Consider the following 143,970-nt stretch of genomic DNA (forward strand, 5'->3'; position numbering starts at 1 on the left):
GTGGGACGGGAGATGGATGGTGCGAGAGTGTCCAGAGCAGAGGAGAGAGTGGCATTGTAAGCGGAGACAGCCTCATTGATAGACGCGGAGGACATGATGGAGGGGAGATTAGAAATACTAGAGGATAAGGTGGGAGGGTCAATAGCCTGGAGATTCCTGGAAGTAGTGGTTAATGTTGGGTGGGGCTGAGGGGGGGTGAAGAAGTGTGAAGGTGATCAGGTGATGATCAGAGAGGAAGAGCTGAGGCGTGGAAATTGGAGGGTGAGCCGGAAAAGGAGAGGATGAGGTCAAGACAATGGCCATTCTGGTGAGTAGGGGTGGTGGAGCACAGCTGGAGGTTGAAGGACGATGTTAGAGTGAGGAACTGAGAAGCGTGAGAGTCAGATGGGTCATCAGTGTGTATGTTAAAGTCTCCGAGAATGAGGGATGGAGATGAGGGATCAAGAAAAACAGAAAGCCAGGCATCGAAGTCAGTGAGGAAGGAAGAGAGAGATTTATCAGGGGGGCGGTAAATGACTGCAACTCTGAGTGGCAGCAGGTAGAATAGACGGATGGAGTGAACTTCAAAGGATGAGAAGCAGTGAGATTGTGGTAGAAGGAGGGGTTGAAAACTACAGGCGGGTGAGAGTAGTAACCTGACACCTCCTCCACAACCGACTGTGCGGGGAGTGTGGGAGAAAAGATAACCTCCATGGCATAGGGCCACGACTGAGGCCGAGTCATCGGGGGTGAGCCAGGTTTCAGTTAGGGCGAGCAGATGAAGGGAGCGGGAGATGAAGAGATCGTGGGTGAAGGAAAGTTTGTTGCACACGGAGCGGCCATTCCACAGGGCGCACGAGAAGGGGAGGGAAGAAGGGGGAAGGAGGGGAACAGAAATGAGATTGGAGATATCTCGGAAGTGTTTGCATGGATAAGATGAGGGCACGTGTGGGGGGCCTGGATTGGGATTGATGTCTCTGGCGGATAGTAGAAGAAGGAGCAAGAGAGAGCGGAAGAGGGTGGGGGAGGTAGGGCGACGAAGACGGGATGAGCTTAGTAGGAATGGAGATGGGCTAATGGCAGGAAGGAAGTGTTGAAGGTTGAGAGCTAGGAGGGAGGGGGGATAGGAGAGATGATGAGGTGGTGAGGGACGGGGGTGGGTAGGGTAATGCAGTAGTAAGACAGGAGAGGACATGGATGGGCAATGAACACATGCGGTGGACAGTGGTGGGGGGAGGGAGAAAAGATTAGGAAGGGACAGGGCAATGAAGAGAATGTGTATAGGGGCCATGGTCAGGGAGGCAGGCAGGTGATAGGTGAGCTGGTAGGCAGGTGGATCGGCAGTTAGGTAGTTGTGCAAGCTTGAAGGCAGGCGGGGAGGCAGTTAGGTGGTTGAGCAGGCTAGATGGCAGACAGGTAGTTGATGGGTTGATAAATAGGCAAGTTGATGGTCTGGCAAGCAGGCAGGCAGGCAGGTTGGTTGCTGATCAGCAAGCAAATTGATGGACTGACAGCATGCAGGTTGGTTGCTGGTTGGCAGGCAGGCATGCAGGTAGGCTGGGGTGGATGCGATGGAACTGGAACAGGCTGGATAAAGGACTGGAGACAAGCTGGAACAGATGGACAGAAGGATGGACTGGAACAGTAGGACTGGAACGAGCTGAAACAGACGGATTGGAGCCAACTGGGACACTAATAAGTAGGAAAAGGTGGGATACAAATGTAACAAATAAATAAAATAAATAAATATTGAAAATGCCCCTCCTTGTAGCCTGTGTAACTTTGTAAGCCTAAGTGCTTTGAAAATACGCGTCTTGGTATCTTAAAGAGTAATTATGAAATTTAATCCATATTTTATTATATCATAAAAATGATGAACAAGGCCCACTGCGATGATCTCAGACTATAGTCACAGGACAGATCTGGTTTCATCTAATCACAGACCAGCTTTCTCAGACTTAAAAATATTCCCTTAGGAGAAGAAAGGGTTAGGCAATGTAAAAATCAATGCAGGAAACATGGTTGGGGTGGGGAGAAGGGGTGTCAAACTCATTGTGGAAAACAAGTATTTTTATTTCTGTTTCTAAGAATGTACACAACAGACATATGGCATGAAAATTAAGACTCTTTACTGAGTTATGCTCACATTCATTTGCCATTTGTCCAAATCAATTATCATGTTTCATCCAAAGAAGAACAGAGTGAGATGTCTGTTATACACATGGAATGAGTTACAGCATGAGATGGCGATGGCTTTGGAACATCTTTATTATTTTGAGCCTTTATCATGTGACCTGTTATTACATTTCTGTTATAACACATCAGGCTTATCCTTAACAATGAGACCTTACAAAGCAATGATATGTGCCGTCCCCCGATACTGAATTCCTACATTTTACAGAATGACCTATAATTGAGGTGGAAGGAACATATCTACCCAATGGAGCCAGACAGTTTCTCTTCTTTATTAAATATTTAAGTACAGGCTGACTTTTTCTTGTCAGAAGACGAGCAAGAGACAGAGCTGTTGGGGAGAGGAGAGGTGGACCATCATACAGGCAGATCTTTACAGAAATGGCTCAATGTTAATCTCCAGGGTAGAGCACGGCATGGTCAGCTCAAATTTGGTAATGACATCAGGGTGAAGGACACCAAGCTTTCCAACACTTTGACCCCTGGAAGTGACCTCAGCACATCTCCCTGGGAAGAAACGGGGGTCTGAAAAGAAAAGCAGGAGAAAAAGTAATGTTTGTGAAAATAGTATAAAATAAACAAAACAGAGCCATTTAAAATATGAAGGTACTGATTTCTCACACTAGGAAAGAACTGTAGATTATCACAGTACTATGCACTGAATTTTCAGCAACAGCATTGACCATAATAACTTAAATGCTGGTGTTAATTACATGTGTGTCAGTGCTACAACTGCTTTCTAATTAGTTTAGAAAATTAGCGAATGCTTACTCCCCTTGACTAGGCTTTACTGGCCTTCTGTACAAAAGTGTCAGAGTTGGAAGTAGTAAAAGCAGAATTAATATGGTGGGATTAGAGGAGGTTAGAAGTTTGTAGTTGATGTGTTAAAAATGTACTGCAAAGGCACATGTTCTTAGTCACCTACTGTTAATTTTATCTATATTATTTTCATTGGTAATTATAACATTGTACTGTTAAGTTAATTTATATTTTGCTGTCACATGATATACTGTATATAGTCAAAGAAACAGAGTTTTGGTCGTCTCCACCAAAAAGCCCCAAAATCGGGATCTCTGTTTATATTCAAGTCTCTCTTTCTACTCCCCCCCCCCCCCCAACCAGAATTTCTTCACCTCCCCTGCAGTTACTGGCATTTCTTCCTCCATCCCTCACAGTTACCAGCATTTGAGTTCCAGTTCCTACCTCCTAGAGCTGATGCTGACAAAGTTATGTGCTAAGCTGGTACAGGGCCTTGAGCATCTGCGCATGTTCAAGGCCTGTCAGCTCCTGCCCTCTCCGAGATAAGGGCCAAAATAGCAGCCAAATTCCAGTGTGTATGGGATAAACACAAATGGAGCATTCCGATAAAGGGAAAATAACCACCACAAATTGAACAAGACTGGGCAGACTATATGGCTCTTATCTGCTCTTCTAAGCTTCTATAATACCACTTTATAGCACTATATATTTGTAGGAAGTAAATATACAGTAAGTGAGGAATTATTTTCATTTATGATTTCTAGGCCTGGCACCCTGGGTTGTTCTCGATTGCCTCAGGAATCATGAGGTTACCGCTGACCAACAGAAACAAGTAGTTATTCTGAAGGTGAAGGTAAATGAAAAGTTCTGCCACATATTGGCCACAATCTAGGGAGGAGAATAACATTTACAATACTTGTAAAATAGAATAATAAACTGTTTTGCAAGGACGTCCAAAACGCAAGTTGGACATTTCTTTTGAAAATGCCCCTCCAAATCACGTATGACGATCACCCATGAACAACACATGACCTAGATATAGGGAGCATGCGGCACAGAAGTACATGCAGATAGCCTCTTGGTCTGCCTGTCTAAAGTGTGTGTGTATAAAATGAGCTGAAGCAAGCAGATGCAGTTATTAACTAAAATATCTCTGAATAAGAATTAGTGTTTCAGAATTTTTTGGCTTGTTTTTTTGTGGTTCACTATGTGTTGTGTTAGTCTTTTAAAGATATTTATTCCTGCTAATTAGTATTTGTGAGAACTTGTATAACCAATTTCTTACTAAGTAAAGCAACAGTTGCTTTACTTAGTAAGAAAGATCGAGAAGGAGGAGGATAGAATAGAGCCCTTTGGATTTAGCTAGGAATAGATCATTGGAGACTTTAGGAAGTGTTGTTTCAGCAAACCACCATTATATGACCTCAGTACCTAAAACTAGACAGGAAAACAGTGCCTTTACAAGTTCCAGTTGATCCTTTTGATCAGTGGCATTCAGTAGACATGCATCTCTTATGACTGGGCACTGATCCTTTAGTATTAGGTGTTTAACTTGCCTGCAGGACAGAGCTTATCTTCTAGTAGCAGAGGGTAAAAAAAAAAAAAAAAAAAAAAAAAGCAAGCCAACTTACACCTACTGGGTATGATGGGTAAGTTTCCTAGCAACAACTCTATTCAGCCCGCTCCCCTCAGGCCCAGTCCCAGTGGTGTGCTGGAGCGGGCTCTCACGGGCTCGTGAGAGCCGTTTGTTAAGTTTTTAAGAATTTTGGGAGCCGGTTGTTAAAGTAGGCCTCCCCATGGTTACTTTAACAACTGACTCCCAAAATGTGGGCTTGGGCCCCCTCCTGAATTCTCTTTTACTTTGCTGGCAGTGATGCTGGCCCCACCAGTCAAGTAAATAGACTGCTGCTGCTCCCTGCTCCTTGTTTCTGACTCAGCATCAGGCTGGGACTTTTCATGCAAGCGCAAGAAGGTTCCATCATGCTGCTCAGAGCCAGAAACAAGCAGCAGAGAATGGTGACAGTCCATGTATTGGCTGGTGGGGCTCGGCAAAGGCATGCCTAGCATGCCCGCACAAGGGAGGGGAGAGAGAGGCATGTATTCCCCCCTCCCCCCAAATTTCAGGGCCGGCTATGCCCGGAGAGAGAGCCCATTGTTAAAAATTTGCCAGCACACCCCTGCCCAGTCCCCACACCCACTGAAAAAAATATCACGTGAAAATAGGATGTATACATGAATAGACTATTCTGAATCTATCATTACAAAACCTATTGTGAGAGCTCAACCAGATTCGCAGAAAACCATGCTGTTGCTTTATCACACAATGATGATAAAAAGGAGGTGGGGAGGAGACAGGAGGCCTACAATTACATGACCATGTCTCTCCACAGAAAAGAGGTTGCTAAACCTAGTGATGTCTCAGCTGAAATACAACATGAAAGTACTGGACAAAAGCCACATCTCATAGGCCGAATAAGAATTTAAGTTTTAAAACTCAGTGGGGTGTAAATAATTCCCTTAATTAAAGCTTTTGTAGCATCTCCTGAAAAAAAAATCTATAATTGTCTTTCAGTGAGCAGACAGTAGAGGTCACTCTGATGACCTTGGGGGTAATTCTTTGGCCAGTAATCCAGTGTGCTACCTAGTCTTTAACACATTTTCAGGCTAATTGATCATCAAAGAGCTTCTGAGCTCTCCATCCTCTTGGTTGCCAACACCTTTCACAGTTTCTTTTCTTACTTTTTCTCTTTTAAGGAAGAAAGAAAAGATTAAAGTAATATTACAGGCCTGAGGTCAGGATAAGCTTAAACATAATTACTCACTCCTATAATTTTATGGCACATCCGGAAGTTGATGCTTTAAAAAAAAAAAAAAAAGTGCACCCCCAGCTCTGAAAGCCACAAGCTTGTGTTACCCAGCCTCTGTCCCCAGAGTTCTTTCCTCCTACATCCAGTTTTTGACTGGCTACATTTTTTTCTGCCATTAAACTTCAAAACACCTGTGTGCTAGATGCAATAGATAAAACTGCAGGGTAAAGGGGAGGTAGATAGTTATATGTTTTTCCGAGATGAAACATCATGTGCTCTAAAAATACTGTCAGCATGTATAATATTTTGATTTGTAAGTAACCAAACCATTTCAGCTTAATTTTATCACTGGCAGCCAGTCAGGTCAGTGAAGAAACAAAGTATTAATATTAGTCATTTAGGCCTTAGGTTGCCTGTGTATATCATTACAGCTCAGTAAAAGGGGAGTTGAGGGGGAGCCTAGATAGAGGTGACAAGACAATAACACTTTACAACTGAAAGACCCTATAGCTCAGTACTTCCCAATCTTTTTGTGGCTGTGATTTCATGATTGCGACCACAAACAATTGTGTGACCTCTTGGAGGTACAGAATAAGGATGCATCTATGGAGAGCCCACCTAGGTCCTGACACCCCCCCCCCCCCCAATGCAGGCTTTGTGACCCCATTTGGGGTTCCCATCCCCATAGTTTGAGGAGCTCTGCTATAGCTGCTAACGGGTGAAATAATCAGTGTCTTTATTAAGTCCTGTGTTAGTTTCTTGATCATCCTTAACAGAGAAATTGGCTCTCACACCCTAGACCAGCTATTTAAGTGTTAATCTGCAACATTTCAGTCTGGTCCTCTCTCCCCCACTTTAGTGCATTTAAACCCAGTGTAACTGTACTACTACTTCACTGAGATGATGAAAAGATAACTTTTGAAAGCAAGCCACATATATTAAGTTAATCTAAATATCCAAGTGAACTAACATGGCAACTACAGTATAGGCTCCATTATCTGACCATCCAGGCAGACCCCCCCCCTTAAGTAATTGCTCTGTATTTGTATTCAAATTGCCTGATCTACAATTTTTTTTTCATTGCTGATTAGTGTTAGCGTAACCCTGTAGTGTTAAGGTAACCCTATAGGTTAGAATGTTTTTTAAAGCAATACTTTGTATTGTTAATTGAATATTTTTACTGCTGTAATTGCCTATTGCTCATGTTTGATTTATTCTTACTGTACACCGCCTTGAGTGAATTCCTTCAAAAAGGAGATAAGTAAAAGTAAATAAATAGTAAGTAAACAAACCAATAAATAGTAAGTAAACAAACAAACAACCTGGTCAACAGGATCAGATCCAGGTTAGGAGACAGTACCGGCAGTGATATTGCTGCAGTTGAAAGCAGCCGAGCCCAGGCAGGATCGGGGCTGAAGAGGCTTGCGGTTGAGGGTTGGCTCGGGTGCTGGAGTACCGCAGTGAACAGGCAGCGTTGGGCCACACTGACACGGCAGCTAAGGAGTTCAGGCTGACTGAATGCATGCCTTGGGAGTGTGAGGGGCAGGCTGTGTTGGGCCTGCTTGGGGTTTCTGTTGTGCATGCGCGGTTTTCCTGCACATGCGCTGAGGAGGTCAGGAGTCCGGCCTGAACTGAAATGGGATGATCTGCCGTGGTATTTTGGCTCCCACAGCAACCCTCAACTGCGAGCCTCCTCAGCCCCGATCCTGCCCAGGCTTGGAACACTGGATCTTCCTCCAACTTTCAGCCACAGCAATGTCAACTGCCAGTCCTGCCTTCTGACCCAGACCACAGGTATTTTTATTTTAAAATATATTCTAACCTATACAGGGTTACATTAGTAAACATTTTTTTAAGTAAACATTGTTTTCTATATTATCTGATTTTTCAGTTATCTGACAACAGGCCAGACCCATTTACATCGGATAATCGAGACTCTACTGTACAATACAGCTAGTAGATTAACTGATTAAGATTTTCCCAATTTTACTTGTTGTCCACTTGCAGGAAACATCAGAAAAACATGGCTTCTACATTTTACTTTACCATTCTCCTGGAAAATAGTACAGCAACCCTCAAGATAGGGAGGGATCAATTATACCACCTGTTAATTTAAATGCTGACACTTAAATTAATAATAAGCACAGGTGGTGAATATAAGTACTTGGTCAGTATATTGATACTGTTCATTTAGTTTAGGCCTGCTATCCAGATGTTTTTAAATCTCAGCCTTGCTCTGCTCCAAATCTGGTCCCATATTATATACAGATAGTGTCAAGCCATTCAGTTAGATTTCTGGCATTACCCATATAATTTTCAAAAATACATCAATAGCAAAGTTATAAGCTTACCAGTGGCCAGAGAACATATAACTGCTTGAAATCAGGCCAATGGTAACTTAAGATGTTAGACTGATTTTTGCATTATTCAAAAAAGTATGGGAAAATAAGTCTCCCTTTCCTTCAATCCCCTCCATGTCACCATTCTGATTTTAAGTTGATCTTGACAAAAGTTGAGCCTTGCTCTGGCATGCAACATTGCAAAGACAGGATTTGACTGTGAGATAAGGTAGTAAGACCAAGGTTTAAAGTTTTTCTTTTCTTTTTGAAAACACACAAGTGGAGTATGTACGGGCGATATCCTTCTCAGTACATTTGCTGTGTTAAGAATTGTTTGAACTGTTTTCAATCTATTTCCAAAAGAAAAAAAAACAAACAAACTTATGAGATTGTTATGCCCACACCTACCAACGGCAACAGTCAAGCAGATATTATGAATAAATAGAAGATTTTTTATAGCTATGCAAACTATACACTGTACAAAGGTAAAAGGAATGTTTTGAGTACACCTGTTCTCACAATAAGAAAATTTCCTTTACTATAAGAAATTACACTAAGCCCACAAGAAAAACAGCTCTCTGTCAACTTGCACATGATGTCTGTAGTTGAAAGTATGATTCTTTGTAAAAAAAAAACCAAAAAAAAACAACATAGGGCTGACTTGCCCTAAATCTACACTGCCTTTGGTGACTGTTCATCAGGCAGTGAATAGCTACTCTTAGGGCAACCTCCCCAAAACACAGATAATGGACCTTTTTTTTTGTACTATTGCAACACTCATCAAACCAAACAAACCCTTGAGCACGAGTGTCAGAGCTAGACATGGTTGTGTGAGGCCCTGAACTTCTCTGTAATTAACAATCTGGGCAGCTTCTCCAGTTGGAATGACTGGAAAGAGAAAAGGGAAAGTTTGTGCCTACCCCCAAGGTTTTGTTTTTTGTTTTACAGACCAACCCCCAACTGGTACACACCACACTGCAGGGTACTGAAGGCATAATCCAGATGGGTTGGGAGCAGCTTCAACACTCGAACATTGTTTACTATTATAGCCGTTGAGGGGGCGTCACCTAGCCCTGTGCCTACAGCAGCTCCCTTGCAATTTGGAAGGACATCAATGTTGGAAGGCCAATCTGAGGCAGGACAAGAAACTGTTGGCACATCAGGCTGCGTTCAGGGGCTCCCCCAGTTTTTTTATTCCCTCTTGAGTCTGCAGAGAAGTAAGTTTGAACAGCATGAATTGGCAATTGAGAGCTTTGACCAAGCTGCAGAAATGGGATGTGTTGCTTCTACTATGGTCCTGGAATTGCAATAACCAGCTGTGGTTATCATGGATTCTCTGTGGGATGCCATTAAAAGGTTTGGAACTTTATTTTTATTTAACTTTAAAGAAGTTTATGAAGAACAGAACTGTTTCTTGTTGGATGGATAATTATGAGCAAGTCATTGGGCAGCACATACCTAAGTCTGGGAGTATAGAACAGCTGGAACATTTTAAGAAGCTTAGAATTACTTTGGTAAAGGACAAAGAGATGTTACATCAGAAGATGGAGTACCTAGAGAACCAGTCATGGGAAGTGCAATCTTAGGCCTTTGAATTTTCCAAAATCTCCTCTGGTTCTTCCAGGGGAAATGTTGAGGAAGTACTTAGAAGTTTTGAAGATAACGGCTGAGACGTTACCGCGTATTGCCAGGGTGCAATACTTGTCATCTAAGAAAAAGTTACAGCAGCTGTGATTGGAAGTACTAAAGCAAATTTCATCAGATAGCCTACACCAGACTTGCTTCCTGGAAAGCTCTTGGGAGATTATTATAGAAGGATCAACTCTTTTACTGACTTTTGCTCTAGAACTCGACCAGAACAATATTGAAGGATTGTACTTTCAATACATGAATGAGAGTTTCTTAAGGGGCAATGTTCAGATTGTTCTTATCAAAATAGAGGAGGAAGGAATTACTTAACTTGTGCTCTTGGTTCCAGCTTTATGTTAAAATTCCCTTGTTATTATTTTAGTGTAAATGATAAAACTTCTCTTATTTGTTTTTCCCAAGCAACTATTGGATTTTATTTCTGCTAGACAGCTCATAGTATACTGGTTTCTTAGGAGTAGGGGATCCTGCAACTGGAGAATAGGGGCTCGTAGGTCAATACTGCTACATAGTGTGTATTGCCCTTGTTGGCTTCTTGGATGATTTTTCTGTGTTCGCTTTTTCCCAATTAACTGAGCCCAATTAGTCCAATAAAAAATGGTATCATCTTATTTCTATTTATATCCTTGCTGGAAACGCACCACCAGTCATCTGTCAGCCAAACACAGGAAGACAAACAGAATTCTTACACTCTTTCTGTAGTCACAACATAGAAAAATATGGCTCTCACACATGTACATACCAGTATACGTTGGTAAAATGTTTCTTATTAAATTACCTCCCATGTCAAAATGCACGTGATGACAGTGTGCGTGCTTTTAAGCAAATTGGGTAGGTGTGTTTGGGGATGGATTTTGGGCAGAGCACAGTGGAGCTGTGATTTAAATTCACTGTTTATAAATAGTGTGAAAATTTACACTGGTTCAATTAGCAGTGAATTCTGCAGGATTTGCATTAGTATTTTATCAAATAAGTACCTTTTGCCCATTACAACCTGTTATAAAATTACCCTCCACGTACTAGAATACAACTTCTTTTTGTTTTACACACAGACAATTGTGATTTCATAAATAAATTTATCAAAGCCCTGAAATGCTCTAATTCAAACACATACCACAGAAATTTTGTTTTTCTCAGTTGTAGAGCCATTTAGATATCAAATAGTTTATCAAGTAGAAGATAAAGTCTTTAGGCCAGCAAATCTAATCCCTAGAGTTCAATGGCCATCTCATTGTCTTTTCCCACATCAAAAAGATGACAGCTAATTTATTACATCCTATAAACTCACTGCTTACCTGGCACCTGCAAATTAACCCTTAACAAAACCACAGTAGGAGAGCAGGAAGAAGTAATATTATTAACCTGCTCAGTACCTAAGGGAGGTTCTATGATTGTACTAATACATCTGGGTGCACTACATAAAGGAATAAAAAAAAATTAGAAAAACAGCTTAAGGAAGAAAGTAAAAGCATCCTACAGGTCTTCATATCTCTTCTCCTCCCCCCCCCCCCCCCCCCCCACAAGGCAAAACATGTAATTTCTTATTTGATTTCAGTACATCTATACCATTGTTAGAAATATTGTAAGGATCAGAACAAAATGAAGGCAGTTACTGCTTGGATGCGTCCTTCTCATGGCACAAAGTATTATATACAGGCTTTAGGTGCTAGAAGTGATCATATAAATCACCAAATTGGGGGGGGAGGGGAACAGTACTCCTTACAGTGACTCTAAGGGCCCATAAGTGGTGGACTAAGAATAACAGCATCATAAATCAGAGAGAAATGTGATGAGTTGTGCTTCCTGCATATCAGGTGGGAATATTTAGAATGCAGTGTGTCATTATGTGAACAAATCGTACAATAGATACACAAGTATCATTCAAATGATTCGGAATTTCCCATAGGCCTGGTGTTCAAAAAACAGTTCAAGGCAAAACAAACAGGTTCAGAAGAATTCTTCCTTCTGATCATTCTTTTGCACTGGCCACCTGCTTGTCAGTTTCCACAATAAGCATAGGTCTTTTCCCTAATCAAGAGATCCCTCTTTATCCTAGCTAAACACTTCTACACGGTGCAAATGGGACCTTGTCACCTCTCTAAGGGGCCCTTTTACTAAGCCACGGCAGGCTCTATGCATGTGCAGCGCACGCCCAAATGAGCCTACCGCCAGGCCAGCACACCCTCCTGGCGGTAATTTCAGATTTGGCATGCACTCATAACGCGTGGATGAATTATTTATTTCCTCCTATGTGCGCTGATTCCAACGGTAATCTGCACTTGGTGTGCGTCGACCAGTCACCGCGTGTGTAGCGCATGAGCCTTTACCGCTAGATCAATGGGTGGCGTTAAGGGCTGAAGCCAGTTTTGGGCACATGCTGGTTTCATTTTTAGCACAGGCCCTTTTCCCGCCCCCATTTTTTAAAAAAGCCCTTTTTTGTAGAAGTGGTAAAAACTGGCCCAGCGCGTGCCAAATACACGCGCCTACACTACCGCAGGCCACTTTTTACCTTAGCTTAGTAAAAGGGCCTCTAAGGGAACAGAGCTGGATCCCTGTCATATCTAGGATAAAACAAGGTCATTAGTGGCCTAGTGGTTAGGGTGGTGGACTTTGGTCCTGGGGAACTGAGTTCGATTCGCAGCACAGTCAGCTCCTTGTGACTCTGGGCAAGTCACTTAACCCTCCATTGCCTGCCGCATTGAGCCTGCCATGAGTGGGAAAGCGCGGGGTACAAATGTAACAAAAAAATAAAAAATAAAATAAAATTATGTTATTGCCTATTGTCTTCAATCTACCCACAGAAAATCACCTGTGCGTTCTATCACCCACAAAAATTAGACAGGCGGTGCCGGGCAAAATAGTGGAAACTATTGTAAAGAATAAAATTATAGAACACGTAGACAAACATGGTTTAATGGGACAGAGTCAGCATGGATTTAGCCAAGGGAAGTCTTGCCTCACCAATTTGCTTCATTTCTTTGAGCACGTGAATAAACATGTCGATAAAGATGAGCTGGTTGATGTACTGTATCTAGATTTTCAGAAAGCTTTTAATAAAGTTCCTCATAAGAAACTCCTGAGAAAATTAAAGAGTCATGAGATAGGAGGCAAGGTTCAGGTGTGGAGTAGGAATTAGCTGTTCAACAGAAAACAGAAGGTAGAGTTAAATGGTCATTTCTCTCAATGGAGGAGGGTGAACAGTGAAGTGCCACAGGGATCTGTACTGGGACCAGTGCTATTTAACATATTTATAAATGATATGGAAATTGGAATGACGAGTGAGGAGATTAAATTTGCAGATGACACAAAACTATTCAAGATTGTTAAACAGGTGCAGACTGTGAAATATTGCAGGAAGACCTTATGAAATTGGAAGACTGGGCATCCAAATGGCAGATGAAATTTAATGTGGACAAATGCAAGGTGATGCACATTGGAAAGAATAATCCGAATCATAGTAACCTGATACTAGGGTCCACCTTGGGGGGTCAGCACTCAAGAAAAAGATCTTTGTGTCATTGTAGGTAATACGCTGAAATCTTCTGCTCAGTGTGCAGCAGCGGCCAAAACAGCAAACAGGATGCTAGAAATTATTAGGAAAGGGATAATGAATAAGACCAAAAATACTATAATGCCTCTGTATCGCTCCATGGTGCAACCGCACCTTGAGTATTGCGTTCAGTTCTGGTCGCCGTATCTCAAAAAAGATACAGCGGAATCAGAAAAGGTTCAAAGAAGAGCAACTGAAATGATAAAGGGGATGGAACTCCTCTCGTATGAGGAAAAGCTAAAGAGGTTAGGGCTCTTCAGCTTGGATGAGGGAAGATAAGACTGAGGTCTACAAAATCCTGAGTGGTGTAGAACGAGTAGAAGTAATCAATTTTTTTACTTGTTCCAAAAGTACAAAGACTAGGGGACACTCAAGGAAGTCACATGGAAATACTTTCAAAACAAATAGGATGAAATACTTTTTCACTCAATGAATAGTTAAGCTCTGGAACTCTTTGCCGGAGGCTGTGGAAACAGCGGTTAGTGTAGCTGGGTTTAAAAAAGGAGATATTTTAAAGACAACAAACCTTTCTTTCTGATAAAAAAGTAAATAAAATAAGAGGCAAAAGAAGCAGCCGAAAAAAAGTCAAAAAAACAAGGAAAACGAGATTAACACTCATAAATTACAAGAGATTGCAGAAAGAGAAAGACAGCTGGGGAAGCTAGGAGACAGACTTTCTTTCCCGGTGACAGGAGGAAGTGCAAAAGTAGCAAGGTGAAGGGGAGGAATATATAGAGGCTGATGAGGATAAAACAGAATTACTAAATGATTTCTGTTCTGGGTTCAGAGACCGAAGGCTGGGAATTGGACCTTACAACACAGACACCATGAATGGAAGCAAGGTAGATCTCAAATTTTTAGTAGACTGTTTCAGAGAAGCCAGTTAAACTTAAAGCGATGAGGCTAGATGGGATATATCTGAGGGTATTAAAAGAATTTAGGGATGTTCTGGGGTGACACTCTCTGACATTTTTAATGCTTCTTTAGAGACAGGAGTGAGCCTAGAGGATTAGAAATGGGTGGATTCAGTTCTACTCTAGAAAGGCAGAAGGAAGGAAGAGGTTCGGACCTATAAGCGGTTAGTCTTACTTCAGTGGTGAGTAAATTCTTTTGTGGTGCAATTTTTCATGTACAGTTTCCTTGTATATTTGGTTATTTGAATGCTCTCCTCTTACTTCCTATCCATCTGAAGATTCAGGCTAGTGGCAGGTTCAGTTCATTCTTCCTCCCCCTTATGTGTTAAATATTAGTATTGTTGCTGGTTTCTGATGTCATGCTACCCCTTCCCTTTTGAGTTTTTGTTGTTGCTGTTTTGTTATTATTATAAGTTTATATTTTTTCACTTAACTATCTGGAATTTGTACACCGCCATGTTGATTCTTCAGATTTCAAATGGCTGTATATTAAATAACAAATGAATAGACTAATGAAAATGCTGCTAAAAACAGAGGACAGTGCAGCTCCTGGAATCGGATTACAGCATTCAAGGAAGAATATTTTTACTACCGGTAGGTCTTGACAGATATTCTGATTCTCTGGATGACCAGACAGCTCAATCAGGTTAGAGCACTGGATGTGGTAAACTTAAATTTCAGCAAGGTCTTGAACACGGAACTCAAACTGAGCACCCTTTGGTACGGGCCCTAAAGAGATTCACTGGGTCAAACTGGTTGAGTGAGAGGTGACAAATGACAGTAGTAAATTAAGATCACTCTGCAAGGGCACTACCAGTGAATCAATCCTTGATCCAGTTCTTTTTAATATTTTTATATGTGATATTGTGAAAGAGTTGTCAGGTAATGTTTGTCTCTTTGCAGATAATACGAAACTCTGAATATTGGACTTAACCAGCTATGTTAGTTGGCTTCGCAGACCCGGAAATTGAATGCCAGTATCTGGACCTGGCACTGAAGTTCCAGGTTTAATGCCGGCCAGCTGAATATTGGGCCCCAGGATTTTGGGTTTCAGCCAAAACTGAGTCTGCAGCCAAAATTGGCAGCTCGGTTTTGGCTGAAAACAAAACTAGCCTTGCCCCAGCCTCTGATCACCACCCATCAGCTGCAGCCCCCATCCCAAACCCAACCATCAGCTGCAGCCCCCCTCCTCAGCCTACCTCGTCAGTGGCTAGCGAGGGCAGAAGCGATCCTCACTCACTCTAGCTCTCACTAGTTCCTGCATCAAAATGGCTTCTGGGACCATATATACACAAAAAGAATTCACATACATATCGCATTTCTGTCCTGTTTGGGAAAGGTCTGGAAACCTAAAGGCATATAAGCACCTAAGTTGAAGTTATAAAATATGTGTCTTTTAGGAATTCCCACATAAGTGTCCTGTTATTAAATCAAGCCCTATGGGACAGGAGCATACTATATGAAAAACCTGCTGATGCAGCAAGTCTGTCTGAAATGCATTTTCTAAAATTACTGTACTATCCTCCACTGTACTAGCACTTCAACATGGAGATTACAGAATTTAAGGGGAGAGACCAGAAGGTGTAGTGCCTCAGAGGAGCTGCTAGGAATTTGTAAAGAGGATGAGAGGAATGCAAGATCTATTTATCTGGTGTTACAGATGTCTGTGTGTAACAGTCCCATGAGCACCTGTGCATGACTGGGTCATCATTATCTTTAGTGGCCAACTTTTATAATAAAATGATAAAGGACGCTGTGGTACATGGCACACATCTGAAGGGGCAAGTTCAAAGGGGTGCGCTGCTTTAGAGCTGATTAAAGTGGACAGAAGTCAACGGGTAAGCCCTATGTGAAGGGATACTCCTTGAGTACTGTTTCTCCAGTATGGGGGGGAAGGAAAAAGAAAGAAACCTACTAGAAACAAAGACCCCCCCCCCCCCCCCACAAAGTTCACAGCCTCCTGAAATCAAAGGATAGGCAAAAAACTTCTGTACTATTCTACATCAGCAATACTAGAAGATGACCAGTGACTCATTTTACCTAGTCCTGTCCCCTGCTCACCACCCTACCATCAAGAAGGCATATAACTGTTCTTGAAGAACAAGGAACAAATGGGCAAGGAGAGTTAGAAAAAGAAAAACCTCATAGTAAAATAAAACTCTTCTTTTAAACTTAGGTAAGGGTTCCTGCAGCCCATAAATGCCTTTGGGGATATCTACTGTGGGGAGGAGTGAAGTGTGAAGACTCTTCTTAAAGGGTTTCTCCCCTGCTACAATTACTTCCAAAGCACGGATTCTCAAGATAACCACAATGAATATGCATGAAATAAATCTGCATGTACTGCCTCCACTGGATGCAAATCTGTCTGAAGCATATTTATTGTAGATATCCTGAAAAATCTGAATGGCTGGCTGTGTCCCAAGAACCATGCTCCAAAGGATGGTGCCAGTGTTGTTCAGATGAAGTCCATCAAGCCTATAGTCTTGGGTATTGAGATGGTGGAAAGACGGTCTGGTCTATTCCCCTTACCTTGCCCATAAAGACATCTCAATCTGAAGATTCAGAAACTGATAGCAGGAAAGGAAGTCATTATGGGGCCCTTTTACTGAGCCATGCAGTGCTTTTTTTGTGCCGGTACGCAACGGTACGGCGTACCGGCACCTTTTTCTCCTCCTCCCCTCCCCTCCCATTACTTCCAGCGATTCTCCGCCTCTCTCATGCCCTCCCATCGACATGCAGCGATTTTTCCGTCCCTCCCCTGCCCTCACCTCTCTCATATCCAGCGATTCTTCGTCCCTCAGCGTCCTCCTTCACTGCCTGCCAGCCAGTCGGACTCAGAAGCGAACGGTGCAGGCAGCGATTGGCTGGCAGCGTGGTAGCTTCCCTCTGCAAGTCCCGCCTATGCGTAAACAGGAAGTTGTAGGCGGGACATGCAGAGGGAAGCTACGACGCTGCCAGCCAATCGCTGCCTGCACCGTTCGCTTCTGAGTCCGACTGGCTGGCAGGCTGTGAAGGAGGACGCTGAGGGACGAAGAATCGCTGGATATGGGAGAGGTGAGGGCAGGGGAGGGACGGAAAAATCGCTGCACGTCGATGGGAGGGCAGGAGAGAGGCGGAGAATCGCTGGAAGTAATGGGAGGGGAGGGCAGGGGAGAGAGAATCGCTGAAAATCAATGGGAGGGAAGGGCAGGGGAGAGAGAATTGCTGGAAATCAATGGGATGGGAGGGAAGGGCAGGAGAGAGAGAATTGCTGGAAATCAATGGGATGGGATGGGAGGGAAGGGCAGGGGAGAGAGAATTGCTGGACATGGGAAGGGCAGGGAAGAGAGAATTGCTGGACATGGGATGGGAGGGAAGGGCAGGGGAGAGAGAATTGCTGGACATGGGATGGGAGGGAAGGGCAGAGGAGAGAGAATTGCTGGACAAGGGAAGGGCAAGGGAGAGAGAATTGCTGGACATGGGAAGGGCAAGGGAGAGAGAATTGCTGGACATGGGAAGGGCAGGGGAGAGAGAATTGCTGGAAATCAATGGGATGGGAGGGAAGGGCAGGGGAGAGAGAATTGCTGGACATGGGAAGGGCAGGGGAGAGAGAATTGCTGGACATGGGAGGGAAGGGCAAGAGAGAGAATTGCTGGACATGGGAGGGAAGGGCAGGGGAGAGAGAATTGCTGGACATGGGATGGGAGGGAAGGGCAAGGGAGAGAGAATTGCTGGACATAGGATGGGATGGGAGGGAAGGGCAAGGGAGAGAGAATTGCTGGACATAGGATGGGATGGGAGGGAAGGGCAAGGGAGAGAGAATTGCTGGACATGGGATGGGAGGGAAGGGCAGGGGAGAGAGAATTGCTGGACATTGATGGGAGGGCAGGGATGAGATAATTGCTGGACATGGAGGGGAGGGCAGGGAAGATAGAATTTCTGGACATGGAGGGGAGAGAGGAGAATCGCTGGACGGGGAGGGGAGGACAGGGAAGAGAGAATTGCTGGACATGGAGGGGAGAGAGGAGAATCGCTGGACAGGGAGGGGAGGACAGGGAAGAAAGAATTGCTGGACATGGATGAGAGGGGAGAGAGGAGAAATGCTAGAAATGGATGGAGAGGAGAGCAGGAGATAGAGGAGAATTGCTGGACATGGATGGATGGAGGAGTTGGCTAGGAGAGAGGAGAAATGCTGACTTGGATGGAGGAGAGGGGAGAGATAATTATTGCTTTATATGGATACAGAGGAGGGAAGAGAGATGAGAAATGCTGGACATGGATGGAGGGAAAGAGAGAGGAGAAGTGCTGGACATGAATGGAGGGGAGGAAAGAAAAAAGAAGATGCGCATGGATGGAGATGAGGGAAAGGGAAGAGAGGAGAAAAACTGCACATGGATGGAGAAAATAGGCAAAAGCTGGATCCATGTTATACCTCCTCCAGTCAATTCCATGGAGGAGGACCCAGCTTTTACTTATGGATGCAGGGCAACAAAAGAAGAAGAAAGGAGGAAAGTAAAGAAATAAATGGAAAGGAAGCCCTGGAAACGGAGTTAAGAGAACAGAGAGCAGCAGAATCAGAGACTGGGACCAATATGGATAGAAAAACAAAGTCACCAGACAACAAAGGTAGAAAAAAAATCATTTTATTTTCATTTTAGTATTTGGAATTTGTCTTATTTTGCAATGGGTATACTGGAGCTGTAACAGCTTACAGAAATTATTTATAATGAAAAAAAATCGCATTATTTTTTCTCCTATACTAGTATAATATTTTCAATGATGTCTGTTTATATGCGCTATGGCTGGTATAAGGGGTGTGGCTAATGTGGGTGTGGCTATAATAGGGGCGGTGCCATGTGTGGTGACCCCGCCCACAATGAGTACCGGCACCTTTTTTTCTACAAAAAAAGCACTGGAGCCATGTCAAAAATTGGCCTGTGGCAGTGCGAGCGTGTCTTTTGGGCACGTGCCAGGACAGTTTTTACTGCGTCCTGGAAAAAGGGTCTTTTTTTAAAGGGGTCAGAAAATGGACGTGCAGCAAAATAGAAAGCAGTGCACGTTCATTTTTGTCCCAAGACCTTACCGCCACCCACTGACTTAGTAGTAAGGTTTCATGCGCTACTCGGGCAGTAGGCATGCAGCGCACGCCCACTGCCGTTTACCACTGGTAAGCGCCACGCAGTAGAAAATGAAAACATTTTCTACCGTGTGTTTTCGGCATACGCCAAATTCAGAATTACCACCTGGGACACACAGCAGCTAGGCGGTAATGCCAATTTGGCACGCACTGGATATGCACAGGCCCTCACTTACCCTTGTAAAAGGGCCTCTCTCTCTGTCTGGCTAACTCTCAATTATGTCATTTTTCAGGCAAGTCTGTATTTAAATTTTCAGTCACAGGATGGCGCTGTGGCTAAACGAAAGCAGCTGGCTTACAATCAAAATGTTAGGATTAAAGCTCTGGAATCATCTAGGAAGACATAAAGGGCACTATGTTAAATCCCGATTAATGACCTGGCTTTTTACTCAGGCCTTCACCTTGCCTTAAAATATAGTCCAGAGGTTGACCACTCTTGTCTCTGCACATTCCCATTCCTACCCCTCCTATTTTGTTCATTCTACTCCCTGTCCCGTCCCCTTTCTCCCCTTGTCCCTATCTGGATGTGTTCTCTGGAATGGCCGATTTTTCTTTTCTATCAATTTTTTGTACTTCCTTTTCTTTCAAGTGATTTGGATTATTGTAGACCGCCAAGATCTGCTACTTAGCCATAGTGGTATAGCAAATTTAATAAACTAACTATAAATCTGTGGAAAACAAATATGACAAGCTGGAAAATGCTCTTAAATATAATAATTTATGTTTCCTAAATTTTCTTGTTTGCAAAATAATTTATGCTAAAGAAACGTTAGAGATACTTTATTGATATCTTGCAGGTAAATCCAGGCTTTTTACCAGGCATTTCAAGAGCCTATTAAATCTCTACTTTAGGGGTCCTTTTACTAAGCAGCGGTAAAAAGTGGCCTTAGCGCACACTTATGAGGGTTTTTCCCACATGTTAAGCCAGAAAATAGCCATGTGCTAATGTTGCTATTTTGTAGACAGTAAGGGCTCACATGCTAAAACCACATTTATCAGTTAGTGCACTGTAATGTGGCTGTGCTAACTGATTTGCACTCACATCCACTCTCTGCCCTCCAAACATGCTTCTTCAGAGAAAAATACAGAAAACTTTTATAGCGTGTGATTTGTACGCACACATTGAGCTTTTACCACAGGACGTCTCAGCACGTCCTGAGGTAAAGCCCTTTTAAGTTGTAGTAAGCGCATGCAAGTGCTTACTGCAGCTTAGTAAAAGAAGCCTTTAGTGAATTTAACTGGCCTCTTGGAGAGCTACTTTGGTGGGCTGCTTTTTGCAAGCCTCAGAAGACTGTTTACTGTTGTAATTCCTCTTTAAGTACATGATCTCTCTATTCCACAAGCATCAGGTTAATGTCCTTCCAGTTGTTTCTCCTAAGACACAGGTTGTTAGAAAGGTGTTCTTCAGATCTGTCCCAGGAGATATGATATGATAAAGTTTAATGCTCAAACATATGGGTTTTGTTGAGCCTTCTCAGCTGGGTAGTTTTCTACATAGTAGAGCAGAACCTCCACCAAGTTCTAACTAAAGGAATTATTTCTTTCCCTGTTTTTTGGGTTGTTGTTTTTTTTTTGTTTGACTTACTAGTGATGATATTGTTTAGGGGAACTATAATATTAGGGTCTAATATATGGAAATAATTTAAATTTTCTATTAATTTATTCCTCGATTATCTCATTTGGTCTCTCTCCCTTATAGTGGGGCTTGCAGAGGATGGTACTATTCCCTAGTAATCTTTTCTTGTTATTTATTTATTTTGTATTTCTGGATTTCCAGTTGGAAATTATTTTGAAACAATAAATGCTAAGGGGGTCTTTTACTAAAGATTAGCTTGAGTCATCTGCAGAAGAGCCCATAGGAATAAAGTGGACAGGCTATTCTTTAGTAAAAGACTCCCTAAATTAAAAATAAAGAAACATCAGAGATTCTCTCATAAGATAAGTAAATGCTAATTACACCCAAAGTGTGCTTTCAGAAATTTAAAAAAATTATAAAATGACATGATTGCTGGAAGCAATATTTTGTTTTCTAAGTCCACCCGTCTTTGATTGCTCAATGTGCCCAAATATTGAATAGCTCAGATTACACTAAAAACTAGCGTGAAGGCCAGAGGAACATCACAATTTCACCCATATTTTCCAGCATCTGCATTTCTCACAGGTATCCTGCCTCAAGGAGCACAAAGGTTATGACCCAAGGTCAGGTCAATGATCATTTAGGTGCGAGTATAACAGAAGGTGCTTAAATAACCATGGTTTTCACATATGGCGCAAGAATGAACTTATGTACACAAATAAAGCCTGAATTATTTCCCGAGGTGATTACCTAGAACAGGCCAAAACAATGTAGAGTCCACTCCAAGATAAAAGGTTCAAAGTTGCTCCTATCTTCTTATATTTAGATATGTCCACATACGAAATCTCCCATGGTTATATAAACAAAGACTATAAAGTTACTCATATGCAAAGCTTAACTAGAAAAGGGAAGTCTTTTGGAGTAGATGAGCATCAGGATTAGTTTACAGCTAGCAGACTCAAGGTTCCAACAGGGCTGTGGAGTCTTGAGTCGGAAGCAATTTTGGGTGAAGTTGGAGTCGGTAAAAACATACCGACTCCAGCTTCAAAATTAAAACAAAATAAACCACCACATAATATATAGAAAATGTATCATTTTATACTTACATTTACCAGTACTTTAGATCCAGGACAAAAATAAATATATTTAACATTATCCTAGATCCTGAACAAATATGTAAAGCCTAGTAGGACAATAGAAAAATAGAGGAGTTGGAGTCAAAGATTTAGTGTAACAACTCCACAGACCTGGGTTTCAAATATTGCCCTTGTTTGTGAACATTAGTATTAATTCACCAATATACAAATTTTATACCAGATTCAATATAGTATACAATATTAAAGCAATCAATACATAAATCACCACAATACAGACAAAGTTTGCAAGCATCTGCCGCCACCCCACAATGCAGCACTTGAGGGAAGACCTATATTTGGCTAAGAGCAAAAAAAGATTTCAAAATGTCCTAGAATGGTCTTGCTCTTCAAAACAAATGGGAACATATTCCAAAATGTTGGTACAATTACTAGAAACATGCATCATCTCCAACATTTTAAAGCGGACCTCTACACTTTTGTCTAATAATCTGCCCAGACTAGGTCTTAATAGCCTAGCATGTTCATAACACTGCATTCTCTCCTTGAGAAATACCTGCTTACCAGCAGGAAGCAACTTAATGAATACCACCACTGCCTTGAATTGCATCCATCTGCTAATGGGTAACTAGTGCAGCTCCATAAAACCACTTGGTGAATTCTCTCCCACTAACTCAAAACTGCAATCACTGAAACGACTGCATTCTGGACCATCTGCAAACTCTTCACATACTTATTTGAAAGTCCAATATAGAAAATATTGCAGTAATCCAGTACACTAACCACCTGAGCATGTATAACTGTATATAACGCCAATCTAGTCAAAAAAAGATTTTAGTTGCCTGACCACATGCAACTTTAAAAAAATGCAATACATGTAACTGCTGAGGTCAGTGACAAAAACGATACTTCCCTATCAAGCAAAACTCCAAGATCCTTGATTGAATCTTTTGCGCGGGGGGGGGGGGGGGGGGTCACAGTACTAATTCAATTTAGACTAGTCAGCATTCTCTCCCTATAGGTCAACACATCTTCTGTGCATTTAAAAATCAACTGACTTCCTGTATACCATGCCACAACTTGCTCCAAGCACCAGTTAAACACAACTATATCAATGAGGCAAGACCCTTACAAGTTCTTTTACTAAGGTGTGCTGAAAAATGGTCTGCGGTAGTGTAGGCACGTGTTCTGGCATTGCGCAGAATTATTTTTCAGCGAACCTATAAAAAATGCCTTGGGGAGGGGGGCGAAAATGGACGTGCAGCAAAATGAAAATTGGCGCGCTTCCATTTTGGGTCCGAGACCTTACCGCCAGCCACTGACTTAATGGTAAGGTCTTGGGCATTAACCAGGCGGTAATGGTCAACGCGCTTTCAAATACCAATTACCACCCGCATGCCAGAAAATAAAAATATTTTCCAGAACACATAGTGGACACACGTAAAAAATGAAATTACTGCCCAGGCCACGCAGTAGCTGGGCAATAACTCAGAATTGGCACGTGTTGGGTGCGCGTAGGCGCTTACGTAGCTTAGTAAAAGGGCCCCCAAGAGAACAATGATTTGACTATCATCTGAATAAGCAAAGAATGGAAATTTACAAGAGTGGACCAAATCATCCCTAGGAAGTAGTACTGGACAGAGTATAGATCCTTGTGGGATCTTACACACTGTATGACTCCTATAAGATACCTTTTCTTCTCATTACAGAACCTTCAGGATCAAAACAACAAAAGATAAGCAAAGTCAACATGTTGCCCCTTAACCCCACATCTCTGAATTTGTTTACCCAAACAGACCACCCACCAAATAGACGCACTGTTATAAAAAATACTACCTCCTTTCTATACAAATACTTTTACATTATATCCATTACAGCTGTTAAAAGGTGATTCCATCCTTGGCCTTCATCTATAATCTGTCCGATCTACATTCAAACATGCCTGCCGTCTCCAGAAAATCCTCTCTGTACAGCTATATTTTTCCACAAACTTTTCTGAATCAGTAAACTGCCAAAAGACTTAAAACTAGCCAGATCTGCTGCATCCAAACCATCTTTTTTTCCAAAACTGGTGTCAGCATTGATTCCTTCATGTTTGCCTGACTCAAGGATGCATTTACCATTTCCATTATCCACATCAAAGTTCTTTCTGGGCACTGCTTCAGCAAATATGCTGTCATGAACTCTACAGGGGAATCAACATGATGAAGTAAACCCAGTCACTGCTGTACTATTTTCTGAGCCCTGCTCTAAAAACCTTAACTGATTCACCTACATTCAAAGCCCTCAAAACCACTATCTGATTTTTCACCCTTACCCAACTCCTCTCCACACATCCACTATTTTCTTTAAAAGAAAAAAGGCTTTGCCTCAGGGTTCCAATTGTTGATCCCTCTCAAAGCTACCATTCTCAAGCAGAGCCCTCATAATCTGAAACATTTCCCTGGGCTTATTCAGAGCTTTCTCAATTGTAGGTTTTGTTTTGCTTTTTTTTTTGCATCCTGTACTGAAGCTCAATGTTTCCCCTCAAGTTAAGACTCAGCCAAGCTACATTCTAAGCGCAGGAGCTGGTGGCTCAGTTTCCGTAACAGTGGAATATATGGTGTCCTGTGTTTCTTAGCTGGACAATGAAATGTTTTCAATGTGGCCACTGCTTCTATTGTGTGTTAATGGGTTGATACCTTATAAGAGGTTATTGCGATATTCCTGTGTATAAGTAAATTTGCATAAAGTAAGAGGTGAGTGATGTGGCACCTTTGCAAGAGCAATGTTGCTATTTTGTTTATTTAACTTACTCCCCTGGCTTTACTGAGGGGTGGAATTACTGAAATAAAAAATGGGGGGGGGGGGGGTCCTTATTTTGTTTTTTTCTGATGTACATTTCATTTTCTTGTTTTAAGTTACTCTTTGAATTTATAGTTATGAATTACACCTGCATAAAACAATAATAAAAAAAAAGTTTTAAATACAGATTCAAATGCCATAAAACTGTAAATAACTTAAGGAGCATGTGTGCCAGACAGTACACAACAAAAAACTAGAAGACAAGTCAAAGTCTCTTAAAAGAGAACAAAATCTATCCGGGTCTTTGGGTCTTATTTTGCTCTTTCACCAGGAAAAGAGTGGGGTGGGGGTTTGCTAGGGGGGGGGGGGGGGGAGAAGAGAAAAACTTTTATAAATGGTTAGAAGTGTTCTTGTTTTATTTTACTGTTCTTAAAGCTAATCCCAAACCTTGATTTTGTTTGGCATAACCCACAGGGGGTTCTCGTGTTTTATTATTTGCTTGACTTTGGCAGTTGAACTATGTGAAATTTGTTTTTGGATCATAATAAAGACTTCTAAAATTAAAAAAAAAAAAGAAAAAGAAAAACTACTTGTAGGGGGTTCTTTTACTAAGGAGTGCTAACGAATGAGTGTGCGATAAGTGCCCTGCAGTAGAGAATGACATGGGAATGGGGACAAACTTTGTTCCTGTGTCATTTTCTACTTTGAAGGCTGTTAATGATGATGTTTTCATTTTTTGGAAAAACAAGCAAAAATGCTGGCCACAACTGGCAAAATTTGCATGGGGGATCCTGTACATTCCTGCCACCAGAACATCTTCTGAGAAGACATTTTATATTGCAGGAAGGACTGTGGAAGACAGGAGAACTTCACTGAATCCTGAGATTGTTCATGACTTATTATTCATCCACAGATTAAAAAAATCATAACAGTGCTTCATAGAGCATATTTCTCCCCCACTAGGGCATACAGAATGGGTTGTATTTTATACCCTTGGACATTTTAACAGAGCTGATTAGTGCTCCTTGGGGTAGCAGAAGTCAGCTATTGTTGGGGTTGGAAGGGTAAAGGATGGTGGTGGTGGGGTTATTATATTGGCTTGTTGTTATTATTGTTTTCTATTTGTGATTTATAAACAGTTGCACAGCATACTGTATTGTTCCTTTTTATACTTTAATAAAAAGATTGAAATATAAAATCTAAGTGTTCCAGGCTTCTTCAGATGAGAACAGAGCCTGCAGGGACAAGGCCAGAATCTGCTGGGACGGGACGGGGATGGAGACAGAACCTGCAGGGATGGGGTGGGGACAAACTTTGTCCCCGTGTCATTCTGTACCATGCAGTCCATAGGTATGCAATGGGCTGTGTAGCGCTTAGTGCACTAAGGGGTCCTTTTACAAAGGCGTGCTAGCGTTTTTGGCACGCGCTAAAAATAAGCATGCACTAAATGCTAGAGTACAAAAGCACATAAGTATTGCCATACTGGGAAAGACCAAAGGTCCATCAAGCCCAGCATCCTGTTTCCAACAGTGGCCAAGCCAGATCACAAATACCTGGCAAGATCCCAAAAAAGTACAATATATTTTATGCTGCTTATCCCAGAAATAGTGGATTTTCTCCAAGTCCATTTAATAACGGTCTATGGACTTTTCCTTTCAGAAGCCGTCCAAACCTTTTTTAAACTCCGCTAAGCTAACCGCCTTTACCACATTCTCTGGCAACGAATTCCAGAGTTTAATTACACGTTAGGTGAATAAAAGGTTTCTCTGATTCGTTTTAAATTTACTACATTGAAGCTTCATCGCATGCCCCCTTGTCCTAGTATTTTTGAAAAGCGTGAACAGAGACACCCATAGGAATATGTGGATGTCTAGCATTTAGCTCGCACTAAAAACACTAGTGTACCTTTGCAAAAGACCCCCTAAATCAGTCAGTGCACCTTACTAAGAGGACCCCTAAGACAGTCATTGCAAATAAATAAATCTCTAAAGGGGTCATTTACAGTCAGTCAGTTAGATTTTGCAGTTACTGAACCTTAATGCAGTAAGTGCAAATTTAATATAGCAACTATTGGAGGCATGCAACTATTTAGGTGCAGCTAAGTGGACCACAACTGCACAGTTGTTAGTGCACAGTATTTGCTGCGTGCTAACTGCAATATACTCTCCATACCCATTCTCCACCCACGCCCCACCTATCTCCTGCCCCTAACACAAAATGCCCTTAGTGTGTAAATTAGTGCAAATCCAGTTGCTGCGTTTGTGCAGTAGCAGTTAACATGAGCTAATTTGAACTCCCAATCTGTGCTAATGCCTTTGAAACAGATTAGCAAGTATTATTAGTAAACGAGACCCCTTAAATGTCAGAAAAGTCCCAACAGTGGTTGAGGCAACAGTGAGCCCCTAGATAAGCCATGACATTATTTTTATACACTGCCTATTGTCTTAAAAAGCCTGAATTCTTCTGCTACAGCTAAGGTGTGAAAAGAAGGCTCACCATTCTAGGGACAGCAGGTGGTGTCCGATTTACATTTTTACAAAACTTACTAATCCCAGTCTCTTTCTACATATCTCTACTATAATAAAAGGCACCGTCAACGTTCTGCAGCTGACTCGGTGGCTTCAAGTGAAGGGTTCGTAAGGATCGTTAGGTTCGTCACTTTGTCACCATCTTGCTCGGCCCCGCCCTCGCGCCTCTGATAGGTCTGCCGCCCTCGACGTCATCGCGTTTTGACGTCCTCGACGTCATCACATTTTGACGTCGAAGGCGGCGGACCTATCAGAGGCGCGAGGGCGGGGCCGACAGAGATAGTCAAAGAGCAACGAACCTGACGAAAATTACGAACCCTTCACTTGAAGCCACGGAGTCAGTTTCACAACGTTGCAGGTGGGTGGCTGGAGGGGAGAGGAGAGGAGGGAAAGAAAGGGGGCAACTACCCTGGAACTGGGGAGGGAGGGAGAGAGGGGGGGCAACGATCCTGGAACTGGGTGGGAGGGTGGGCGGCCCCTGCAACTTGGAGGGAGGGGGGGAAAGACCCTGGAACTGAGTGGGTGGCAGGGAGGGAGAGCGGACCCTGAAACTTGGAGGGGGTCCGGACCCTGAAACTGGGAGGGAGGGGGCGCAGGCGGACCCTGAAACTGGGAGGGAGAGGGCCCCTGGCACACACACTCATTCTCACACACACACACACTCTCGCATACAGTCTCACTCTGTCACACACACTCACACATTCACTCTTTCTGTATCACACACTCACTCTCACACACACTCTGTAAAACACACACACTCAGAGGAAAACCTTGCTAGCGCCCGTTTCATTTGTGTCAGAAACGGGCCTTTTTTCCTAGTTGTTAATAAAGTCTTAATTTAGCTACTGGGGTTTTGCTTCAGTCTGAGTAGAACACTTTTATGCTGTGACATTTGTGGAGGCTCTTCTCCCTACCAGGTACTGTTCCAGTGTTTAAACAACTGAGCAGCACGCAATTACACTTTTAATATTCAGTTCCCGTCCATAAGAAACACACAAAACTTATGGGGGTAGTTTTATAAAGCACTTCTGCACACAGAAATCACCTTTAAAATGTCCAAGTTATAAATGCCTAAACATACACAAATACATTCTGTATATTCATAAAGGTTTGTCTGAGGTGTTCTCTAGGGTGGCGTTCTATAAAAACGCAAGCATAAACCTGTGAAATAAATTGGCAAATTTATGTGTTCCTGAGATTAGGTGTAAATATGTGCAGGTACTTTCGGTAGGATAAACTGAAAAAGGGAATAGTGCCCTTTTTTATAACCAGTGCAACTTGTGTGCATTCCTGTTCTAAAATTACACTTCCTGACTACTGGTTTGAAAATGGTGGTTGGTGCACCAGGTTTTTACAGCTGGTCAACTTGTTTTGGCTTCTGCTTGGAAGCAGCAGGACCATTCCTGGACTTCCTAAGGTTCATATAAAGGTGAACTATTTCTACTTGATGTCTAAACTTATTGCGCTTCGGAGACACAGACTGCCACAATTCTGCAAAATTTGGGACTACATTAGGTGGCTTGATTGCACTTCTGTTCCTCAATGCATAATACTGCTACTCGTCCTTACATCAAGTCAAAATGAGGAATGGCCTTTGCACCAGTCTAATGAGTCTTTGCTTGTTTTGGGGAGGGAGGGGAGATGGGGGGGGGCGGTTATTAGGGAGGGATAGTGTAGAAGTTTCAGTTTTTCCTGGTGCAATACTGCCATGTACTGAAAAGTCACAGTATGTCAACTGCTACTGTAATGGGGTTTTTGCTTGTTAATTGAACATTTAAAATAAAATTTAAAAAAATAAATGAAATTACCCTCCCCTGTGGCCAAAATTTATTTGTGTGCCCTAAAAATTGCAGATTTCAAGTGGCATATAATATCTATATCATCTGATTAACTCCCCTAAAATATTTTATCCCCTAGAAAGGCAAAAATTAACCAGTAAAGGTTCTTCTAAAACTCAAGACATCCTTCATTTCTTTTCAAAGCTCTTAAAAATCTACAATTTCTTCCAAACTAGTAACAGTCCATTTATCATCTGTCCAATATCCTCCGCTTGTCTGTGTTGGGTCAGTGTAAGGAAAAGATGTCAACCTTGCAGCCTCTTCCACAGTGATGGGATCTGAATATGGGCATGACTCTCCATGATGGCGCTCTTTGACAATGAAATTAAGGTTAGATTTCAATGTCAGGAGAGATGCTGAGAGTCAATCAATGAACTAGCCAGTAAAATGGACTTCACTTGTTTTTCTAAATTGTACAGTTGGACACTGGTACAAGGGTCAATTTCTTACCGATAATGTCTAAGAGTTCCTGCCCTCCTAAGTCTTCAGAGGCCTCTCTGAACAGCCACTCTTGGTTTAATTACTAAGCGACAGCAGGGCCTAGATTCCACTGAGGAAGCCCCCGCTCTTGTAGCTTACAGATGGGATCACATCAAGATGTAATAGCTCACAGCAACAAAAGGAGTAATAAATGCAGCATATCCAGGGCTGGATGAGGCCAGTGCTTTAACATTTCTAACTTTTGAAATTTAACACTTTAGATTTAAGAAACCTGTTCACAAAAGTACATTTTATGATTTGTTTTCTTTACAGACTTTGGGGCACAGTTATCAACATGGGCTACCATTAAAATAGGTTATTTTACCATTAACTCATGCTATTATTGCACAAGTTCAAAGGGGAACAGGAAAGTAACCTCTACAAAAGTCCAAAGAAACCAGAGGAGTAGAGGATAAGCCACTGACTTCCACGCGGGGAGTGTCGTCAAAAATGTTCTTTATTAAGGTACCAGATGGGGGCGTGGTTTTGTACGTTTCTGGTTGAGGATCGGGTGTAGATAATAGCACTACCCCTCTTCCGAGAATTGGTATATACCAATAATATGGGGGGGTGGGGAGGGCTAACAAGAGTAAAAATTTGACGACAGATGTATTCTGTATGTTTCTTGTCTTTGCACAAATGTTTATTTTGCCTTGTCGTCCATAAAAAGTGTTGAAACCTAAGGTACCAGACACTGTTTTGGCGGAAACATCTGCCTGCCTCAGGGGTCATATACAATAGTACTTAAAGCTGGAAAGTGTTACAAGCAGTGCCTTGATAAAATGGCTGTGTGAGCAGAGTTAAGAATGAACACAGCAGCAGCTGGGTTCAAACAGACACTGTGGCGCCAAAATTGCCATGGCAACTATTCCATTTTAGCACAGGTCCCATTTTATCCAATAAGACCTAGTTTCTAAGAACTGGGGTAAACAATAACATAAAACACCTTAATGGAAGCCTACATTGATGACATCCCTCCTTAGATATTAAAAAGAAATATATATAGAAAAACAAAAACAAGATGTGTGGAATAAATTATCTCTTGGAATTAGACAAATTGATTCATATTTAGCTTTTCGGAAGGCTTTAAAAACTCATCTGTTTGATGTTAAAATATAATCTGTCTGGATTAGGATTATGAAAATGTATTACTAAATGCTTATAATTCTCCCTGATTTAGAGACTCTTAAAAATTGTGATCCGAACTGAATCCATTAGGAAATGTAGCAGAGTACAAGAACCTTAACAGAATAGAATAGTGTTTTATGCACAGTAGTTTATAAAATAAGTACATGCTAATTTTTATGCCTACTCCCAAGCAGGCATAGGTGTCTGTGCCTTCAATCTAGCTACAATTTCTGTTGATTTACCCCTAATATTTTATAGATACAGACAACTATGTATTTTTATAAAATAGGTAAAAACTGGCACCTGCTATAAGATTATTCTTCACATGTATCCTATGTTCACCTGGTGTAATAACAAATTGCCATACATTTTTTAAGTAGGAAATTCTCCTTAAAATACATAAATTATGGTACACTGCAGGGGTGGTGCAGTCATGCCTGACATGGGGGAAGATAACCACCACCATGGCTGCAACTCTTGCTAGCCAAAGAATGTTACTGAAGTGTGTGCATCACAGGAGGCCCCCTTCTGGTCCTTGGCAGGTCATATTTACTTCATATTGCTCAGAAGGAGGAGAGAGGAAAAGTGGAAAAGCTTAAAAAAGGTCATAGTATATAGATGCATTTATAAGAGAGGCCCTGCTCTGTGGAGCTTACACTCTAGTTAAGACTCGCAGCAAAACATAAGAGGCTTCAAGAAATTTGTAGGGCTGCATTTTGATTAAAATTTTAATCACAATTAATCATATGTTATTAAGGGGCCCTTTTACAAAGGCACGTAAGGGCCTACTCGTGTCCAGCACATGCCAAATTGACATTACCGCCCAATAATTCTGAATTTGGCACGTGCTGAAGACATGTTAGAAAATATTTTCTATTTTCTACTGTGTGGCACTAACCCTGCAGTGAACAGCAGTAAGCGCACTCTGCAGGTCTACTGCCCGAGTAGCACATGAGACCTTACCGCTAAGTCAATGGGTGGCAGTAAGGTCTCAGGCCAAAAATGGACGCACACTGGTTTTTATTTTGATGCACATCCATTTCCGGCCCCATTAAAACAGGGCCCTTTTTGCAGGACACAGTAAAAACTGGCCTGGCGCGTGCCCAAAAGGCGTGCTCGCACTGCCGCAGGCCATGTTTTGCCACGGCTTAGTAAAAGGGCCCCTTAGTTATTTATTTTCCCACTGCAGCTCCTTGTGACTCTGGGCAAATCACTTAACCCTCCACTGTCCAGAGGAGCTGCAGTGGGAAAAATAAACAAACATGGGATTTACTGCAATTACAAATTTTAATCGAAATACAGACCTAATAAATTAAAGAATAAAAATTAATGAAAAAATAAGAAATACAAATTGAAAAATTACTAATTAAAGAATTTAAAACAGCATGCAGAATAGCTATAAACAACTTTGTAGTTTTCATAGCCTACTTCAGAAATGCAAGCCTAGAAATTTGTGACAAAAAAAATGTTATAATCATAGACAGCTAGGGTTTAAGGTTTAAAAGCAACCTCAGAAAAGTCTTTCAGTGGGAGTTGAATACACAGAGAGACAGCATGACACACTAATACTGGAAGGCTATTTTGGACATAAAATACAGAATACCCAATGAACAGAAACTAAAAGGAGGAATGTAGGGAAAGAAAGGAATGCTGCAGAGTAAATGTAGATGAATAGCAGAAGCTTGAATCATATGCAGAAGTAGATGGGGAGCCAATGAAGAGGTTTGAGCACAATCCAACAATTTTATTTCTCCCTCTGTACCGATATGATCCACCTTAATTTCTCATACTCCTGTAATCATTTTTCTCTCTTGGTTAATCTTGCATACAAGCACTATTCTAGCTTTATTTTATATGGTGAAATTTAAAGTCCTTTCCTTTAATCCAGCCACAAATCTGTACGAATGGGTTGTGTCTCTTTCCTACCAGCAGATGGAAGCAGAGAGCTCAGTTTTCCAGCAACATCATTGGACATAGGCTGTTGTTCTGGAAATTTCCAGAATGCTACAGCCAAAGCAGCATAAGGTCCTATGAACCTCCCCCACAATACCATCAGCAAATTTGTTTTTTAAATTTCACAACTTTTTTCACAGGGAGAAATAAAAAAAACTAAAACAGAATATTCATCAATGACCCCACTCAACACCCATAAGAAGGGACAAGCATCAAATTAGGCTTTGGCGTAAGGTGAGGTGGAGGATACATCCAAAACTTTCTTTAGAGGTTTCCAACTTTAGTGAAATGGCTTATTTTCCCCACAGAATTCTGCAATATTAGTCTCATACTTACAAACCAAACAGACTGATGACCACCAAAAGTGAACATTCAATAGATAGAAGTTTTTTTGTAACAGCCTGTAAGGCTATTGCTCACAGAATAGAAAGCAACTTGTTGGATTCATCCGACAGCTTCACTCCAGAAAGCAAGGTGGTAAACACAATACCTTCAATAGGTTAGTGGGGACTAAATTTGGAGCACTGCTATGAGACCATACTTGTGACCAGAAAGAGTAAACCATGGGGACAGAAAAACTCTCTCTTTCTGACATGTCCAACAAGTCGTTGAGATAGTACAGTCCACTTTATTCGACTTCACAGGCCATGAAAAACAAGGATTGCCGCAGAAAGGTCAAGGCTGTACCCCACACCTTTGAGGTCCAGAAATGTCTCCAAACCTCATCGGTCAGAATAGAGCAGTGAAGCTCATTGCTACAGCCTTTTAACCCATCCTGTTTTTTGGAAGCAGAAGATTTATGCAGAATAGCATACCAACAAGAAGCCTCATGTCCTACAGTAAATATTTGAGGACAAAAGTTCAAGGCTACACCCAACAGGTAGCTTGTCAGGTACTGCATTCCAAGATACAATATAGGATTCGATCAAAGGGCCACAGTGAGCCTGGCGTCTACTACTGTCTTCAAGGAGAAGGGTGCAAATAGATCTTGCTTTAGACAGTCAGCTAGGCAAAACAGAAGATGATGGAATATGAATCCAATATATTCTTTGCCTCAGAATAAATGCCGTATGGTATGATAGGGAATTAGGGAAGTTAACACCACCTCGATCACTAGGTTTTTGCAATTTAGACAAAACAATTCGGGGTACTTTGCCTTGCCAAAGGAAATGGGTCAGGATGCAATCCATGTTATATAATATAATCGGTGCAAGAGACATTTTTATAGTTTCTACCCTGCCCCACCAAGACAGGAGAAGTGGAAACCAGATAGAGCACATTCGTCTGACTTGTTCCAAAATCCTTTGTAGAAAGGAATATCATTCCAAAACTCCAGTGCAGAAAAGCAAACCACAGACAGAGTTCCAGTTGAGGTGAAAAAAAAAAAAGGTTTCAAAAAGTTGTATCCATTAAATACGCTATAACATAGCAGCACAAATGTAGACACTTATCTGAAAAGGCTTCCAAAGTCCTCAAGCATGCTGCCGCACTACAGACAACAGCAGCCCTGTTTCACTATAGCTTCTTCAGTGGAACGGTGTTCCGCTGAAGAAGCTATAGATTTTCTTCCCTGTCATGCCACCCCATGACTCCACAGGGGTCCAAAGGCCTTGTGTCTTGTAAGATCTCAAGTGAGCTCCCCACCCCTGTTTGGATGCATCGGTACTTATGTAAATTGAGGGCAGTGTTGGTCGAAACGGCATGCCCTGATGTGGGGTGTGGGTCCACCATCGTAGAGAAACCTTTAGATTCAGAGAAAGCTGTATCCTTGCTGAGAGAGGGTGAAGAGCTTGAATCCATCGGTCCCTTAGATGCCACTGTAAGGTTCGCATGTGCAATCTGGCTAGGAATACTACCGGTATTGCAGCCGCCATATGTCCCAGGAGCACTAATAATGCCCGAGCTGTGGTGTGTGACCGTGGGGTCAGTTGAGAGATGAGCAACCAAATTTGCAAGGCTCTGCTGAGAGGCAAGTACGTCAGCATTCGAAGCATATGTAATACTGCTCCGATGAACTGGATGTGTTGGACTGGACGAAATTGAGACTTTGTGGAATTGATGAGGAATCCCAGAAGTTTTAGCAGAGTAGTCCTCTATAGTGCCTGGAGAGCTTCTTGTGCCGTGGGGGAGGAGATAAGCCAATCGTCCAGATAAGGAAAGATCGCTATTCTCTGCTGATGGAGATATGATATGATTGTGATGACACATTTTGTGAATGCCGTTGTATCGCTCCATGGTGCGACCGCACCTGGAGTATTGTGTTCAGTACTGGTCTCCGTATCTCAAAAAAGATATAGTAGAATTGGAAAAGGTACAGCGAAGGGCGACGAAAATGATAGTGGGGATGGGACGACTTTCCTATGAAGAGAGGCTGAGAAGGCTAGGGCTTTTCAGCTTGGAGAAGAGACGGCTGAGGGGAGATATGATAGAAGTGTATAAAATAATGAGTGGAATGGATCGGGTGGATGTGAAGCGACTGTTCACGCTATCCAAAAATACTAGGACTAGAGGGCATGAGTTGAAGCTACAGTGTGGTAAATTTAAAACGAATCGGAGAAAATTTTTCTTCACCCAACGTGTAATTAGACTCTGGAATTCGTTGCCGGAGAACGTGGTACGGGCGGTTAGCTTGACGGAGTTTAAAAAGGGGTTAGATAGATTCCTAAAGGACAAGTCCATAGACCGCTATTAAATGGACTTGGAAAAATTCCGCATTTTTAGGTATAACTTGTCTGGAATGTTTTTACGTTTGGGGAGCGTGCCAGGTGCCCTTGACCTGGATTGGCCACTGTCGGTGACAGGATGCTGGGCTAGATGGACCTTTGGTCTTTCCCAGTATGGCACTACTTATGTACTTATGTACTAAGACTCTCGGTGCTGAGGAGAGGCCAAAACTGGTAATGGTGGGAATCAACTTGGAAACGGAGATACCTTCTGAAGGAACTGTGAATAGGAATGTGCAAGTATGCGTCCTGAAGATCTAGAGATACCATCCAGGCATGTTGATCTAGCAATGGAAGAATCATCTGGAGAGTTGCCATTCTGAACTTTTCTTTTTTGAGATATTTGTTTAGGGGTCTTAAATCCAGAATAGAGCGTAGACCTCCATTCTTCTTTGGAATAAGAAAAAACCTGGAGTAAAACCCCGTGTTTAATTGAGCCTCCTGCACCGGTTCGATTGCCCTGATCTATAAGAGATGGAAAATTTCCTCCTGAACAACCAGGCGGTGAGAGGGAGGAATGGGAGAGGTGCGTGCGTGCGGCGGATGAGTTGCAAAATGTAGCCATGCTGAACAATGGAGAGGACCCATTTGTCGGACGTGACAAGGGACCACTGTGGGGCAAAATAATGAAGCCGGCCCCCCACTGGAAAATCTTCTGGGGTCTGGTCAAAAGGAAGGTAGGGGTTTCGGTGCCATAGTGGTTGCTGGCTTAGAAGTTCTCCACTCTCTGAAAGAGATTTTAGCTTGCTGAGACCTATTCATCTTATTATTGTTTTTGTAGTTAAAACTGTACCTATTAAAGGAGTATGTTTTGCGAGAATTATATCTCCTCTTTGATTAATTAAATGATGAGCATTGAAAGGGAGATCTGGATTGATTGAGATTGTCATCCTCCAAAGTATCCAAGGTTGTGAAATCTTGTTTGATATTATCTATAATGTCCTTGACTTTATCACCAAATAATTTCCACAGCAAGATACAGCAGAACAATCCATACTTCCAGTGGTCTCAAAATGGCCACATGGTTAGCCTGTTCAGGCCAATACACCCCTGCTTATGCCCGCCATACTGCAGCCCGGCACTTCTTGGACCCCTGCAGTCCCCCTAGATTCTCAAGATAGCTTAGCTCTGCCCTTTGTTATTGCTTTTTTTTCTTTTTTTTAAGTGTTAAACAGGCTTGTTCATATATATGAACAGGAGGGAAATAAAAGCTGCAGTGTCCCTCCGGGGAGGGAGGTACAGCACGCAGGGAAGATGAGGACCCAGACCCCCCAAAGGCAAGGGCCTGCATAGTCTAAGCCCTGAACATCACCCTTAAAGTGCTAGCTGGGGGCTGAGTGCTGCAGAGCTATAAATCTACTCTTGACTGTCCCTGGCAGATAGACTGGGGCAGAAGCGACAGTTAAGCTCAACCATGGTGGTAGGCCAGAGCCTGTGCACTGGGAAGCTAGGCCTAGGAGCAGCACCAACCTAAACACATTACAATCTACAGGAGGTAGAGAAATACAGGAAAGTTCTAGCAGAACGCTAGCCTATACCAGGTGATGCCACTGGAAAAACTTAGCTCTCTGCCTCCATCTATCATAGGAAAGGAACACAACTCATCTGTATAGATTCATGTGGCTGAGATGCTAAGGAAATATTGTTTTTGAGTCTCCATGTGTTATTTCTGAAAGTGTTACATCACACTCCATCTTGAACATATATTTTATGGATAGGTGGAATATAAGTTTTGTAAAATAAACACACAGACTGATTAAATAGTCTTTTAAGGACTCGGATGTTAAAAAAAAAAATTAACCCCACAATGTTCCAGTACTCCAGCCTGAATAAAATGTACTCGCTATGTGTAATCAACTTAATTTACCAATTACATGGTATAAGGGGTATATAACTTTTGCTCATTAAAACAGACTAAGAAACAACTTCCAAAGACCATTTTTTTTTTTTTAGAAGACTGTTGTTTGTCTGGAAATTTGCATTTGCAATTACCCTAAAGCAGGTCTGACACAGTTAAAGACAGCAGCACACATGCTTCCAAGATTTCACTGCAGCTTAATTTTATTCAATTTAAGTACCTCAATGAGTAATGCTTTTAAACAGTAAAATTAAAAGCACATTGGACAAACTGCACTGCAATCATCTCATGCTAAAAAAAAAAAATCATCTGTTCTGTGTGTTCCCTTCAAGGGCCAGTAACCCCATGCATGGTAATCCACTTCCTATGGCCACCCAGGAATACCTAGCATTGCCATGTGAAATCCCTTTTTAAAAAGAAACACTCTACAAATTGGCGCTATGTCTATGGGCTACACAAGCCTGGTGTATTCAGAATGTCATCACATGTCATCACAGAGCAGCTTGTGCATGCACCCAAGGACAGCAAATTTCACAATTCAAACCAAGGAACCTGAATAGAATCAGCAGCTGTGTCAAATCATCTCAAACCTACATTTGAAGAATAAGATCAGATGCTGACAAGACCTGAAGCAGATCTGCAGAAATTCACCAACATTATATATTCAAAATCTGCTGAAGTTTTTCAGAGATCAGTACATTTCCTTGAATTTTTCTTGGAATCTATTAAGAAACAAAAAGTGACAATATTTCGTCAACGAATCTTGGGTGAAGCCACAACTTCTGGCAGATTCCAACTAGGCCAAAATTCGCATTTGAACTAGCTCGCACATCCCGAGTGCTACTTGCTAGTTACCCTTGAGCTCAAAAAGCCTCAAGATGCGCATGAATCAAGCAGTGGCCCATGATAAAGTGTATGGGTTATTTTTTCTTTGATGCCCAGATGCACAAAGGTCCCCGTAAAGAATCGCTCTGTATTTCCACCTTGGTAAAAATGACCAATTTGGAAATATAGAGCGATTCCCAAAGCAAATCGCATGCAAACAAGCTGCTCACTGCTTTAGCGAATAGCTCATTTGCACGCAATAGGGGGGAAGCATGTGCAGAACAGCCAATCACTAAGAGTGGTTGCTCTGCGCATGCTCAGAGTGGCGCTTGTATATGGCTTTCATACACCCAAAAAAGCTGTGTGTATGAAAGCTGATGTAGCCTTTATTTTTCTATTTTGTGGGGTGTGCTCGGAGGGCTGCAGCAGTGGCTGACAGGCAGACGAGTGCTGGAGCTCCGGCATCTTTCCTGCCTCCCCGCTGCTGGGAAAAAGCAGCACCCGCCTCCAGGGGGAAACAGCCCTGTGCAGTTCTCATGTGGAAGTCTTTTACAGTTTTGGTGAAGATGCTGCTGCTAGTCAAAGAAAGGTCCGTTGGATGAAAAAATGTGCCAGAGCTCAAGTATGCAACAATCTCCCTGCTCTGGCACGTCTTGTTTCTTCCCTTCTCCTATTTGCGACAATGAAGAACAGTCAGGACTGACAGTTCCAGACCGCCCATTAAATTTTCCATGGTAAAGTTAGGGGCTGCTTCTGTGCATCGCATTGCATGCACATTCATATAGTAATAGCACATTACAATAGCTTCTCATACAATTTTCATTAGCTTCTACCGTGACAGGAAAAGAGCTCGCAGAACCCTTTTGTGAATGTCTCGCTGAACTCTGTCCTTGCTAAACCGGCTAGAACCAGTGTAAAACCTATGTTGCTGGCTCGTTAGGTTTTGTGCATCTGGCCCTGAATACATAAAAATGACTGCAATCAAAGAGGAACAATAGCTCCTTGCAACTAGAAAACTCAAAGAACCATCAGCACCTTTTAACTGCAAGAAGGCTGGGCAATTTTCAAATAACCCATTTAACTAGATAAACAGCCGTTTACCAATAATTATGAAAATCTTAGGTGGAGCCTAAGAAAATGAAAGATAACTTGGAGGGGCTAAAGTTTACCTAGTATCTAATACACTTGCATCGGCCCAGCTTGGAAACAAATACCCAACCAAATGAAAGGATGCACCTCGCTGGGTTACAGACTCAAGCAACTCCCCCAGAAATCATACCTTACGTGAAAGGATCTTGCTGTAGTTAGGAACAGCCATTTAGTTCCACCACCCAGAAAGTGGTCACTGATATCTGATCATCCTCTGAATCCCAAATGGGAGTGGGGAATGGGATGAGCTGCTGCTGGCAAAAAAAAAAAAATGGTTGCTCTACAAAAGCAGCAGGAGCCTCCCGTTGCAAGGCAAACTTTTCAGAGGGCTGCGTGAGGATTTGTTCGGACAATAAACCTCTTTATTTTTCCATGCTGGCTGTCCTTTGAGACTCAGCGCTGGCAATCTCATCACATGTGAAATAGAAACAGACTGTGCTGATGTTTTTCATTCTTTGTGAGCAGTAGAAGAAGAGGCTATGTATTTTAGGTGGTCTCTTTCAAACAATGAGTTACAAGCTGCCACACCAACAAACCAACCTAAGCCAAACCCTTTAACATTTTAAACTTTTCTAATGTAACCAAAATCATCATCTCGGTGGTCGTCCAGCACTCCCAAAGCTTGGGAAGGTTTCTACTGCCTTTGTTTTCATATGCAACAAAACAAAAACAAAAAAAGTGCTTAATTAAAATGGCAAAAGACAAATGCTAAAGAGGAACACATTCAGGGAATAGTCCTATCCTATTTTCCAGGATCTCTATCATTCTGTAATCAAGAATTGGGACAATAAGCATCAGAATGGGCGGTGTGGAGGAGTAGCCTTGTGGTTGGTGCAGTAGATCCTGGGGAACTGAGTTCGATTCCCACTGCAGCTCCTTGTGACTCTGGGCAAGTCACTTAACCCTCCATTGCCCCTGGTACAAAATAAGTACCTGAATATATGTAAACCGCTTTGAATGTAGTTGCAAAAACCTCAGAAAGGCGGTATATCAAGTCCCATTTCCCTCCCTCCCTCCCTTTAAAATGAAGTTTACACAAATTCCAGTGAACAACAGTATGTTCCAAAACAAATATGCAAAGGCAAAGTATATCTCTGGGGCCTGCGCTGCTGGATGGAGCAGGCAGGTTGTGAAATTCTATTCTCTTAAAGTAAAATAAAATTAATATGTACAGTCTTAAAGTAGAGGTCTCTTAAGCCCAGTCTTCAAGGGTCACAACCCTGTCTGGTTTTCAGATTTCCACAATGAACTTGTATGATGTCTATCTGCATTCAATGTCTCCACTGTATGCAAATAGATCTCATGCATATTCATTGTGAAAATCCCAAAAGGGATTGTGGCACTTGAAGACTGAGTTTGAGAACCCCTGTCTTTACATAACATAAAATAAATAATATACATGATAATAAAATATGCTCTCTTCCTCCAAATTGGATCTATCATCATCAAAATGTTTCTGCTGAAGACTATTAAGTCTAGCTACAAGTTATATTTTCTTAGATGTGCCTATAAATACCTAGGACCAACATTCAACTTGGCTGTTGGCGTACTGAATGTATAGTCTATCTTTACAAAGACTAAGTATTTGTGACATTTATATCCCACATTATCCCAAACAAGTTTGAGTTCAATGTGGCTTACAATTAACAGTATAGGATACATAAAGAATAATGCATAAGAAAGTAATTTGTTGTAAGAATTCAATTTTACAATAATAATTAAAAATAATTGCTGACATTCTGTCTGTCCCCTTCACATACCCATAAATAACACAAGGCATTTCTGGGCCTTGCCGTCTCCTACCTTTTGATGCTTTAATATAATATCCAAGTTCCTTGTCTAGACATACACCCAGCAGCTGCATGGTTCTATCCAGGAGGCCATGGATAACTTCAAATCCTGGATTCTTACTGTAATAAACTGCACAGAGATGCCTCTGGTTTCTTGCACCCACATCTGCAAAAGAAAAAAAATTTTTTGGATGTTTTCTGGCAGTTTCATACAGTTTTGGATACAGTATAAAAAGCCAGTGCTAACCAGTGCTTCTTTTGTGCTGGTATGCACCGGTACAGCGTACCAGCACCTTTTTCCAGAGGTCCAGCTCAACTGCCTGCTCCCTTCCGTTCGTGCTCCCTGAGTCTAAATCTTTTGTTCACCCGAAGTCACGGTGAACCGGCAGTGAAAGCAGCAGGTAGGCAGGCTAGTCTGCTTGTCGCTTCCCTTCCCTCTCAGCGCGTCCCACCTTCCTCTCATGTAATTTCCTTTCCACGAGGGCAGGACGCACTGAGAGGGAAGGGAAGCAACGAGGAGACGAGCCTACCTGCCGGTTCACCGCAACTTCGGGTGCACAAACGGAAGGGAGCGGGAAGGCAGGGAAGAGAGACTCGCTGGACATGGATGGGAGGGGAGGGCAGGGGAGCGAGGAGACTTGCTGGACATGGATGGGAGGGGAGGGCAGGGGAGAGAGGAGAATTGATGGACATGGATGGCAGGGGAGGACAGGGGGCAGAGGAGAATTGCTGGACATGGATGAGAGGGGAGGGCAGGGGCAAAGAAGAATTGCTGCACATAGATGAGAGGGAAGGGCAGGGGAGGAGAGGAAACATACTGGGCATGAATGGGAGGGGAGGTCAGCGAAGAGAGATTCACTGGACATGGATGGAAGGGGAGAATCACTGGACATGGATGGCAGGGGAGGAGAGGGGATAGAGGAGAATCACTGGACATTGGAGGGGAGGGCAGGGGAGAGAGGACAGAGACATGCTGGACATGGGTGGAGAGGAGGGAAGACAGGAAGAAGATGCACATGGATGGGAGGGGAGGGCAGGGGAGAGAGGAGAAATGCTGGAAATGGAGAGGAGAGCAGGAGATAGAGGAGAATTACTGGACATAGATGGATGGAGGAGTTGGCGGGGAGAGAGGAGAAATGCTGGATTTGGATGGAGGAGAGGGGAGAGAGAATTATTGCTTTATATGGATACAGGGGAGGGAAGAGAGAGGAGAAATGCTGGACATGGATGGAGGGGAGGAGAGAGGAGAAGTGCTGGACATGGATGAAGGGGAGGAAAGAAAAAAGAAGAAGATGCACATGGATGGAGGGGAGGAAAGAAAAAAGAAGAAGATGCACATGGATGGAGGGGAGGAAAGAAAAAGAAGAGAAAAACTGCACATAGATGGAGAAAATAGGCAAAAGCTGGATCCACGTTATACCTCCTCCAGTCAATTCCACAGAGGAGGACACAGAAGAAAGGAGGAAAGTAAAGAAATAAATGGAAAGGAAGCCCTGGAAACGGAGTTAAGAGAACAGATAGAGAGCAGCAGAATAAGAGACTGGCACCAATATGGAAAAACAAAGTCACCAGACAACAAAGGTAGAAAAAAATCATATTTTCATTTTAGTGTTTGGAATATGTCCAATTTGAGAATTTACATCTGCTGTCTTATTTTGCACTGGGTATACTGGAGCTGTAACAGCTTACAGAAATTATTTATAATGAAAAAAAATCATGTTATTTTTTTTCTCCTACACCAGTATAATATTTTCAATGATGTCTGTTTATATGTGCCATGGCTGGCATAAGGGGGTGTGGATAATGTGGGTGTGGCTATTACAGAGGTGGAGCCATATGTAGTGACCCCGCCCATAAGTACCGGCACCTTTTTTTCTACAAAAAAAGCACTGGTGCTAACACATGTGAATTCTGAATGTGATAAGAGGAGGGGGATACAGAAAAGGGAAAGAGGAAGGGATCAGGATGAGGAAGAATCTGAGGAAGGAGAAGGTATCTTGTGCAGGGAGGGCAGAGGGATGGGCATTAAAGAAAGGATGGGGCATAGAGGGAGGGGAAGATGGAGAACATTTGTGAGCAGAGAAAGGATAGGAAAAAGGAATGAGGGGATAGAAAGTCAAAGAACCCTGAATGAGGGAAGGGGATCCCAGACCCAAGTTATATCCCACAGTTACTCTCTATACACCCTGCTGTATACCTTCTGATCTCCTCACTCTCCCAACATCCCCAACTCTCCCCATGCAGAAACTTCAATCCCCTCACTCAGTCTTACATCCACTGCATCCCCTCTTGCTCTCTCCTCCACTCTCATAGCCTAGAATCCCTCTAATTCCCTCAGTCTCTTGTTCCCCTCACCATATTCCTTCACTCACTCTTCCCCTTCACCTCCACACAAACCACAGCACCTCATATTCTCTTACTCTCTTTTCCCTAAACCTCTCACCCTTTTCCCCACCCTTCAGTCTCTTCATTCATGCTCCCATCTGTAAGGAGAGCACAGCAGCAATATAGCACCTTGACTCATGTCCTCCTCCTCTGCTGCCCAGGGATAGTGTCATGCTTTTATCCATTCAGCATTATAGTGTTTTATGCTGTTCAAAGTGATGCCAGCCCCAGGCAGCAGAGGAGAACATGGCCAAAGGCACACTGTACTGCTGCTGTCATCCTCCTAAGTATTTAGGATAGGCACGGTATAGGATGGGAAGCAAGAAGTCAGTCATCGTTCTGTCCCCAGGGATGGCATGACACCCCTGCCCTTGGTCTCCAATGCACAAAGCAGTAGAGGTTGTATTTCCTTTTTACTGCCTCTTTCCTCTGCAGCAGATCACTGAGAAACGATGATCCTGCTTCTGTTCTGGCCTTTTTCTGTACTGCTATGACCAGGGCAACAAAAGAAAAACATGGGCTGCACAAAGATTGCAGCCCCATAAAATAAAACAGAAACAATTCTTTGTGAATTAAGGAAACAACTGGATTTATTTGTGTGTACTATTTGGGGTCTGCACCTCTTTAGGAGACTATGGCCCTATAGAGGTAAAGGGAAAGAGGGGTGGGACTTGATAAACTGCCTTTCTGTGGTTACAATCAAAGCGGTCTACATAAATACAGGTACTTACTTTGTACCTCTGACAATGGAGGTGTCTGTACCTCCTATATCCCTTCTAGAAATTTGTGCTTATTATTTCTATGCTGGGTGTCAGCTCCAATAGGGAGACAACAGCAGGTGAGACAAGTCTAAATTTCAGTTCCTTGGGGGTCACACCTTGTCTGGATCAGTATGGCTAAATGTTTGGATTACCTGGGCACTGAATTTGATTTCTCCTATCTACAGGAATTGTACACAATGACTGCACAATATAGCCAGGAGATATTTCTAAGAGATTTCTCTAGGTAGGTAGATAGTTATTTACCTGCAGGCTGCAGAATTTGAGAAGTGCCCTCACAAATTATTACAATGATATACCAACCAACTCTGCAAGATACACCTTTACAGTTTGTTGAATCTCTTAAATACTTGGAAGTGACCTTTGATGTCGAATTATCTTTCACTAGTAAAAAAGGCCCGTTTCTGGAACGAATGAAACGGGCACTAGCAAGGTTTTCCTAGGAGTGTGTATGTTTGAGAGAGAGAGCCAGAGTGAATGTGCGGGTGTGTGACAGAGTGAGACTGTCTGTGTGACAGTATGTGTGTGAGAATGAGAGTGTGTGACAGGGCCCCCTCCCCTGTTCCTAATGCCCCTCACCCCGTTCCCTCCCCTCCTTTTCCTCCTTCTTCCCACACTTTGGGTTCCTTAAGGCTTTCAAAAGTCTATGTACCCCCGTGGCCCTAACGCCCAGTATCCGGATACCCCACCGCTTTCCTCCTCACCCCTCCCCCAAGATGTAATACTTTCACGTCCTTCATTTTTTTAAAGAAGTGTCCTATCTACCCTGTGTACAAATGCCCGGCATTCAGATTGTGTTCCTCTCGTAAATTTTCATTTCTTTCATTCATTCAGAACTTGCCCTCCCCCCCCCCCCCCCCCCCCCCCCGAACACTTTTGGTTCCTTCAGTCTTTTAAAACTCTCCTATGTACCCTGTGTGCTAATGGCCAGCAATGAGATTGTTTTCCTGTCCCAAATGTGCATGTCTTTCAGTCATTCACAACCCCCCCCCCCCCCCCTTCTCCAGTTTAACACTTTTGTTTCCTTCAGTCTTTTAAAACTCTCCTATCTACCCTGTGTCCTAATGGCCAGCATTCAGATTGTTTTCCTTTCCCAAATGTTCATGTCTTTCAGTCGTTCAGAACTCCCCCCTCCCCCCATTTAACACTTTCGGTTCCTTCAGTCTTTTAAAACTCTCCTATCAACCCTGTGTCCTAATGGCCAGCACTCAGAATGTTTTGCTTTGCCAAATTGTCTGTCACTGATGTCACTGAGGTCAGTGTGTGCCTGCCTAGCAGACCATTTCTGGCAGGCACGGTCCCAAGCACATCCTGTTGGAGGTGAGAATTATTATATAGGATCTCCCACATCACTCGGTTGTCCAGGCTTGCTTTCCAACCACTCCATCTTGTTAGATCTGTTCATAGCTACCTTGATGACTCTGCCTGTTCGACACTTCTCTATGTGCTCGCAACACCATTTATGCAGGGCTTCAAGCCTACCTCCTGAAAAGACTACAATCAGTACAAACTAATATGTCTTCTCATGCCAGACATGCAGATCATAATACTCCTCTCATAACTCATCATCACAGGTTCCCTATATCATTTAGGGTCTAGCATAAGGGTATGACACTATCACATAAGGCCATTTACACTGGGACACTGCCGTTATCTTGCTTCTTGATCACAGCTTATCGCCCTCCTAGAACTCTATGTTCTATGTTGGCCTGTCAACTTACCATACTATTCATTTACTGGGTCCATCTCACATCTACTCGTCACTCGGCCTTTTTTGGTACTGTCCCTACCCCTCTGGAATTCTCTGCCTTCTGACCTTCTTACCGAGCCATCATATCTGAGGTTCAGATCCCTTTTAAAAGCCCTCTTAATATCCCAGGCTCTTCAGGGAGCTTGAGGGCAGCGGCAGAACGGGATCGCAGGATGAATCTGCTTCTTCCTCTTTTCTTTCTTGCCAATTACTGCAGTTCCTTTCCTTCTTTGTTTTCTGATGTGTAGCAGTTTGACATAATGGCGCTATAACAAGTACCAAATAAACATAAACAAAGCTCTATAAGCATTACAGCTAGTACTGATGCATCAGGTGTCCTAGCTATAGGGATCAACATATTATAAAAAAAGGAAACCTTTATTATAAACAACAAGTTTATATTTCAAATTCTAGTACAAATATCTTGCAGCATGCATCAACTGCTATTTGTATTACATTTGGACAAGGGAAGGTATTATTATCCATCCATTTCTTAGACCTATCTTTTCATGAATACTTTAACGCAGAAAATATACTATACAAAGGCAAGCTTATAGACTGCATGACAGAAGTAGCCCAAAGCAAGGGCTTGCTAGAAACACCTTCAAGTTCTTTGGAATTCTATTAACAAACCTCTTATCACACAATTCTCTTCCAAAAAGTCTGCCAATTATGTCCATCTCAATTATGCAATTACTGTACAGACTTCAAAGAACCGCCTGAAGATGCTACTCCAAAAACTCCTACGGCTGGGAAGACATCAATAAGCAAAAGATGGGATAGAGCGCCCTCTAGCATCTTTTCAAAAGTATTAGAATTTCTTATAGATGCTACAAAGTGCCTGCTTAAAAATCCATTTCTCTTATGTACCAATCCAGACAGGCACACACAATTTTAATTCATTCTAGATTTGATTCAGATACAAGTCTATATACAGTGCTCTGCTTACACAACATGGAGGAGTAGCAGACTGTGAACCAGATGGACCAGGGTTGAAATCCCACCAACATTTCTCCTGGCTTTGGGCAAGCCAACTAACCTTCCATTGTTTCAGGTTCAAACTTTCTTGCGAGTCCTCCAGGGACAGGGAAATATCTACTCTACATAAATGTAATGCTCTTTGAACTACCACTGTAGAGGTACAAGAAATAATAAAATAATACCTGAATTTTACTATCTGAGTAGCTGATTTTGGGTGAACTATATGTAGCTGGAATGTGTGATTAACGAAGCCCCAATCATTCTCAAGCAAGTCTCCCTTTATTTGTTACCACCCTGCTGTCTTATGATTTCAATATGAAGTCTGTATCATGGACATTTGCAATAGGATTGCAAACAGATGCAAAGGCCTCTAGAGGACAGAAGGATCCAACAACATGTCCACGCTCAGTGCTGTTTTACTATATTGGGGTTCTTGCTTCACTTCAAAACCATGAAAGGAACTGAATCTTCAGAACATGTTCACCATTCCAGACAAGGATGGAAAAACATTCACTGATCAACATTCAGCTGGAGGCAGTCAGCATGTTTTTAAACGCAGACCATTGCTGGCTAAGTTAGACATAGATATTCAATGCTGGTGCCTGGACATGGCACAACACTGAATGGGTTTGACCAGACTATTGCTGATGACTTGCACTTAGGCAGGTCCCGGCCAATATTTAATTAAATATATATATGAAAGTACCATGAAACCACCACTAGAGTTTGTGGCAACCATTTTAGCACATGGACCTGGGGCAGAAATGAGTGGGGATCGTTCTGTCTAGGATACCCCCCCAATGGACCACCAGGATGCAGGTAGGCCCCTAGGGGAGGGAACAGTACATCCAACAGCTTTGGAAGTCATGGGTGCCGGCTGATATTCAAGAGTCGGCACTTGTATACCTAAGCGATTAAAGTTAGGAATTTATGCCATCCTATTTGGTTGCTTAGCTACACACACACACACTGGTACTGAATATTGCCAGTACCTGCACAGCTGCCATCTCCTCCCCGAGTCTGCCCTCAGAACACCCCTCTTTGGCCCACTTTGTAAATGGACAATCAGTGCAGTTGAACACTGGAGGCAAGTCCCCAGAATTTATTTATTTATTAGGATTTATTTACCGCCTTTTTGAAGGAATTCACTCAAGGCGGTGTACAGTAAGAATAAATCAAACATGAGCAACAGACAATTACAACAGTAAAAATATTCAAACAACAGTGCAAAGTTTGGCATAGTATACTACTTACAATGTCAATACAATACGTAATAGAACATTTTAATTGACAGTGTAAGGTATAAGCAAAGATGGAATGTATAGATAGGCGAAAGAGTACGAGTAAGGGCAGTGTACTAAACTAAGGTATAAACTTGTAGTAAACTAAACTAAGGTATAAACTTGCGTACCTATACTGAGGCATTTCGAGAAAGGGTGCAATGGATGCAAGGGCACTGTCCTGCTAGGCCATTATCCTCTGGAAAGAGAAATTCTCTCTCTGTCTAGAAGGACACTTTTGCCAGCCCTCTGGGGCTTGCCAATTCAAGCTTCATGCGATCAGCGGTTAGGAGGTAAACTTTGTGGGTTTGTGGAAGGTCAGCTATCTTGGGTGGAAATTTTAATGTTGTTTTAGATCCCAATTTAGACACCTCAAAAGGAGAAACTGGGTCAGGGAGGCAACACTAGAAATTAGGGATGCTTAACCTTATAGATACATAGCAAGAACTACATACTAAAGGCCAAGGGCCCCATATTCAAAGAATTAATGTTCATGGCCTCTCTAAATTTTACTGGGGCTGAGTGCATATATTTTTATTCAAAATTTCAATAAACTCCTAAATTTAGGAGCATAAAAAGTGGGCGACACCTGGGATGGATGTAGGGTGGGGAAACGAAGTTAGGAGCCTAGCACTGATTTTCAGCACTACACTCATAAATAAGGCTCATAAATCTAGACAAATTAATGACAGGCCTAAACTTATGACCGTAACTTTTAAGCTCCTAAATTAAGATGGATTTTCAGCTGAGAGTTATGCTTCTAGGTTTGGCTGCAAATAGGGCACAAGTTTAGGAGGCTAACATAGGAGCATACATTTAAGAGCTTGACATTTTCTGAATATCAGGCCCCAAGGTTATATATAATTCTTAGGGTCCATTAGACCTACCCCAGAATTGATCTTAATTTGTATTGGAAAAAAACCTGCTTCCCTCAGTATTATAATGGGAGATAAGAGAATTTTAGATGGAGCTAGCCGTCCATAGAGCACTGTTCTCTATCTCCACCTGCTGGTAGGCAGACACAACCCATCAGTTAATGGATTCATCTGCTGCTGACGACAAGGAAAAGAGAATTTTGACTGGTGGGATAATGCACCCTTATAGTGTAAGTGGGCAACGGCACACGAATAAGGTAGACCAGTGGATCCTAAATCTGGTCCTGGAGGCACCACAGCCAGTCAGGTTTTCAGGATATCCACAATGAATATTCACAAGAGAGATTTGCACGCACTGCCTCCACTACATGCAAATCTCACATATGAATATTCATTATGGATATCCTGAAAACCTGACTGGCTGGGGTGCCTCCAGGACCAGGTTTTGTAACCACTGAGGCGGGCAATTCTAGAAACTGAATGATACATTACTTAATCAACACAATAGGGAGAAAAGTCAGATAGGTATGGGGAGTACTTGTCCTTTAATGATTCTGGAAAGATGTCCCTAGGCACAGTATAGGAGTGTCCAAAGATGGTGGTCCCGAGAAGCCTTAGTTCTTTTCCTGTAAGATCCAATCAAAATAAAGGAGAAGCAAAAGGAAGTGTTAAGGGACCAAACAACTAGATCAGTACAACGGCAAAAGGTAAGTTACTTTCTAGAGGATGAGGTCTAAGAAATTAAAATGGTGAAAGCCAGCCTTCAAGATTTAGACCTGGAAAGGTCAATTTTGAATTACTGAAAATGAAACAGATCTACTTTGAGCAAGCGAATAATGCTTTCAGACCTATGGGTCAAATATTTAAAAAATGTAATTACATTACTAAGAGAAAAGACAGGCAGAATACAGTTTAGAGGAAATGATCAAATTAGACAGATTTATAGAATTCTATAGTGTTGTACACCTGGAGTAAGGCGCATCAGAAAAAGATATTCAGATATATGTAGAAGGAACAGAGCTCCCATGGATTGATAAGAAACTTCAAGGGGATGGCGGCATGCACCCGATGCTCTGAACTTGACCGCTGCTAGAGCTGGTGTTTACTTTTGTCTTGGTACCCTATGCTGCATAACAAAAGGAAAGTTGCTCCCTCCGCAACCTTGAGTGTGGCTTTCACCCAGCCTTAGGCAACTCATAGCAGGACTCGCTACTCCAGGAAGTGAAGGAATCCCAACAGTCCTGCTATGGGTTGCCTAAGGGAGAGCCTTCCTCTTTGGGACATGATACAACTATTGCCTCCAGAGCCTAATGTTCCACCTTGTCTGGCGAGTGTCAGTATCAGATGTCAAGGCATACACCATGAAGTTGCTGTGTTGAAGCTTTCTGAGAAGGGTGTTGCGCCGAACGCCATGGAGTGTTAATGGAGCAGCAGAGAAGAATGCTCCCACGGTGATTAACCTTGAAGAAGTCTGGAAAGCACTGCAAAAGTTAACTTATAATGTGACCAGATCTACAGGAGAGGTAACTGCTTTGGTGACTAACGTGGATGATAGGGCTAACGTGGATACTGTAAAGATGGATAGTTCAAGTAAAATCAAGCAGGCTGGGGGGAGTATAAAGGTTTCCAGTATTTTTAAGTCGTCCGTTGAGAAAGTTCAACTACAAATTCAAAGGAAGACCGAGTGGATGGAGGATTTTATTCAAAGGAAGACCGAGTGGATGGAGAATTTTAATAGACAATTGAATTTATGTTTATTGAATTTTCCTAGATCCCCTGGGATACCACCTTTGAATCTCTTTAAGAGAAATTCAATAGCGATTTTGCATTTGACACAATTCCCCCTTAAACAATGCCTACTATTTTCAGGTTTCCTCAAGAAAGACCCAAGGGGATTTGGAAGGAGAGTGTGGTCCTGATACACAATTGGATTTGAATAATATCTCAGAAACTCTGAAGTATCTATAACAGAAAACACTGAAAGCCACATTGTTGCTTCTTTTATATTTGAACAAGATGCTAATGTTGTATTGAGACTTTATTTCCATTAACCACATGCTCTCGTTTGTGGACAAAAAGTTTAGGTTTGCCCAGATGTGACCAAGATATCTCAAGAGAGAAGAAAACTTTCTTGCCTTGAGGCAGGAGACTAAAGCACTGGGTGCAACCTTTTTGTTAGCATATCCCTGTAAATGCTAGCTTAGATTCACTGGGTCTAAATATGTTATTTGGGGGGGGGGGGGGGTTAACCCCAGAACAATTAAGAGCTCTCCTGTTCTTGAAAATGATCGTGTAAGGTTGATTAATATTTAATTATTTAGCACATTTGATATACCGCTGAGGTCGTCACATAGGCATACAGCTGTTGACAAGTACAATTTTCTATACAGGTACTAGTACTGTCCCTAACGGGCTCATATTCTAAAGTAGCATATATTGTACTTGAGGCAATGGAGGGCTAAGGGACTTGCCCAGGGTCACACAAAACTGCAGAGGGAAATGAACCCAGTTCCCCAGGACCTCAACCCACTGCTGTTCAACTGAATGATTAGCAAAGCTAGGAACTAACAAAAAGCAATACTAAAAGAGAGGAAAGCCACACCACTGAGCAGTTTTCAGTGTTAAATCCTCCACTCACCGACAAAGTGAAAAAATGAAAGGGGCGAGCTGGTTCACTGTCACATTGGTAGTCTTCCCACACTTGCTTTTTCTGTGAAGATCCTTAGACCTTCCTCCAACACAGGTCATGTGACCCACAGGTACACCTCCGCTGAGACTGAATGTCAAAGAAAGCATCTTTTCCACACTGAACACAAAAGGTCAACTAAGGAGCAAAGGCTGCCTTTGAAATAAGAGCTGCTTCTATAAGTGAAAGAGCTTATACAGTGAGACAACAAATTAGTCTCACACCTAAATGCTATAGTGCCCATTGGGTATATCACTGAAACTACCAACTTCTGAATAAGATGTGTACAATGTATATATTGTACTGCCAATGCCCTCCTTCTGAACCAAAACTTAAGAGATTCAACAAAATTTACTCAACCCACATAGCAAATCTGTGAAATTCTGTTTATGAATCATGAAGGTTGTTGCTTCTGAAACTACATGTGTGGACTTGGGAGGCCTACAATTAATTTTTTTAAATTAATATATTTATTGACTATTTTAACACTATAAATTAGCACCGATAAATGCGTCAGGCATCCTAGCTGGTTCTAGGCACTAAACAGCAGAACTGACTTAACCACTGGGCAAACTAGGCTGCCACCTAGGGTGACACCAAGGAGCCGCTGCATTCAAGGCAAAATAATAGGTTCTGATAGAAACATGACAGCAGATAAAGGCCGAATGGCCCATCCAGTCTGCCCATCCTCTGTAACCCTTAACTCTTCCTTTTCCTAAGTGATCCCACATGCTTATCCCATGTGGGATCGCATTGGATAAGCATGAGGAGTAGCCTAGTGGTTAGTGCAGCGGACTTTGATCCTGGGGAACTGGGTTCGATTCCCACTGCAGCTCCTTTTGACTGTGGGCAAGTCACTTAACCCTCCATTGCCCCGGGTACAAAATAAGTACCTATATATATGTAAACCGCTGTGAATGTAGTTGCAAAATACCACAGAAAGGCGGTATATCAAGTCCCATTTCCCCCTTTTAAAATTCTGACAAAGTCCTTGACTCCACAAACTCCACCGGGAGGCCATTCCACGCCTCCACCACCCTTTCTGTGAAATAATACTTTCTTAGATTACTCCTAAGCCTATTCCCTCTTAACTTCATTGTATGCCCCCTCGTTTCAGAGCTTTCCTTCAGTTGAAAAAGACTCACTTCCTGTACTATGCCTTGAGATATTTAAACGTGTCTATCATATCTCCACTCTTCCAGCGTATACACGTTGAGGTTCATAAGCCTGTCACTATATTTTTTGTGTTCAAGACCGCTTACTAATTTTGTAGCCGCCCTCTGGACCGACTCCATCCTGTTTATATCTTTCCATAGGTGCGATCTCCAGAAATAAACAAAGAACCATCAGCATGTACATTTACCCACAGGCAAAGTGGGCAGTTTTCAAATAGCCAATCTAACTTTTGGGAAGTGTCCTCCTTAAGTAAACATGTAAAGTATGATGTCTATTTTGCACAGGATTGTTCTGTGTGGGTGACAATGGAGCAATCATGATTGTTGAGATTAATTACCAAACCTCAGGGGGAAGGGAAAGGGCTAGGGGCTTGATGGTTAGTGAGGGGATGGGGAAAGATCTGGAGGTTTGCCTAGAAAAGCTAATACTCCTACATCTATTTGCTAGAGTGTTAAACAACAAATGAATAAAAGAAATAAGAATATTTGTGGAGGCTGCAGCACCTTACCTTTAGTAGAATCTTTTACTACAATGTCTGAAATTTCAAACAGTTTGAGAGGTAGTGGCATCTTCTTATTAGAAGCTGCAGTCTTTAGAAGACCAGGCAGGAGTGTGGTGCGTACCACCTAGGAAAATAATTACAACAAACATAAGCAAAAATGTATGATATAGGAACTAAGCCACCTTCCAGACAAAATGACATTCACCCACTACGATTTCAGTGACACATATGCATATTAAAAGTCAATTATGGCAGCATGTACCTTTGTAGGTGGTATAAAAGATGGAAAAGCAAATTTAAAGAATGGGTACCTCCTACTAATAGCAAAATCGAGAAGGCAGCTGAGAACAGGAAAGGCCTTCTGGTTATGCTGCTTTTTAACAAGTCATCGTGAGGTTTTCAGAGAGCAGAAGAGTTTACAAGCTACAAGTCAGCATATTCTCAGTGCATTAAATGGAGCTCCACAAACACCCCCAGTGATCCAGTTTAAAAAGTGTCTTTTTCTCAGCTTCTCTTGCCTCCTCATCCAAAGCTAATTTTTGCCATATCTAGCAAACACTGCTATTTTATAGAATTGACTTCCACACACACATAACTTTCATGGCCTGATTACCTCTGATCTTGTTTTTTTCATGAGCTCTGTAATTATTCAAAACATCAATTTCTCCAATAAGGATTAATGGATTATTGTCATGAGTCACATGTTTCACACACAGACAAAAAACCTCTGAAGAAAATGAAGATGTCAACGACTTTGTCACATCTTTTTCTCTCCAGCTAGTCTAAACTAGTTAACATGATGATGGGCAAAATGCCAAGCATAAGCAGACAGACACCAATTTAATCCCACAGGAAAGCACGCCCACTGTAACACGATGCAGACAATCTTACTTTTGAGGTCTACTTATGAAACCCAACATTTGCACGCATCACTTATCCACAAGTCACAAAACAATGACAAAAAACAAGCAGTTGTCCGAGAAATCTGAGCTTCCCAGTCAGATACTACACCTAAAGGCAAACATAATGCACAAAACCCTATGTTTCTATAGGAGGAAAAGACAATTTGGGCGAGGGAGGCATAGCAGTGGCATTAGTGCTGCTGCTGCAGCAACAATTCTTCACCAAGGGACAAAAAAATAAAAAATAAAAAACAAATCTCACTTTATGGACCCCCAGAATCTGTGCTTCTTCAGGAACTCTTCATCTTTGGCAGCTAACTTTTTTTTTTTTTTTACATTTGTACCCCGCGCTTTCCCACTCATGGCAGGCTCAATGCGGCTTACATGAGGCAATGGAGGGTTAAGTGACTTGCCCAGAGTCACAAGGAGCTGCCTGTGCCTGAAGTGGGAATCGAACTCAGTTCCTCAGATACCCAGGACCAAAGTCCACCCTAACCACTAGGCCACTCCTCCACTCTTTGGTTATATTAATAGCTAAATAACTTTTTTCTGTTAATATCACCTTATTTGTATATGTTACTTGTCTTATTGCAGAACACCCAATGCAAGAGTTAAAAAAAAAACCCTCACAACAGAAAAATCTAAAATTATACCCTGATAAAGCGAAGACACATACCTGTAGCAGGTATTCTCCGAGGACAGCAGGCTGATTGTTCTCACATGTGGGTCGACGACCGCGTTGGCCCGGGAACTGGCATTTTGCAAGCAATATATTAAAAAATCTTACCAGAGTCTTCTGGTGCACGTGCAGCATGCACTGTGCGGACCGATTTCCAGCCCATCGCGTCAACGTGTTCCTCAGTTAAATCAAAAGCATAAAAAGAAACAGTAACTCCAAAGGGGAGGTGGGCAGGTTTGTGAAAACAATCAGCCTGCTGTCCTCGGAGAATACCTGCTACAGGTATGTATCTTCGCTTTCTCCAAGGACAAGCAGGCTGCTTGTTCTCACATGTGGGGTACCCTAGCAACCAGGCTCATTCAAAACAATGAACATTGGTCAATTGGGCCTTGCAACTGCGAGAACATAACAGAGACTGACCTGAAACCATAACAACTAACTGAGAGTGCAGCCTGGAACAGAACAAAAATGGGTCTAGGGGGGTGGAGTTGGATTCTAAACGCCGAACAGATTCTACAGCACTGACTGCCCAAACCGACTATCGCATATCCTGCTGAAGGCAGTAGTGAGATGTGAATGTGTGGACTGATGACCATGTTACAGCCTTGCAAATCTCCTCAATGGAGGCTGACTTTAAGTGAGCCACTGATGCAGCCATGGCTCTAACATTATGAGCCATGACATGGCCCTCTAAAGACAGCCCAGCTTGGGCATAAGTGTAAGGAAATGCAATCTGCTAACCAATTGTGCATTTTCCGATGGCGACTCCCTTCCTATTGGGATCAAAAGAAACAAACAACTGGGCGGACTGTCTAAAGGGCTTTGTCCGCTCCATGTAAAAGGCCAATGCTCTCTTGCAGTCCAAGGTGTGCAAACTGCTTTCGCCAGAACGGGTATGAGGACGGGGAAAGAAAGTTGGCAAGACAATTGACTGGTTCAGATGGAACTCCAACACCACCTTTGGCAGGAACTTAGGGTGCGTGCAGAGGACTACTCTGTTGTGATAGAACTTGATATAAGGTGCATGCACTACCAAGGCCTGAAGCTCACTGACTTTATGAGCTGAAGTAACAGCCACCAAGAAAACAACCTTCCAGGTCAAGTACTTCAGATGGCAGGAATTCAGTGGCTCAAAAGGAACTTTCATCAGCTGGGTGAGAACGACGCTGAGATCCCATGACACTGGTGGAGGTTTGACAGGGGGCCTTGACAAAAGCAAACCTCTCATGAAGCGAACCACTAAAGGCTGTCCAGAGATAGGCTTACCCTCTACACGGCGATAAACACTAATCGCACTAAGGTGAACTCTTACGGAGTTGGTCTTGAGACCAGACTCTGACAAGTGTAGAAGGTATTCAAGTAGGGTCTGTGTAGGACAAGAAAGAGGATCTAGGGCCTTGATGTCACATCAGATGGCAAACCTCTTCCATTTGCAAGAGTAACACCTCTTCGTGGAATCTTTCCTGGAAGCAAGCAAGACTCGGGAGACACCCTCCGAAAGACCCAAGGAGGCAAATTCTAAGCTCTCAACATCCAGGCTGTGAGAGCCAGAGACTGGAGGTTGGGATGTAGAAGCAACCCCTCGTTCTGAGTGATGAGGGTTGGAAAACAGTCCAATCTCCACGGTTCTTCGGAGGACAACTCCAGAAGAAGAAGGAACCAGATCTGACGCGGCCAGAAGGGGGCAATCAGGATCATGGTTCTGCAGTCTTGCTTGAGTCTTGTAGCGCTATAGAAATGCTAAATAGTAGTAGTAGTTTCAGCAAAGTCTTCCCTACTAGAGGTATGGGAAGATACGCATACAGAAGGCCTGTCCCCCAATGTAGGAGAAAGGCACCTGACGCTACTCTGTCGTGGGCCTGAAGTCTGGAATAGAACTGCGGGACCTTGTGATTGATCTGAGTGGCAAAAAGATCCACCGAGGGGGTGCCCCACGCTCGGAAGATCTTGAAGACTACGCCCATGTTCAGATCTTGCAGACTACGCCCATGTCCAGTGACCACTTGTGAGGTTGCATTATCCTGCTCAACCTGTCGGCCAGACTGTTGTTTACGCCTGCCAGATAAGTGGCTTGGAGAAACATGCTGTGACAGCGAGCCCAAAGCCACATCTGGACGGCTTCCTGACACAGAGGGCAAGATCCGGTGCCCCCCTGCTTGTTAGTGTAATACATGGCAACATGACTGTCCGTCTGAATTAAAATGATTTGGTTGGACAGCCAATCTCTGAAAGCCTTTAGAGCGTTCCAGATCGCTCTTAATTCCAGGAGGTTGATCTGCAGACCTCTTTCCTGAAAGGACCAGGCTCCTTGAGTGTGGAGCCCATCTACATGAGCTCCCCACCCCAGGAGAGATGCATCCGTCGTCAGCACTTTTCGTGGCTGAGGAACTTGGAATGGTCGTCCCATGGTCAAATTGGATCGAATCGTCCACCAGTGGAGAGAATTGCGAAAGCCGATGGACAGTTGGATGATATCTTCTAGATCCTCTGCAGCTTTAAACCACTGGGAAGCTAGGGTCTATTGAGCAGATCTCATATGTAGACGTGCCATGGGCGTGACATGAGCTGTGGAGGCCATGTGCCCCAGAAGTCTGAACATCTGCCGAGCAGTGACCTGGTGAGACGCTCGAACTATGGATACCAGGGACAGAAGATTGTCCGCCCTTGTCTTGGGAAGATAAGCTCGAGCTGTCTGAGTGTTCAACAGGGCTCCAATGAATTCCAACGCTTGGACTGGGGTGAAATGGGACTTGGGATAATTTATGACAAACCCCAGTAGCTCTAGCACCCGAACAGCCATTCGCATGGACTCCAGAGCACCCTCATTCGAGGTGCTCTTCAACAGCCAATCGCCGAGATAAGGAAACACATGCACTCCCAGTTTGCATAGCGACGCTGCGACTACAGCTAGGCATTTGGTAAACACTCTGGGCACAGACGCCAGGCCAAAAAACAGTACACGGTACTGAAAGTGCTGTGTTCCCAGCCAAAATCGAAGATACTTCCTGTGAGCTGGAAGTATCGAGATGTGCGTGTAAGCATCCTTTAAGTCCAGAGAGCATAGCCAATCATTTCTCAGAATCATGGGAAGAAGGGTGCCTAGGGAAACCATCCCGAACTTTTCTCGGACAAGAAATTTGTTCAGGGCCCTTAGGTCTAGGATGGAATGCATCCCCCCTGTTTTCCTTTGCACAAGGAAGTACCTGGAATAGAATCCCAGCCCTTCTTCCCCTGGTGGAACGGGTTCAACCGCTTGGGCCTTCAGAAGGGTGGAGAGTTCCTCTGCAAGTACCTGTTTGTGCTGGGAAATGTAAGAATGAGATCCCAGTGGACAATTTGGAGGTTTGTATTCCAGATTGAGGGTGTATCCTGACTGGACTATTTGAAGAACCCACCGATCGGAGGTTATGAGAGGCCACCTTTGGTGAAAAAATATCAACCACCCCCCAACCAGCAAGTCGTCCGGCATGGACACTTTTACTGAGGCTATGCTGAACTGGAGCCAGTCAAAAGCCCGTCCCTTGCTTTTGCTGGAGAGCCGCAGAGGCCTTAGGTGCACGCTGTTGACGAGAACGAGCGCGTTGGGACTGAGCCTGGACAGGCTGCCAAGAAGCAGGAGTGTACCTACGCCTAGCATAGGAATAGGGAGCACTCCTCTTCCCTCCAAAAAAACCTCCTGGAGGAGGAGGTAGTAGCAGAAGACGCCCAGCAGGAGAGAGAATCCATAGCATCATTGTGCTTCTTGAGCTGGTCAACCAGATCCTCTACTTTCTCACCAAAAAGGTTACCCCCCCGGCAAGGAACATCCGCCATCCACTGCTGGACTGAATGATCCAGGTCAGAGACACGCAGCCATGAGAGTCTGCGCATCACTATACCTTGGGCAGCGATCCTGGATGCTACATCAAAAGTGTCGAACGTACCCCTGGCCAGGAATTTTCGACACGCCTTCTGCTGCCTGACCACCTGGCAAAAAGGCTCGGCTTGCTCCAGAGGGAGTGCATCAACCAAGCTAGACAATTGCCTGAGTTCCCCAAGTGGATGCTCGTGAAGAGCTGGTATGTTTGGATCTTGGCAGCGAGCATAGCGGCCTGATACGCCTTCCTCCCAAAAGAGTCCAAGGTTCTAGATTCTCTGTCTGGGGGTGCCGAGGCATAGTCCCTAGTACTCTTGGCTCTTTTGAGAGCTGAGTCCACCACCATGGAATTGTGAGGTAGCTGAGACTTCATCAATACAGGCTCCCCGTGGATCCAATATTGGGATTCAGTCCTTTTCAGGATCACGGGATTAGACAGAGGGAATGACCAGTTTCGCATAAGGACTTCCTTCAGTACATTATGCAAAGGAGCCGTTGCAGCCTCTCTAGGCGGAGAAGGATAATCCAGGACCTCGAGCATCTCAGCCCTGGGTTCATCCTCAACCTCCATAGGGAAGGGAATAGCCGCAGCCATTTCCCGGACAAAAGAGGTAAAGGATAGACTCTCCGGTGGAGAAAGTCTCCTTTCTGGTGGAGAGGAAGGTTCAGAAGGAATCCCATAGAACTCTTCAGAAGAAAAGTACCTGGGATCCTCCTCTTCCTCCCACGAATGCTCACCTTCAGTATTGGACAAGACATCTCTCAGACCAGTCCGAAACTGAGCCTGCTTCGATGCCGAGGAACAATGTCCTCAATGGCGGTGCCAAGAAGTCGACGCCCGCATGGACTCCGGTGAAGCTTCCTCTACCGACGTCGAAGGGGAATTGACCTGGGTGGCAGACGGCACCGAGGTTGGGGACCTCACCACAGGCGAAGGGGCAGATACCACTGCAGCAGATGGTACGGAAGGTGCAAGCACCCCCGACACCAAAGCAGACTGGCGCAGCAACCCTTCCAGAAGCTCTGGAAGCAGGGCCCCGATGCGTTCGTCGAGAGCCGCCGCCAGACAAGGCTGTTGGGTCGGAAAAGGAGCTGGTGGCAGAATCTGTCGAGGTTCGGGAGCAGGTACTGGGCTGCTAGACCGACACATCGGCACCTCCTGAATAGAGGACGAGTGATCCTCTCGGCGCAAATCCCTCGACGCCCCGGAGCTCCCGGCACCATGTGTCAAAGGAGAACGATGATGGTGCTTCTTCGCCTTCGCTCGATGCCCATTATCGAGACTCCTCGGTACCGATGAGTAAGACGTGGAATCCTCACGTCTCCTCGGGGCCGGGTCCGACGAAGGTCAGTCCCGGGCGGCCTGCATAATAGGAGGCCTCGAGACAGGGGGAGACCCACTCGATGCCTCACTGCTCCCAGCACGAGTTGGTCGTTCCGCAGCCATTACCTTCGCTCCTGACATCGATGTGTCCCATGTCGAAGACGCCGACCTCGGTACTGATGTTGATGTTAAAGGACCGGACCAAGCCCCAAAAAGCTTCTCTCGTTGGGCCTCTCGAGATGCTTGAGTCCATTTCTTAATGCGAAGACACAGACTGCAAGCGGCTGGGCTATGGTCGGGCCCAAGGCACTGGATACACCAGGCGTGGATCTCGGTACCTGAGATGGTCCGGTTGCACTGAGTACAACATTTGAAGCCGCTGGGTGTCTTCGATGACATGGAAGGAAAAATGGCTTCGGTGAAATTAAAAGACATGACCGTGCCTGTTAAAAGAAAAAAGGGCACGGAAAGAAGGGAACAACCCGACTGCGCAGCCTAAGCTGGCCGCATCGAAAAACAAAGGAAACTTTTAAAGGGCAAAAAAATAAAGAAAACTACGGGAATTTTTTTTTTTAAGTGTAAATTTCTATTAAAAAAAGAAAAGAAATAAAGCAAAAGCCACAAAATGGATGAGACTCTTTCCCGGGCCTGAGAGGAGCGGAGAAAAAAAAAACTAAGGAACGTGTTCACACAACGGGAGGGAAATCGGTCCATGCATGCGCTGTGCGCCAGAAAACTCTGGCAAGGTTTTTTAAATATTTTGCTTGCAAAATGCTGGTTCCCGGGCCAACACAGACATCGACCCACATGTGAGAACAAGCAGCCTGCTTGTCCACGGAGAATAAATATGATGCAAATTTAAAATAATAAGGAGGCTTATTTTCAAAGCACTTAGCCTCCCAAAGTTCCATAGAAACCTATGGAACTTAGCCTCCCAAAGTGCTTTGAAAATATGCCTCAAAGTAACCCAAGCCTAACACAATAAATATAGTTAAAAAAAAAAAAAAAAAGTAACCTACTTGTACTAGAATTCTCCATAAATAGCAAAATAAATCAGACACATATGTTGGAAACATCATACTAGGCTTTTCTGAGTACATGTGGCATTCCCACGCAAGTGGTACCTCATGAGGCCCCACAGTCTAATATAGAAATTAGGAATCAATACCCTGCAGAATGTAGGTAGTTAGTGTGTCTGATTTATCCTGCTGTTTCTGGAGTTCTTAGTCAACAAGCAAAAGCAATCAAGTACATAGGTAGAAAGCTGAGTGGCCCTATTTTTATCTAGGTTTTGGATTGTCAGGCAATCTAGAAAGGTATATTGTGAGTGGGAGTTGACTAATAATTGAAAAATCCTTGTGTAACTGCTGGCCCAAATTCACTGCATATATATGAGACAGATTTACATATAATAGAGGCAGTAGGCATGCAAATCTCATGTCAGTGAGGAACCGGCTCAAGCTGCCCAAATTTAAGGGTGCCGAAAGCTGCCTCACTGGCTCACCCTTCACAACAGTGAAACCCTGCACCTTCACTCCCACCACTGTATTTTTCTGTTGATAAAGGCGAAAGAACAAAGCTCCCACCTCTGCATCTAAGATTAATCAGGTGTGGGCTCATGCTGCAGCTCACGCTGGCAAATGTAGAGGGAACAAGGGAGAAAAGGGGCATATGATGAGGGAATGAGGAGGAGAAATACTGGAACAATGGAGGAAGATGGAGAAGCAAGGGCATATGTAGGGGAAGGTGGAGAGGAAGGGGCATAGGAATGGATGCTGGGGTAAGGAAGAGGAAAAGTAGATAGGTAGCTGCTGAGAAGGGGAGAAAGATGCAGGAGAGCAGATATTGAGGTCATGGGTATGTCAGAGAGAAAGCATCAGATTTAAGCAGAGACTTAGATAGGGTTGGAGACCAGAAGTTGTCGACAGTCTCTGAGACTGCCTGGGTATTGAGAATGTAAGTGGAGACTCGGTGCTTAGACGGCACTGTGTGTGATTGAGGACTTAAGGGATTGGGTAGAAGGATAATAGCAACTTGGCACCACAAATTATTTCCTAAGACATTTTCTTCTACTCTATGCTTTGCTGTCTTCATGCTGAAGGAAATTTCTATCTCAACTTAACCAGAAACCACTGGTTTAGGAGTTTAACTAACTAACCAGTCTAGAATTTGCATGATGAGCTATCACCATCTTCTGGAGACAGAGAAATACTGAGTATTCTATGGCTTCACAGTACCATTATGGGGTGAATCACAAATAACTTTCTCCATTTTCATTCACTGATCGACAGACACAACTCACCAGTTCTGGGCTGCTCTAGCATTTTACTGCAGCTTAGTAAATATCCCTCTAAAGCTGGGCAGGAGATATGAAGTGAATGTCTGAAAACCCATTTGCCAAGCATCTACATTCTGCAGCAGACATGCAGAGCCCTAGATTAGTCACAGTTCATTGCCTCATTGGGCTTTACGGGAAGACTGTAAATACCAAGCCTTCTTACCTGAAATTCTGCTGTTTTAGGATTAGCTATGTGCACTGCTTGTGTGGTGGAGATAGGCATGTCAAGTTTATCAGCGATATCCTCTACTGAACACTGTGGATAAAGAAAATAATAATGGATGAATAGTATAGAAAGATAAAGATTAACTATATAAATTATGTCATAGGTTTCCACCCATGTAAAAGTCTATAGCTTTATTTTTTCCTTTTTCAATATTTGCAAGATAGCACCTGTTCTTGTTGATACAACCTTAACAACATTTTAGACACAACCTGTTCATCAACATTTCAAGGATATTTCTGTTTTAAACTTGTGCCAGAGTCTGCTAACTGAGTTGGCAATGCTGGGAGCCCAACAGTCAATCTCATGGAGTGAATAGTAAAGACTATTGCAGCAGACCTGCTAGCTGTAGATTAATGCTCACACAAAATTTAAGGGGAAACATCCTACACAGAAAGTGTTACGCAGGCATGCCATCTGGAGTGGAGGGTTTGAATAAGGTAAATATGGGAGAAAAGAAGGGGTCCCCTCCCCACCTTGTGACACATATTGATGGGAATCAATCCCACAGCAATAAAGGAGGAATACAACAATTTGTCCTCTGGTAAGACTAATCAACTTCAAATGGCCTACACAGAGATCTCAATTAAAGTAGGTGGAGGCAGGATATACAACAAATAGTCTCATATAACCCAGTGTCTAATGCTTCCAAATCCAAAATTCTGATTAAGGCAGATTTTTTAGCATGGAAAGTCATAGACCTCAGTGGCGACTCGTTTCATAACAGTTCATCTGGCTCTTGTGAAACGAGTCGCCACTGAGGACTACGACTTCTATGCTAAACAAAATCTGCCTTAATCAGAACTTTGGAAGCATTATATGCTGGGTTATACGAGACTCTCTGGTAAGACTAACCAACAGGCAAGGGAGCAGCTTTAGAAAAAGATGCCGCTCAAAGGGGATTTTTTTTTAATACAGAAAAAAAACTGCACATATACTTTTGTTTTGACAGTTCATGTGGGTAGATACAGTTGCACCTACTTGTGCCTGGAGTGCTTTTTACAAAGAAAACAATGTAATTTTAACAGCACACTCTAAATGCATTATTTTCTTTTCTGCACGCCCCCTAGAATGCCTCCTCCTCAGGTAACTAAAACGTGTGCACACTGTAAAACCCGAAGCATATTTCAGCTGGGTTAAGGGTGAGCCATTTTTTAGATATTTTTACACTCAGGTAAATAGCTTTTTAAAACTGCCCTTTATATTCCCTGTTTTCTCAGCAAATGCCAGTATGCTTTCCTGCCAAGTCCTGAAAGAGTTGTAAGACAAAGGGGCTCATTTTCAAAGCACTTAGACTTACAAAGTTCCAAAGGTGCTATGGAACTTTGCAAGTCTAAGTGCTTTGAAAATACACCTCAATATCACACAACATTCCTGGCAAATCCTAAAGGCATACTTTTGAGCTCCGCCATTTGATTGCAGCACATGCCATAAACCTGCAGTGGCCTGTTTTATATGGTCTTTGAATATTTCTGTATATCTTTCTTAATACTGAACTGAAATTTAATCATTCTGTAACACTGTAAAACACTTTGCATGTTTTTCTGTTTTGACTTATAAGATTTATTGTAAAATACATCATGCTTAATTGCAGTCAACCGCATTATGCAGTATGTATTTCTCTAAATATGTGTATCTGTAAGCCACATTGAACCTAAACATTGTTTGGGAAAATGCAGGATATAAATGTCAAAATAAATAAATAAATATCAAGATGTCACCTTCGGAACCATCTCAACCTTTTGGTCCAAGTGTAGCATCAAGAATGAGGTTTTGTGCCAGATGCTGAGGGCGGTCTTTTCTAGGCCTATTGGTACAGTACTTCTCAACCCAACCCAATCTTCAGAGAACACAAAGCCAGTCAAGGTTTCAGGATATCCACAATGAATAAGCCTGAGATGGAAGCACTTACCAAGGACAGTACATGCAAACCTGGAAACCTGACTGGCTGGGTGTGCCCCAAGGACTGGGTTGAGAAACCTGTATTAGAAGGCTGAAAACTGCTCAACAGTTGGGGGGGGGGGTGGAGGGGGAGAGACGGACACTGATATGATGATCATTGACAGAGCTAAAAGATTAAGCTTCCCATTAAAAAAAAAAAAAAAAAGTTATGCATATCAGGCAGAGTGTTACAAGAAGGACGTCACCTGAGGGTAGCCATTCCCAACCAAGTCCTCAAGGCACACCTAGTCCCATCAGGTTTTCTGGATATCCACAATAAATATTCATAAGCTAGATTTGCATGCGATGGAGGCAAATGCATGCAAATCTATGTCATGCATAATTATTGCGGATATCCTGAAAACCCGATAGGAATAGGTGTGCCCTGAGGACGGGGTTTGGAATAGTTTCCTCAGGGTCTTCCTGGTAGCATCCTAAGATCCACTATTTTTAAATCTCTATATTATGTGGTCTTCTCAGAGACTGAAACCACTTCTCTGGAGCTGATCTGAAACTGATACAGACAACTATTTTTATCTGTCAAAAGCTCAATCAAAATTCAACAAGTGCAGAATTGACTTTTTTATTTTTTTTTAAAGGGGGGCACCCTATTTTTTGACAACATTTTCCCTTTTCGTTCTCCTTTACCACTCCTCTTCTCCTTCCCCTTTTCTCTGCCTCCATGTTTTGCTCTCAACTCCCCACTTTTTTCTATTCTCTCCCTTCCTCCTCCCGTCTCTTACTCCTCCAAATGCCTTCCCTCTCTCTGCCCCTCTCTATTCCTTTTCTATTGAGTACGTAATTCTGCTTCTTTTCCCAAACTATTATATTTATTGTATAACACCTTAACCTGTCTTATGCATGAAAGTTGATATATTAAATTCCCAAACAAACAAATATAAATACATTCTCCCTCTTAACTTTCAGAGGCAGTCTTTGATGGCCTGGTGTTCTGCTCCATTTGGCTGCTGCTGCAGTAGTGGTTGTCAGTCTTTGACAGGCCCTGCCAGGCTGCTCCATTTGTAGTTTCCAGTCTTGCCTTGTGAATCCACCACTGATATTTTTAGTTTGTAGTCTGAGCTGCTAGTTCCCACTTGTGACAGCGGGCATCATGAACAGATACAAACCCTTCCCTCTGAAAATGTTAAGTTCTTGCCAGCATAAAATGAACTAAATATGTACCAGAGCAAATGTGAATGCCTCCGTGAATCCAGCAGCTGCTAGGTCCTGTCTCAGCAGTTCTGTCAGCTTGTTGAGAAGAAGCTGGAAAACCAAATGGAATTAGTGATTATGCCAAATATTTACATCACTGCAAGCTACAAAAACACATTTGGTCATTAGGAGAATGGGGGGGGGGGGGGGGGGGGGGGCACCTTTTCAAGTGTTTACCTATATAGAACATAAAAAAGGTTAACTTGAATTTTACCTGTTAATTTTCTTTCCTTGAATCTTGCTAGACCAGCCTAGATACATGGGTTTAATGTCACTTTGCCAGCAGATGGAGGAAGAGAACACAGCTTTGCAGTGACATCACAACTGCCTATAAAGCACTGTTCCGATAGAACTCCAGTGATTCATGCCAAAGCTTGAAGGATTAAAGGAAAAATCAAAACCCAACCTACACAATATAAAAGTCTACCAAAACACCAACATGTGGGTGGTAAACTCCAAGTTCCCTGCAACCAGAAGGAAAATGGAAATACATACAGTATAAAACAAACCCTGCAGCCAACAAGAATTTCCAAACGAAAGAAAATTCTGACAAAAAAAAAAAAATCAGCTGACTCCTGTTTCTGCAAATTCTAGTCTGCTCTAGCAGGAATCAAAGAAAGAAAATTAACAGGTAAGATTAAACTTCACCTTCCTCATCATCCTACTAGTCCAGAAAAATTGGAATTACCCAGGCCTCTCAATCCTAGGGATGAGGAGAAGCAAAGACTGAATGGAAAAATTCAGCTTCAAAACTGCCATCCTCCTTATCCCGAACACCCAATCTGTACTGTTTCTTAATAAGAATGAAGGGAGGACCAAGTCATTGCCGTATAAATGTCCTCTGGACATACTGCATGATACTCCACCCAAGATGAGGCCTGAGCCTTTGTCAAGTAAGCCCAGAGGCCCATGTGTAACTGAAGGCTCTTCAACAAACAAGCTGAGGAAATGGCTTCTTTCACCTAATGGACTAATGAAGCCTTAAATGTGGCTTCCCTAATAGAAGGGCCACAAAAGAGAACAAACAGATGATTTGACTTCCAAAAAGGAGTTTTTCAGATAGCATAGGGGGACTTGATGTGCAATAGACTACCCTTCCTTCCCTCCTCTTTCAAGAGAGAAAGCAAAGTGATCTTTTAATTCATGTGAACAGGAGACACCACTTTAGTGAGAAATGATGGCATCGGGTGTAATGAGACCACTTCCTGGGATAAGACCAGATAAGGATCTCTGCATAACAAGGCCTACTGCTATGACATGCGCTGATCTGAACACATAACCACCAAGAATATGGTCTTGAGCAACAAATTCTTATCAAAAGCACACTGCAGAGGCTCAAAGGGTGGCTCTGTTAAGGCACATAAACTAAATACAGGTCCCACTGAGGAGCTAAGCCCCAGAATGTGTCTGATATTACTGATATCCTTCAGGACACGCACTATATTTGGGTTGAGCATTCACAGAATATCTGTAGACTCAACCTCAAAAGCACGGCATTGCTACACCAGGCTTCTCTGAAGAACAAAAACGATGGAAGAGATACCTAGATAAAGGGGAATCACCTCAGACCTTTAGACATCCTTGAATATTTGCCAAATTTAGATCAACACCACAATGGAGGTACAAGCAGCCTTGAGAAGAGTAGAAAGCACAGCAAAATACCCTATCTAACTTTGCCCTTTCAAGTGCTGGGCCACAAAAGAGGATCAAGTCAGTTCTTCCATGAGAGCTGGACCCTGATGTAACAGATGCTGCCCAAATGGAAATCAGAGGAAGACTACCACTGAGTCTCTCGAGATGAGTATATCACAGCCTCTGCAGCCAAATCGAGTACCACTAGGATGGACTGGACCAGATGGTATTCATGCCAGAGTACTGATAGAATTTTTAAAAAGTAATATGTAATTTATCTTTAAAATCAAGCATGGTACCAGAAGATTGGAGGGTGACCAATGTAACACCAATTTTTAAAAAACGTTCCAGAGGTGATCTGGAAAATTATAGACCGGACGTCGGAGCTGGGCAAAATGGTAAAGACTATTATAAAGAACAAAATTACCAAGCATATTCAAAAGCATGGATTAATGAGACAAAGCCAACATGGATTTAGTGAAGGGAAATCTTGCCTCCTATCTGGATTTTCAAAAGGCATTTGACAAAGTACCTCATGAAAGACTCCAGAGGACATTGGAGAGCCATTGGATAGGAGACAGTGCTCTACTGTGGATTAAAAAACTTGTTAAAAGATAGAAAACAAACAGAGTAGGGTTAAATGGTCAGTATTCTCAATGGAGAAGGGTAGCAAGTTGGGTTCCCCAGGGGTCTGTGCTGGGACCACTGCTTTTTAACATATTTATAAATGATCTAGAGATGGGAGTAACTAGTGAGGTAATTAAATTTGCTGATGAAACAAAGTTATTCAAAGTTGTTAAATCGCAAGAGGATTGTGAAAAATTACAAGAGGACCTTATGAGACTAGGCATCCAAATGGCAAAATTCTGCTGCACGACTAATATTCCGCCAGTGTCATTATGCTCATTATAGCCCTCTCCTCAAGTCACTTCACTGGCTCCCTATCCGTTTCCGCATACAGTTCAAACTCCTCTTATTGACTTACAAGTGCATTCACTCTGCAGCTCCTCAGCACCTCTCCACTCTCATCTCTCCCTACACTCCTCCCCGGGAACTCCGTACACTGGGTAAATCTCTCTTATTTGCACCCTTCTTCTCCACTGCTGACTCCAGACTCCGTTCCTTTTATCTTGCTGCGCCATGTGCCTGGAATAGACTTCCTGAGCCGGTACGTCAAGCTCCATCTCTGGCCATCTTCAAATCTAAGCTAAAAACCCACCTTTTTGATGCTGCTTTTAACTCCTAACCCTTATTCACTTGTTCAGAACCCTTATTTTATCAACCTCACTTTAATATTCCCTTATCTCTTGTTTGTCCTGTTTGTCCTAATTAGATTGTAAGCTCTGTCGAGCAGGGACTGTCTCTTCATGTTCAAGTGTACAGCGCTGCTTACGTCTAGTAGTGCTATAGAAATGATAAGTAGTAGTAGATGACGTTTAATGTGAGCAAGCGCACAATGATGAATGTGGGAAAGAGGAACATTAAGACTTTAGTTACGTGATGCAAGGTTCCACACTGGAAGTCACTAACTAGGAAAGGGATCACGGTGTCTTCGATGATATGTTGAAACCCTCTGCTGAGTGATGCGGTGGCTAAGAAAGCAAACAGAATATTAGGTATTATTAGGAAAGGAATGGAAAACAAAAATGTGGACGTTATAATGCCTTTGTATCGCTCCATGGTGCAACTGCACCTTGAATATTGTACGCAATTCTAGTCACCACATCTCAAAAAAGATATAGTGGAATTAGAAAAGGTACAGAGAAAGGCGATGAAAATAACAATGGCTAAAGCGGCTAGGGTTCTTCAGCCTGGAGAAAAGACAGCTGAGGGGAGATATGATAGAGGTCTATAAAATCACGAGTGGAGTGGAACAGGTAGACGTGAATCTCTTGTTTACTCTTTCCAAAAATGGTAGGACTAGGGGGCACACAATGAAGCTACAAAGTAGTAAATTTAAAACAAAGAGAAAATATTTCGTCACTCAGCATGTAATTAAATTTGTTGCCAGAGAATGTAGTAAAAGCAATTAGCTTAGTGGTGTTTTAAAAAGGTTTGGACAGCTTCCTAAAAGAAAAGTCCATAAGCCATTATTAAAATGGACTTGGGGAAAATCCACTGCTTATTTCTAGGATAAGCAGCATAAAATGTATTGTACTGTTTTGGGATCTAGCCAAGTACTTGTAACCTGGATTTGTCACTGTTGGAACCAGGATGCTGGGCTTGATGGACCTTCGGTCTGTCCCAGTACAGCAATACTTATGTTCTTATGTACTGCTGAAGGATGATCCTCTATCCTTATGAGTGTCCATTCAATCAACCGGGGGGGGGGGGGGGTAACCTGTAAAGAAGAGAGTACCTCGGACATGGCTGCAGAAGATCCTGAGATGCCAGAAGACCCTGAGATCCCAGTTCCCATTGCCAATTGAAAAAATTATCATGACCTGCATTGTGTCATCTTGCCATAAGGTCCATGAACAAACTCTTTAGATTTCGACTATCTTCTAAAAGGCAACTGTACTCTACTCCAACTCCCCAGGATCCAACAGTCTTGACTAAGGAAATCATCTTGATTGTTCTCTGCTTCTGCTATGTGGGCTGTGGACAGCTGAGCGAGGTTCTTGCTTCCCAAGTGACCAAACATGAGTTTCTCATTGCCTTTTGTCCAACTACAGCAGTCGCATTGTCACATAGAAATCATACTGCCATTTCCTTGACCACAGGAAGAGAACAAAGCAGGACAACCTCACCTCTTCTTTGTAAAACCAGAGACCCTAAGCCTCCTGTTCCAGACAATGGGTTCCCCAGCTTTGCACACTCACATCAGACATAAACACAAACCATGTCGGAGGATCTAGCTCCATCTCTTTCACCAGAGTTTTGCTGGACAACGACCAGGAGAGGCTTCTCCACCTTTGGCACACCAGAGGTATATGGACTTGAAAGTCTTGTAACTGTGGGGACCACCAGGACAGTATGAGCTCTGGTCCACAGGATCAATTCCAGGATGTCTACCATGGAACCCAGAAGCTGGAGATAATTCATGCTATTGGCAATCTCTGTGAGAAGATATTCCTGGCTAGAGTCTGAAGTTGTCCACTCTCCCAGGTTATGAATACCAAGCCAGAAGAGTACCAAAAAGAGCAGCCAAGAACTCCAAGGAGTGGATTAGAATCAATCTGTTCTCTCTGTAATTCAATACCCAGCCCAGCTTCTCCAGGAGTCCTAGGACCCTGGAAATAGCCAGCTAAGCCTCCTGCTCCGACATGACTTGAATAAACAAATCATCCGTATCTGGATGAACCAAGATGCCCTCTCAACACAGAGAAGCATAGAAACAGACAGCAGATAAAGGCCAAATTGCCCACCCAGTCTACCCATCCACTGCATCCACTATCTCCTCCTCTCCCCCCTAAGAGATCCCACAAGCCTGTCTCACGTTTTCTTAAATTCAGACACAGTCCTCACCTCTACCACCTTCATTGGTAGGCTATTCCATACATCCACCATCCTTTCCATGAAAAACTATTTCCTTAGATTACTCGTAAGCCTATAACCTCTTAACTTCATCATATACCCTCTCATTCCAGAGTTGTCCTTCATTTGAAAAAGGTTGCCTCCTATACATTAATACATAAGTACATAAGTAGTGCCATACTGGGAAAGACCAAAGGTCCATCTAGCCCAGCATCCTGTCACCGACAGTGGCCAATCCAGGTCAAGGGCACCTGGCACGCTCCCCAAACGTAAAAACATTCCAGACAAGTTATACCTAAAAATGAGGAATTTTTCCAGTCCATTTAATAGCGGTCTATGGACTTGTCCTTTAGGAATCTATCTAACCCCTTTTTAAACTCCGTCAAGCTAACCGCCCGTACCACGTTCTCCGGCAATGAATTCCAGAGTCTAATTACACGTTGGGTGAAGAAAAATTTTCTCCGATTCGTTTTAAATTTACCACACTGTAGCTTCAACTCATGCCCTCTAGTCCTAGTATTTTTGGATAGCGTGAACAGTCGCTTCACATCCACCCGATCCATTCCACTCATTATTTTATACACTTCTATCATATCTCCCCTCAGCCGTCTCTTCTCCAAGCTGAAAAGCCCTAGCCTTCTCAGCCTCTCTTCATAGGAAGTCGTCCCATCCCCACTATCATTTTCGTCGCCCTTCGCTGTACCTTTTCCAATTCTACTATATCTTTTTTGAGATACGGAGACCAGTACTGAACACAATACTCCAGGTGCGGTCGCACCATGGAGCGATACAACGGCATTATAACATCCGCACACCTGGACTCCATACCCTTCCTAATAACACCCAACATTCTATTCGCTTTCCTAGCCGCAGCAGCACACTGAGCAGAAGGTTTCAGCGTATCATCGACGACGACACCCAGATCCCTTTCTTGATCCGTAACTCCTAACGCGGAACCTTGCAAGACGTAGCTATAATTCGGGTTCCTCTTACCCACATGCATCACTTTGCACTTGTCAACATTGAACTTCATCTGCCACTTGCACGCCCATTCTCCCAGTCTCGCAAGGTCCTCCTGTAATCGTTCACATTCCTCCTGCGACTTGACGACCCTGAATAATTTTGTGTCATCGGCGAATTTAATTACCTCACTAGTTATTCCCATCTCTAGGTCATTTATAAATACATTAAAAAGCAACGGACCCAGCACAGACCCCTGCGGGACCCCACTAACTACCCTCCTCCACTGAGAATACTGGCCACGCAATCCTACTCTCTGCTTCCTATCTTTCAACCAGTTCTTAATCCATAATAATACCCTACCTCCGATTCCATGACTCTGCAATTTCTTCAGGAGTCTTTCGTGCGGCACTTTGTCAAACGCCTTCTGAAAATCCAGATATACAATATCAACCGGCTCCCCATTGTCTACATGTTTGCTTACCCCCTCAAAAAATGCATTAGATTGGTGAGGCAAGACTTCCCTTCACTAAATCCGTGCTGACTTTGTCTCATCAGTCCATGTTTTTGTATATGCTCTGCAATTTTATTCTTAATAATAGCCTCCACCATCTTGCCCGGCACCGACGTCAGACTCACCGGTCTATAATTTCCCGGATCTCCTCTGGAACCTTTCTTAAAAATCGGAGTAACATTGGCTACCCTCCAGTCTTCCGGTATTACACTCGATTTTAGGGACAGATTGCATATTTCTAACAGTAGCTCCGCAAGTTCATTTTTTAGTTCTATTAATACTCTGGGATGAATACCATCAGGTCCCGGTGATTTACTACTCTTCAGCTTGCTGAACTGACCCATTACATCCTCCAAGGTTACAGAGAATTTGTTTAGTTTCTCCGACTCCCCCGCTTCAAATATTCTTTCCGGCACCGGTGTCCCCCCCAAATCCTCCTCGGTGAAGACCGAAGCAAAGAATTCATTTAATTTCTCCGCTACGGCTTTGTCCTCCTTGATCGCCCCTTTAACACCATTTTCGTCCAGCGGCCCAACCGACTCTTTGGCCGGTTTCCTGCTTTTAATGTATCTAAAAAAGTTTTTACTATGTATTTTTGCTTCCAACGCTAATTTCTTCTCAAAGTCCTTTTTTGCCCTCCTTATCTCCGCTTTGCATTTGGCTTGGCATTCCTTATGATCTATCCTGTTACTTTCAGTTGGTTCTCTTCTCCACTTTCTGAAGGATTGTTTTTTGGCTCTAATGATTTCCTTTATCTTACTGTTTAGCCACGCCGGCTGACGTTTAGTCTTTTTTCCCTTTTTTCTAATACGTGGAATATATTTGTCCTGAACCTCCAGGATGGTGTTTTTAAACAGCATCCACGCCTGATGCAAGTTTTTTACTCTGCGAGCTGCTCCTTTCAGTCTTTTTTTCACCATTTTTCTCATTTTGTCGTAATCACCTTTTCTATAGTTAAACGCTAGCGTACTTGATTTCCTAGTTTCACTTCCTTCAATGCCAATATCAAAACCGATCATATTATGATCACTGTTATCAAGCGGCCCTCGTATCGTTACCCCCTGCACTAGATCATGAGCACCACTAAGGACTAAGTCTAGTATTTTTCCTTCTCTTGTCGGCTCCTGAACTAGCTGTTCCATGAAGCTGTCCTTGATTTCATCAAGAAATCTTATGTCCCTTGCGTGTACAGATGTTACATTAACCCAGTCTATATGCGGGTAATGCCACAGAGATATTCAAATGTCTTTCATATTCCCTCTCTCCTGCCTTTCTTCCAGAGTATACATATTGAAGTCTGTCCCCATATGCTTTATGACAGACCACTGGCCATGCAAGTTTGTAGCTACCCTCTGGACTGGCTCCATCCAGTTTCTCTCTCTTTGAAGGTGCAGTCTCCAGAATTGCATACAGTATTCTAAATAGGGCCTTCCAAAGACTTGTAAAAGGGCATTATCACTGCTTTTTTTCTGTTGGCCATTCCTCTCCCTATACACCCGAGAATCCTTCTGGCTTTGACCGTTGCCTTTTCTACCTGTTTGGCCACCTTAAGATCATCACATATGACCACCCACAATTCACGCTTTTCTTTCATACATAGAAGCACTTCACCCCCTATTACTACACAGGGTCATGCACTTGGATTTTTGCAACCCAAGTGCATCACTGCATTTTTTTTTAGCATTAAATCTTGGTTGCCAATTTCTGGACCACTCTTTGCTAGATCCCTCCTCATTTTATCCGCACCCTCCAGGGTGTCTCCCCTATTACAGAGTCTGGTATTATCTGCAAAGAGATAAACCTAATCAGACTGTCCTTCCACAATATCACTCACAAAGATGTTAAACAGAGTCAGCCCAAACACCAATCCCTGCAATACAACACTGATAAACATCCTGTTCCTCGGAGCAAACTCCATTTACCACAACTCTGTTTCCTTTCACTTAACCAGTTTTAAACTGAGTCAGTCACCGAGGGAACGCGTTTATTTATCAGTCGCCTATGCGGAACAGTGTCAAAGGCTTTGCTAAAGTCCAAGCATACCACATCTAGCAACCCTCCCATAGCCAACTGCTTGGTAACTCATTCAAAGTCACCATTACTTTAAAGAACATTTGAGGTGAAATGGCCAGCCCAATGACAACACCTGCCCAAGATGCAGAACCATAGCCATCTGGTTCTCTGGGTGGACTGGAATATGGAAGTAGGCTTCCAACAAATTCAGAGAAGATAGAACTTCCCTTTCTTGACTGCCATCACCACCAATCTGAGAATTTCCATCTGAAACCAAAGGGCCCATAGGTAACAGATGACACTCTTCAGATCCAGAATGGGCCTGAAGGAATTAGAAACTAGGTCTTTGGCTTCCAGAGTCAGGAAGCTGACCAAGATAAATTCTACCACCACTCTCTTTGCCCGTGAAGGGCAAAGGGAAATAAAGGCATCAGAACAGAAGACAACACCAGAGCATACTCATTTTTAATGATGTTGAGGACCCAGAGATCTAAGATAATGTGGGTCCACCCCTAGTAAAACTGTTGGAGGCACCCCCCTCCCAACCTACATCATTTAGAGTAAACCCATAGACTCTCACTGGGTGGCTTGGCCACGCCTGAAGTCCGACAGCCTTGAGTCTTCAATTTCCACACTCCCCAAAATGGCTGACTGATTCATAAAGTGGTTACTTGATGACAACGGCTGTTTCCTAAGATAATAATACCTCAAAAATGGTCCCAGTTTTTAGGTGCTCTTGCTGATGCATGTGACTGACAATATGGCAACTTCTGGGGCTTGTATTCTCCCAGGTCCTCCACCAAAGTCTTAAGCTCTTCCAGAAGACAGCCTTTAAATGAAAGCCTTCTATGATGTACCCTAGAGGCCATATCTGCCACTCAGCCATAAAAATCATCCTGCTGTAACCACAGATGCTGAGAGACAAACTAAATCATAATGGGCATCTGTAAGAAAAGTCACCATGTATTCCAAATGCACTACTTCTATGCTTTCTAGAGGATGCTAAATCCAGCGCAGCAAGGCACATGTGACACAGCCTCCCCAGACCAACGCTTGACCAAGATCAGAATCATTAAGCTTTTTTTTTTAACCCTAGAGAAAGAATGGGAGGAAAAATCTCAAATTAATCAATTCTGTGTTTTTGTAGGCCACTTGAAAATATACTTAGAAAAATACCAACACACAATATAATAAAGCAGCAACTGTGATGTTCTTGTGCAAGAGTCACTCAGGTTATCGAATGAGTGGCTTTAAAGAACTGGAATGTCCTATAGAATATTTCAACACAGATTCCTCTAAGTCTCTAATGAAAAAGAATGCTACAAAGTTCTGAATATCTGTTTGTATTTTCTCAAGCTCCTGAAAGGGATTATCTCATAACAAGCAACTAATACATTCATGCTCTTCAGTGACACCTCCAAAGATTCCATTTCTTCAGTAAAAAAAATAAAATAAAAAATTTGAGTCACCTGAGAATAGCTACCCAGTGACTACCTGCTTAAAAGTTTACCAGTCAGAAATCTTTAAACAAATTGCTTTCACTGTGAAAGAAACAAACACATCATTGTCAGAAGACAACATGCCAACAGCAAAAAGAGCCTCACTTCAACAGGGATATGAATATTTAAAAATAAGAAGAAGACCGCCAAAAACAGTTCTTAGATTTAGCATAGTGCTTTTCAATTCTTTTGTGGCCATGACCCAAGATTGCGGCCTAATAAAATTGTGTGACTACCAGAACTCCAGAATGATGCACCTGTGGAAAGCTCACCCAAGATTTGTGACTCAATTTGAGGTCACAACCTACAGTTTGGAAAGCTCTGATTTAGCATCTGTACAGTTTTTATGATACCATTTCCAGCGATTAATTATGAAGATCCTAGAAAGGAACACCAAGAATTTGCTGAACTAACATATAGCTAGAATCCATGCAAAAGGTTTCAGTATCACTTATGGTTTACCTATCAACTGGTAAGACAGGTAAGTCACGGAGCAGATAAACAATAGCAAAGGGTCCGATATTCAAAACTGACTTATACATTTAGGACTAGATTCTATATATGGTGCCTGAAAAATCATCGCCGAAAATATTTCCGCCTAGTCGTATTCTGTAAACTGCATTTAGGTGTGGTTTATAGCATTACACCTAGCGGCCATGCCTGTGCCTAACTCTAGGTGTGTCCATTTACGCCAATTAAAACTTGGTGTAAATACCAGTGCCCAAGTTAGGTGCAAAGCAGGTGTATTCTATAACCCTGCATGTAGATTTTTTGAACACCCATGGCCCGCCCATGACCACGTCCCCATTTTGGCAGTGCACATTAGAATTTATGTGCACCACTTTACAGAATATGCCTAGCAAGTTGTGTGTATGAACTCTAATTAATACCAGTGTCAATAACTGCTTGTTAAGTGACAATTATCGGCGCTGATTGGCTTGTTAAGTAATTAAATACGACTGGATTTGCTTGTGCAATTTATAGAATCTGGGGATAAATGGCAGCCACTAAAAGTATAAAGTCTGTTAACCAAGGATTTTCAGCAGCACTATCAGACACGGTCTACAAAAATCCTTCTAACCACAGCAGCACTTCCTGGATAGTGCAAGAACAGAATGACTAGGTATATGGATAGCAGCGATATTCAGCCTTAATCTACACAGTTAAGCTATTTAATTTAGCCTTTAAAAAAAAGGCCTAAATTAAATTTGCTTAGCTATACATATAGCAACTGAATACTGCTCCTATACAAATAGCTAGTGGTGGTGACCACATTATCACCCTAATTCTATATATGACACTCAAAAAACTGAATGGGCACATTTTTAGTGCTGATAATTGGGTGATCATAATTATCGGCGTCAATTGGCATTAATTTAGAATTGGAATATTTATATATATACTGCCTTTATCCAAGGTGGACATACAAAGATAACATACATAACACCACACACAGACAAGGACATATTCAGGCAATACGGACCATTGTAACATTAACAAGAATACCAGATTAAAGTGAGTCCATAAGTTCACAAAACAGCAAAAACCAGGAAGGCACGGAAAATAATTCCTCAAAGCTATTAGGCATATTTAGGCGCTGGGATACGCACATAAATTTTACATGCTGATCCAAAAAGGGGGTGTTCCTGGAATTTGCACACAGTTTTACACAATAAGGGAGATCCAATTTAGGAACAAGAATTTACAGCAGATTTTAGTTGGTGTAAATCCTTACACCCAAAACTGAGTGCTGATCTCACTGCCAAACGCTATTCTATAAACTGTGTCCAGCACTGAGCACCACTTATAGAATAGCACTTAGTGCTAATTTTTACTGGCACCATATACTGAATTTACTCCTATATGTATATTCAGTGCTGCCACCTATCTCTATAGTGACACTGAATATGCACATTTATTTAAATACCAATGGCTCGCGTTTAGAAAAATGCGAACCCAGCTTTAAAAACTTGACTGGAATCTTTTCAAAAGGTAACTAAAAAAAACAAAACAAAACAAAACAAAAACCACCAAACAGCCCCTGTCAAAACTAGCAGAGATCTTCCCTCCATGCAGATCTGAAGAGGCATCTGTTTCATATCCTCTACATGCCAACTGCCTCTCAAGGCATGTCATAATATAGAATAACTCAAGTGTTCTGTTCTTTCCCCAGTCTTCCTGGCACCCCTGCTACTTTAATGACAATACAGTGTTTATTTAAGGGTGCAATCTTACTTGATTTGCTATGGTGTATGTTTTCGGAATAGTCATCTGAATGTTATTATAACCATAAGCTATAGCAGCATCTTCCACGATGTCACAGGCATGGATAACATCTGCGCGGGTAGGAGGTATTTCAATTTCTATCTGTTTTCCATCCTCCATGACACGAGATTTCAAATACATCCTGGTCAGCAGCTTTGCAAGGCTGGCTGGAGTTTCACTGAAAAGAACAAAATACACACATAAAATATGACGACACTGTCATACTGTACTGTATTTAAACTGTCCCAAATGGGCCAGCCACATGGTAAACTGGTAGAATTAACACGAGTGTCCTGTCTGCTTAGGCTGAAGACACAGGCACCAAAGAGCGGGAAATTAAAGAAGGCGCAAACAGACAAAATTTAATCAAAAGTATTTTGTAGCAATGATAAAAACTCTCAAATGACTGGACACAGCACCATGTTTCTGCACAATAGAGCCGGCTTCAGGAGTCTTACACTGATGAGTCGGTCTAGGGGTCTTGATAAAGACCGTACATAAATAATAAATGCCCTTTGCCAAAACAATTCATAGCAACCACTCAGTAATCCAATAAAATATTGTTGTGGGGCTAAGGTGTAAACTGAGATACATATGAAGACCCGTATCTGCATCTGCATCTCACACCTCTCGGGGTGCTTCCTTTATACTGTCTCAACCCAGTGGATTCCAATGGGATCCAGCTTTGTCAGCAGAACTTGCTATCCCTTATCAGTTGATAAGGAACCGATAAGGGTGACTTCATTGGGTCCCAGGTTCTAACTATACACAAAAGGGGTGCAAAGCACAGCTGGCGAGATGACTTCATCGGTCACTCTGCCCTTCTCAGCTCTTCTCAGCTCCCCCCTCCCTCCGAGTACTCTCTAACTACGTACATCTACCCCTTTATCTACATTCATTAGCCCAAAACATCTTTCATGACTCTTCACCGATGCCAGTCCCAGGCATGTTTATAAGAGCAAAGGACCCCCTCCCGTGCCAGCTCCCTGAGAACTCAGTTCAGCTTGTGCTGCAGAAAAATGTATTTTGTATCAGAGATGACTTTGGATTTTTAAGAGAAGCCTAGCTCTTATTATGAGCTCTTATTATGTACGCCTTAGCACCACAACATCTTTTATTGGATTACTGAGTGGTTGCTATGAATTGTTTTGGCATAGTGCATTTATTATTTATGCACGGTCTTTTTCAAGACCCCTATATATCATTTTACGCTGCTGTCCAGCCTTTTATTGTAGGACTCATCAGTGTAAGACTCCTGAAGCAGGCACTATTGTGCCGAAACATGTTTACGTGTCGAGTCATTTGAGAATTGTTTTTACAATTGCTACAAAAGACTTTCAATTAAATTTAGCTTGTTTATCCCATTATCTGTTTAAGCCTTCTTCCAAATCCCGTTCTTTGGTGTCTTGCTCTCACTTCGTGGGATTTGTTTTGTGTTCAGTTACCGGTAGGCTGAAGACATCACATATATGATATATTTGGATCCCTGGGAATGGAGACACAGCATACTGGGGTAATTTTCTAACAAGGTACCTTACTCAAAGTTGGGGAAAGTGTGCTATTTTAAGACTACTTACAAAGACAACTAGAAGTCTATGTGCTTTTATAAAATAAGCACTCAAAACTAGCCCCAAAAAGCAAACAAATTTGCATACACAAGTTTACATCTGCTTTCTGGAGGCCCTGATATGTATTCTATGAACATACCCTCATATTTATAAAAATGTGCACATATATCTCAACTCCACCTCAATGACTAATGTTTGAACATTTAAGCTCTTTTGATAAGATAAATGAAATTAGAAATGAAAAAGCGAATCACTAATTTGTACTACGTCTGTAATGTCACAAGTGAAGATTAGCCAAAGTAGGGAAAAGCATAACAGTTGAATACACATTAGACCTATACATGGGAGGGATCCTTTTACTAAAGCTTAAGCATATGCTAAATGCTGCATGTCTTATTTGATACTTATGGGCCACTTAGCACTTGCTAATGTCCATCAGTGTGTGCTAAGCTTTAGTAGAAGGGTCCCTATGCCTACTTGGCGATGTGTATCCTTTTACATGTGTAACCCATGGGATAATTTGAGAGTTTTAGCTGCAAAAAAAAAAAAAGTTTATAATATTTCCCCCAAGCAATATTATAAAACAACATTTATGTTCACAAAAAGCTTTTTAAGAGCATTGCTTACCCATATACTTTTTAACCACAACAGGAAGAAGCATTCTGTGGAGCAGGGTTTGGAAACAGGTGTATTTTTTTTTTTAATTTTCAGAAGTATATATGGATTTTCTCTTGGAAAAATTATCCTTACATATTAGCACTTGCAATTTTGTGCAAGTAATTTTCCTTATACAGTTTTAAAATGAAAGTACTAATTCAATGAGGAGGTTTTCTGTATGGGAGGCGTTTATGGGAAGTTATGTGGATTTGGTTGATATGATGTGTGTTATTTGTGATTTCTGTATTTGGTACTCAAACCAGAAAACATTTTCAGAACAAAAATTGAAAGTTAAAAAAAATAAAAGTACAACTTCATTCTGACTTTTGAAAATCAGTGTAAATTCAACAATTAAGAAGTACCAGTGGTCTTTGCACCTGTCTAGCTAGTTAGTCTAAGAATTACTACTGAGGGGGCTATTTCCTAAACCATATGGCCAGTTTAATTGGTGGTCTAAACTAGAGAGTTGCATGGGGACAGAAATCTAACCCATCCCCAATGGAATCCAACTCGTCCCCATCTGCCCCCGTAGGGACTCTAACCCATCCCCGTCGGGAATCTAACCCATCCCCGCCTGTCCCTGCGGGAAATCTAACCCATCCCTGCCCATCCCCGCAAGAATTTAACCTGTCCTCACCCAGTCCTGCAAGAATTTAATGTGAATATATATATGGCCGCCCTTGCTCTCAGTAAAATACAGGTCAATGGCTCAGGCTAAAGAGCTAGGCCTCTACGAGCAAATGGCTCATAATAAGAGCTAGGCTTCTCTTAAAAATCCAAAGTCATCTCTGATACAAAATACATTTTTCTGCAGCACAAGCTGAACTGAGTTTTCAGGGAGCTGGCACGGGAGGGGGTCCTTTGCTCTTATAAACATGCCTGGGACTGGCATCGGTGAAGAGTCATGAAAGATGTTTTGGGCTAATGAATGTAGATAAAGGGATAGATGTACGTAGTTAGAGAGTACTCAGAGGGAGGGGGGAGCTGAGAAGAGCTGAGAAGGGCAGAGTGACCGATGAAGTCATCTCGCCAGCTGTGCTTTGCACCCCTTTTGTGTATAGTTAGAACCTGGGACCCAATGAAGTCACCCTTATCGGTTCCTTATCAACTGATAAGGGATAGCAAGTTCTGCTGACAAAGCTGGATCCCATTGGAATCCACTGGGTTGAGACAGTATAAAGGAAGCACCCCGAGAGGTGTGAGATGCAGATGCTGATGGAGGAGAAAGACAGAACACCACCGAGAGCTGGTGTGTCGTGTGATTCTGTTCCACTGTATGATTGACTGAATTGCTGGTATCCTCATTATTGGGTAATGTATCAATGCTAATTAATACTAATAAACTATATCTCTTTAACTAATTAAAACTGGGTTCCTCTTTAATTACAGACTTAGCTACGACTGAGTCTGTTCCGAACTGCCATGAGCAGATTCAAGGTTGGGAAAGCTAGATATGTAACTTTGCCCAGAGAGATGAGACGGGCCACTGCTTCCGCTGCCTGATTAGTAAAGGCAGATTCTAAGAAAATAAACAAATGGTACATTTAAAAAATTGCTATCGGCTCTCTCAGTCTCTATCTGGGTTTGAGCCGCAGCACTGCAGGCAAGGAAGTAATGGAAGTTGGAACACTCTGGTGTGCACATGTAAAACTACTCTGATTCACTGGCAATGTGTGCTAAGAGATCGCCACATGCACATGGCTGTAGGTCAGGTGACATCTGATGCTCGTGCCTATGTTGGAACTGAGGTCTGCGCATCAGCCCGGGAGCAGAGAGGATTAATAGTAACATAGTAAATGACAGCAGATAAAAACCAGATCGGTTCATCCAGTCTGCCCAATAGTCACAATCATTATCAATTCATGATTAAATCAACAATGTGTGTGATATTATATACTTGATTATGGTCTTTCTGTGGCATTTCTGGGACATAGAACAAAGAAGTCCGCCTGGCCCTATCCTTATGTTCCAACTGCTGGAGTTGCCCTCGAAGCCCACTCCAGCCTATTTATCTTCTCATTTGTGGGACACAGACCACAAAAGTCTGTCCAGCACTGTCCTCATGTTCCAGCCACTAAAGTTGCTGTCTAAACTCTTTCCAGCCCATCCTAAACCAGATTGTCATATATGAGACACAGACCGTACAGGTCTCCCGGTATCAGCCTTAGTTCATCACAGAAAGAGTCACCATCTAAGTGTCACTCAACACATCCACACACAAGCAGCCATTTAATTTTAGGTTTTTTTATAACTTTAATTTTCTAATTAGAGATTCTCTGTGTTCATCCCATACCTTTTTGAATTTCATCACCATCTATGTCTCTACCACCTCCTTAATGGAGACTTTCTGCATCTGTGCTGTTAAAGCAAGGAGGAGGAGGAGACAGCACTCAAAGAACTTGGTACTCGGTAGGTGAGAGGCTGGCACAAGTGCAGCATACACTTCCACGAGAACCCCGCAGGAACTCCTTCCATCCCCACGGGAACCCCGCAGGAACTCCTTCCGTCCCCCGCAGGAACTACTTCCGTCCCCACGGGAACCCCGCAGGAACTACTTCCTTCCCCACGGGATCCCTGAAGAACTGCTTCCATCCTTGCAGGAATGCCGCGGGTTCCGCGGGATTCCCATGAACCCCGTTCCCGTGCAGGTCTCTAGTCTAAACAATGGCACTCCCCCTTTAAGCAGCACTGTTTCACAATGCACTTAATACCTTTAGCCACATTTAAGAGAGGCATTCAGAGAGGTATATTTTGGACGACACTGGAGAATAATGTGCATAGATTTTGTTTTCAAATCCATACATACCAGCATTTATGAAAAGCTGATACAAAGCCAGGTACTCTTTAGTTGTTGTACTTGTAAATAAAGAAAATATGTGCATACTTTAGCTTTGAAGATTATGTACATGGTCCCCAGAGTCATCTATAATCAAATCACTGAATGATGTCTGTTGCATCCTGTACCACAGATAAATCCCCATCTCTGCTTTCTTAAACCATACCTGATTCCTAGCTGTTTGTTAATTACATTGGCTTTCAGCACCTCCTTCCTGTAAGCCAGTTCCTGAAAAGAGAGGGGGAGCAAGTTAGCCAGTGTGCAAAACTAAAAGGTTATAGCCTCTTTCCCCCAGGTTCACTGTATCTAATTTTTTAAAGGAAAAATTAATTCTTACCTGATAATTTTCTTTCAATTAGTCCCAACAGATCAATCCAGAGACTTGTGGGTTGTGTTCCTCTACCAGCAGGTGAAAATAGAGAGAACCTCCGAGGTTTGCTATATGTGGACCTGTGCAGCCAACTGAACCTCAGTATGAACGATATCAAAGCAGTGGAATGGAAACAATAGAAAACTCTCTTGACATTGTCAGACCAATTGCCCAACATACTTCCACCACTTCTATATTTATTTATTTTATTTTTTTAATCAAATGAAGGAACATTCAGAACGGAACCCAAAAAAAAAAAAACTAACCAATCACAACAAAACCGCAGACAGTAAACCCAGGGGGGGGGCCTCTGGATTGATCTGTGGGACGCCATGGAAGGAAAAATTAATTCTTACCTGATAATTTTCTTTCCGTTAGTCCCAACAGATCAATCCAGAGACTTGTGGGATGTACCCAAGCAGTCCTCAAGTAGGGCGGGACACCCCCAATCCGGCAGAAATCACCGACAAGCCAAACACCGCATCTTGACGAACTGCCACATCCACCCAATAAAGATGAGTAAATGTATGGACCGAAGCCCATGTAGCTGCCCTGCAGATATCTTCCAGAGAAACCAAATGGGACTCTGCATAGGAGGAAGCTTGACCTCGCATAGAATGAGCACAAACTTGCAAAGGGGCTTGCTTGCCCAATGCCACGTATGCCGAAGAGAAGGCCTCCCGCAACCAACGGGCTATGGTGTCTTTGGACGCCATATGACCCTTCTTTCTGCCTCCAAAAAGGACAAAAAGATGGTCAGAAAGACGAAATTCATTCGTCACCTCCAAATACCTGAGAAGAGCCCATCTCACGTCGAGGCAGCAAAGAGCCCGGAATTGTTCAGGGTAATCTTCCTGGCGGAAGGCCGGCAAATGCAGGGACTGCCCCAAGTGGAAACAAGAAACCACCTTGGGCAAAAACGAAGGAACTGTCCTAATCGATATCCCCGCCTCCGTAAAACGCAGGAAGGGGTCTCTGCAAGAAAGGGCCTGCAACTCTGAAATTCTCCGAACGGACATAATGGTTACTAGGAAAATCGCCTTCAAGGTGAGATCCTTAATCGTAATCCCCAATAAGGGTTCGAAAGGAGGATGCTGAAGCGCTTTGAGAACTAGATTAAGGTTCCAGGATGGCAGAACTGGCAAGTGAGGAAGGCGCAAACGATTTATGCCCCTCAAGAAACGAACTACATCCGGGTGGGAGGTGATGGATGCCCCCTGAAGCCGGCCTCTAAAACATGCCAGAGCTGCCACCTGCACCTTAAGAGAACTCAACGAGAGTAATTTTTGTACAGCCTCCTGAAGAAACACGAGGATAACCGATACTGAAGCCGAAGCCGCTGACAATCCCAAACTCGCACACCACGAACTGAAGGTAAGCCACACCCTAGCATAAGCTATCGAGGTGGATCTTTTCTGAGCCTACAGCATCGTAGCAATAACTGCGTCCGGATACCCTTTTCTTCTCAACCTCGCCCTTTCAAGGGCCAGGCCGTAAGACTAAAGGGGGAGGGATCCGCCATCGTGATTGACCCCTGCAGCACGAGGCTGTCCTGCGCCGGTAGCAGAAAAGGACGATCGAACAGAAGCCTGATCACATCTGCATACCAGGGCCGTCTGGGCCAATCCGGGGCCACTAGGATCACTCGACCGAGCTTCTCATTTTCCCCCCCCCCAAACCCACCTCCCCGCTCCCCCCGTTTTCTATTTCTGTTGATGGCTCTCTCATTCTCCCTGTCTCCTCAGCTCGAAACCTTGGGGTGATCTTTGACTCTTCTCTCTCCTTCTCTGCTCATATCCAGCAGATCGCCAAGACCTGTCGTTTCTTTCTTTACAACATCCGTAAAATCCGCCCCTTTCTTTCCGAGCACTCTACCAAAACCCTCATCCACACCCTTGTCACCTCTCGTTTAGACTACTGCAATCTGCTTCTTGCTGGCCTCCCACTTAGTCACCTCTCCCCCCTCCAGTCAGTTCAAAACTCTGCTGCCCGTCTCGTCTTCCGCCAGGGTCGCTTTACTCATACTACCCCTCTCCTCAAGACCCTTCACTGGCTCCCTATCCGTTTTCGCATCCTGTTCAAACTTCTTCTACTAACCTATAAATGTACTCACTCTGCTGCTCCCCAGTATCTCTCCACACTCGTCCTTCCCTACACCCCTTCCCGTGCACTCCGTTCCATGGATAAATCCTTCTTATCTGTTCCCTTCTCCACTACTGCCAACTCCAGACTTCACGCCTTCTGTCTCGCTGCACCCTACGCCTGGAATAAACTTCCTGAGCCCCTACGTCTTGTCCCATCCTTGGCCACCTTTAAATCTAGACTGAAAGCCCACCTCTTTAACATTGCTTTTGACTCGTAACCACTCGCCTCCATCTACCCTCCTCTCTTCCTTCTCGTTCACATTAATTGACTTGATTTGCTTACTTTATTTATTTTTTTTGTCTATTAGATTGTAAGCTCTTTGAGCAGGGACTGTCTTTCTTCTATGTTTGTGCAGCGCTGCGTATACCTTGTAGCGCTATAGAAATGCTAAATACTAGTAGTAGTAAGTCAGTAACCTGCCCACCATTGGCCACGGGGGAAAGGCATAGAGCAGGCCCCTGGGCCAAGATTGAAGAAGTGCATCGATGCCTTCTAAGCCCAACTCTCGTCCCCTGCTGAGGAAACGGGGAACCTTCGCATTGAATGCGGTGGCCATTAAGTCCATCTCTGGCATCCCCCAACGGGCAATTATCTGATCAAAGGCCAGAGAGGAGCGTGTCCACTCCCCTGGCTCCAACTGGTGGCGACTGAGAAAGTCCGCTTGCACATTCTGTGACTCCAATATATTAGCCGTTGTCAAGAATGAGAGATGAGTCTCTGCCCAATGGCAGATCAGAGCCGCCTCACGTGCTAGGGGTGCACTCTTGGTGCCCCCTGATGGTTTACGTAGGTGACCACTATTGCATTGTCCGAAAGAACTCGAACTGGGCAACCACACAGAAGAGACAGAGACTCTCGAAGGGCCAGACGAATTGCCCGTAACTCCAAGCGGTTGATGGACCATGACACCTCCGTCGAAGTCCAAACACCCTGGGCCGTCTGTTGAAGGCAATGAGCCCTCCCCCCCAGCCAAACAGCGACACATCCGTGGTCACTATCTTCCAGTCCGGGTTTGCCAGAGGAATGCCCCACACCAGATTCTTTTGAATGAACCACCAGTTCATGATTGTCTGAAGACGGGCCGAACATGGCACCTGAACCTCGTAATCCTCTGAGAGCGGAGACCAACAGCTCAGAAGGTGCCATTGGAGGGGGCGCATCTGAGCTCTGGCCCACTATACCACGACCAAGGTGGAGGCCATGGAACCTAGAACTTGTACATAGTCCCAAGCCCGCGGGTTCGGAGTTTGAAACAGTGCTTGTAACTGAGCCTGTAACTGCTGTGCTCGAGCTGAAGAGAAACTATCCCTGTTCGGGTATCGAAGCACACCCCCAAGTATTCCAGCGTTTGGGAAGCCGTTAGGCTGCACTTCGGGAAGTTGACCACCCAACCAAGCGATTGAAGCAACCCAACCACTTTGTCAGTTGCCCTCCAACTCTCCTCGAAAGATGACGCCCACACAAGCCAGTCGTCTAGATAGGGATGGACCTGAATCCCTTTCCTTCCTGAGATAGGCCACCACTACTACCAGGACCCTGGAAAAGGTCTGAGGCGCTGTGGCTAGGCCGAAGGGCATCGCTTTGAATTGAAAATGACGACCGATCACTGCAAAGCGAAGAAAGCGCCTGTGGGGAGGCCAGATTGGAATGTGTAAATAAGCCTCTTTGAGATCGAGAGAGATCAAAAACTCCCCTGGCTCTACCTCTGCGATCACCAATCGGAGGGTTTCCATGCAGAAAAGCCAAACCCGTAAGGACCTGTTGACGCACTTGACAAATAAGATGGGTCACCAAGAACCGCCCTTTTTTGGCACCACAAAATACAGAAGTATCAACCGCACCTCTTTCTGCTGGGGGTACAGGCTGGACGGCACTGTCACGTTTTCAAATCTGGAACTGGGTTGTGAGCCCTTGGGCCACTGCCGATGAGCGGCAGTGGCAGGCAAAACCACCCCACACCAGGGGCAAGGCAGAACTCTGACAACAGTTAGGCTTCACCTGTACCTGGCCACTTTCCACCAGGAGTTAAGCTCCCAGCTTCAGGTGGCCGAAAGGACTTTGCAGGGCAGGGCAGGAGCTGGATAACAGCTAGGCAGCACAGGGACTGAGTGTCAGAGGGGAAATGAAGGAACATGAGCAGCAAGGCAGAAAACTGGGCTAGACAATACAACACAAGGCAGAGACAGGACAAGCTAGGGGACAGAAACTGGAAGCTGCAAGCAGCCACTGAAACAGGGAACAAAACACTAACAAGACACAGAACTAAAAGCTGCAGAGCAGCCAGCAGGATACAAACAGACAAGGACTAAACACCAAACTACCACTCAGAGACAAGCAAACAAACAACAATCTAATCTAACTATCCACAGACTAGCAAGAACAGACAAGAATCAAGGCAGGCAAAAACTAGAACTGGAAACAGCAGAAGTGCACCAGCACCCCAACATACCAGGGCCTTAGACGCAATGCAGAGGCCAAAAGACATGTTCCAAGATGGCTGATAAGCCCAGAAGCAGTTGGAACTCAGCTGCTGTAATCACCAGGCAGCTACGGGTGCTGTGCAGGCTCAAACAGCACAAGCAATCCTGGCAGCCTGGAAGATCCGGACCGGACTGAGCTGAAATCTGGAACGGGTGACGGTCCACAGCAGCCACCAGTTCTGGCCACCAGAGGGCGAGGTGAGCACAGACGTAACAGGCACCCAGCCGTTGTAAGTTGAGGAGGGTGTGTTGAACGGCCCACACCTTGGTGGGACATTTGCAAGGAGATTCCAGAAAAGAGTCTACTATCGGACGAGCCAATTCTAACTTGTAGCTGTCTCTGATAACCTTCAAGACCCATCCGTCAGATGTTACCCTGGTCCACTTCACCAGGAATAGGGACAGACTGCCCCCAATAAACGGCTGGATATGGACCAGGGCCCCATCATCGGGCGGACCTGGCTGCGGGCTGGTTTCTGTTACCGGAAAGGAAGGCCCACCTATCACCTCGAAAGGGCTGAGGCCTCTGAGAAGACCTTGCTCTCTGAAAAGAGGCCCCGCGACCTGGACGGTAACGCCGTGTATCCCTAAACTTTGGTCTAGATCCCGCCGGTCGTACAAACTTGGACCTGTCCTCCGGGAGGCGCTGGCCCTTAGAGTCACCGAGGTCCTTCACAATCTGTTTTAAGTCTGTCCCAAACAAAAGCTTTCCCCTAAAAAGAAGACTTGCTAAACGTGACTTAGGGGCCATGTCTGCAGCTTAATGCCGCAACCACATCCAGCAACGCATGGTGACCACTAGGGAAACCTCCTTCGCCGAAGCCCTCAAAAGATCATAAAGAAGATCCGCAAGGAAGACTAAACCGGACTCCAAGGCTAGCAAAACAGCCACGAGATCTTCCGGAGAGGAGGCTTTCTGTCCCCACAATAAGCATGCCCGCGCTGCATAGGAGCCACAAACTGAGGCCTGTAGGGAAAGGGCCACTACTTCAAAGGACAGTTTCAAGCAAGACTCCAACTTACGATCCTGAGGGTCCTTGAGCGCCGTGCCCCCCTCCACAGGGAGAGTCGTTTTCTTAGTGACCGCTGTGATTAAGGAATCCACCGTAGGGAGCTTCAGCAAGTCTAAGTCAGGAGCAGGTAGCGCGTAAAGACGCGACATAGCTCTAAGCAACCTTAAGCCCACTGTCCGGTGTATCCCACTGCGCTGAAAAAAGGATCTTCATGGCCTCATGCACATGAAAGGAACGAGGTGGGCATTTGGTGCCAGACATAATAGAGGGCACCGGACCTGTTCCCCCTGACGATTCAGGGGGGAAATGACCAAAACCTCAAAAGCCCTAACAATCAGGGAGGGAAGCTCTTCCCTGCGAAAAAAAAGGCGGGCAGCCGTCGGATCATCCCCCTCCTCAGAGGGCAGGGTGACCTCATCTGCCAAATCCAAAGATTCTGAGGGACAGCCCAGAGACAAAACCTGGCCATCTGTGTCACCCGGGGACGTTTTGGCAGGAAAGACTGAGAGGCTGCAGCAACCGAAGTTTGCTGAGGAAGAGACGGGGCTGCCTGAAGAGAAGCTCCTGACTTCTTCAAAAGAAAGGCATTATGCATTAATAAAACAAAATCCGGGGAAAAAGGAACTGCAAGGGACTCCCCTGTTTCCTGTGCCACAAAAGTGCGCTGCGCCTCTTCTCTATCAACCGCCACGTGCGGAGTGGGTCACACCTGAGAGGAAAAAAAGGCACCCGCCAACGCTCGCTGCACTAACTGCCCCGAGGAAACCACCAAAACTATCCCCTGCGCTTCCGACTCACCGAACGCCTGAGGGGAACCCCCGTCGCGCTGAACACCTGCTGCGGGCTGACAGCGACAGGACTCACACTCCCCCGATGCTGCTCTCCGGCCCCCACACTGGGAGCAGCGCTTAGCCACCTCAGAAGGCACTGACATGCTCCACAAACGCCTGCCCCAAAACTGACTCGGCAGAACGTCTAGTTCCTCCATATGATTAAACAAAGTCTCTTACCTTTTGTTTTTTTTTAGTCAGGAGAGAAAGGAAACACCCAATCAGGCCAACAGCCCCGGGTGACAGAGGAAAGGTAGGGGGAGACCGGGAGGGACCTGGCACCACCAGGTGTACACCACAAGCTACAAACAGCCACTCAACCCATCTGTGCTAAACTAGGCACAAAGGAAACCAGTAGCCAGATCAAACCAGAGCTGCACAGAGATGTCCCTCCACCTGCTAGATAGAGAGAATACCGAGGTTCAGCTGGCTGCACAGGTCCACATATAGCAAACCTCGGAGGTTCTCTCCATCTCCATCTGCTGGTAGAGGGACACAACCCACAAGTCTCTGGATTGATCTGTGAGACGCCATGGAAATAAGCTTTACAGTTCAGATGTGAAATGTCACACATTTATTTATTAAGGGCCAATTTATATCTATTTTATAAATGGCAACAGAAGCACCTTTGTGTCACTATACAATAGGTTTCTACAATAATCCCCAATAGCATACAAACACTTTAGCACAAATTTACACCTATTCCGAGGCAGATGTAAACATGTGAGCAGTGTTAAAACAATACTGGTTGTCTCTGGTATGACTGTGTTTATCATTTGAGTTGTTAATAAAACCACATTGAAATAAGTAAATAATGCACATACATTGTAACTACACCCTGGGATCATCTATTCACAGATCATGTAAAAGTACACATGCTTCAGTCAGCGCAGGTAGGTAACTGTATGCACATATACACCTGTGCAATTTTAAAAGAGTTGTTCCTTATGTGTAAAATATGTTTTACACGCAGAAAATGCTTTATAAAACAACTCCTTTAGGACCCTGTTTACTAAGCTGTGCTAGAGGCATGTTAGCATTTTTAACACGCGCTAAGCATTAGCGCATGCTAACCGTGTAAATGCCCGTAATATTCCTATGGGTAAAAACGCTAGCCCACCTTAGTAAACAGGGACCTTATTGTATTACTATTCTGCCAAGATTCTAAAGTGGTGCACAATACAATGAGCACATAATTAAGGATTCACAGAGGATCAAAAAAGATATGGAGAGAAATATAGCTGTGGATTCCCATCCCATGAGATCACATGATAGCACATTTCCAATGGTTTCTAGGTCATATCAGTGCACGAGCACAGGCAGCAGAATACAACTGGGGTGGGGGATGTTGAGGAACACAAGGAAAAGTTTTGAATAATAGAGGGGTGCACTATTTTCAGGGCCGGTGTACCCCTTGGGGCAATCCATGGCTCATGCTCGAGCCTGTTCTGATGTAGGAAGAGGCTGTCTTGCTTCACAGCAGGCACCACCCCAACCACACACTCATTGTGCGATGATGACGGCTTTGTTGTATCACACAGTGGGCCCACACAATGGCTAATAAAAGTTCCAGAAGGCTTGGGTACTAAGTTGTTAACACATGTTGATGTATCAATAAAGCTGTGGCCTAATGTTTTACCACTGAGAAACAGTGTGGCTGGTGAATCCTCATCTGGGGGAGCTATCCGTCGCCTATTTAGGCAGACGAGAAAGGCAGGAGACAGAATGGTCATGGTATGTAGTCCAGTATCCTGCTTCAGCAGTGGCCAATCCAGATCACAAGTACCTGGCAGAAACCCAATTAGTAGCAACATTCCATGCTACCAATCTCAGGGCAAACAGTGGCTTCCCCCATGTCCATCTCAATAACAAACTAATGGATTTTTCTTCCAGAAACATGCCTAAACCTTTTTTTAATCCTAGATATGCTAAGTGCTGTTCCACATCCTCCAACAATGAGTTCCAGAGCTTAACTATTGAGTGAAAAAATATTTCCTTCTATTTGTTTTAAAAGTATTTCCATGCTGGAATGGAGAACAGGGTTTTATATTCACAAGTGGTGGTCCTGTTGGGTGGTGGAAACTTATTGGGAAGACTGTATAACATTCATAGAGTCACTCAAGGGAGCCTAGATCCAAAGAGACCCAAAGATATGTTTCCATGCAAACCATCCAGGATCAAAAAGGATGAATGGGGGTAAATTTAGCTGTGTATAGTGGCTGCTCAGATGGAAACAGCAGGGGCTTGGAGAAGAGAGAGAGATTCTGCCTAGCTGGGTGGGAATTTGTTCAATTGGGAAATTATTCTCTCTTGAGCAAGTTGACAGCTTTGAAAAGATGGCACTTAAGTGATTTCCAGTATGAGTTCTAGGTGTAAAAGAATGTTGGTTCTAGAGCTGCAAGTTAAGAGTTTGTGAAGAGAGCGTGCTCCTATGGGATATGCTAGACTCATACCACAGGATGGTGGAGGAGGTATTCTAAGGAGGGAGGTAGGGTATTTCTGTGAGTAGAAAGTATAGCATTCACTGAGATTGTTGGACCTAGCTGAGTTTGGATCTGTTATTTGTAAGGTATTACAGCATATTTTAACACATTAAATGGAACAGTACATTAAAAAAAAAAGAGAGAGAGATAACTGAACTTAATTCATCCCTTATTGATAAAAAAAAGAAAGAGCAAATTGAAGGATCTAACAATCTGAAGTCCTGCCAGTGTTATAACACTTACTGGATAGAGGCAAATTTTTCCACTGGGATAAATTACTTCAGCTCCTTCCACGCTGAAAGGCAAAACATGTAACATATTACTTAAATAAACCCAAACATTTATGCCAGAAATTCTGTGGACACTCTTAAATGATGATGATAATAATATTCTACTCACGTGAATGGCTTTTCACAGTACTTGCTGAACATTGTTACTAAGATATCCAGGACTATTTTTGCCTTAAAGAAAAGAAAACAGTGCATCAGAAGCAAGCACATGAAAACGTTTCTAATCAATTCAGTTTCTAATTGTATTTATTTTATTTAAGTTCTTATATACCGCCTGCAAGCCCAAAGGCTAGTGAAGTGGTGTACTTGCAGAAACAGTAGGTATTTTTCTGTCCCTGGAGGGCTCACAGTCTGTTTGTACCTGGAAGATTAAATGACTTACCCAAAATCACACATAGTGGCAGTGGGATTTGAAGAGGGTTGCCCTGGTTCACTGCTCTAACCATTAGTCTACTCCTCCTTCTAACAGATATGATACTTTTCAAATAGCACACACTTGAAACATCAGAATGAATTACAAAGGACTGTAGAGGAATTTTCATTCTTTACTGTTTTTTTTGTTAATACATGAAAGGGAATTAAAAACGGGAAACTTAGCATACATGCAGCAACAAACAGAATAACACGGTATATGTAAATTGCAATCAGCTGTGTTGTGTCTGAGGAAATTAATAGCTCAGTGATTAGATTAAGGTGTTGGAAAAAGGAGTTCCAGGTTCAGACCTTGCTTCTGCCACTGGCAATTGGTAGTGATGGGGATTCAGTGGACAAGATAAGCAGGGCCACATAATGTATAGTAGAATACATCCCAACAGATAAGATCCTAAAAGGTATTCATTTTCAGAAAACAGTGTCATATAAGTCCCAGAAAAAAAGGAGGCTGGCACGCCAGATTCAAACTCCGAACTGGAAGGTTAGCAGTAGGAGATCTGAAAAAAAACCTACTGGAAGCTAACAGTTTCAGAGAAGGTTTAATTAATGTACCTGATAGTGTGGGGGGAAGTCAGTAAAGGTCACTCAAAGTTAAGCGCCAGGATGATGAACGCTAAGCGCGAACTCTATAAAGGCAGTTGTCTTTATAGAATACTTGCTTAGCATGCAATTATGTGCCTAACTTTGGGCGCAAGCATTCAAGTAGTCTAACATCGTATGCCTAAATCCTAGAACACGCCTGACCCACCCATGCTCCTCCCCTGGCCAAGCCTCCTTTGGAGTTGTGAGCAAGTAAGTTAGATGCACAGGTTACAGAACAGAGGTATGGGGCAGAACTGTAACTACTAATGACTGACGATTAGTGCTGAACATCAATAATTGATTGTTATCACCTATTTAGTCAATTAGCACATGCATGAATGTGACCTCTGCTCAAAATTGCACGCTGAACTTTTGGCAACTATACAGAATCCAGTGGGGTGTGGTTTAAAGAGTTCACATGCTTTACACAGTTTCCTGAGTATGGAAAACTGCATAGTTACTGCGTAAGTAGAGCTCAGACAGGGCCAGGCTTGAAGTTCATGATTTTGCACTGTATACATGTCAGTAAAATCCCCTTATGGAAGCAGCTCAAGTCATCCATTTCTCTGAGTGGAAATGCTGCAGCTTACTGGACAAGCCCAAAAAGCTGCATATTCACCATAGTGTAATTAGAGAGGAGGATCGTCCATGCAAGGTATAACTCAGGACAGTAAAGGGCCGCCAAGACATAGCCGGGCCTGGACCGCGCCCCCCCCCCCCCCCAATTGGACAACCCCTACGCTGTGTTCCCACCCCGCATACTCAGGCTGCACCCCACACTCGGGTCACTGCCGCCCCCTTACTTTTGTGTCACTCTGCTCCTCCCTTGGTCTGTCTCCTCTTGCTCCTGTGTGCCAGGACCTGGGTTATCACGTTAACGCAATCATCTGGGTCCTGGCACACAGGAGCAGAAGAGAGACAGACCTGGAAGCAGGTAAGCAGGAAGCTCCCACATGCCAGGCCCCCCCCCCCCCCTTGGAGGCCGGGCACAGGGAATCTTCCCCCCCCCCCCCCCCCCCCCCCACCGGGACAGCAATCTCAAATAGTAAAGAATCTCATCATATGCTTGCTGTGATTCAGAACAAGTCATTTTGACTTCTATTGACTCAAATCGCCACTAAGGCTGCAAAGCTCTTTTGGATAGGTGTTATTCAGTTCCAGAAGAGATTTGGCCCCACTGTACCAGATATCAGCAGTCGTGGCAGGTACCTGGAGCTAAACTCAGACCTGGTCAGGATTACACAATTAAACTAACCACGTTCACCAGGCCCAAAGCTAGTAAGGAACATGCTTCTAAATTTCAGGACTTTCCAGTAAACAGAGGTGGAAAACAGTTTGTGTCACAAAATTTAATTTTGCCTTTAACGTGGATGTTTTTGGCAACCAAATAAACTGTTAATTTTCAAAAAGAAATGTGACAATTGTCTAACACTAGATGTAATTTTCTAAATTTGTGAACTCAGCTGAACTCTTATATTTGTTTTTACCCACAGAGGTGTATCTTAGCCCTACTCAAAGACCAGCTCCATACAGGACTCACAGGGAACAACCAAAATTAGTAGACAACTGTTCCAGTTTTTTTCCTAGTACTTATTCAAATTAAATATACCATTCTCAGGCAACCATATAGCAATCACCCTTCAGACAAAATTCAATCACACTGGGGATCCATCCTGAAAAATTCTTATATTCTTAAAATCACATTCAGAATTGTTACTAGGTGTGACAGAACAGTGTGTTTAAAGCCTGTAAATTGACTAAATTAATTCTGAAGTGTATTTCTCTAGTCTGGCCAGCAGGTGGTACATGTTTATGCTTAAAGCTGTTATAGAAAAGTGCATGCCCTCTTTTAGTTTCACTTAGTGAAGAAGTGAATCTACAGTACTGTGAGCAGTATACTTTTAAAACTTGTTGACTGGGCTCTGATTGGCCTGGAGTTTGAAATTACCCAGCAGTTGTTGTTGGCTATTGCTTCAGTCTTAGCCCGGGAGAAAAGAGACACAGATCTCTTTGCTGAGGCTCTGTGAATTATATGTCCTAACCTTCCCAGTATGCAAATGTCTAGTTATCGTTATTATTGATCCATATTTCAGTTACCTGTTATTGTTTGCTAATTGCACTTTGTTTGTTCCACTGTTCAATTTTCAAGACAATAAACAATATTTAGTTTATTGCCTCTCTGTCTGGACTGATAAAGAATCCTGGTGGTTTGTGTGTTGGGTCTGCAAGTGCTTCCTGGTAACTGTGGGGCCACTGGGAGTGTGGCCCCTGTAACCTAGAAATCACTGGGGATAATTTGAGAGCGGGAGACTCACCTAGAAGCTGTTGTGATCCAGTCAGTGAGAGGAGGGTGCTAGTGTACAGCACAAGCAGGAGGTGGACCTGAGCTGTGCTGGAGACAGACCCTCTAAGTGGCCGCAGGGTAACCCCAGGCGGGTGGCTAGGCGTTTCCTGATGCTAGGTTTTCAAAGACACTTTTTAGCTGGTTACACTACTCCCAACTTTCAAACACATCTGTTCTTTTCTGTCACCTCAGTTCTGAGCAACTGCCAGGCAAGCCGTTTCACTGGTAATGGAGCTCAGCAGCCATCAGCAGACCCTAACCAACCAGATGGTCCCTCACGGAACTTTCAGGTTTTTTTTCCTGTACATGGAACACATTCTAAATAAGAACCATCTCTGTTTTGAAAACCTCAATTGCTGTAGATGTTAATGAGCGCATTGGGACTGCAACTTATAACTTATATCAATTTCAGATTTTTGTAGTATGCTTTGCTGATCATTTCTGATGGATTATTACACCTATTCCTAAGGGAAGGGAATTTGAATTTGGCTCATGCATTATCTATAGTAACTTAAAGTGAGTTCTATTCAGATAGTAGGTATTTCCTACATTTTTATGTATATTTTCCACTCTTTTGTTGGACATATGTTTTCAGTTTGCCTTCATTTCCCGTTATAGAAGAGTGCCTTTATTTGTCCAGCCAAAAAGTCTTCCTGATGTCATCTGAAAAACTCTTCACTATTTAGACTTCTTCAGTCAAATGATGATCACAAGAGCTATACCGCTTCAAATATTCTACATCACACCTATTTGTGGATGTCTCATCAGTGCCTCTAGGATTAGGGCTAAATCTATAGCTTAATGACACTGTAAGAGTACTCAGTAAATTTACAAGGGGATGATCAGAAGCAAACACCGGCGCTAGAGGCTGTTAGCGCCATACTAGCGCCGGCGTTTGCTACCGCCCCATGATCAGAGCCCACGAGCGTGTGAAACGCGCTCGAGGGCTCTGAATGCAACTAGCATGCAAATGCATGCTAAACAGGGCTAAACATATTCATCCCCAATGATCAGCGACCAGCGTGCCAAAGATTGGGTCGCAGGCCGCGGCAAACCCTACGCCAGCTCTGAGCTGGCATTAGGGTTTACAGATCATTGGGGAGGAATGGTGAGCCCTGTCCAGCATGCATTTGCATGCTGGGAAGCTCCCATTCCCCCCAACAAGGCAAACCTGCCAGCGACAGGGGGCTGGAGGTCTGGCGGACCTCCGGTCCCCCAAACGATCCCCACCCCACACACACACAATTACCTGGGAGAAACCCAATTAGTAGCAACATTCCATGCTACCAATCCTGGGGCAAGAAGTGGCTTCCCCCATGTCCATCTCAATAACACACTATGAACTTTTCCTCCAGGAATTTGTCCAAACCTTTTTTTAAACCCAGGTATACTAACCGCTGTTACCACATTCTCCGGCAGCGAGTTCCAGAGCTTATCTATTCTTTGAATAAAAAAATATTTGCTCCTGTTTGTTTTAAAAGTATTTCCATGTAATTTCATCGAGTGTTCCCTGGTCTTTGAACTTTTTGAAACACTGAAAAATCGATTCACTTTTACTCGTTCTATACCACTCAAGATTTTGCAGACCTTTCCAAGCTGAAGAGCCCTAACCTCTTTAGCCTTTCCTCATATGGGAGGAGCTCCATCCCCTTTATCATTTTGGTCACTCTTCTTTGAACCTTTTCTAATTCTGCTATATCTTTTTTGTGATATAACAACCAGGAATGAAAGCAATACTCAAAGTGAGGTCGCACCATGGAGCGATACAGAGGCGTTGTAATATTCTTCGTCTTATTTTGCATCCCTTTCCTAATAATTCCTAACATCTTGTTTGATTTTTTGGCACCTGCCACACACTGTGCAGAAGACTTCAGCGTATTGTCTAAAATGACACCTAGATCTTTTTCATGAGTGCTGACTTCTATGGTGGACCCTAGCATCAGGTAACCATGATTCAGATTATTCTTCCCAATTTATCCACGTTAAATTTCATCTGTCAATTGGATGCTCAGTTTTCCAGTTTCCTAAGGTCTTCCTGCAATTTTTCACAGTTCATATGCGTTTTGACAACTTTGAATAGCTTTGTGTCGTCCGCAAATTTAACCACCTCACTCGTCGTTCTCATTTCCAGATCATTTATAAATATGTTAAATAGCACTGGCCCCAGTACAGATCCCTGTGGCACTCCACTATTCACCCTCCTCCACTGAGAAAAATGGCCATTTAAACCTACCCTCTGTTTTCTGTAGAATAACCAATTTATAATCCGCAGGACATTACCTCCTATCCCATGACTTTTTAATTTTCTCAGGAGTCTCTCATGAGAAACTTTGTCAAAAGCTTTCTGACAATCTAGATCCACTACATCAATTGGCTCGCCTTTATCAACATGATTATTCATGCCTTCAAAGAAATGACGTACTGAAAAAAGTCAATCCCACACAATTGTGGAAGTTTGGTATTGTAAGCAGAGAACTCCACACATGACCATCACAAATGTGATAATGAATGAAAATTTATTTAAATTTATAAATTTTGTGAGAGTTCAAAGGAGAGTTCAGTATAGGCAGCACCTGCAGCAGAGCACAACTTTAGTGAGTCAGGCTGCCAGAAGCAGCTCACTTGAAAGCTCTATACATCATAAAATATTCTCCTAACAGAACTTGCCAATAAAGCTGTGATTACATAAGTGCAAAAACCCAAAACTGGTGAAATCTAAACTAGACACATGAGAAATAATGGAGTTCTCTGTCAACCTCTTACATCACCAGAGTCCACTAGATGGAGAAAAAAAGATGAACCTTTTCATATGCTTATAAATAGAGTGAAGTTAATGTTTTAAACCTCATTAACTCTAAACAACACTGAAAGTGAAGAAACAAACAGGAGCAGACTTATCTGAACTTAGTCACTCATACACTGTGAGTTTCAATCAATCATTCTTTATCACATTTGTGATGATCATGTGTGGAGTTCTCCGCTTACAATACCAAACTCCCACAATTGTTTAGGATTGACTTTTTTCAGCAGTCGACTGATTTTGTCTCTCCCTTGGGATTTTTTCTAGTTGGTATACATTTTTTTCAAAGAAATTAAACAGATAGATATCTCTCCTTTCAATTTTCTTTGTATCTCTGCAGCAAACTTAGCCAAGTCCACCACTCTATGTAAGGTAACAATAGTGCTCGATTTACCTTTGTAAGATCAGTGGCTGTGCATTCAATAAACACATTCCTAGTATTTACGCTGATTTTTGAATGATTTCCTATAGTAGAGAAGAAGAAAATATGTATTAGAAGATTCTGATCTATTACTATACATTAATAAGACTGTTTTGTAACAGTCTGCCAATACTGTGCAGAAAATACGTTACATCTATTTTATATAGGAAACAGATGCACAAAAGCACTGTTATAAAATTAATCCCCACCCCATCATCCCTCAGAGAGTGGCCATACAAAATTACAATTTCTATCAGGAAAGCATAACTTTCCTATTATAAATTCATATATATTAAGGTCACCCAAATTTGGGCGCTAAAATGCAGAGCACTAAGCACAAATTCTATAATGGCATCTGGGCACCTGGATTCCATTACAGAATAGAGCACAAGTCGGCACAGGGCGACGCTAATTAAGCAAAACGGATGGGGCCACCGTCGGGCAACAGATAAGTGCTCGACTTTGCTTTGTTTAAACATAACTGCTTTCAACATTTGAAAGGATTGGTTAAGATTATAAATGAATGAAAAGAATGGTTTCTAAATATAACAGAAACCATCGAATTCTCGAAAAGGGAAGCACTGAAGTTGGTAAAAATATCACAAAATAAAGTTGGAATATATTTTTAAGTAAAGGTGAAATAAAAATTAAAATAATTCACAAAAACGAGGTTTTTATGACCAGTGATGAACACCACGCCTCCAGTTAAAGCCGCCGAAAATTACAAGTAAGCGGTTGGGCGTTTTGAGGTCTTTTCCTCGGTCTCATATATAAATTACTGGATTCCCTCTCAACAGTTGTTTGGTTTCTTAATATTCAAGACCATTCGATCTTTCTGGATATATTTAATCGTCAGTGGGGAAGACTGAGTCAGAAGTACGTCAGTGAAGCAGAGAAACAGCCCCTGGTGATCTTACCATTGATGATGGGTGGCATGGACAGGACCACACCATTACTGTCATAAATGACTGGATAAACTGGCTCTTTCTCAATAATATGCAAGTAATGGCGAAGGTGGCTGTCAGTCTACAAAGGTTAAAAAAAAAAAAAAAAAGAATGTCACAAAATTACAGCAAATCAGATCTCCTTTCCAAAACTATAGAAAAGGAAATTAAAAAAAAACCCCAATATGCATCATCATTTTCTCACACATAAATGACAAACTGCAGGAAATCATTAAAAGAACTTCTAGTATTGTTTCAGTTCAGTGCAGTTAAAGGGAGCAGAAAGTAAGTAGGAAATTGTACTCTAATCTAAACATATAATCTAATAGAGCAGTGGGCTGAGAAATGGGAAAGCCAGTGTTCAAATCCTTGATGTTCCAGATAACCTTGGGCAAGTCATATCACCCTTCACTACCCTGGGCAAGACATTTCACCCTACAATGCTTTGCATACACTTAAGGCCCTGTTTACTTAGGTGCGTTAGTGTTTTTAGCACACCTACACTTAGCACGCGCGTTAACTATGTAGACGCTTACAGTATATTGTAGGCACATACATGGTTAAAGCGCGTAAAAAATGTTAATGCGCCTATAATGCTGCTTAGTAAACAGGGCTCTTAGGGACTTAATTACTAAGCATTTTTCCACAACACAAAGAGCTGGACTCTATATATGGATCCTGAAAAATCCGCACTGAATAAACTTCCACCTAAACATATTCTATAAGCAGCATCTAGATTTAGCTGCGCTATATAGAATACACTTAGTTGATATCCCAACACCTAAAACTACGCGCATCCATTTACACCAAGGAAAGCATGGCGTAAATACCAGCATGTAGATTTAGATGTAGAGGGCCATATTCTATAACAGTGTGCATAAATTTTGGAATGCCCATGAAACACCCATTTCCCGGTCCATAACCACCCCCCTTTTTGGCTCCGCGCATTAAAATTTTATTAGGATTTATTTACCGCCTTTTTTTAAAGAATTCACTCAAGGAGGTGTACAATAAGTATAAATCAATCATGAGCAATAGACAATTATAGCAGTAAAAATACTGAAATAACAATAGAAAGTATTGCATAGTATATCACTTACAATGTCAACATAATACATAATAGAACATTTTAATTGACAGTGTGTGGTATAAGCACAGATGGAACATATAGATAGGTAAAAGAGTAAGAGGAGTTAGAAAATAAGGTGACTAATTTAAAGAAAGGTGCACATGGGATCAGAGAGATGGTTAATTATCATCTCAGCTAGGATAGGAATGGATAAACATGTCCTGCTGCAATATGTGCAGCCCGTGTCACTCCTTGTGTGTGTGAGCGAGTCTAACAAGTTAGTTACTTCTTCCATTAAAGGCTTGGTTGAACAGCCAAGATTTCACCTGCTTCCTGAAGTAGAGATAGTCTTGTGTTAAGCGGAGCCTTTCAGGCACTGCATTCCAGAGTGTAGGGGCTACTCCGGAGAAGGCTTGCTTGTGGTATCACATTGTGTAATTTCTTTTGGAGAGGGTGGGGTTAGTGATAGTCCTTGGGAGGACCTTAGTGTCCTTGGAGGTGTGTAGAGGATCATCCTATTCTTCAGGTACTTGAGACCATTTCCTTTAAGGGCCTTCAAGATCAGACATAGAGTTTTAAATTTAGCCCTGTATTGTACTGGTAGCCAGTGAAGTTTTTGCAAAAATGGTGTGATGTGGTCATGTCACTTGCAACCTTCTATTAGTCTTGCTGCAGCATTCTGAATGAATTGGAGCTGGTGCAGGCTAGGGCCGCCGAGAGCAGGGGGCAGGGGGGATAAAATTCCCCAGGCCTCCAAGGGGGGCCCGGCGTTGCAGTCCCACCCGCCCACCCTCAGCTCCGTCGTCAACCGTCTGCCACCGGGCCGGGCCCCCTGCATTGAAATCGCAGCGCCTCTCACCTCCGTGTGAAAGCGCTGCAGGAAGCAGCAGATCGGGCCTCCTTCCCTCCCTGTGTCCCGCCCTCATGGAGGGACACAGGGAGGGAAGGAGGCCCGAAGGGAGGCGATCTGCTGCTGCCTGCAGTGCTTTCACACCAAGGTGAGAGGCGCTGCGATTTCAATGCAGGGGGCCCGGCCCGGTGGCAGATGGATGGGGGCGGCGTGGGCCCCAGGGACGGCCTTGCCCCAGCCCAGTCTCTTGGCGGCCCTGGTGTAGGCCCTTTCTAGTTATCATGGCATGCTCAACTGGTATAAGATTTACCTTTTCGATGTAAGGAGAGAGGCAGCATAGCTGTCGCAAATAGTAGAAGCAGCTCTTGAAGGTTGCTTGGATTTGTGGAATCAGAGTAAGTGTTGAATCTAACTGTATTCCAAGGTTCCTGACTTGTGATTTGAGAATCCTGGTGGTTGTGTGTTAGGTCTGTGGGTGCTTTCTAGGAACTGTGGGACCCCTGTGATTGTGGCCCCCATGTCCTTAGAAACCACTGGGAAAATAACTTGTGGGTGGAAGATTCGCGCACAGAGGCAAGTGGGACCCAGCATGCGGGTGGAAGGGTTCCCCTCACCTAACATCGGCTCTGACACCTTCACAGTTGCCACTTAGTAGGGTAGCAACTACTCTTTAGTATGAGTTATTAAGCCACTTTGTGATCTCCCTCTCCTTCAAGGGTACAGGCAACCAAAGACCACTTCTCCCCTCAAACAAGAGCCTTTATCACCTTTAGCTCCACCTCCCTTAACTTCTAAATCCACTTTCTTTCAACTATTTATTTCAACACCACTCCCTTTGGGCTGGGCTTTCTCCCACCCAGGGTCATCCCAGCTCTGTCCCCAGTGACTACCAGAGAGCTGACACCACAATCTAGTAAACGCCATATAATGTAGCCTAGTGGTTAGTGCAGCGAACTCTGATCCTGGGGAACTGGGTTCGATTCCCACTGAAGCTTCTTGTGACTCTGGGCAAGTCACTTAACCCTCCATTGCCCCAGGTACAAATAAGTACCTGTATATACTATGTAAACCGCTTTGAATGTAGTTACAAAAACCACAGAAAGGCGGTATATCAAGCCCCATTCCCCTTCCCCCCCCCCCCATCTAAACAAGCTATGCAGGAAGGGGGGGGGGGGTCAGCAAGTTGTCCACAGGCAGAAGGATTGGCAGGACTACTACATGGCTTAGCAGCTAGAGAATTTTAGGAGTCTAGTTTACCCTGTACAAGTCCATGAGCTCGGAAGCTGTGAATTCCTTGGTCTGGTTCAGTGGCTTGAATTTAATTTGAGAAGGAGGTCTTGCTCTGTAGGTGAATGGACCAGTGATGGTGTCCAGGTCATGGGTACCAATTGCAACTAATGATCTCTTCCTGGAGGAGAAAAACAAAACAGACGACTGGTACAGTTCATATCCTCCAGGCACCCAACTTCTAAAAACACATGCAATCACATGTTGTACCCAAAAAAAAAAAAAAAAGTTTTGCTAACACATCCTAATATGGGGGGGGGGGGGGGGGGGGGGAGAGACACACACACACACCAAAAGATCTCCTATGGAGGAGTAAAGCTGCTAGAGAGACAGCCCTCCCCGCATGATGTTACATGGCCTCCAAATCAAACTGGAGTTCTGGTAACTGTCCATGATGACCCATGAAGTTAGGCCTGATAAGATTTAAGTAGATTCCTGCTCACCCCCCCTCCCACTCCAATAAGCACATGTACCTGTTAAAATAGGAGCTTAAGCTGTTTACCTGTAATGTCTTCCCAACCACAGATCTTGTGATCTTTGCTTCTGTTCTTTGGCTAAGCTAATATCAGAATGTTCAATAGTTCCTTAACAGGATATGTATAAACAATGTATAACAAACTGCAAAGAACAGCTATTAAGGTGAAGGGTATTTAAAACCCTTGCCAAAAGGTGGAACAGATAACTGATCTCAAGCTATATATAAAAGATATGGTTCTCTTGCAAGCCTGCTTTTTTCCTGAATAACATGATTCCAGATAGATGCATGTGTGGGACTCCTAATTTAAAATTGACTACAGGAGCTAACCTAGTTTGGCCTGGCTTACCTGGAGGGACTACTCCCTAGCAAATATCAACTCAACACCACGGGGTTTGAAGATACTGGAGTTTTCCTCCAAAAGAGATGAACCAAAAAGAGTTGCCCCTCGGGAGGCTTCATTGGCAGCAACAAGAAGTAATACTTTTTACGATACAGGTATGTTAGATTGTGTAGTTTTGAAGTTGATGTGTTGTGTAGCTTACCTCCTTCTCCCTAAATTAAATAAAAGAACTCCCTTCTATGAGAGAAAGAGGTAGGGATAGCGAGCTTAGCTATTATTCAGGAAGATAAGAAATAATATATATAATGGTATATTAGATTTATGAGGGAACCACCACCAAAGGTCGAGGAACAAGGACACCACTACGAGAAGCTGCAGTGATAAACAGAAGTGTCAGATGGCACTTCCAATCTGCAACCAAAAAGATGTAGAATCCAATATAGTAAAAAGTTTATTGTAGTATATACACCTCTGAGACGGAACATGGTGCCCTGACACAGGCAGAAACACCGAAACACGAGTCTATAAGAATTACACATTTATATATGTCAGATTTTACATTTAAAAAAAACAAACTTGTGAATATCAGTGCATTATATGTACCAATACAGAATATCATGGTATGCACAGAGATAAAATACATGGGTAAGTAAAAAAAAAAACAGTCAGTGTATAAGCACAAACGTGTTAGAAATTCATATTGAAAAGAGGCTAATACTCAAATTATTGGTCAATATATATAAACAAACATATTAAAAATTATTATGCACAAACATATTAACATAGAACATAAGAATAGCCATACTGGGACAGATCAATGGTCCACCTAGCCCAGTATCCTGCTTCCAACAGTGGCCAATCCAGGTCACAAGTACCTGGCAGAAACCTAATTAGTAGCAACATTCCATGCCACTAATCCCGGGCAAGCAGTGGCTTCCCCCATGTCCATCTCAATAAACTATGGACTTTCCCAAACCTTTTTTAAACCCAGATAATCTAACCACCGTTACGACTTCCTCCGGCATCAAGTTCCAGGGCTTAACTAGTCTTTGAGTGAAAAAGTATTTCTTCCCATTTGTTTTATTTCCATGTAATTTCATTGACGGGCCAATGATCAGAAGCAAAATGTGGGCACTAGAGGCTATTAGCGCCATACTAGCGCCCATGTTTGCTACCGTCCCATGATCAGAGCTCCCAAGCATGCTAAACATATTCCTTCCCAATGATCAGCGGGCAGTGCGCCAAACACTGGGGCGCTGCAAAAAAGACCTCCAGCCCCACGAACCCTCCCCCGACACAATTTCACCCCCCCCCCCCCCAAACCTGGTGGTTTAGCAGTCCGTCCCTGGTACCTTAATGGAGGAGGAGGAGGGAGTGTAGTAGTACACTCCTGCCACTTCATATGGTGAAGCCCCACCCAGCACATCCCAGGATGCACTGGGCAGGGCTGGAAGGTAAAATTATGTATCATACCTGATAATTTTCTTTCCATTAATCATAGCTGATCAATCCATAGACTGGTGGGTTGTGTCCATCTACCAGCAGGTGGAGATAGAGAGCAAACTTTTGCCTCCCTATATGTGGTCATGTGCTGCCGGAAACTCCTCAGTATGTCGATATCAAAGCTCCATCCGCAGGACTCAGCACTTAGAGAATTACACCCACGAAGGGACACTCTGCCCAGCTCACCACCACCGAAACGGGGGAGGGGAATTAACCCAGCTCATCCCCACACAAGTGGGGGAGGGGAATCCGTCCAGCTCATCCCCGCAGAGCGGGGGAGGGACACCACACCCGCCGATGCGGGGGGATGTGGCTTATCCTGCAACCGCAACCGCGGGAGGAGCTGACTGACCCTAACACCGCCGAAGCGGGAGGGGTACAAAGCTGCCCTACAGCCGCACGAAGCGGGAGGGAGTGCCGGCAGAATTTAAATCTCAATCCAGCCCCGTAAAACGGAGGGGAGAGGAATGCAGCAGCTCACTGTAACACAAACTCGTCTCAACTCTTGAAGAATCCAAGTGAAAAAACTTGAACACGAAGTCTTTCTGAAGTAACTGAAGACTAAACTTGAACCTGAAATGCAACCAGAATAAAAACAGTACAGATATCTGGGAGGGGCTATGGATTGATCAGCTATGATTAATGGAGAGAAAATTATCAGGTATGATACATAATTTTACCTTCCATATCATCAAGCTGATCAATCCATAGACTGGTGGGATGTACCGAAGCAGTACTCACCCAGGGCGGGACATTGAAATCCCTGACCTCAACACTGAAGCTCCAAACCGGGCCTCCGCCCGTGCAGCCACAGTCAAGCGGTAATGCTTGGAGAATGTATGAGCCGAAGCCCAAGTTGCCGCCTTGCATATCTCTTCCAAGGAGACGGACCCGGCCTCTGCCATCGAGGCCGCCTGAGCTCTAGTGGAGTGAGCCTTCAGCTGGATAGGCGGCACCTTCCCCGCGGCCACATAAGTCGCTGCAATGGCTTCCTTGACCCATCTTGCCACTGTAGGCTTAGCAGCCTGCAGACCCTTACGAGGACCTGCAAACAGGACAAACAGATGATCCGATTTCCGGAACTCATTGGTCACTTCCAAGTATCTGATGATGACTCGTCTCACATCCAGATATTTAAGAGCAGAGTACTCCTCTGGGTAGTCCTCCCTACGAAAGGAAGGGAGACAGAGCTGCTGATTCACATGGAAGCGAGAAACAATCTTGGGCAGGAAGGAAGGCACTGTGCGAATAGTCACTCCTGCCTCAGTGAACTGCAGAAAGGGCTCTCGACATGAGAGCGCCTGGAGCTCGGAAACTCTTCTGGCTGAAGTGATAGCCACCAAAAAGACTGCTTTCAACGTCAGGTCTTTCAGAGATGCCCTCGACAAGGGTTCAAAAGGCGGCTTCTGCAATGCTCTTAGCACCAGGTTGAGATTCCACGCAGGCACCACTGAGTGCAGAGGAGGGCGCAGGTGATTAACTCCCTTGAGAAAGCGCACCACATCTGGCTGCGAAGCCAGGGAAGCACCCTTCAGGCGGCCCCTGAAGCAAGCCAGAGCCGCTACCTGGACTTTAAGGGAACTGAGCGACAGGCCTTTCTCCAGACCTTCTTGCAGGAACGCCAACACTGAAGAAATTGGAGCAGTGAAGGGAGAAAGTGAGCCTGCTTCACACCACGCTGCAAATATACGCCAAACCCTGGCGTAAGCAGTAGAAGTAGAGCGCTTCCTCGCTCTCAGCATAGTGGCGATGACCTTGTCTGAGAAGCCCTTCTTTCTCAGACGCTGCCGCTCAATAGCCAGGCCGTAAGACCAAAGGGGGAGGGATCCTCCATCAGCACGGGACCCTGATGTAACAGGCCCTGCTCCACTGGCAGCCGCAGAGGATCGTCGACTGAGAGCCTGATCAAGTCCGCATACCAGGGACGTCTGGGCCAATCCGGACCCACCAGGATTACCCTGCCGGGATGCTTTGCCACCCGGTCTAGCACCCTGCCCAACATGGGCCAGGGCGGGAACACATAGAGAAGCTCTTGAGTCGGCCACTGTTGGAGAAGAGCATCTACTCCCAGGGATCGAGGGTCCCGTCCTCTGCTGAAAAAGCGGCACTTGGCAATTGGCCGATGACGCCATCAGATCTAGGCTCGGCTGGCCCCAGCGCTTCGTGATGTCCAAGAACGCCTGAGCAGATAGCTGCCACTCTCCGGGCTCCAAGGTATGGCGACTGAGAAAGTCCGCCTTGACATTCATGACTCCGGCAATGTGGGCCGCTGACAGCTGCTCCAGGTTTGCTTCTGCCCACTGGCATAGATTCATAGCCTCCTTGGCTAGAGGGGCGCTCTTGGTACCTCCCTGGCAGTTGACATAGGCCACAGCCGTGGCATTGTCCGACAGGACCCGTACCGGCTTCAACACCAGTACCGGGATGAACTCCAAAAGCGCCAACCGAATGGCTCTGAGTTCCAGGAGGTTGATAGACCACTTTGCCTCTGCGCTGTCCTTCCCAAGCAGTGGGCTCCCCAGCCCGACAAAGAGGCGTCCGTCGTGACGACAATCCACTCCGGGGTCACCAGAGGCATTCCCGCAGACAACTTGTCTGTCTGCATCCACCAGCTCAGCGCCTTGCGCACTGCTGAGTCCAAGGGAAGGCGCACAGCATAATCCTCCGACATCGGAGTCCAGCGCTGCAGCAGAGATTGTTGTAGTGGTCTCATATGAGCCCTGGCCCAGGGCACTACTTCCATCATGGCCGTCATAGAGCCCAACAGCTGCACATAGTCCCAAGCCCGAAGAGGAGAGGCTACTAGGAACTGGCCCACCTGAGCCTGAAGCTTGACAATCCGATTGTCTGGCAGGAACACTCTGCCCACTTGGGTGTCGAATCGAACTCCCAGATACTCCAGGGACTGAGTCGGGCGCAGCTGGCTTTTCTCCCAGTTGATGATCCATCCCAGGGAGCTCAAAAGAGCAACTACCCGGTCCACAGCTTTGCCGCACTCTGCATAAGAGGGGGCTCGGATCAACCAGTCGTCCAGATAAGGATGGACTTGTACTCCTTCCTTTCGCAGGAAGGCCGCGATGACCACCATTACTTTGGAAAAGGTCCGTGGAGCAGTAGCCAACCCGAACGGGAGGGCTCTGAACTGGAAGTGTCGTCCCAGGACTGCAAAACGCATAAAGTGTTGATGAGGAGGCCAGATGGGAATATGCAAGTACGCTTCCTTGATGTCCAAGGATGCCAGGTACTCCCCTGCCTTCACTGCCGCTATAACAGAGCGGAGAGTCTCCATGCGAAAGTGCCGCACTTTCAAGGCCCGATTGACCCCTTTGAGGTCGAGGATAGGCCGGACAGAACCTCCTTTCTTTGGTACCACAAAGTAAATGGAGTAATGCCCCTTGCCAAGCTGACTTTCTGGCACCGGAACGACCGCACCCAGGCGGATCAGATTGTCCAAAGTCTGCTGCACTGCCACAGCTTTGACCGGAGACTTGCAGGGAGAGAGTACAAACCCGTCTCTTAAGGGTCGGCAGAACTCTAGCTTGTAGCCGTCTCTGATGACTTCCAGCACCCAAGCGTCTGAAGTTATTGTGGTCCACTCGCCCAGAAACGAGGACAGCCGTCCTCCAATCTGCACTGGGGCGTGGACCAAGGCCCCGTCATTGGGTACGAGACCCTGGGGGAGGACCGGAGGGAGCACCTCCGGGACGGCGGTCTCTGCGAAAGGAATGCTGCTTGGGGGAGAAATTCCTCTTAAAGGAAGAGGGGGCAGAGGAACCCGACCTGCCCGGGCGGTACCTACGGGCTTCCTGAAACCGTCCTCTGGAGGTACCGGGACGAGTACTAGCCTGAGCCCTGACCTCTGGTAACTTCTTGCCCTTAGACGTGCCGAGATCGGTCACGATTTTGTCCAGCTCGACCCCAAAGAGCAGCTTGCCTTTAAAAGGCAATCTAGCCAGGCGGGATTTAGAGGCGTGGTCAGCAGACCAATGTTTCAGCCAAAGCCACCGCCACGCAGAGATTGTCTGAGCCATGCCTTTAGCTGAGGCCCTCAAGACATCATACAGCAAGTCTGCCAAATAGGCTAAGCCCGATTCCAGGGCCGGCCAATCAGCCCTCAAGGAATGATCCGAGGGGGAAGCCCGCTGCACCATAGTCAGGCACGCCCTGGCCACATAGGAGCCGCAAACTGAGGCCTGCAAACTTAAAGCAGCCGCCTCAAAGGACGACCTTAAGGCCGCCTCCAATCTTCTGTCTTGGGCGTCCTTTAGGGCCGTGCCACCTTCCACCGGCAACGCCGTTTTCTTAGTCACCGCAGCGATTAAAGAATCCACGGTAGGCCACAGATAGGCCTCACGTTCACTTTCAGTCAAAGGATAGAGGCGGGACATAGCCCTAGCCACTTTAAGGCTCGCTTCAGGGACATCCCATTGAGCCGAAATTAAGGTGTGCATGGCATCATGCACGTGGAAGGTTCTAGGCGGGCGCTTCGTCCCCAGCATAATGGCAGAGCCAACAGGGGCTGAGGGAGAGATGTCCTCCGGAGAGGAAATCTTCAAAGTGTCCATGGCCTGTATCAACAGGTTGGGCAAATCCTCTGAGCTAAAAAGCCGCGCTGCAGAGGGGTCATCTGCTCCATCCGAGCGGGGATCCGTCTCCTCCAAGGAATCCGCAAAGGACCGTTGGGAGAACTCAGATACGCTGCCCTCATCTACATCGGAGGAGACAAAGTCCTCCAAGGCCTGGGAATCAACCCGAGGGCGTTTACCTCTGGGAACCTCAACCTCTTTACCAGACGAGGGAGCAGGGGCAGCGTTTTGCATAAGGAAGGCCTGATGCAGCAGCAAAACAAACTCGGGGGAGAAACCCCCCAGACTGTGCACTTCCGCAGCCTGGGCTACAGCCCTAGACGCACCCTCAACCGGTGCTCGCAAGAGCGGGGGAGAGACATGCTGCGCATCCAAAATGGCGTCCGGCGCGACACTCCGCGAAGGAGCCGCGCGGGAAGAACAGCGCTTAACTTTAGCCGCTTTTGTGCCGTCGCCCAAATTAAGGGCGTTCATGGCATTAATGCTCCAACCTCAAGGGCGGCCCAAGAAGAAGCCGTCCGAGCCGCGTGGCCGGCCAAGATGGCGGAGGCGAGGAGCGGGGGATGGGCGTTTATGGCGGGAAAAACCGCCACGCCGGAGGAAGGACCGGGACATTCATCGGTCACGAAACTGTCACCCAACAAAGGCGAATCAGGCTTTAAGACCCCCGCATCCCCTCTAGAAGCGCTCAAGCGATCCGGGGAGCGACTCTTTGCGCCCTCGCCCTCCGACGCCATATGCCACGAGGAGAAGAATCGGGGAACCCCCTGCCCGCTATAAAAAGGTAAAAATTACCTGCTTGCCGCTCCGAGCTGTAACGACCTGGTGTCCCAGTGAGTAGCTGCAATAAACGTTTAAATAAACGTCGAAATAAACGCCTTTAAGGACGTTCAAAATTTTTTTTTTTTTTTTTTTTTTTAACGGAGCCAGCGGGAGGGGGGAGAAAAGGAGGGACCTGGCACCACCAGGTTTGCACTTGCTCAAAAGAGCCCTCAACCCCAGGCACTCAACAAAACCTAAGAATTAGGCTTGGAGGCCTAGCCAGAGCTGCTGCTGTGTGTGACCACCACCTGCTGAGATAGAGAACATACTGAGGAGTTTCCGGCAGCACATGACCACATATAGGGAGGCAAAAGTTTGCTCTCTATCTCCACCTGCTGGTAGATGGACACAACCCACCAGTCTATGGATTGATCAGCTTGATGATATGGAAACTGCCATTTTCAAGGCAGCGCTGGAAGAGGAAAGGGTTTACTACTCCCTCCTCCACCATTACGGTATTGGGGGGCGCTAGATCACCAGGTTTTGGGGAGGGGGGTGCTTCACTTTGCGGCCACTGGACCACCAGGGTTTTTTTGGGGGGGTGAAATTGTGTCGCTGGCTTGTTTCGGGGGGGGGGGGGGGGACGGGACTGGAGGTCCGCTGGCCCTCTAGCCCTCATGTTGCTGGCTTGGGGTGGGGGGGGGGGCTCTAGGCCACCAGGGCCATGTGTGGACATGGGAAGGGCATAAGTATGGGTGGGGCGTTCCCACTTATATGCTAAGTTTCTGAAATAGTGTCAGTTATGCACGCAACTGAAACATTTGGTCATGATCATTTACACCAGCCATTGACATGATGTAAGCAGCAGCAGTGCCTAAATATTGGTTCATAAATGCCCACTTACGCTAAGTATTCTATGTTTCAACAATTTTATTGATGATTCAACATGTTAAACACAGCCAAAAGGTTAAGTATACAACAATTTGAATAACAAAACACACGTAATAAGAATAGGCAATATTTCCATCATCAAAGTTTACCAATTTTCTCCCATCCCCCCCAACCTTGTACCCCCCCTTTTGTTTTAGATTTTATTCCCCCCCCCACACACACAATTTTTATTAATAAGCCAGCATGTTAGACAGTACTAACCAGTACAGCAATTATCACAGATCATAAATTCAACAAACCATGCTGCCCAAAACTAAAATGTAAAAATCCATCAGCATGAAAACGCAATTTTAATATTGTCTCCCTCCTCACCCAACCTCCCTTCCCCCCTCCCCTATCCCCAGGAGGAATAGTCCCCTCTTATCTGTAACCACATAGTAACAAAGGCCAGACAAATCTGGCCCATAGCCTAAGAGGCACATAAATCAGCAGTAATCTATTGAGCCTCTCTCAACCCATACCACCAACCCAGTACCAAACCCATTAATCAGCTACCCATCGAAACCCTCCCCTCCACCCTACTTTCGAACCCAAACCCATCCCACCTATCCAGGATTGAAAGGGCCTAGAAAGTTAACCCACATATGCTAAGTATTCTAAAACACATGTATAATCGCCGATATAGAATTTGCACTTAAGTGTGCAGCATCTTAGCACCTACATTTCAGCAGTTGTTTCAGAATTATCCCCTAAATGTTTAGGCCACTTTTTCTCAACTTGACAAGTAGCACTCTCTCGCCAGTCTGTTTTTTCAGGGTATCCATAATGATTAACTTACATGTACTGCTTCTGCTGCATGCAAACCTCTCTCATGCATATTCAGCGAGGCTATCCTGAAAAATCAGATTGGCTATGGGTACTCCAGGACTAGCTTGAGAAACTCTGGTCTAAATTACCTTGTGATGGCAAATGCTGTCCCAAAGCTTTAAGAATTTACCTGCAGATGTTCTGATGCAGTTTGTCTTGCAGGTCAATAAAGCTCTCATAGCGCTCGGCAGTGAATTTTATGTTACGAAGGACTGCGGCCACTGCATGGGGACGAATTTCAGCAGTCTGCAAGGAGGAGACTTATTAACCAGTAACAGTGTGTGGGGGCTTCTTCCAAGAGAAAAATTCAAGGCAAGCAAAGGAGTCAAACTGAAATGCTAGGAAGAAGTTGGGTCATTTAGATTTTTTCCCCCATTTATTCTCCATTACGAGTATCTTAGAAAAAGAGCAATATAAAAAGGAATGGAGTGGAGGAATAGCCCAGTGGTTTGAACACTGACCTGACAACCAGAGAAGTCCAGTTCTACTTCCACTACTACTCCTTGTGATCTTGGGCAAGTTACTTAACACTGCATTGTTATCAGGTACAAACTTACAATATAACCCTCCAAAGACAGGAAAATACCTAATGTATCTCACTATAACTCACCTTGATTTACTACTGAAAAAGAAGTGAGCTAAATCCAAATTAATAATAATAATATTAAACTAGAATAATCAAGATAAAAAGAGCAGTGTCCCATTTCCTCAAAGAGAAATAGTGCACCTTAAATTCTTCTTGGTGGTTTCTCTTACAAGCAGAACAGGGAACAGTAGAGGGGAGTAGTTGGTACGGATGAGCACATGGTCTTTATCTGCCATCACTTTCTGTTTCTCTCAATTATATAATGGATTTAGTGCAGTAGAAAGTATCACTCATGCAAATATCAGACTACAATACTGAATTCTGAGAAGCTTGTACAACCATTTCTACCTCTTCAGTGATTATTAACCTCTGGGGCTCTCCGTTTGCTGGTGGAATCCTCTTGTACCTTGGTGCTTCTATCCTAAAATAGAATGCAAAAGACATTTTGAACCATTTCAACTCCCACAACAAATCCAGAAAGAAAAATAACTGAACACGAAAAGCATAATTTATAGGGAAGAAAAGTTCTTTGGCAATGCAACTGGAAAAAGAAAGAACACTACAACTATTCAGAACTACAGCTAATGTCTCCCCCTATACAGAAAGAGAATTGAAGTAAAATTGGAAAAAAAACCTCATGTCTTTAGCTGAAATGTAAGCTTTTCAGATCATCACATTGGCGTCCATACAATGCTGCAGTCCATTTCCAACCTCTGCTTTATTAACAGAGCCAAAATGCTCAAATTGACTTACAGTAACTCTCATTCAATTTAGTTAATCTGATTTGGGGAAAAAAATAGAAAAACCCCCAAACAGACACTGTTTACATCAGGCTAACCCTGCCTATTTTCTGCCACATCTGAAGAAAGGAACTTGTGTGTATACTTTCAAAACCACATATCATCTGTGAATAATTTTCCTGCCAGTCTAATGAGAGCTATCACAACCTAGAAAAGGATCTAACAGATTTGGCTGTTCTATGTCTTCAGGTCCCAGGAGAAAGAAAAGGATTACAATAACAGAAACTGATTTTTGAAGTTCAGCCATTGCCTGATGCACTTTGGATTTTCAGAGCAATCAAAAATAGCCTCTTATTGGGCTACATTGCCATTAGCCTTCATTTACAATTACCCATGAATTTTTCCCCAATTTTATGACACTCATCCCAATTAACTTAGCTCAGTTGCTGCAGTCCTTAGTCGGTGGTCATGTAAAAGGACGACTTCTAGAATCCTGCCTCATGGGCCCCAAGTCCAATTACTAGGTGCAACGACAGACTCCTTCCCAGGGACTGTCAATTCTGCTTAGTTAACTGAAAGCAATGAACTATACTATTTCTTATTATTCTCTACATAATATGCTCAGCCTCCAAACTTGTTATTCCTTAGTCAGTGGTCACGTAAAAGGACGACTTCTGGAATCCTGCCTCATGAACCCCAAGTCCAATTACTAGGTACAATGACAGACTTCTTCCCAGGGGCTGTCAATGCTGCTTAGTTAACTGAAAGCAATAATCTATACTTATCCTATATAATAATTCTCACCACCAACATTCTAATCGGGAACTGCCTGTGTCCATGCCTCCTTCTTGAGCTATGCTCTGTAGCCAGGCTGACGTCACTAACAGCTGATTCCAAGTGGCAGGGAGCAGAGCATCAAACAACGACCCTCCTCTCCCCTGCCCCCCCCCCCCTCCAGCCACCCATGTCCTGCAACCCTCCCCTCCCCCCCTGCAGCCACCCATGTCCAGCGGCGACCCTCCTCTCCCCCTGCCCCCCCTGCAGCCACCCATGTACAGCGACCCTCCTCCCCCTCCTTACAAGGACAGCCTCCAAGACTTCAGCAGAAGTCTCGGCGGCCATTTTCAACAGCGATCCAGCAGTGGGGGAGCGTCAGCACCAGCAGCGGGCAGGCAGGACTGGGGATCTTTCCTGCCTGCCCAGAAGATTTCGTTACACAACCTGGGTGGATGAAGGAGGGACAAGTGAGAGAGCAGGGTCGCTGGACATGGGTGGCTGAAGGGGGGGGGGGCAGGAGGAGAGCAGGGTCGCTGGACATGGGTGGCTACAGGGTCGCTGGACATGGGTGGCTGAAGGGGGGCAGGGGGAGAGCAGGGTCGCTGGACATGGGTGGCTGCAGGGGGGGGCAGCGGAGAGGGTCGGTGGACAGGGGTGGCTGGAGGGAGGGGGTGAGGGGGTCCTAAGACCAGAAAGGTGGGGGTGAAAGGGGGCCTCAGACCATAAAGGGAGGGGGGAGGGGCGCATACTCACACTCTATCACATACACTGTCTCTAACACACTCTCTGTCTATCACACTCTCTCTCAAACATACATTCCGAGGAAAACCTTGCTAGCGCCCGTTTCATTTCTGACAGAAATGGGCCTTTTTTACTAGTTTCTTATAATTCTCTACATAATATGCTCAGCCTACAAACTTATTATTCCTCAGTCTGTGCTGTTCCAACTCTGACCACTAGGGGGCACTCTCTGCTACAAAATGTACAAAAGTCCTGGGAAGGCAGAGGGCCACATTGAATGAATTTGTAACAGGTTACTGTTAGTAAATAATTAATCCTCTAGTCCAATGATTTTCAACCTTCTTCATCTCACAGCATACTTACAAAGCACAAAAATTGTCAAGGTACACCACTGAAATCTAACACACACCCACACACCCACCCCTGCTAAGATCCATTCCATTTAATTATGCTACTGAAGTACATTAGAACACCAATATACCTTCTATTGGAAAACAGAACAAAATGGACTGTTACAGATTCCTACATAGACACCACATAGTAGCAGAATCCTTCACCTCAGTTGCAGATGCAGAACATGACTCTCACCTGATACAAAATAGGGAACCACAAAAAAACATGCGGACAAAACCTGAAAGAAATACTGGACTCTGCATGTTGTGCAACAGCAGAGAAATAAAAGGAAATGCATGTCCTCCTGCACAATGCAAAATAAGCCGACAGATGGAAATTCTCATCACTAAACTGAAAATAAAATAATTTTCCTACTTTTGTAGTCTGGTGACTATTATTCCAATCATCTTGTTCCCAATCTTTGGTTCTGTTTTCCTCTGTCTGTGCTCTTTTTCCAGGGCCTCCTTTCCATTTGCTATTTCTTTTCTTAGCTCCTGCCCTGTGTCTGTTTGGCACTGATCTTTCATGTTCAGCTTTCTTCAATTTCTCTGCCTCCTTCTCAAATCTATCTTGCCTCCCCTTTTTCCTTCCCTATATGTACAACATTTCACTCATTTTCCTCTGTGGTACTGTCTCTCCTCCTCACCACCCCCGTTGCCTCCCACAGGTTCAATATCTTTTCCTACCTTCCTCCTTCCACAAGCCTCCCTCTCCTCTCCACCGCAAATTCTATAAACTTTGTGGTTGCCAGCAGCTATTAGAACAGGCTTCCTCTGGCCATCTGGAAGCTTTCCCTCTCTCAATCCTCCCATATGGCAAAAGGAAGTCGAACCAGGACCAGGGGAAGGCCTGTTTTAATAGCTGCTGGCAACTGCCAAGTTTGTAGAATTGCGGCAGCGAGGAGAAAGTCCCAAGGGAGGGGAGGAGGATGCTAGTAGTGTGATGCCTATGACCTGGAGGGGATTCCTGAGGCACATCTGGAGGAGCAGCCACAGCACACCGGCCTGCGCAGTTTATCAAGCAACTGACAGTGATAGAGTCACGGAAACAGTAGAGTGAATGTCAAAGAACATTCCCAAGAACTCCAGTTCTGCTTGGTAGTACCACAGAAGAATACAACTTCAGAGTTCCAGTACCGTTCTTTAAAGACCTGAAGTCCTTGCACTAATCCTTCCAGGCACAAAAGATCATAGCGGTTAGCAGGAACATCGATCTTGAAGAGAATGACTTCGGACGCACCCTCTGCGTTCCTATCACCTCGCTCCTTGCTGATTATGTCCTTTTCAGAGGTCTAGAACAGAGCCAGACAATTAATGAAGAAAATCACACTGGAAAAATCTTATAAACTGAGACAGGAAACAGCTGTTTAAGGGAACATCGCAACATAAAACTACAATCTGACAATAGGTGCCTCCCCAGTCACAGGCAGTGGACAGAGGTGGGCCACACAGGCCCCAAATTTCCTTTTCAAAGCAGGAAACTGACATGAAGATTTGATGAGACTATCATAAAAAACTCTGTATTTACACCAGCACAAAGTCAGTGGCATGGGGTCGGCCCGATCCACACAGCATCAGTAAACTAATAACGAAAATCACTAAAGCATGGGTTGGGCACAAAGAGGCCAATGCAGAAAGCAACCATGAGCTTAACCATGTGGTTACCATGGCTTCTACGCGCATGTTACTAACCTAACAATGCAGAAAGGGGTTGAGCGCGGATATACTTGCACAGAAGATACCGGTGCACGTACCATTAAAATGAATAATGTTGAGACTATTAAGTATTCCGCTGCAATGCACAGAAGAAAACAGCGGCTTTTCATGTGAGCACAATGCAAGAAAAGTTTTGTCAGGTTCAGGGCAGTGTACTAGAGTTGATTGAAAGGATGCCATGCCCTTTTTTGCGATTTAAAATACATTGGTTTTCTTTTTTCTCCAGCCAGAATAGTATCTGTAACTTGAAAACACAGATTGGAGGATAAAAGCAACAATGTGCACGTGTCTGAACAAAAACAGAAGTGCCAGCACTTATTTGAAAATGTTGCACTTGAAATTTTTGTGAGGCTAATATTTATGTGCAGAACAGCTGCCGCAGATGTGTGCTGACACTTTATTTTTCTTCAGACATGCACACAAGAAGCTGAGCTTTCCACTGAACCTGCACACAAATTCTGTGTGCATAAAATTAGCTTTCTGCATGGCACAACTTTAACCTCATATTACAAGTCACACACTCAGCTCTACCATGTAGCTTTCTGCTTCAACCCCAGAGAGTCATTAGTGCCCAGGAAGTGAAGTTAAATCCTGAGATTAAGTCGGCCATATGATACTGCATTTAAGAAAGGAAACAAGGCAGACTAGATAGACCTTCACTCTCCCATCATATTATGTTTTAATCAACACATCAGCTAATGTGCTTAGAACAGGAGTCTCAGACATACACACTGTGGGCCATTTTCAGCCCAATAAGCTCCCTCATCAGGCCTGTGCTCCTGTCCCCTCCACGTCCCCCCCCCCCCCCCCCCCCCCCAACTAATGCTCTGTCCAGTCAAGTTTTGCACTCACACTCCGAAGCGCATCTTGGAGGCATAATACTTCTGGATTATTTATATCATCCTCTCCCTCCAACATGATTTACATAAGACAAAGGTTCCCAAACCTGTCCTGAGGAACCCTCAGCCACTTGATTTTTCAGAATATCCACTATGTATATTCATGTGATAGTTATGCATGCATTGTCTCTTAGATGCCTATCTTTCTCATGCATATTCACTATAGATATCTTGAAAATGGAATGGGCTGGGGGTCAACCCAAGACAGGTTTGGGAACCTGAGACATAATGATATAAGAGAAGCCATGCTGAGTTAAATCAAGGTCCATTGAGTCTAGCATCCTACCTCTGCCAGTGGCAGAGCTGGTCATGTGCATCCAAACAGATTCCAAAACGTAGTTCAAGTTCTCATAGCTTATTTCAAGGGATAAGCAATGACTTTCTCAAGTCTACCTGGCTAATAATTTTTATGGACTTTTTCTCCAGAAACTTCCAAACCTTTTTGAGTTCCACTATATTAGTCACTTTGATTATGCTCTCTGGTAGCAACTTATTTTCAATCTGCTAGTTGTTAGTTTCATGGAACGTCCTCTTGTTTTAGGGTTGTTTGAAAGATTAAACACTTAACAAAATTGACTCACTGTCCACATATATAATAGCAAAAACCCCCAAACCCAAAGTGGATAAAATGACTGATGCCAAACAGCTTATTCAAACGATTCTATAAAAAGAAAGGGAAAATGCCTCAGAAGTTCGTGGTAATACAGCACCCTAGCGGACCGGTCTGTGAAATGCTCCGTTAGTGCTCAATTAGGGCTCATTCAAAGCTGTACCCACTAGACCTCAATATATCATTGGCCAAAAAAACCCCTTTCAACACATTTTTTATTATTCATTTTACCAATTATTTCTCAAAAAAATCTGATACATAACTTCATATATAAAAAAAATCTTATGCAGCATGCAGCGCACTTATCTGTTCCCAACGGGGCCCGTTTCACCCGTAGACTTCATCAGGGATGCAGTGCTTTAACCAATTTCCGCCATTTTCATTTCTGGCTTCAATTAAGTGTCCACAGCAGTGGTATACCAAGGGGGGGCGGTCCGCCCCAGGTGCACGCTGCTGGGGGGGTGCCGCGTGCCTGTCGGCTCCGCTGGTTCCCTGCTCTCTCTGCCCCGGAACAGGTTACTTTCTGTTCCGGGGCAGAGGGATCAGGGAGCCAGCGGAGCCGACAGGCACGCGGCACCCCCCCCCCCCCCAGCAGCCAAGAAGGCACCGGGGGGGGGGGGGGTGTTGTGCTGCACCCTGGGGGGATAGACGCCGCTGCACCCCGGGGGGGGGGGGGGTGCGCAGTGGCAATCCGCCCCGGGTGGCAGCCGACCTAGGATCGCCACTGGTCCACAGTACTTATATAGTAACAACTCACAAACTAACAGTCATATCAAAATTTTAATTATCTCAAAAATAATTCTTCAATGACCAGGCCCTCCAACTCATGTTCTGCATAGCTGCATCAGGGTATGGTCCTATAAAGTACTAACATCTCACCTAGTGCTACGCATGGGTGAGGTTGGAGGGCCTGATCATCGATGAATCATTTTTGAGATTAAAAATCTTATATCAAAAATGTATTTATGTTTGTGAGTTGAGTTACTTATGGATGCTTAATTGAAGTCAATGATGATTTTAGCAACACACTAGGCAGTGTCCTAGGGTGAAATGAGTCACCTCTGAAGCTTCAGTTCACAGTTGTTTTCATACCTATTTGAGGAGCAATTGATGTGAAGATTTTCAACAATAGGTTTTGTTTAATATCTTCTATACCCCTGCAATTTTGAATTTTTGGGACTATTTATCAATAATTTATCAAATCACCTAAAAGACATTACTTTCGCCTGGTGCCATGGAAGCTGGAGGTACTCAAGCATTCAATGCCAAAAAAAATGGAAATAAATTAATCCAGGAAACAAAAACTACATATAACAACCTCCTTCTCTAGTGCTAGGTGTCTGGTGCACAATGGTCTTTTAAGCCATCTGAAGCAGTAACAGAATAGGAAGAAACAGCAATACAAGCAATAATGCTCCATGAGCATTATGAAATTACTTTTAAAGAAATGAAAATATAGTACTTACAATTTCATCAAGTTCTAAGCCGAACTCAAAACACAGTTCATCAAACTCTTCATCAGCTGTAATTAAATTAAGGCTGTTATTACAGCGTCCAATTTTGCCCCCCACCACAAAAAAAAATTATTAACGCAGCTAGACCAAAAGAGCTCATATACAAATAACAGTAACTATTACCCTAGAACAGCAAGGAGGAGCAGAAACGCTCGGAGAAAAGACAGTGTAGGATCAAAGGGAAAGTTAAAGAACCCGGTGAAGATTTAACTGAGAAGCGATATTTGAGGTTACAAGGACAGGCAAGCACGGCTGCAGCTGGAAGAGTATCTTATCTCGGGGACACTACTCACTATAAGTCCTGCCTAGGGCCCGGAAGAGTAGGTCTCGCTTCACACTGACAGTCGGCATGACTATCTCCACCCGGCTCCAGTCTCAGCATGCATCACCCAGGAAGAGGACCCCGGCCACCAGCTCTCACCAAGGAGGTTTGATTGAGACCAGGAGGACGGCATGACGTCGAAAAGTTGAAGCCACTTAGGTTAATCTATGTTTCCCCTTCCCCGCGCAGCCGTCGTTCTGCATACACTCAAAACAAAGCAAACAAACATATGAACTGCTGCATCCACTTTGTCGTTCTTTATTGTTGGTAGCATTTCTATTTAATCTCACTTATATTTTCAAACATTCCAGTTTGTGCAGCATACGGATGTACACAGAGGAAGTATAATAACGAATAACTTTTCATAGGTAGAGTAGTAATTTTTTTATAAATCATAATCAGTGTGTCATTTGACAGGTACTCAATATTCAGAGTTTCTATCTATTTATTTATTTATTTATTTATTTATTTATTTATTTATTTATGGCAGTTATATCCCACATTAAGCTTCAATTAGGTTGAAACCTGTGAGCATTTAAATTTGTTTTCCTGTGCTTAGATCAAAAGAGAAAGATGGTTTATGAGAACTTGCTCCTTTTGTTTTGTGGAATGCAGTGGTATATTATAAAAATGCACTTACTATTGTGTATTACTACTATTTAAAAGAAAGATACTAAATGATGAGGGCAGAGCTACCTTCATGCAGAAGTCCAGAATCAGTCTAAATGTGCCAACATTTTCTAATTCTGTGATACACATTTATTTCTTCAAGTCAGTTTTCAACAGCATTTTCTCAGTTATTACCCAAATGCAAACACAATTATAATGTTAATTAATACGTTTTGGATGTTACTGAATTCTGTTATTCTGTCTCACTGTATTTCCAGTTTGGCACAGTATAAATCATTGCTTTCCAAACTACTAGAATTTAACCACTCAACAAATGAACATTAATCCCAATCTATAGTGGTTACTTAATAATACCGTGTAACTTCACCTTGTGAATACTATTTAATTTGTTATTTACTTATTTATTTATTTTTACCTTTTTAAGGTTATATATCACAAAGATAAACATGCAATTGTATAATCTTCTGAACTTCTAACACTGTCTTATAATGTCTTTTGCTTTCTAGCACTGTCTTATAATGTCTCTTGCTTTAACACCATTATATAATTCACCACCATGTAACACAAATCTTCTGTAAACCTAATGTATATGCACTCCTATTTCTAGTACCCATGATGTATTGTAAGCCACATTGAGCCTGCAAAGAGGTGGGATAATGTGGGATACAAATGCAATAAATAAATAAATAAATAAAATATTATTCACAACTGAATTTTTCAATGCTGATTTTTTTATAAAAATTCAGTATTGAAAAATTCAGTTGTGAATAATATAACCTTAAAAAGCTAAACAAAATAATAAGGTGAAGTTACACAGTATTATTAAGTAACCACAGTATAAGTCATCACAAGGACAAAATATAAGTAAACCAGGGCAGTACAGTAAAGGGAGGGGAGGACACCTCTAGGGCCGGCCGCCTGCCATCCAGCCCGTTTGTCCGCAAATCTGGACAAATGGGCAGGATGGCAAAACCCACCCGATTGCTCAGCCATGTCCTCAACAAGTGGACATGTCCGGGTAAAACCAGACGTATGGTAACCGTAAGATGAACCCATCAGTAAACAGGATATCCACACTAAAATTTGGCCATGTATTACTGTATTGTATAGAACAATGTAGAAAAATAAGCACAAAATACACCCTTTATTAGTGCTGTTTCCACCAGCTACAATAATGTTTGATGCTGTTTTAGTGATATTCAGTTTTGATTTCACAATATTTATATCTACATATGGGACGCTTTCAAATAAGTGTGTGTGTGTGTGTGTATATATATATATATATATATATATATATATATACACACACACACACACACAGTCCTCCATCTATCTATCTATCTATCTATATAGATACAGTCCTTCATCTTTTAAGGCACTGCCTATCCAACTGGAACAGCTTTTGACGTTTTACAGATGGACCACGCATAGGCAGCCGTTATTTCTAATTATCTTTTACTATTCTTTCCTATTGTTTTTGGGTGTACTTATGACTCCGCCTACTGGATTCAACCCATATAATGGGCTAGATAGCCTCGTACCGTCTCCTGGTCTTAATCTATAACCTCCCACCGGCTCTGGAAGGGTGAGGGATGGCCGCGGCGCCTAATCGTACGCACGCACCTATCACTGCTTCGCTAGCTATCTATGCTTTCCTGTCACTCACAGTGACAAGTTTACTAGAAGAAGATCGAGGGGGGGGGGGGGGGACGTCGAAGCAGAGCTGCTTCTCTTCGCAAAACAATTATACAGGCATTGATGTAGACGTCTCTGAATTGCTTTCTATTACATCAAACTTCTCCAACTGGACGAGGACGACATTACGTTCCAAGACCAAGCCCCATTTCGGCATCAGCCAATCAAACCTCTGGCACTTGCTTCCTATTTCTGGTCTGGACTGGATGGAGGCGTGTGATCTGCGGTTCGGTTTTATTTTCGTTTGTTTCGGTGTGCTTAAAAGACTAGTCCCACTGAGCGATATGTTTTTCAAATCTGACTGTTTCTTTACGCGATCTATTTTTTGTTTCTGTGCATCAGAGGCAGGCATTTAGGCAGGGGAAATAAGTCTAAATTAGTTTTCTATACTGGTCCTTCGCAAAATCTTAAACTTCCAGGCATTCTGGGAACAATATTTTTAAACTACCTCATATTGCTGCTACTAGAAAGTGAAGCAGAGGAGATGCTTAGTGGTTATGAGGCAGCCATGGGCAAAGAAAGTGTTAACTCTGAGAAATAATTATATATATATAAGAAATGATATTAAAAGCTTGAAGTTTGAATTCTCTTCAGTTCTGCAAGTAGTGAAGGAATGCAGGCTGGAGTTAATTAGAGTCTAGTTTGGCCGAGCTAAGGTTAGGAAAGGTCAGTGAGAAATGCAACTCTGTCCCTTGTGAATTGCCAATGCTAGCTGGCACATCTGTAAATTATTAGGCTTACTGAATAGTTTTGTAAGCAGGCACGAGCCAGATATATGACATATTGTAGTTTAAGAATAGGCTGAAATACTATTTAGAAGTGCTTAATATGTAGATAGCTTAGATATAGATATATCTTATAAGATATATCTGATTATGCTTATTTTAGAATATGTTGTATTCTGTGTAAATTAATAATTCTGTGTAGGATGTTTGTTCAACTCTGTGTTACTTTTAAAATGATCCTTTGTCTGCTGTTTAAGGCTACAGTGAAGGGGGGCCAACATGTGTTTTGAATTAACTATGGTCTTAGCTAGTTCTGTGTATGGAGCTGAGAGGTGAAAAAGGTCAGAACTAGTCAGCTCTCTTCTCCTTGATTAATTATAGGTAAAATGCAGGAATGGTCTTGGAAGTAATAACCTGATATGTATGCTATTAATTAAGATTGGCTTTTGACCTCTTTAATGAATGCCAGAGTTTAGTTAGCAGTTAGTACTAGGAATATGAGAAATCAATCATAATAACATGTAAGAGACTGGAGCCCAAATGTCTGGCTTGAGGGGCCCCAGGTTAGAGGTCAGTTTAGGATGTCTGGAACCTATGTAACTGATATTTGTAGGGAGCTGATTGGTTGAGGCAAGGTAGCCAATCAATGTCTTAACCAATTGGGAGTAAAGGGGGCTAGGCTAGGAGGAGGGCTTAGGACCCTATTTAAGTAGGAGCAGAAGCAGTTTACGTCAGAAAGAAGAAAGGAAGAAAGCTGGAAGACAACAGGAGAGACAGCAGAAGAGAGGCAGCTGAGACAAAGACACAGAGAGCTGAGAGAAAGACACAAAGAGCTAAGAGAAGAGAAGAGAGCTAGAACTGATGTCCTGCTTTGTTTGCTGGCAAATAAAGAAGATTACTCTCTCATTTTGGTGTGTGCTGTCTGACTCCTGAAGCATCACAAATTCCTATCTCAATTCCTGCAACAATTCTTGGTGGCAGCGGTGGGATCATGAATCCTGCATTAATCCCAGCACCCAACTGACTGGAGAACATTCGCCGGGTATGTATTCTGTATTTTGTATTGTAATCCTAGCTAGGAAATTGTAAACCAGCCCCTCAAGAAAATTGAGGAAGGAGAATCTGATCAATTCTCAGCAAAGGCCCTAGTACCTTCTAGTCGCGGGGACTAGAAGCGAAAACGCTTGAGCTTATCTGTATTTGAGAAATCTGAAATTGTTGGGTGGGATTTTCTGTATGGAATGTGTGATGCGTGAATGATTAACTGAGTGCGGACTTCTTATAGCTGCATTTCCAATTAACGCGAGTTCAATTGGTCAGCAACGGAAGGAAGCGATTGTTGTCTGTCTACCTAGTGTCTCGAGAGTGCGGACCCCTTACTGCACTCTCAAAAATTCCCTCCCTTTTTGTGTGTTGTAACTGTAAGCATTATGGGTGGGACATCATCTAGACAAATTGTTACCCCCCTAGATTGTATGCTTAGAAATTTCAAGAAAGGCTTTTTAATTAATGACTATGGACAGACTTTAAGCTCAAGTACTTTAAGAACCTTGTGTGAAGTTGAGTGGCCATCTATGGGAGTGGGGTGGCCCCCTAGTGGCAGCTTAGATATTGAAGTAATCCGGAAGGTCTATAGCATAGTAGTAGGAGAATCAGAATATTCTGAACAACTCCCTTATATAGATTCCTGGGACAGCCTTGTGACTGACCCTCCCTCCTGGTTGAAAACTTATATGGGATCCCCAGTAAAATTCATGTTAGGCCGTGTTCAAAGAAAGATTAGAAAATCTAAACTAGAAGAGGGAAAGAGCCCCAGGAAGCTTACCACCCAATCGGTGGCTTCCGCCCCTACCCTGTCTGAGAAACCCATACTCTCTGATGACCCCTCAGACCTTGAGCCACCACCTTATGGCCCATTGTTGGGGTTCCGTGCCACCCCTAGAGATCCACGCCGCCCAGCCCAAGCCTCTCCAGCACAGGCTTCTCCGGATAGTTCTTCCCCTCCTGTGCCAAACCTGCCACACCCTAGGTTGGACTTTTCACCTGGCCTCTACCCTTCTGTGCCAAATCCTCTCCTGTTAACCTCTGAAGACCCGTTTTGGGTTCCACTCCCTGACTCCTCAACTCCTGACAGCCCAGCCTCTCCCTCTAGTACCCCTACCCACTCATTAGGGGCCCGGCATCCCTTTCAATGGACTGACTCACCTGTGACCACCTCTCAGTCTATGAGTACCCCTCCCCATCCCTCAGGGGTTCAACACACCTCCACTGAATGGGTTAGACCTGCTGCAATCACCTTTGAGCATGATAGGAGGGTAGCTCCTAGCTCTACCTCAGGTTCCATTCCCACCTCCTCGAGAGTTCTGCCACTTCGTCAGGTAACTACCACTCGACCGGATCCTAATAATCAGGGTCAGGTTATACAGGCACAGGCCTACCAGTATGTACCCTTCACAACCACTGATCTCCTGAATTGGAAGACGCATTACCCCTCTTATACTGAAAAGCCTCAGGCAGTGGTGGACCTAGTGACTAGCATTATGGCCACCCATAACCCAACCTGGACTGATTGTCAACAACTTCTCCTGACCCTCTTCACAACTGAGGAGAGGCGGAAGATTTTGCAAAATGCTGAGGCCATCACGCGAGAGCGTGCTCCCGAGAGGACACCGGACCTAGAGGGGTGGGTTAGAGCTCGGTTTCCTCGCGCAGCTCCAGCTTGGGATCCAAATGATGGGCAGCACTATGAACTGTTGTCTGGCTATTGCCGGGACTTACTGGAAGGTATGAGGAAAGGCATAAAGAGGCCCATTAATCTGGCAAAGGTCTCTGAAATTCTCCAAGGGGCAACTGAATCCCCTGGGGCCTTTCTAGAGCGACTAATTGAAGCCTACAGAACATACACCCCATTTGACCCTGAAGCCCAAGAAAACCAGAGAATGGTGAATAGCGCATTGGTGGCCCAGAGTATGCCAGATATCCGGAAGAAGTTGCAGCGTCAGGAGGGATTCGCAGGGATGAATACCACCCAGCTAATTGAGATCGCAACCAAGGTTTTCATTAATAGAGATCAGGAGGTGCGCCGAGAGGCTGACCGGAAGATGCAGAAGAAGGCCGACCTTTTAGCGGCAGCCATTACTAATTCCACCCTTAACCGAGGTCGACTTCTAGCTAATGGGAAGCCAAAGTGGGACCCCGGACCACCAGCCAGGGCCCGAGATTCCTTCAATCAATCCCGGCCAAGGGGGGAGAATCCCAGACCAAGATTGGAGAGGGATCAGTGTGCCTATTGTAAGGAAAGAGGGCACTGGAAAGATGAATGCCCCCAGAGGCGCCAGGGACTGAGAAGGGGACCAGGAGATCGAGGAAGCCGAGGCCGAGTTCGAGAGGGAAGATATGAGCCTCCTGAATCTGACATCATCGGGATAGCCGAGATGGCAGAATGGGACGAATAGGACAGACCGGGTTCCTACAAACTGGGCTCCCAGGAACCTATGGTCAAGTTAACTATAGGGAGCCGCTCAATTCCATTTATGATTGATACAGGAGCTGAACATTCTGTTGTGACGGAGCGATTAGCGCCTGTGTCTGGAAAAACTGTCCGAGTGGTGGGAGCCACGGGGGTGCAGAACCGGAGGCCCTTCCTGACAACCCGTAGATGCCAATTAGGCTCACACATAGTCACTCATGAATTCCTGTATATGCCAGACTGTCCAATCCCTTTGTTAGGTCGAGACCTGCTGTCCAAGCTTAGGGCCCAAATTTCCTTTGACTCTGATGGCCAGACTTCAGTCTCCTTTCGGCCCCCAGCATCCAGCCCTAAGGGTATATTGAGTTTCTGCTGCCCTCTTGAAGAAGAATGGCGGCTGCATCAGTCACATAGCCAAGTTGACCTACCCCTGGCAGACAGCTTTCAGGTCAGTGGGGTATGGGCAGAAGATAATCCCCCAGGGTTGGCCCGAAATATTCCTCCTGTACATGTAGACTTACTTCCAAGTGCCCGGCCAATCCATCTTCGCCAATACCCAATTCCCAGAAAGGCTCTGGAAGGGATTCAAGCACATTTGAATCGTCTGTTATCCCATGGAATTATTCGACCTTGCCAGTCTCCATGGAATACGCCACTATTGCCAGTTCAGAAGCCAGGGACTGAGGACTACCGGCCAGTCCAAGACTTACGAGTGGTCAACAAATCCACTATCTCATTACACCCTGTAGTGCCTAATCCATATGTCCTGTTAGGATTGATACCTTCTGGAGCTACCCATTTCACAACACTAGACCTAAAAGATGCCTTCTTTTGTATTCGGGTGGCCCCCGCCAGTCAATTGCTTTTTGCCTTTCAATGGGAAAACCCAGTAACAGGAAGGAAGCTTCAGTATACATGGACTCGCCTGCCACAGGGGTTCAAGAATTCCCCCACCATTTTTGGGACTGCCCTAGGACAAGACCTTAAGACTTTTAAATCTGAGCCTTCCAGGCGAGTTTTACTCCAGTATGTAGATGACCTCCTGATTGCAGCAGTGACCCAGGAAGAGTGTTTTGAGGCTACCAGAGAATTGCTGGAGCTACTCTTGGATGCAGGCTATAAGGTCTCACGCTCAAAGGCCCAACTCTGTCAGTCAGAAGTGAAGTATCTGGGTTTTTGCATTTCCCAGGGAAGTCGGAGACTGGATGCTAGTAGGAAGCAAGCGGTAGCTGCAATTCCCCAACCCAAGTCCAGAAGAGAAGTTAGGGAATTTCTGGGAGCAGCCGGATTCTGCAGAATTTGGATTCCAAATTTTGCATTGATGGCGAAACCCCTTTACCAAGCCACAAAGGGGGGTGAAAAGGAACCATTTGAATGGGGACCTACTGCTCAACAATCCTTCATTGCCATAAAGAAAGCCCTACTCCAAGCCCCTGCGTTAGGCCTTCCTGATGTGGAGAAACCTTTCTCATTGTATGTCCATGAGCGACAGGGGGTTGCTCTGGGTGTGCTGACCCAGATGATGGGATCCTGGCAGAGGCCTGTTGCATACCTGTCTAAACAGCTGGATGGAGTGGCTAAAGGATGGCCAGCCTGCATGAGGGCCATTGCAGCAACAGCCTTACTGGTCCAGGAAGCTGATAAGTTGACCTTGGGGCAAGAATTGGTTGTTAAAGTCCCCCACGCAGTTCTTACCCTCATGGAGTATAAGGGCAACCACTGGTTTACAAATAACCGCATGGTTAAGTACCAAGCTAGCTTGTGTGAGAATCCACGGATACACCTGGAAACAGTGGCTACATTTAATCCCGCCACTCTTTTGCCAGCATCTGAGGGACCACCAGATCATGACTGTATCCAAACTATGGATGAAGTGTACTCCAGTCGACCAGATCTTAAAGATGTTCCATGGAGGGACCCAGATGTAATTTATTTCACAGATGGAAGCAGTTATGTGGAGAACTCCAAGCGATTGGCAGGCTATGCTGTGGTGACAGAGGACAAGGTGATAGAAGCAAGAGCCCTGCCCCAAGGAACTTCAGCCCAGAAAGCAGAACTTGTGGCCCTCATACGAGCTCTGGAGCTAGCAGCAGGACTGGTGACTAACATTTATACTGATTCCAAGTATGCCTTCACAACTCTACATGCTCATGGAGCTTTGTATAAGGAAAAGGGACTCATAAATGCTGCAGGCCAACCTGTTAAGTATGGACCCGAAATACTTCAGCTGCTAGAGGCTGTGTGGGCCCCTAAGAAGGTAGCTGTCATTCATTGCAGGGGACACCAAAGAATAGATACTCCAGTGGCCCGAGGGAATCGCCATGCTGATCGGGTGGCCAAGGAAGCTGCTCGAGGACCCCCAGCAACTACTGTGACTCCCCTGTTCCAAATTCGATTGCAAGAATGGACACCTATGTATACCCAAGTGGAAGAGAAATGGGCTCAAGAAGAAGGTGCAGTAAGGAGACCTGATGGCTGGTTACATCTCCCTGATACCAGAGTTCTGGTGCCACGCCACCTAGCTTGGCCTGTAGTGTCTCAAGCTCATGACCTATCACACTTAGGGAAAACAGCACTAGCCCGCCTACTCAGTCGAGTAGTGGTGCTGGAAGGATTGGATAGTCTGGTTGCCACTGCCTCTGCCCGATGTACTCTCTGTGCCCAGAATAATGCTCGTCAGGGACCCCGTATTCCACCAGGAGTTCAGTCTAGAGGTCTAACACCCTTTGAGTCCCTAGTTATAGACTTCACAGAAATGCCCAGGAGCGGTAGGTTCCGATACCTCTTAGTCATGGTCTGTACCTTTTCTGGGTGGGTGGAAGCATATCCTACAGTCACTGAGAAAGCCACAGAAGTAGCTCGAGCTCTCCTTAGGGATGTCATCCCCAGGTATGGACTGCCCCTTGCCATAGGTTCAGATAATGGTCCCGCCTTTGTTGAAGCTACACTTCAGGCCCTGTCCCGCGCATTGCGCATTACCTGGAAATTGCATTGTGCCTATCGTCCCCAGAGTTCAGGGCAGGTTGAGCGAGCAAACAGAACCTTGAAAAATAGCCTAGCAAAGATTTGTCAGGAAACCCAACTGAAATGGCCACAGGCACTGCCACTAGCCCTCTTCCGCCTCCGATGCACCCCAACTAAAGGAACAGCCCTCTCTCCCTTTGAAATTGTGTATGGGAAGCCCCCAGCCATTTTACAGGGAATTAAGGGAGACATAGGGATTTTAGGGTCTGCCCAGGTGCAGGAGCAGGTAGCCCTCTTGGGGAAGATAATTTCTGAGCTTCAGTCTTATGTGAGAGAAATAAACCCTGTCCCCTTCCAGGCTCAGGTACATTCCTTCCTGCCAGGGGATAGAGTTTGGGTGAAAGACTGGAAGCTCCAGCCTTTGGGGCCCCGATGGAAAGGACCTTTTACTGTTTTGCTTTCTACCCCTGCAGCTGTGAAGGTCGCAGGGATAACTCCATGGGTCCATTGGTCTCGAATTAAGTCTGCTGACCAGACTGAGCCCAGCACGGATCAGACGGAGCCTAAACAGTGGAGAGCAGAAAGAGATCCAGCGGAGCCATTGAAGTTGCGCCTGACCCGAACCAAAGAATCTACTAGCTGAAAAGAAGGGTCAACTGCATACTGCAGGAGCGGCTGAACTTCGGCTTCATACTGAGACTCTTTCTTGCCGGATTCTGGCTTTCTTGGAATTTGAGAGCTTGATCCTTGTCAGTTGAGGGTCTATCCCAACTGGTATAAGAACTCAAAGACTGAGAACATTATATGAGAGTAATCTGTGATTAGCACAGACTGTTGAAATATTATTGCTTAATTAGTTTGCTGTATTTGTTTTAGATTAGGAAGAAAGAAAATGTTAGTAGTTTGGATGCTTTTGTTGTTTTCTACTCCTTGCCTCCTTGTTCCTAATACCCCAACTCGCTCCAACCTTTGGTTACACTCAGTCCAGGAACTAATTAGCCAGGCAAAGATTACTTCCCCTTGTATTGTGTGTTCCCGATTTTCTCCTTATACCACAGATGTCCCAGCTGTTCCTGTTCCTGTGCAACTCCCAGCTCTTATACCTCCCTACTTTTCGAGTTCAGGTCCTTGGAGCCAGGATTATACTTGGTGGTCCTTTTATAATGCTACTTCCCCCTCTGACTCTTCTCTAAGGCCAGTTTTTACGTCTCCCTATCCAGCTTCTGGAGTGTTTTGTTTAACAAGAAGCATCTCAACTGTTCTTCCCATTCCCTGTAACTATACTAATGTTCTCCTAGAGAAGGAGGAACCTGTGTGGGTAGTTTCTCCAGGTACTCCTATGTGCCCTACTACCATACCTGTAGATTATGACCAAGATGATTATCTGGCTCCTAACTATACTACTGAGAAGACTATAGTGTCCCATCCTATTTTCTACTTTCATAAGTCCCCGGGGGATGAAGGGGTTGCATCATATGAGCGGTCTGTTACAATTGGGGATTGGCACCTATGGTGTGCAAAGTCTCCATTTCTTCTTCGTTCCCCCTGGGATAGGGGCTCGCATTATGGGCATCCTAATCTCCATCCTGTGCCTACATTTATTGGGAACTTTCGTCGCCCTCTCCTTGGTCATTACTGGCTCTGTGATAATGTCCTCCACATGATTCTTCCCTCCACATATGATTTTTGTGTATTGGTAACCTTGAATTATTTTCCTAAAGTTATTCCTCTTAAGCCACTATCCCCGCACCGCTCTAAGCGAGAGGCTTTGTCCTTACCCTCCTCCGTTGCCACAGAGGATGAGGCGATTGAATTAGCCCTCCAGTATATTAATTCTACTTATCCTCTGACTAAAAAGAGACTTGTAGCCCTTTCTGCCACGGCCTGGATTCCAATTGGAGGCCCGGTAGCGGGTATTACTGAACTAGGTATGGCTACCCGGAGACTTCAATCCCTACTCCATGTTTTAGTTCATGAGCTGAACGTGGTAGTCAATGCATTGCAGGATCAAATTAATGAATTAAGTATAGTTTCTAGATATAACCGTATGGGCCTTGACTATCTCTTTGCAGCTCAGGGTGGCCTCTGCACAGTGCTAAATTCTTCAGAGTGCTGTACTATTGTCATAAATAGGACGCATGTAGTTAGGCATGCCATGGATAAAGTCCTACAGTTGGCCAGCCTTAATGTGGAGGATTACCGAGGAGGATTAGATCTTACCTCCTGGTGGTGGTCATTGACCTCCTGGATACGTCCCTTGTTCATTTCCCTAATAGTCTTAGTTTTAGCAGGGTTTTTGTTTTGTTTCTTGGCCTCATGTGCTTCGGCAGTATGCCGTCGGACCTTAACAAGTAGGGTAATGGTGATTCACAAGTCTATTCCTAATTAGGATCACTATAATCTCCAGAGTTTGAGTTGTGAGACTTATCTCTGCATAAGCTGATTTTAGTCTCAAAGGGGGGAATGAGGCAGCCATGGGCAAAGAAAGTGTTAACTCTGAGAAATAATTATATATATATAAGAAATGATATTAAAAGCTTGAAGTTTGAATTCTCTTCAGTTCTGCAAGTAGTGAAGGAATGCAGGCTGGAGTTAATTAGAGTCTAGTTTGGCCGAGCTAAGGTTAGGAAAGGTCAGTGAGAAATGCAACTCTGTCCCTTGTGAATTGCCAATGCTAGCTGGCACATCTGTAAATTATTAGGCTTACTGAATAGTTTTGTAAGCAGGCACGAGCCAGATATATGACATATTGTAGTTTAAGAATAGGCTGAAATACTATTTAGAAGTGCTTAATATGTAGATAGCTTAGATATAGATATATCTTATAAGATATATCTGATTATGCTTATTTTAGAATATGTTGTATTCTGTGTAAATTAATAATTCTGTGTAGGATGTTTGTTCAACTCTGTGTTACTTTTAAAATGATCCTTTGTCTGCTGTTTAAGGCTACAGTGAAGGGGGGCCAACATGTGTTTTGAATTAACTATGGTCTTAGCTAGTTCTGTGTATGGAGCTGAGAGGTGAAAAAGGTCAGAACTAGTCAGCTCTCTTCTCCTTGATTAATTATAGGTAAAATGCAGGAATGGTCTTGGAAGTAATAACCTGATATGTATGCTATTAATTAAGATTGGCTTTTGACCTCTTTAATGAATGCCAGAGTTTAGTTAGCAGTTAGTACTAGGAATATGAGAAATCAATCATAATAACATGTAAGAGACTGGAGCCCAAATGTCTGGCTTGAGGGGCCCCAGGTTAGAGGTCAGTTTAGGATGTCTGGAACCTATGTAACTGATATTTGTAGGGAGCTGATTGGTTGAGGCAAGGTAGCCAATCAATGTCTTAACCAATTGGGAGTAAAGGGGGCTAGGCTAGGAGGAGGGCTTAGGACCCTATTTAAGTAGGAGCAGAAGCAGTTTACGTCAGAAAGAAGAAAGGAAGAAAGCTGGAAGACAACAGGAGAGACAGCAGAAGAGAGGCAGCTGAGACAAAGACACAGAGAGCTGAGAGAAAGACACAAAGAGCTAAGAGAAGAGAAGAGAGCTAGAACTGATGTCCTGCTTTGTTTGCTGGCAAATAAAGAAGATTACTCTCTCATTTTGGTGTGTGCTGTCTGACTCCTGAAGCATCACAAATTCCTATCTCAATTCCTGCAACAGTTAGAGCAGCAGGCAGACCAGAGGACCCAGGTTCAAATCCTATAGTAGTGCCATTTGGTCCTGAGCAAACCACCCAAAACTCCATTGCCTTGGTTGGATCTAATGCTTGACAGGCTTTGTCAGCAGCACAAGCATAGCCCTCAATCCCACCCCCACCCCACGCCAAAGCTACAGCAACATAGTGGCTTCTCGCACTGCACAAAGAAAAGGTAATGGAAAAACTATTCCTGCATCATGCCAAGAAAACCACAAGGGGAGCGCCCTTGTGCAGTCACAGTCCAACTCAAGGGCATGTCTGTATCTGGACAGCCATAAAATAATAATTCCATTAAAAAATATGAAAATAATAAAAAGTTGAAGCAACAAAATATCTTGAGGAATTTAATAAATTCTATAGCTATGGAGAAAAGGACTTACTAGAAGCATGGTTAGAGTAACCAAAAGCTATGTGAACCATCCAACTACAGTTCTTTATTGTGAAAAAATATTTTACAGTTAAAACTCAAGCCCAGATTTAGGCACACAAATAACTTGGGATCAAATATCTTTAAGGTAGGAGAAAATGTATGTCTCAGCATAAGCTCCATATATGTATGCATATTTTTAGTGGTATAATAACTTGTATTTTTGCAGAATAAAGTGCTCATATGCCAAGAGACTGTCACAGATCAACTTGTCTATTGTCTCATCAGTTTTCATTGCACTACAATTAACTGTGAAAAAGTACATTGTCCACCATAACTTAATGAATCTGTGAAACATGCTCTTCAATCGAATTTATAGGAACATAGATCATGTTTCACTGGAGGGCTGCTTCAGGAAACCCCAACTTTATAACTTAAATCTCCTATTTATTACTCTGCCAGTCTGTGCAAATGTCAAATCATTTGACCAAAGTATTTCTATAACAAAATGAAACTAAACAATCTTAAGAAAAAACATAGTTTTATAATGGCAACACTGGATGGAAGACACATACCCCACACTTTGAATTCTCTGCTTGGAAAGAGGTGCAGCCGGAGCTATGACATGCCCCCTATAGTTATAGGTTTACCTCACGTGATTAAAGCCCGGGTGGCTATAGGTAGACAATTGGTTTGAAAAGACAAATTATAAAAATGACCACTCCACCTCCTGGTTTAGCCCCTTGGCTGCCATTGTTTGCCACTTGTAAATCCATTTTTGTTCTTTCCTCTACACTAAATGAGAACAGTTGGCCCTGCAATGGAAAGCCACGTTTTACTTGGTATAAATCCCAGTGCCTAAATTAGGCGCAGATTGGGTGTAAGGCACATAGATTTTAGAAACGCCCACACCCCACCCATAGCCACACTCCTTTTCAGTTATGCAACTTAGAATTTAGGCGCACCATGTTATAGAATACACTTAGCGAGTTGTGCATGTAAATCTGAATGCCAATTAGTGCTGATAATTGCTTGTCAACATCCAATAAACAGCACTGATTAGCTAGCTAGTTAATTAAGTTATGCGCATTGTTATAGAATACGCTTCAGTTTCCGCACGGATTTTCAGGAGCCATATATAGAATCCAGGGGATAGTGTGCAATTTTAAGAGGAGGATGTACATGTGGGCAGAACATGGTTGAGTCATGGGGTTATCTCATGGATGCCCAACTTACACAGTTAGGCACTCCCATTTACATAGACCTGGCATGAGTAGATACATCTACATTTAGGCGCATTAACAGTGTTTCCAAGTCCGGTCCTGGAATACCCCTTGCCAATCAGGTTTTCAGGATATCCACAATGAATATGCATGAAAGAGGCAGTGTATAACGGAGGCAGTGTATGCAAATCAAGTTCATGCATATTCATTGTGGATATCCTGAAAACCTGACTGGCAAGGGGTACTCCAGGACTAGACTTGGGAAACAGTGTTCTATAACCCAATCTGGGTGCCCAGATGCTGTTACAGACTAGGCCAGTGGTTCCCAAACAAACCTGGTCTTGGAGGCACCCTAGCCAGTCAGTTTTTCAGGATACCCACAATGAATATTCATTGTGAATATCCTGAAAACCTGACCGGCTGGGGTGCCTCCAGGACCAGGTTTGGGACCCAATGGACAAGGCAGTCCCCACACAGCATTGGGGTGCCTACATTTAGACACCCCCTTTAAAGAATTGCTTCCCAAATATATTAAGTGAATACGATAAAAAAGGGTTTTTTTTGTTTTATTTCTATTTATTACCTTTAAAGTGGACTAACACAGTAACCACAATATTTTATCTCATAAAGCTAGAAAGTACACACCTTTTAATCTTTTACCATGGAAATACAAGGATTTTCCCTTGTATAAACTTGTTAGTGGTTCTGAACAATGGGAGGACATCCTGGTAGAACATTAGGTACATCTCTATCATCGGATCCCTGAGAACACAGCGTAACCTCTTGAAACTTGTACAGCTTTCATTAGCAGAAAAAAGTAGTTTTTTCAGACATACATAATGTGGCAGTAATGACTGATAGCTGTTTCTAAGCTAAGCCACCCAATATGAACATGTGTAAGAAATGGAATGTACTCACTGTCAGTGAAAGTACAAAACTCCACCATAAAAGACTCTGTGCTGCTTTTGTCACGGTAATGATAGCATTTAATACAATTAATAAATTGTCAGCATCAAATCTTGAGACTTCAAACTGTACCACCAGCAGCTGTAGTACTGTAGATGATTTGGCATAGTCATCCCATAAAGTACACCCATGGATTCTTACTTTGAACCTTTGTCTTAATTGAATTATTCTTACCCTTGTTAACACTGGTATTATCACCAGAAAAATGTAATGCCATTTTTCCATGGTATCTCACTTTATCTCATTCTCTTGTCAGTGCCTGCATGAATGCCTATGACAGATATCATGTAATTGTATTAGAAAATATTTCTGGATATCAAAGATCCTGACTGTACATGGATTCATGTTTTTCTAAGTCTGTATTTGAATCCATAAACAGATAGAAAAAAAGCCTTTGATTTTCATGTGCTATACAAGATACTTGGAAACAGTGGGATATAGCGCCATTCAGATTACAAGTCAGAGCCAGCTTAAGGCATGAGCCAGGTGAAGCACAGGTTTTGGCCCCAAAGTTCAAGAGTATCAAAAGACTACCTTACCAGCTCAGCCTTCACGGCTGCAAAAGCATTTTTTTTTCTCTCGCCACTGTGTCCTCTGCACAGCCACCAGCACTTCCTGTTCTCTTATTTAAACCTACAGTAGAGAGCTGAACAGGAATGGAGATTGCGGGAATCCCATGGGTGTGATGTCTGGGTTTGTAGGATTTCCATGGGGATGGAAGAAGTTGCTGTTGGTTTATTGCAGAAGTGTAGTCAAAATCTGGCAATGGCAGAATGAGGCTTGGAACGCACTGAGAGAGGATACTGGAGCACCAGAATGAGTCTTGAAATACTCAAGAGAGGTAGCCAGAACACCAGACTGAGGATTGGAACACTTATGGGCTCATTTTCGAAAGAGAAGGACGCCCATCTTTCGACATAAATCGGAAGATGGACGTCCTTCTCCCAGGGTTGTCCAAATCGGTATAATCGAAAGCCGATTTTGGACATCCCCAACTGCTTTCCGTCGCAGGGACGGCCAAAGTTCAAGGGGGCGTATCGGCAGCATAGCGAAGGCGGGACTTAGACATGCCTAACACTTGGATGTCCTCGACCCATAATCAAAAGAAACAAGGATGTCCCTGACGAACACTTGGACGACTTTACCTGGTTGTGTTTTTCTTACGACCAAGGCACAAAAAGGTGCCCGAAATGACCAGATGACCACCAAGGAGAATCGGGGATGACCTCCCCTTACTCCCCCAGTGGTCACTAACCCCCTCCCACCCTCAAAAAATATCTTTCAAAATATTGATTGCCAGTCTCTATACCAGCCTCAGATGTCTTACTCAGCTCCATCACAGCAGTGTGCAGGTCCCTGGAGCAGTTTTAGTGGGTGCAGTGCACTTCAGGCAGGCAGACCCAGGCCCATACCCCCCTACCTGTTACGTTTGTGGAGGAAACAGCTAGCCCTCCAAAACCCACCAGAAACCTACTGTACCCACATCTAGGTGCCCCCCATTCACCCGTAAGGGCTATGGTAGTGGTGTACAGTTGTGAGTAGTGGGTTTTGGAGGGCTCAGCACACAAGGTAAGGAAGCTATGTACCTGGAAGCAATTTATGAAGTCCACTGCAGTGCCCCCTAGGGTGCCCGGTTGGTGTCCTGGCATGTCAGGGGAACCAGTGCACTACAAATGCTGGCTCCTCCCACGGCCAAATGGCTTGCATTTGGTCGTTTCTGACATGGACGTCCTTGGTTTCAATTATCACCGAAAATCAGAAATGACCAAGTCTAGGGATGACCAAATTTAGGGACGACCAAATTTCAGGATTTGGACGTCCTTGACCGTATTATCGAAATGAAAAATGGACGTTCATCTTGTTTCGAAAATACGGGTTTCCCCACCTCTGGATTGGGACGTTTTGCGAGGACGTTCTCATCAAAACTTGGACATCCCTTTCGAAAATGCCCCTCATTGTTTCTGTGAAGACTTAAGAAATAACTACTTTCAGTTAAGAAATAAATGTAGTTTTTCCATTTGTATTTAATGTTTATATAGTCTAGAATCTGAAGGAAAGTTTGGGTGGGGTATTGAAGGAGTTACCTGTGTGTACAGGTGATGATGGAGGAGATTAATTGCGGGGATGAAATGGATTTTAGCTGGTATGGGTTGGATTCCAGTGGGGACTGGTGAGGATGGGTGAAATTTCTGTCCCCATGCAACTCTCTAACCTGCAGTGGTGCCAGCCATCAAGCAAAGAGGAAAGTACAGTTTAAAGGGCTGATGCAGGTGGGCAGAGAGAAGGCATTGCAAAGGAAAAGTTGGTTCATGACACCACAAGCAGGGGTGTCCTGAGGGCTGTGCAAGTACTCTATCCATTATTTTCCCTAGTGGGCGGGTTAGGGGTACTGGAGGAGTGACACAAAGGGCACAATTCCAGCTCAGGACAGTCTTAGCCACAACCCCTTGAACCTTCCCCCAGTGATGTTGCTTCTACACTGGCATTTAACAATGCAGATCTATGGTGCTTGATCTACAAGGTACCTGAACTGCTTCTGCCGTTTCCTCTCTACAGCCTTTGACTCTCCTCTCCTTCTCACATTCTGACCTGACATCCAGTGCAGCGACAGAGATGACATCACTTCCATTCTGGCATTCAATAAATTGGCCAGAAAGGCACTCGATCTGTGTGCTACCAGAACTTCTGCTGTTTCCTCTCTGCAGGTTTCACCTCTAATCTCCCTCCCAAATTCTGACCTGACATCCGGTGGAGCAAAGGAGGTGACATCACTTCCATACCGGTGTTTAACATGGCTGCCAAGGCACTTGTACCAAAGGCACATGCCAAAGGAGTGTGAAAGACGAACAAGCCCTGCTCCTTAAGTGCTCCTTGGAGCACCTCCAGTGGTGCCTTTTTCAGCCCTCTTTGCTTCTTGTGCTTGCCTCACTTGCTAATTCAATCTATTCTGCTGGGACTGCCTTTCTGTTCGTATGAGTCCGCTTTCTCACTGCCCTGTGATCTGGGGCCAGTGGCCACCACCTGATGTTTCTCAAGTAAGTTGCACTTGTTCCACTGTTGTCTTCCCCCCACTGCCCCTCTTTTCTCTTCCCCTTCTCCATATTTTCCCTCCTCTCCCTACTTTTTCCTTTGCAATGTCTTCCCTCTGCCTGCCTGCATCAGCCCTTTAAACTGTACTTTCTTCCCTGCTTGATGGCCAGCACCACTGCAGGTTAGAGAGTTGCATGGGGACAGACATTCCACCCATTCTTGCCAGTCTCCACTGGAATCCAACCCATACCTTCTAAAATCCATTTCATCCCCGTAATTAATCTCCTTCATCGTCACCTGTACCCACAGGTAATTCCTTCATCGTCACCTGTACCCACCCAAACTTTCCTTCAGAGTCTAGATTACATAAACATGAAAAAACCAGCTACAATGAAGTGCATGAAGATAGCACTGAGTTTTATGCGGTCCTATTTATATGGTTATCATAACCAGTTAAGGGCTGTATATTGGCATTTAACTAGCTAAGTGCTGATTCTGCCCCCAAAACCTCCACAAGGTAGCCGGTTTCTGCTAACCAGGCATTTTAGTGGCACTATCTGGTTAAGAGACACTGAATACACCCGTTTAGACCTGGAGAAGCAATTGAAACAGCCAGGAGCCTTTTCTGGCTGTTTAAATCGCTTTGAATATTGACCCTTTAATGATTGTTGCTGAGATGGAAGGAAAATAAGGGAAGAAGTCTTTTTTTGATTGGAGCAGGGCCTGTTTAACCATAAGGCATTACTAAGCTGTCACCTAGGGTTGCAGCTTCTTGGGGTGGCAAAGAGCAGCTGAAATTAACACAACGCAGTAGGTCCTGATATCAGCACATGCTTTTACCCACAGGAAGGGTAGCAGCTAGCCATTTGACCATCGGAGGGAAGGAATAACAGACCCTGGTAAGATATGAGGAAAATGGAAGGAAAATGGAGGAAAATTATCTAATGTGGACACCTAAGACAGTGTTTGCTGACTCGGGACAGGACATGCAGGCCACATGACAGCTCAGGTGCCGGCTTGTGGCAACAGCAGTGGGTTAAGATTCTAAAACAGTCATAGTGGCAGTTGGGAGGGTACATTGGAAAGTGGTGGGTACTAAGGAGCCTGTCTCTGCTTGCTTAACGGAATTTGAGAAAATTTTGAGTAACGAGCACAATGTAAGAGTGAATGAGTGTGTGCTCACGCGGATGGTAAAATGACAGCCTCACGGGTTTTAACTGGCTCCTTAAATGGTGTGATTGTTCACATCCTGACTGGAAATGTCAGCTGAGAGTGTTGATAAAGTTTATTAAGTTGTGGGCTATGTAACTGCTTTATTTTCCATTAGGAAAGTCATGATATTCTGAATATTGAAAATTTTAAAGAAAGTTGGCAGTAGGTTCTGTGCTTACAGATTTATTAAGGCACAGGAGAAGTCATTGCAACTGGAACAAATTGATTAAGGCTGTTTACTGATGTTTTCTTTAAAAAAAAATGGAACTGACAGCTGAAAGTGAAAGGTTTACCTGGAGTGGATCTAATTGTCTTTGGCAGATCTAGACAGCTGAAGTCACTAAGGGGGTCTTTTACTAAGGCACACTCATGTTTTTAGTGCGTGCTGAAAACACGAGCGTGCCTTAGTAAAAGACCCCCTAAGACTGAACTGCACGTAAGAAAACCTGCCACTGAAAGCAAGTATGTTTATGGAAAAGAGTAGTTCCCAGAAGGGGAATGTGATTCCCTGAGTTAATGGAGTGAAAGGGCAGATGTGTGCCAGACAATGTATTCAATGCTTGAGTGGATTTAGAGAGGATATACCTAATTATTTACTTTATTTTTTTGGGAAGCTAGTTAGGGAAAGTGAGGCCTGAATTCAAGAAGAAAATGTCACTTGCCCTTGCTTAGATAGGGAATAGGATCTCTTACTGAGATTTAAAAGTCAGGTGAAGTAGAGCATTGAAGAACAAAGAAGGTGTCCATACTTAATTGTGATAAGTCTTTGCTGAAGAACAGTCATCACAAGGCACCCTTTCAAGAGAGCCCTAGGAAGAAGAAAAACAACTAAGTGACTGAAGGCCAGATGCACAAAGCTTACCTTGCTATTAACGTTTGCTTTACGTTGGTTCTAGCCAGTCTAAAGCAAGCATTTGTGTAGCTAGGAATGCACAAAGGGGTTTTCCGTGGCTCTAATGTGTGCCGTTAGCAGCCACTGAGAACCCCATGCAAATGTATTATAATGAGCACATTAGTATTCTAATGAGCTCATTTGTAATCTAATGTGTATTCCACAGGATGCACAGCTCCAGAGCAGCCCTAATTTAATTAGCAAATTTAACAGCTGCTCTGGAGCTGTTGGAGAGGAGAGAAGCACAAGCAGGAAGCTATAAAGTCTGCCTGCTTGTGCTTCCTACCTCTCACCTCCCAGTGCCCCCCCCCCCCCCCCCCCCATGAATTTTTTTAAAATTTTCCCTGGTGGTCCAGTGGACCATGACTCCCCCTTCCCCCCGGAACCTTTTAAAAAAAATTTCCCTGGTGGTCCAGTGGACCAAACCCCTTCCCCTGTGCTGGACCAAGCCCCTCCCTCCCACCTGCACCTCGTACCTTACAACAAATTGGAAGCAGGAGAGTAGGAGCAACAGCTCCCCCCTCCTGCCTCTGGCCTGCCCGGAACAAAATGGCGGCACCCAGGCCCTGCCCAGTGCATCCCAGAATGTGATGTGTGACTGTGCAGTGGAAGGGGCTCCAGGGAAAATTTTTTTAAAAGCTTTCGGGGTCAAGGGGGGAGTCGTGGTCCACTGGACCACCAGCGAAAGTTTAAAACAAGATTTGGGGAGGTCAGGGTCCACTGGACCACCAGGATAAATTAACAAAAAACAGTGGCAACCCAGTGGTAGCAGCTGTGTCAAATCCATTTGACAACTCGAACTCGCAAACAGCGAGGATGCACAAAAGTGGATCCGTGCAGCTCTTTCACATGCAATCCCTTTGTGCATTGCTGGCTGTTAGCAATTCATTAATTTTCTGCGTATCGGGGCCTGAGATTCTTGAAAGTGTGCACATAAAGGAAAAACAGTAAAGAAAGAGACAGAAAGACAGATAAGAGAGAAATAAAGAGAAAGTGAGAATAAGCGAAAACTTACCTGATGTGGAATCCTCGGGAATGTCCATGGTATGAAAACTGAAAAGTACGTTTAAAGAATCTAGTACTTTATTAATGAATTTACTCGAACAGTTGTAAGTAAATGATTTGTGTGATTAGTACTTATACTCATCTGAGCATGCTTTTGATGTTCTTGAAGAAAAGCTGTTTGGTCTTGCAACCCTGTAATTGAAACGTGTTAATTTGTTATCTGCAAGTTTTGAAATTAAATAGAAACTTCCTCACTTATCATAAATCTTACATTTCACAGCAGGGGTGCAGATGGTTCTTCCGCGCTTCTGAATACAAGCCCATGTGGCTGCAATTGGAGGAGGCCATGGTAGCTCCTCTCACTTTACTGCTTCTTCATTTCCATCACATAGAGTTAATCAGATTATAGTCTCCACGGTCAAATGTCTATTGGACCTCGACAAATTTCAACCAATACCTCTCAGTAAGTCATCACATCAGTCACTTTGGTATAATCCACATATCTTAATAAATAAGGCTCCATTCTTTTGGAAACAGTGGATAGATAAGGGAGTCTTCTATCTGTCTGTCTGATATTGTTAATGCTGATAATAGTTTTTGGTCCTTTTCTGAGGTGGTATCCAAATTTTCTCTACCTCCTACTATGTTCTTTCAATGGATGCAACTTACTCATAGTGTGAAGGCATCTGTTG

General features: G+C 43.9%; 1 protein-coding gene across 3 annotated transcripts; it reads right to left on the reverse strand.

Moving 5' to 3' along the window:
- Nucleotides 1–2,090: 2,090 nt before the first annotated feature.
- FARSB (phenylalanyl-tRNA synthetase subunit beta) lies at nt 2,091–121,502 on the reverse strand. Of its 3 annotated transcripts, XM_030216610.1 has the most exons (17): nt 121,376–121,502; nt 121,035–121,090; nt 117,481–117,635; nt 114,042–114,114; nt 113,238–113,353; nt 103,651–103,801; nt 100,448–100,556; nt 99,504–99,574; nt 93,061–93,122; nt 92,905–92,956; nt 83,507–83,568; nt 78,250–78,457; nt 65,890–65,970; nt 62,707–62,799; nt 53,451–53,568; nt 41,044–41,196; nt 2,091–2,697 (listed from the first exon to the last, which is right to left on the reverse strand). In XM_030216610.1, exons 1-17 carry the CDS (start codon nt 121,431–121,433, stop codon nt 2,546–2,548), a joined length of 1,770 nt encoding a protein of 589 aa, XP_030072470.1. In that variant the 5' UTR covers nt 121,434–121,502; the 3' UTR covers nt 2,091–2,545. The 3 variants fall into 3 exon arrangements, with proteins under 3 accessions (XP_030072470.1, XP_030072471.1, XP_030072472.1); XM_030216611.1 differs by lacking the exon at nt 117,481–117,635 and having other exon boundaries at nt 121,376–121,396; XM_030216612.1 differs by lacking the exons at nt 117,481–117,635; nt 121,376–121,502 and adding an exon at nt 121,206–121,363.
- Nucleotides 121,503–143,970: the final 22,468 nt, after the last annotated feature.

Source organism: Microcaecilia unicolor, chromosome 10 (assembly GCF_901765095.1).
Source record: "Microcaecilia unicolor chromosome 10, aMicUni1.1, whole genome shotgun sequence".
Taxonomy (NCBI): Eukaryota; Metazoa; Chordata; class Amphibia; order Gymnophiona; family Siphonopidae; genus Microcaecilia; species Microcaecilia unicolor.

Excerpts from the sequence above, each read along its gene's own strand:
- FARSB (XM_030216610.1), bottom strand. The coding sequence starts at position 121,433 with ATGCCGACTGTCAGTGTGAAGCGAGACCTACTCTTCCGGGCCCTAGGC. Across the intron at positions 93,123-99,503 it reads CAGCCACTGATCTTACAAAG|GCAAAAATAGTCCTGGATAT; the intron begins GTAAATCGAGCA and ends CTTTTCTTTAAG. Across the intron at positions 41,197-53,450 it reads AGTAAAAGATTCTACTAAAG|ATGTGGGTGCAAGAAACCAG; the intron begins GTAAGGTGCTGC and ends TTTCTTTTGCAG.